At 37.9% G+C, this 144,179-nt stretch overlaps 1 protein-coding gene across 8 annotated transcripts; it reads left to right on the top strand.

Moving 5' to 3' along the window:
- Positions 1 to 55,591: 55,591 nt before the first annotated feature.
- EYA1 (EYA transcriptional coactivator and phosphatase 1) lies at positions 55,592 to 135,631 on the top strand. Of its 8 annotated transcripts, none has more exons than XM_062502383.1 (17): positions 55,592 to 55,635; positions 57,039 to 57,166; positions 71,480 to 71,549; positions 71,927 to 72,069; positions 76,153 to 76,314; positions 82,836 to 82,918; positions 83,338 to 83,505; positions 84,888 to 84,891; positions 94,628 to 94,767; positions 95,984 to 96,067; positions 101,930 to 102,019; positions 124,810 to 124,868; positions 125,063 to 125,223; positions 125,428 to 125,542; positions 125,845 to 125,966; positions 128,124 to 128,224; positions 135,551 to 135,631. In XM_062502383.1, the coding sequence occupies exons 2-17, from the start codon at positions 57,043 to 57,045 to the stop codon at positions 135,629 to 135,631; spliced, it is 1,707 nt and encodes a 568-aa protein (XP_062358367.1). In that variant the 5' UTR covers positions 55,592 to 55,635; positions 57,039 to 57,042. The 8 variants fall into 8 exon arrangements, with proteins under 8 accessions (XP_062358367.1, XP_062358357.1, XP_062358321.1 ...); XM_062502337.1 differs by lacking the exons at positions 55,592 to 55,635; positions 84,888 to 84,891 and adding exons at positions 59,034 to 59,114; positions 69,504 to 69,584 and having other exon boundaries at positions 56,875 to 57,166; positions 83,338 to 83,524; positions 94,625 to 94,767; XM_062502373.1 differs by lacking the exon at positions 84,888 to 84,891 and having other exon boundaries at positions 83,338 to 83,524; positions 94,625 to 94,767.
- Positions 135,632 to 144,179: the final 8,548 nt, after the last annotated feature.

Genomic DNA, 144,179 nt, shown 5'->3' with positions numbered 1-144,179 from the left:
TTTAAGTAGCTACAGTTTTTCTCAAAACAGTAATTTCTAATTAGAAAAATGTATTTCTGTTGCTGCTTCAAAAGCTGGGACAGCCACTCAGATGCCCAGACTTCCATGCCATTGCCATACCTGTTTTCTTCCACCCCTGTCCTGGTGCCATTTGAGTAAATATAGAAATTAATACAATTTTAAGTGGGTTTTCTAGTCTAAAATACTCTTGCAGAGATACAAGGTGAAGTATTTTGGTGCATACATAAACCCACAGTTTTCTATTAATTCCTCTAGGGAGAAAGAGAGAGTGTGAATATTTAGAAATAAAATGAAAGCTTTACAGATCAGGTATTTCATGTCCAACTGCTTGAATGTGCACCTTAAAGACAGAGTGGACCAATTGCATGGATTTCAGCAGCTTTTTTAGAGACATGCTCTTTTAGAGTTGGTCTTAAGTTTAACACGTATATTTATGTGACAGATCAAACTCTGTATTCAGCAGCACTAATGACACAGACCAGCTCCAGCACTCAGCTTCATTGCCATGACATTGACTTGCAGGTTAGCTGGAACTTTCCAGCAGAAGGAATGTTGTCTGTAAGAAGGATCACTAAGCCAGTAGTGAAGCTGCTCAACCTGTGCTTAAGAGAACTATGTTTCCTTAAAACAGTATTTTGATAAGGATTTTGGTCGCCAGCTCACCCTTTTCCTTCTGACATCTTTGGTGGTTCTTGGCATGGAGCATTGCTGTACAGCTCACGCATGTCCTGATAACTGTATGGAAAGCAACGTCAGCAGATGGGAGGTTGAAGTTAGCACTTAAATATTTATGGTACTGCATTGGGCTGTGACTGTCACTGGTATTACTCCTACATACAGAACAAACTCCTAGTTTTACTTTGTTATTTTATGTGGGATATTGAAATATAAGTTCCTTCCAATTTCAGATTTCTCTGAAATATTCATTCTTACTGTTGTCCTATGGTAATAGAAAATACAATAGAATGATAAAGAAATCCAGTTTAAGTGCAATTTTCAATCCAATATTCAATTCAATATACTGACCTCGGATTAGTGGATATCAGTAACATGATGTTTAAATTAATGTTATTTTGGTGTGAGTTTATATATGTATGTCTGTGTGCATGGAATGTATTAGATTAAATTAAGTTATGTTCCAGCTTTTACTTGAAGAATATAATTTTGTTAGTAGTTAATAATGTTAATGCCATGATTTTCTCATATTATGTTTACATATATGGCTACAGTAAAATCAAATTATATTTGCTGGGGGTAAGATTAGTCCGTCAAGGAGCTGTTTACAACAGGAGAAATTAAAATTCAGACTTGGTAGGAAAGAGATTCTTCTCTATTTCTGTCTGTCTTGCTGTAGCTGTACTGTCTAGACTGTCCTGGAAGTCACAGACTCAGTGGTCTCGTGGTCCATGCCCAGCAGAGCAGCAGAGTCTGGCAGTGAATAGAAAGCTTCATAGGGATTTCTCATCAATCACACAGAATTTATCTTTTTTTTTTGGCATTTTTGGCATTCAAAGCCTTATGTTCTGCCACTACCATTTGCATCAGGTGTACTTTCCATAGTACTGACAATGCACCTCTGCATCTCTGCAGTGCAGCAGATGGGAGAAAATTCCTTTTCAGCTCCCATGGAGGTCAGCTCCTACCCCAAAACACAGGATTTAATTATCCTGATTATAATTTACAGAGATGTAAATGCTGTTAATAGTCATGAGTCAATGAATGAAATTGCGTGAAGTTTAAAATAATGTTTTTATCTTTTTTTCATTCTATTTTAAAAGAAAAAAGTAGGACACTAAGTAATTTCAGACACACTTTCATACTTTCCTTATGCTGTGGAGTAATTTTAAAATATAATCTAAATGTTGTATTGGGGGAAAATGAATGGGGATTCAAAAAGTGAGAGCTTTTAGAGTAAGCACTGCTTTGGTGCTTGTAGATTCAGGAATTTGCTCTTGCTGAATGTGAGTTTAGTACTGTAGATATTTTTAGAAAGTAAGCATGATCTATTTTTTATTTTATTTGTATTCTTAATAATTGGACATATTTTTCATGTTTGACCACCCTTTTAGGCCTGTAAATAATTTAAAAGATCTAAAAGTATCTCAGTATTCAGAATCAACTAGTTAAATGCTTATATGCCTGGCTTTCACCTTCAGTTATATGTACATGAAGAAAGAATCTAAATTTAGGTTTTCCCTGTACCACTTCTAATTTTCTACTCTAGGTTGAAGCATTAGTTTTTTGGGGGAACAAGCAAGGTGTATTTATTGGTAGGCTGATGAGTGCTTCAGATCTTTGTCCTTTGCAACAATACTTTGAAGAGAGAGAAGGTGGAAGATCTATGTTGTGTTTTTCTCTGTTTTTTTCAAGGCTTTGTAAAAGCTAAGTGGCACATCAAGCAGGTTTCTATAGTGCAGACACTGCATAAATCCTCTGCTCAGTCCCTGTAAGGGCTGTATGCTGCCATTATGCTTTCTATAAACAGAAGACAAGCACACTGCCAAATCCTTGCAGCACTGGACATCAGCTCTTTCTGTTCTTAGCTTGTCTTGTTTATTGATGCTCAAAGACTGTCTCATTTGCCAGCATTGCATCCGCTTTTGATCATCAGGAGAAAAGACTATCTTGCCCTTCTTGGTAGCTTGAAATCTCCATCTTTGCAATTTCTTCTCCATCTGCAATTTTTTAATAAAATAATTACCTCTGATGAGTGTAATTAATTTGACAGTATTTTGGTCTGACTAGGAAGACTTAAAAACTACTCAGAAGCAAATACTTTCAGGGCTGGACAGAAAGATAAGAGCCTCATATGACAACTTGAAGAACCTCAGACTGGGACTAGCAGGAAGGAGCAAAAGGTAAGTGTGTGCCACGAGACTGGAATAGACAGCATAATTTAGCCTGGTGTCTAACAGGGACTGATGGCAGACAGTTAATGAGAGTGGGAGAAAGGGAGCAAATCCTGCTTTTGAGAGTATGGAAGATACATCCAAAATGTTGTGTTAATTCTGTCCTTCATGAACTTGCTTTTGGATATGTGTGTACTTTGATTGTCTGTAGTGGTAAGTTCCACAAGTAAATTATGCCTTTTCAAAGAAAGTGGTTTTGTTGTTTTTATGCTTGTATAATTACTGCAGCAAAAAACGTGGGGCTGTTAAGTTTTCCTGACATGAGAAATAATGACTTGTCAATCTCTGTTCAGTTCCTGCTGTCTCTTTCCTGATTTGGTAGAATTCTCTTGTTTTCATGACACAAAGGTGTCTTTTCCAAGCTGAAGAGCCTTGTTTTTTTCCTGAGGCTGCTGCTGAGCTTTGTGTGAGAGATTCAAGATGTGAACACTCTGGCTTTATGATGTTTTCGGTTTTACTCTGTGTTTCCTTCCTATATAATTTTGAACATCATATCCACCACTTTGACTGCCATTGGCCACCAAAACATTGTTTTCAGAGAATTATTGGCAACAACTGCAAGATCTCTTCCTTAGGAACAATAGATAATGTAGCAGTTATCCTTGTCCATTCTCATTTGAGTTGTGTTTTACTTTGCATTTATCAACACAGAGTTTCACCAGCTCTTGTCATGTGTAGTCACCATGAAAGCACTTTTCTGTAGGTAGATTTACTTTGAGCTGACCTGAGTAGTTTAGCAAATTTATAACCTTACTGTTTTCCAGGGTATTTATGTTTAATAGAGCAGGTAATTTTGGAATTCCACATTGTGAAAACTGCCCACTTACTCAGTTCCATCCTTTAAATAGTAATTAATGACAGACCTTTCATTTTACCTTATGACAAATTGTTTAAAAGCTTTTGGCTGGCGGTAGCTTTTCAGAAATCTAAATATACTACATGAACCAAATCATCCTTATCCAAATAATCATTAACTCCTTACAGAAACAAAAGTAATCTTGAAGTTATGACTTCTCTTTACAAAGCCATGCTTTCTCCTCCCCATTACATCATATTCCCACGTGCCTACCAATTCTCTTGTTTATTATAGCAGCTGATTTGATCGTGCTTCCATTGTTTTAGAGCTCTCTGGTGATCTCTTGAATTTGGCTGGTTTGTGTCCCTTCATTTTGTTGATCTTTCCCAAAGCTTCTGCTGATACTTTGTTTTAGAGCTGTTGAGGTCTTTCTTCTTGGATAATGAGCATAAATGCAAATAATTAATTTAGCTATTTCTGCAATGGTCTTGTCTTGACTGAATTTTCCTTTGTTACCATAGTTAAGTGTTGGTTTTTTGCATGTTTTTCATGAAGTGTTTATATTAATCTGAGACAATAACAAATGGTTCTTCAGGGTTGGGGTATTTCTTTCCTATGTTTTCATGGGTTTGCATTTGAATCTACAGAACATGAGCCCATTTCTAGTTTCAGGTATTTAACTGTAGTGTGTGGCACTCAGCTTGTGTAATGTCTCTGACAAATTCAGAACCTTTTTCACTGAAGCTAATCAGTAAAAAAAAAGTCAGAACCTTTTTCACTGAAGCTAATCAGTAAAAAAAAAAAGTCTTTGAAGCTCTGTATGAATTTGTGTTGAATTAGGTTAAATAGTTTTTACCAAAAAACCCCGAGAAACTGGGGGCATTGGCATCAGTTGCAAATCAGGAAGATGTGATTCCATCCCCTCTTCAGTCTGTTCTCTGGTGGTGGTCCTTTGGGATGGTGATGGTGCTTTGGGGTGTCTGCCCGTGACAGACAGCTTGGGCTGGAGCTGAGAGGTGAATGAGCACATTGCCCTTATGATCAAGTGTTCCACCTACTTGGCTACAGGTGAGCAACTTCTTCCAGACAAACAAGAGGAATGGTGCTTTCCTGGAGGACCAGTTTGAATTCTAGCTCTAATTGGGCAGAAATGTGGTTTAAGCTCTCTTTTACATTCTTTGGCTTGTAAGATAGGGTTATAGGAAACACCTGCTTCAGTCACCCACCCCCTCTTTCAGTTGTCATCCAATCTTTTTGTTAAAAGCTCTGTCTCCAAAACTTTCTTCTCCCCTTGCTAGTAAAGTTTCTGGATAGTTCTGATTTATGGTCTGACTCAAAAGGTTTAGACAGGTTTTGGGAGAGTGGGAACATAACCTTCCAGAAAAACTTGCATATGGGAGTATATTTTGCTTTCTTTTTGGAATCTGCATCTCACTGACCAAGAAAAGATAATGCTGGGAAACATTCAGTTATTAATGTAATATTATTTTAAGGTAAATTAGTAGCTTTGTAAGTTTCAAAAAATATATAATATGTCCTTTATATCTAGGGGAAAATCAAAGACCCATTCTGACAGGTAGCACAGAGAGAGGAAAGCAAACTGTTGCTTAAAGAAATTGCACGTTTAGTTTAAAGCAACATATGATGGAAAAGTAAATTTTAGACTTTTAAGCCCCTCTGTTCTAAAAGCAAATTCTGAGAGTTGAATTACTTAATTTTTTTTAAAAAATATATTTTTTAATGAAAAATTAATTTATTCAATACTCTTAATAAGTAATTCAGTGACTATTTTTTCTTGTCTTTTGGTTGAACAGATGCACTATTTGAAGATTGACTCTTACACAGGTCTTTGTTCCTGTTATTAAAGATCAGTAACCAGTCAGATCTATTGGCACTCAGGTCTCAGCTAGTTTAGCACCCTGTGGGCTTCAGTGGGCACTTGCAGCCAGTGCCTGCTGCAATGTTGGTGGATAAACCTTGGAGCTTGGGACTGAACAGACAGTCTGCATCATCAATCCTATGCACTGTGGCTAAATCCTGAGCAAGTCAGATGGAGTGCAAAATGTGTGGTTCTGCTCTTACCTTGTACTCTTTTCTTTCTCCACTTTATTCCTCCTCTTTCCCATCTCTTTTGCCTTCTGTTCAAGAAAAGTGTGTCCTAATTAACATGCATGATTCCTTTAGCATGTGAGTTGTGAATCCTCAACTGGCAAAAGTGCTAAAACCTAAACCTTACACTGCCTGGTACTAGCATAGTTTGGTAGATCTGAGAACAGCTGATAAAATCATGAGCCCAGCTCAGTCAATGTACTACAGTTAAAGGTGTGCAGGTGACAGAAGCTGTTTCTATTTTAATTATACCTCCTTCTACTTTTGTTTGTTTGAATTTTTTTTTTACTTCAATTACAAATGATTGGACACCTGCAGTATAGCAGTTCCAAATCCCTTTCCTGTCTCTTCTCAGGCTCCTTTCAGGGAAGAGTTAATCCAATGACCATTGGATTATAATGGTGTGACAAAGATTTTATCCCCTTTTTAACCTCCACATAAAATGTTTTGGCATATAAGTGGGAAGAGAGCAAGAAATGTTAGCAGAAGGAAAGCAGTTATAATACCTTAAAATTCTGAAAGCATGAATTGCTTTGCTTTATTAAAGATTTAGACTGTATGTGGATTATGGGATGTGATGATTCCTCTGTACCTGAAATGCCAAGATGTGTTGACTGCTTGTCATGGGTATAGTGAGAAGGGTCATTTCAGCACCTTTGAATCCCTGGGCCTTTTAGAGCATCTCTTGTGTGTTAGAGCTGTTACTTGCATGTTACAGCGTTCAGTGTATTGTGCAGGAGGAGGTTGTGGGGAGCTAAGATGAAGAGGAAGGAGGGAAGTGTGCTGTGTAGTGTAATCTATTACCCAGGAGTGGGTAATAAAATGCTGTGGAAGATAACTATGAATGGGAAGTGAGGCAAGTAAGTTTGGGAAAAAAAGAAGGCTAAGTCATTTATTCCTTCCATTTACCTCCACCTTACCCACCTTTCCCAGCCTTTGACTTCTTAGCTTTGTTCTAGTGTTTTACTGTCACAGAACAGTTTTATTTCAGCTGACTAAAGATCATAGCAGCACAGGCCTGAAAATTTACTTGTGCCTCTGAGCTCTCCAGTCTTCTATAACCTGCCATGAAAATAAAAATTAATGTTAAATATTTTTCCAGCATGCCTTTAAGAGTGATCAATTATGTAATTCTGCTGATGAGCATTTTGACTATTTGCTTACTTCACACTAATGCCAGATTTACACTAATGCTGTTTAGGTCATCCTGACTCCTTTCCTTAAGCACTGGTACACCTTTGGCTTTACTCCCATTGACTGTCAGCTTGTGCTAATAATAAACTGTGGATCTCAGCTGTCTGCTGAAAAGCCAGTGCTCTTTTGGGGACATTTTCTTTTTCCCTGTGCTCATCTTATTCAACCACTGATGTTTTGTGCAACTCTAGTTTCTCATTGTCAATGGTTAAGTAGGAAAACATTATTCGCTGCGAAGTTTTCACGGGGCATTCAGCATGAGGGACAGCTGCTGGAAATAAGAAGTCCCGTCCTTCTTGGTTTTGCTGAGCTGTTGTGGATAGTTTGTGTCAAATGAACTCAGTGGGAGATTTTATGTTGTTCTTACTGCTGTTACTTAGAGAGGATTGCAAACTCTTGCCACATTTTTTATTGCACATGGCATTTACTGTCATAGAGTTGTTGTCTTAGTATGTTTGCTTTTTATGGGGTTGCTTGGCAAATGTTTCATGCTTAAGTATCTTTAATACAAAATTCTTGTGAGATACTAGTTTAGAGGGCGTTATTATTCTGCCTGTGAGCCTTGCACCCTGCTGAGAAATTGAGAGAGTTTAATTTATAAGTCAAAGCAGATTGTCAGAAACAAGCGGTGCTGACAAACCCAATGTGTTTTGTACTTTAACATTTGTTTTCGGTGAGTATAAATTTGTAGGTATAAAAGTAACATTTGAGTAAGTTAAGGGATAGGAAGTGTTATGTAGGGCCTGTGTAGGTCTGCCAAGAAAAATAAACATGGCTGTGATGAAGTGTGTGGTGGTGGTGTTAGCAGAGCTGTAGAGGCTCTTGGGGGGATGCTAAACAAGCATCATTGGGATCATAAACAAGCTGACCATGTGGAGTCCAGGAGCTGGGCTTCTGAAAGACATTCTCTTAATCGACCAGAGCCTTTCATTTTACTGTTCATGAAGGAGTTTTAAAACTTTGTTGTTTTAATCAGTTCCAAGTCTGTCAAAATTGGAGGACTAGATTAACTGTAACATCTGATGTGTTTAATCTAAGATCTTTTTGTTAGCCCAGACTGTCGCTAGAGGTTTCATGATTGCACTGCTGACTCTTTTTAAACATCTAAGACTTCAATAAGAAGGAAATGAAATTTCTCTGCTTTGAGATCTCCTTGTGTAATTGCATGTAATGTTCTGGTAGTAAGGAGGATTTTGTCATTAAGACACCAATCTGACTTTGGGAAATGAATCCTCTCCATGGTTGTCCTGCAATCTGCTTGTATGACTGTGATGCTGTGTAATTTGTCTCTGCCTATTCTTTGTCTGCAAAATGGTACAGTAATATTTTCCTTCTCATCATATGAGTCTAAATAATTTGAGCTAGTTGTGGTAAGCTTCAGTTATGCAGAGAGGTTGCACTAAGCACTGTCCTGTATTCCTGAGCATTGAATTCATCCTTTTGAAAGTAAAAGTGCCAGGTATGAAAAATGAACTACTCTAAGCTTTTGCTTTCAGTATTCAAAAGGGTGAAGCTCAAAATATTCCTGTGAAGATCTCTGTGTAAGTGCTCACAGCAACTATGTTCCAGTGGGCAAATACAAAACACACAGAGACTGACCCATATGTTTTTGGAGTGATAAAGATCTGAAGTCTAGATTTGAACACTGTATTATCTGTCCCAATGGAGGGAATGGGAATTATGTGTCAGAACTAAAGCTGTGAATTTGATTCAAAACTTTCTTCTGTATTCTGTAAATGCAGTAATTTATCTTCAGGAATATTATTCTGTATGATTTCTTCTGCTTTGTGAGTGCACACACTTTTTGTCATGGTTGTTACACAGTTTATGAGAAAAGGTATGCTTTGGAGCTATTTAAATTCTAGAGCAATTATTTTCAATAGCAAACATTGACATTTTAAAATGCTAAACACATGTTTAAGTGACACTGTTCAATGCTTCCATATTTCTTTGTTCTCATCTGGTCAGAATATAGTATGAGAATATTTTGCAATAACCAAAATTATAGAATATATGCAATAGTTTTTTAGCATATTGAGTACTTGAATGCAAAGTGGTACTGAGAGGGAAATGAAGAAAATTCCAGGAAAAATAAAGCAAATTTTAAATTTGTTCTTTAGCTGTTTTTAAGATAGGAAAAAGTTAATAGTCTTTCTTTTACTCATCTGCTTTTCCTACTATGTACAAATGATACTACATGAACAGAGGGCTAAGTGATGCAATTTTAATAGTAGCAAGAATCTATTATCTTGTAACGTGATTTTTTTAAAACAGTGCAATTTTTAGAATCATTATTTTTAAATTATAAATATAAAGGTAGTTGCCATATGTATTTCTCCTATTTAATTTATATGTAACTGTGATTGCCCTATTAATCTTTGTTTTGAACATTAAATGCCTTCCTCATGGCAGCTGTCCACTCACTAGTACCATGACTACTGGCATGTTAAGTTTAAAGTGGAATGTCTTGGAGAATGCAGATAATATATTTAGTTCCTGTCACCAGACAGCACAAGGCACCAGTGCGTCTCGTTCTCAGAAGAGAAAGCCAGATACTTTTTCTGCAATGTTCCCCTTCAGTTAATATAATTTGGGGTGGGTTTTATTTGTTTGTTTCTTTTTTTTTTTATTTTTTAAATTTTATTTTATTTGAGCAGAAGTGGTAATCAAGTCTATCAGCATGTTTTTTTTTTCTGCTGTCTTTGGTGTTATGAATACCAGAAGAAAGTTTTAAACAAAATAATTTTAAAATCAGTGCCAGAGAGAATATGTAGGAAATTATATGTTTTTTGGGGTTTTTTTCCCAATGCTTAAATATATTTGTGAAAAAAAAAAAAATAGGCTGGAGCTGGAGTGAATGCAGGAGAACTCTGGGTCTGAATGATCAGCCATTTTGAAATAAATTATAGAAGCTTATAGAAGAGAAAAATTTCCCAAGAGCATATTGAAAGGCTTAATCCGTATTTCTAGAAAATTGCAGCTGTCAAGCTTTCTTTTATTACCCTACCAAAATGCTGTGTCAGGTGTTACAAAGAAGTTTGGCCACACATTTAGAAAATTAATAGCTTCCTTACATCAGATATGTTAAATAGAAACATGTCTAGTTGCACAACCAATTGTCATATTTTGATGTTCCTACTGTAAGTTATTTCTTTCATTGTATAATTTATGTTCAGTGATTAAGCTATGAAGAAAGACTCATGTTCATGCGTGTAAAAAACATTTCTAGGATGAGACCAATGATTGCTATGCCAGTCCTGCTGCATGTAGTGCAGTCAGGTGCTCCTGAGAATGTGCCATTCAATCACAGTGAATTCCAGTGTGGAGCAATAAAGAATTGCAAATTTGCCACAAGGAAAGAATTGGTGTTGACAAATTCATGTGTATCCCAAATAAACTGTGTTCAATTTGTCCAAAGGACAAACTGTCAGCCCGAAGTATCTTACACTGGTGCTCTAAGTTCCACTTTGTCCTAATAGGCTTTCCATCTTTCCAGTGCTTTCATCTAGCCATAGATTTCTACTTGCATTAATAGCTTAAACCTCAGGTTTTATGAGTTTTATGTTTTTTTTCAGTCTGTGTCATGATTAGCATATTGAAAACTGTACCACTCTAATGGTGATTTATTTTTATTTCTTGCATGTAATTTCCCATCTTGAACTTGATGTTTATTGTGTCTTACCTTGTCATTGCGCACCTCCACAAAGAATCAGGCTTCATCTTCTCCTTATATTCCTGATAAAAAAAAAAAAAGCAGTAAGGTTTCCTAATAGACCTCTCTCCTTCAGGCTGATCAAAACCAGTTCTCTCAGGCTATTCTCATATGGAATGCTCACCTTAATCTTGATAGACTCCTGTCAGGCTCTTTCCAGTGTCTTATACTGGGTAGGCCAAAACTAGACACAGTAATTCAGATGCAGTCTCATAAGTGCCAAATAGAAGGGGGGAAAATATTCTGAGATTTACTGCTTGCACTCTTGCTAATAGTGCCCCATTCTTTGGCTTTCTTCACTTCTTATAGCTCATGTTCAAATGCTCTCAAAATCTTTTTCTGTAAATCTACACGCAGCCAGCTCCCAGCCTGCACTGTTGCATGGGGGTTTTCTGTCCTGGCATGGGACTGGGTATTTCCCTTTGTTGAACTCCGTGAGTTTCCTACAGACCCATATCTCCAGCTTATCCACATCCCTGTGATGAACTGCAGCTCTGCCCTCCCTTCCTCCTGCCTACTCCCTGGTAGGGTAAACTTCGCAGTCTATAAACTTGCTGAGAATATACACCACCCCTCTCCCTGCTTGTTTGTAAAGATACCAAACATTATGGGCTGTATTTTCAATGCCTGCTAAGATGACACTCACACCTACCAGTCAGATGGCCTTTATATGGCTGATCACAAACCTTCAAGCCCAAATGTTTAGCCAATTCTCCACCTGCCTTATCTTCTACCTATTTTTTTGGAAAGGATACTGTGAGAGGCTTGCAGACTCTTGTCCACAGAGCCAGTTGTTTCATCTTTAAAGCAATCAAGTCAGTTACACACAAATCGTCCTTGTTAAATCCATGCTGGCTATTCTTTTCTATCTTCTTGTCCGTCCTGTGCCTAAAAATGGTTTCTGAACAGATTTGTTCCATAATCTTCCTGGAGACTGAGGGTAGGTTGACTGGCCTGTATTTTCCCAGAGTCTTGTTGTTCTTCTCAATGATGATATTGCATTAATTTTTTATAGTCTTATGGAGTCTCCTCTAATCATTGTGACCTCTCAGAGATGCTCAGTGATGCTGCTTTTCTACCTTTATCCCTACACACTCATGCCGTGTCTCTGTCCTCCTCATGAGCAGCCTGTCCCTGCCTCTGCCCTCTATGTAACTAATTTTTGTGTTCAAGCTGAATCAAGAGAGTCTTTTTTCATCCATGCTGGCCTTCTGCCTTTCCTGCTCAGATTCCTACATGTTGGAAAGGACAGTGCCTTGGGGATGTTGTTGTTGAGGGTGAGCCATCTTTCCTGGGCTCCTCCACTCCCATGGGGTCCTGCCAGCAGGTCCCACCTGCTCTTCTGAATGATGAGAGGAGGGAGTGGGGCTGGGCTGTGCTCCTGATCTCGTCCATCACTGTGCAGTACCTGCTGCTAAGTCTGCCAAACCTGCACTGCATTCAAACCAGGCTGCTCCCTATGGCAGCCTCCTCCCTGCCCTGCTAATGGATTTGAGACATACTCCTTTCTTCCAAGCTGAAAACAATTTTTCAAGGCTACTCATCCCTAAGCTTCAAAGGAAATAGCTTTAAATAAGCAGGCATTTGCCTAGAAAGTGGCTTAATTAACAGTGGCTGCCCATTTAAGCAAAAAAGATATCCAACAATAAAACATGACTGTAGATTGTGGGTGTAAACCATGACTGGTTAGGTTGGCAATTGATCTGTGTTCTTTTTTTTTTTCCCATTTACAGAAGAATGCAAAGTAATGATTGTATTTTGAATTACTATTGTTCCTGTGTAATGCTTATGGCATAAACACACCCTTGACTTCTGAGAGAATGATAGAATTTTAGCAATTCCTGAGGGAAATTCTCACTTTTGAATGACCAGCAATTTTCTGTCAGTTTATCTAATTGATAATGTTTATGCCTGTGCAGTGTACATAACAGAAAACTGCTTTTGTGGCAACTTCCAAAAGCTGAAACTAGGCTACAAAATTTGATAACTGCAAAAACTATTTAATATAGCTAAACTCCAGGGCCCAAATATTTTCCCATTATATAATGCACAAAACAAGTTCAATACCCACGGCATGAAAACAATGCTTTCCCCTGCTTCCTGAGATGCCTCCAGTTCCCTGCCTTTTATATTGAAGATTTCTATAAGTTTTGTTGCCCTTGTCTGCAGGGAATAACAGTAATCACTAAATTAGTAAATTTACTAATGCAGTGACAAAAAGCTGTATCACTTTAGTAACTGTCCAAAGATAAGTGGATTTATCTTGGCTGGCTCACCTTGTGAGACAAGTTATGATGAGGAGTACAATACTGAGTTGATGACTGAGACATGAAGCTGAATGTTGCAAAGACTGAGTTATGTAGATACAGGTGATAAAATGTTTGCATTTTCCACCTTACCAAGCTTACGCTACTGAATGCTAAAGGTAACATGGTTAATTCTGAAATTGTTAGGTATGTACTTCAAGAACAATTATCAAAAACTAGTTTAAATTCTATAGCCCCTTCTGAACTGCAGTCAGGTTTCTGGCAAGTAAACTGTTGCCCTGTTTGCCTTAAGCCTGGGGATATCCTTAACACAAAATGCTATTTATTTTAAATTATAAAATCTTAGTTTTATAAAGTAGCTTGCATTATGTAGAGCTTAAACTGGGTCCATCATAGACACTTCCCTTAAGGTCTTGTATTTGCTGAACCTAGATGTGTGTTTTCCAAATAACTCTGTTTTCTAAAAAATGCAAAAATAATAATGGTAACAATAGCAATAGACCTGAAGTTTCATCTCTTCTTGATCCTTTAAGGGTAAGAATTAGACTCACTCAGTGGTTTCAGGAATAGTTGTGGTAGGTAAAACTCCATCAAGCAATTCAGAAACCTAAATAACTGAGCAGGTTTAAAAAGACTAATTAAAGTTACAAAAGGGTGTTACTGATGGCTTTTTTTAAAATAATATTATGCCTAAAACTTTTTTGCATCCCGAAAGGTTCTTCATTAGTAAGGTTTATACAATTATTCACAAAGGGAAAAATGAGGCGTGTGGTTGAATATTAATGCAGTTGTTTTCAGCTGTGGTGAAGCTGCAGTTCAGCAGTATCCTTGATTAAGTGGTTGATTTTAAACTTTTTGTTCCCGTGACTTGCCCTTTTCTATAAAACGCACGTAAATAAAACATATATTTTAGTACATGCATAAATAATTATGTTATATGAATACATATATATGTATATATATTTAGGTAAACTGGAAAGATGTTTAGAAAAATTCTCAGTAGTACTGTAAGTATAACTATCATCAGTAGAGAATGGATTTTAAGTTTTCATAAAAGAAAAATAATCTATTAAAGTAAATTTTGTTTTAAAAATTAATTTAGTTTTTCAAATATTTACCCCTAATTCCTTGCTTTAATTCCTTCTGTATTATCTTTTCATCTCAGCAGAAGCAAAGTGATACAATTGTAAAAAACCTCAAAGTTAGTACATTGTATCTGCCAGGAAGAGACTTGTAAAAGAGACTTTTAAACTTAACTTTTCTGGGTATCCGATTAAAAAAAAAAAAAAAAAAAAACAAGGAAACTCTGCTCGTGCCAAGACTCATTTTAAGGTAGCTGACATTTCTGAACTCCAGCCAAGGTGAAGATTAGGTAGATCGTTTGTCACGCTCTGTGATTTTGCTTGATTTTTTGATTGTGACCTTTCAGGTTATACAGGGAAGATCTTCAGTATGAACCAAGTGTTAAGTGAAAAATTTCACTGTTATTATAATTAGTCCTGTGAATGAGCAGTGCTTTTTCAGACCTTGTTTTTCTATTTACGACCTATTATGAGTTTGTCATAGTACTAACAACATGCATGTAGTTCAGCGTGGTGTCTAGGGCTCTAATCTGTGTATTCCTAGGTGAATGAAGAAATATGTAATTATTTTTAATGATTGGAACCTAATGCAACTATCATGAGAGAAACTGACCTTGTTGAAATCAGCAAGAGGATTACCATTGATTTCAGAGGGACAAGCCTCCATTTTTTTTTGCAAGTGTAATTTCTGCTTACTTGAGTTAATTCCATGACCCAAATGCTTCCCTTTTATATATATATATATATATGGCAGTTTCTACCAGTTGATAATTAGTTTGTAGTGGATTAGTCTATTTGTCTGTTGTGCATTTCAAAGACTATTATTTTGAATTCTATCAGATTAAAAGTAGACCTCTGGTGAAATTTATGAAGCTCAGTTTTCAGTAGCTGTCTCCTGCATGGATTTCCTATTATCTAAAATCTGACTGAGGTTATGAGGCAGACTTTCCATTTATGGGGAAGGATCTCTCTTCCAGTTAGGCGTCTCTGTCCCCCAGCACTGTAGAAGCTGCCCTTTTTCTATCAGATTTAAATGTTACCAAGCAAAGAATGACAAACACACAGCCTACATGACAGTAAAATACTAGGTGGTTTTTCTTTTAATGTGAAGTTGGATTTTTGTTTGATGCAGAATTGAAAAAAAAGCCAAAATGAAAAAAACACAGTAGGTTTTAACATATAACCTTTAATATAATAACCTTTCTCTCATGTAAATATAAAATATAAATAATAGGTATGTCAAAGGAAACCTTTAAGCATCATCCTATGTTGAAAATACACCTCAGAGTAAAAGGAATTAGATGTCAAGTGGCATTTCATGGGATCTTTTTAAAATTCACTTCACATGTATGTTAAAAGGAAACTTTGGATCTTTTATGTAGTTGGGTTATGAAATTGATAGCTTGGAAAATGCATCCTGGGAAAGCAATTTCAAGTTATTTAAGATCCCAGAAGTAAGATGGAGAGTGTGCAGAAGGAAGGTGTAATCTCCACTGTATGGCTTGTGTCCTACATGTTTTGGTGGGAACTTGTGTATCTCTGTGTGTACCACAGAAGTCCCTGAAAGTGAAATAGCAATGTAATAGCCAGCATTAATAGTAAGAAAGAAATATATTGATGTATACTCACTGGAAAGTGACTAGTAGCAGGACTGCTGATAATTTAGGAAAAAAAAAAAAAAAGCAACAAAAAAAAACAGTCCCTGGCCAACACCAAAGTGATGCAGAACCACAAAAATTTTGATATGTTTTAATGTTTATTTATCTTTTTGTTGTACTAAACAGTACTAATAGACCAACAGACTTTTAAGATTAATCCGCAATTCTAAGTCTTAGATAGTTAAAACTGATTACACCTTATCAAGATAGTTGTGGGCCATATTCTCACTTGCAAGGTGCTATGTTTCATTATGTACGTCCCTGAAAATTAATGTACAACATGACTGATTTTATTTGATAGTATTTGCTCTTCCTTTATAAACACTCTATGTGTTATGTAGTTAACAATGTCTAGGGGATTTAGATGAATGTGCCTGGAAGACAGTTTTAACCATCCTCTTTCAGATGAACCAGAGGGGACAGGCTGACTGTCTTGAGGAACAGAAAATGTTTCTATGTCTAGTCAAGACACAGAACTTTAGAGGGATCAGTGACCTAATTAAAGAACATGAATTCTTCTAGTGTTGACGCCTAAAGTTCAAATGTTCTTTTTATACAGGAAACTCGCCTGCCTGGCTGCTACACAAATATTAAAACAACTCTGTGTGAGACCAGGTTTTTGAGCATCTGGTCTGCAGCACCATGAGACAGTAGCTAAATCTTTGCTGTGCAAGACCTCCTTGTCAATCTTGAGCCTAAACATAGTAACCAGTGTAATAGTGTTTATTAGGGGAAACAAATAAATAATGTCTTAAGATAAGCTCCTAAGAGAGACCACATACCTCCTGCACGTTGCTCTAAAATGACTACTGTATTTTCTTTCAGACTATATTCCTTTCAGGAAGAGACTCAGCATGCCTGCTAAAGTCATTTGTAGCCTTGTCTTCCATATAAATGAATGTCAAGGTTGAATAAGATAACTAATGAGTTGGACGACTTCATACTTGAACACCAGAAGAGATGTAGCTCCAAGTTTCCTTCCCCTAATCCTTGGTGGCTTGCTCGTATTCTCATAACTTTTTCTCCCAACAAACTTCTCACTGTGTTTCTGGAAAAAAATACCTTATCTAAGGCTTATCCAAATCAAATATACATCATTACCACATTCACCTTGGGACAAAAGCCCTTGCAAGACAGGAGTAAAATATGGAAATAGTGGTTTCCAACTGTTCTAAATCTTTACATTTTTATAACTAAATATTTAAGTGTCTAAAATCTAACTAATAAATTGAAAGCTTTCAAAATCACAACCAGGAGGTATGCTGTACCTTATAGCGCATGTTTTAAAAAGGAAATGACTGAATAAATTAAAACATAGGAAGACAATCTTAGTTACATAATAGCTATATGTATTAAATCATTCAGGAGAAGTTGCAGCTGAACTAACACTCTGTAAAAACGAACTCTCTGTGGTAGACTCTTCACTCACTGAACTTATTTAAAATGTAACAGAGATGAGAGAATGGTTGTACAAAATGGAAAATTGCTGCCATGGAAGAGATATGTTCAGATTTATTCCTTCCAGAGGAGAAGATGATGATTCAGTTACATACAAGGGAGAAGCAATTAACTGTATCTTTCAGTTTGAATCTGATTCTTACTTGAAATTACATTTAACCCCTAACCAATTCTTTCCCTCTTATCTAAATGCTGATCTATAAAAGGAAGAAAGCATATCTATTCACAGAGAAGACATTGTGGATGCAATTAGAAATTGTTTATGGTCTGCATAAATGCCAGGTCTAAATGCTTTCCCCATAAATGGTCATTTAAGCATCCCATTGATAATTTTTTTTCCTCAAAATGTTTAATCATGTTTTCACTTCAAGTATACGTGACATAACTACAGCCCAGCTAAAATTAAAGTCTTAATAGCCTAGTATGCAGTCCCTTACTGGGGCCCCCTTACAAACCAACCAGCATTACAAGTTCAGATCTTACTGTTTTATCTAAATTAGAAGCCAATGAGCTGGAACACATAATTTAATTTTATGATGCACTGAAAGTATTTCAGTAAGTAGTCATACCAGACTGCTACAACACTCAATCTCAGAAGGGCATTTTACAGGTTGTCTGTATCATAGATTTTAAAGGACAAAAGTTATCTCTTATCAGAAAATGTAGAAACATTTTTCATCTGGCAGAAGGGTACCTTTATTGTTTTTTAAATAACTTAGTTTGAGAAATGGTTTGCCATGTATTAGAACAAAACACTCCAATTAATGCATGGAGAATGAGCTCTCTTCCTTTCTTCTCTTCCTTTTTTCAAAAAGGATACTTGTCAGAGCTGCTTTCTAGTAATCTTCCTTTTGTGGCTGCTATAAAAGTATTAGCTTTTATTTTGTCAGAGAAAGAGGCATAAACATATATCCAATTCTCTGTATTCATATGCCAAAAGCATCAGTATTTAATTTTTGCACTAGAACTTACAAGTTCAAGGGATTGTCCACCATACATTCTGGAAAAATGAATTCCCTTACCAAGATGGATGCAACTGGTAACTCTATAATGTATAAAACTTTTGCTACAAAAATTAACTGAATTTACTTATTTAGAAGAAATGCATGGAAAACAGTAATAATAATTGGAAGGAACCCATTGTATTTCCTGTCTCGCTTTCTAATCAGTAATTTAAATTGAATCAGAGATATTTTGTTGAGATTTCAGGGAAGAGCTTTACTGTGTGAGATGGTTTGAGTGGTTGCTTCATCTCTTCCTGGCTGTATGCTGCAGCTGGGGCAGTGTCATTGAAGAAGACTACAAATTCAACATGTCCTGTATATCCCAGTGTCTTTGAGGAAGCAACCAAATTGAATCCATCGCAGTTAGGTTTGTGAGAATGTGGAATTGGCTGAAATGTGAATACTTTAGTTCATTTCATTCAACAGAGCTTCAAATTCTTTACCAGAGTTGGACAGACTTCTTCACTGTTAGAAGCCACATCCTAAGATTCCCTGGGGATAAAAAGCTGCCTGGGGTCCATTGCATACTCAGGAGAATCAGAGAGGAGGAGTGTGATTTCCCAGAAAGAAGTGAAAGAAGAGTCCTGTGCTCCATAGGGTTGACCTGCCTTTCTTCTGAGTCCCAGAGCAGCTGACTGGACTCTCCAGGCAACAGGGATTACTTGGCAACCTAACTAAAACCTTTCTGCTTGCCTTTCTATTTAGCTTCACTGCAGGGAAATCCTTTGAACATCCACTTCTGTCTAGCACCACATCTTGGCCAGCCTTATCTGATTGCTTTAAGAATCTGAGTCAGCTTAAGCATTAACCTCAGGAGTAAATGGTCTCATTATAATCAGTGCAGCTACCAACAGGCTAAACTTATGGTTTGTGATTTAGGACCCTCCATTAAGGAATGAATAGGGTGGATTCTAGTGGTTCCATATGTCCATTCATTTTTTATTTATTGAAGAGTACTGCACCAGCCACAGTTCAAACCAAGTGGCTTTACAACACATTATTATAATCTGTTTGAGTGAGGAACACACAGTATGTTGTGAGGTTAGACACAAACCTTGTTCATTTGAAAAAATACAGTTCATGTGGAAGTGAAGTGAAAATATGTTTATTGAATTTAGAGCTCCTCTATGTTCCATTCAAAGATTGAAGATTATTTCTTTTGCTAAATTTTTGTGAGTTTGTTCTACTAAAATCAGTGTTTGAAATTGGGATTTACTATTTTTAGAGTTATAGAAGAGTTTTCTTTAGAGACACTTACCAGGAATAGGACTACTCAATTATTTAGAAATCCAAGGAGGATAAAGTCCATTCTTGACTGATACAGTAGTTTAAGTGGTAATGCTAAAAATTATACAAGACAATTCCTAATCTCGTTATCAATACTTGCTTTACCATTTATCTACAAAGATCATTTCGTATAGGTATAGGTATAGGTATAGGCATAGGCATAGGCATAGGTATAGGTATAGGTATAGGTATAGGTATAGGTATAGGTATGCATTTGAGGCCCATGTGAGACTAATTATCATTGTTCTATGAATATGAATAAAATAACCCTTTTAAAACCTTTAATGGTCTTTTTATTTTACTATATTACATACAACTATTTTAAATATGCTGACTGTAAATTGAACAATCTTTATAGAAGCATGGATTAGAAATTCAATGGGTTGTTTCATCTATCACTGTCTCTGAAGCAGAATCAAAAATCTTAATCGCCATTGTACCACTTACGTAACCTGATGGTGGAGTTTGCTGCATTCCCATTTCACAGAGGGTAATTCACTGCCTTGGTGAGAGACTTTTAGGAACCACTAATGATGCAAATCACATTCTTCTTCTCAATTTCAGTTTTCTTTCTGGATCCACCAACCCTAGATCCAGCAAGCTCAGTTCTTTGAGGGACTCCTGATAGCTTATGTTTCCTCAACTTGATTGTCTGTGTTGCTCTTTGTAAGGTTCACCTGCTGTGGAGGATTACTTTGCATATCACAACAGGATAAACATTTTTTTTTACGCATATTTCTTAGATTTGATTTGTGATCTGCTCCAAAACCATTTCTCATAGCTGCAACTTACCAGGAGTGGCTTTCTCATATCTGTGCAGATTCTTCTTCAGATGTTGTAGTTGTTTTACATAGTAAGTATAAATTTAGTTGAAGATAATTAGAAGAAATTAAAAATATAGGCTCAATTTTCTGACCTGGCATTTAGGGAATTCTAAAAATTTTTAGTGAGAATCTTGAATTTCAACTTTAGCTTTTATTTCACATGATTTTTGTATTTTAGCACCGTTGTTGAAGTTCAAAACAGTAGAGCTTTACCCCACCTAGAGTGAAATTGTTCAGTCTGCATTTGAAATGGTTAAAACTTATGTATTTTTTTTTCTCAGGGTCCTGTAACTAGATTACCAGTCCCTTTTTACTGAATTTTTAGTGGAAGCATTGATAGGACATTTTTTTTCCTGATAATTTCTATACTTAATTAATTAATTAATTAATTAATTTATTTATTTATTTATTTTATTTTGACATCAGCTCAGGCATAAACTTTTGATTTTTTTGGTTATGTTCCACATCACGCCTTTCTTAGACCATGTTCTTGCAGATGTGCATTTACATGTAACTAATGTGGTTGAGGTTGAGGTGGCCTACAGTTAAACATGTGTTTGCATCTTTGGAGAACTGAGCCTTTACTTCGAGGTCTCCAGGGAAGCAAGCCATTCTGCTTTCCTTCCTGGACAGTGTCTCAAGCATTATAACAATAACAAATAATATGAGGAATGCATATATTTTCTTATTTCAGCATATTATTCAAGTGCCTGCAGATTTCTTTGGCAAATACTTTTGTTGTCTGATGACCTGTCCATCATTAGTATGAATTTCCCTTCAAGGCAGGCATTTTTCAATCAACGGTAATTTGCATATAATTTATCAAGAGAAAAGAAAAGCAAAATAATTTTATTTAAAGATTTCCCTTTGTTTTAAGTGTCATTAGCAGTTCTGACTAATCAGATTTTTACAATCTCATCAGGCGCTTTTAGAAAATCTCTATGAACTCATCTAGAGGATGCATTTATTCCTAAGTGTCCTGTATTGCATTACAGCACAGTAACAAGTCACCGACTGCTACAGATGTTTATGTGAAATGCAATTAACACTCTGCCAATTTAGTTTTTATAGGGACACAATCAATTTTTATTCATTTTAAAGCTGGAATGCTTTCTTTTATTGTGTGCTGCCTCTCTGCTGATTATATAGCTAAACAAATTATTCTGTTTGTAGTAAATGGGAATGTTTAGGCAGACAGTACTGTGCCATGGGTCACATATAAGATAGGAATGAAATATTTGGATTACGTAGCATTTGTAGGAACAAAGAGCTAATTTAAATACATTTAAGTTATCTTTATTGTTTTAAAAAGTCACACAGAAATGTGATTGCTGGTATTTAGAGACAGCTTTTTAATCCCAGTCTTGGTTCTCTGATGTGCTTAGTGTCCACAGCTACCGCAGCTTTCATTATTAGGGAAATAGGAAACTCAGTTTGTTCAGGGGTTCCTTTAACAATGTCATTTTCTCAGGTACTTGACTTAGTTAAAGTATTTGCAGTGAACAATGCTAAATTAATATGCAATAATCTTTGCTGCATGAAGAGACCCAAAGTAGTACACTCAGGAAACACGGGGATATTGATGTAGGTAAGGGCTTTCAAAGAGTTGTGAAGAATGGAGTTTTCTGAATGGTCTCTGTTGGGTAATATTTTTTGGATATTAAGGGTGATGTCTGGTCAAGCAAACAGAAGTCAAAAAAGAATTTTCCTTAGAATGAGTTCTCTTCTTCACTTAGCAAAATTATTGATAAAATTGGCTTATTCTCATGCAGAAGATGTTTTTTTCTAGGTAGTGGCTCCACCTCTTATCCTGGCTTTAGTGATCACATGCAGAATCTGTAAAAGTAGCTCTTTCTTACTTTAGCCGCATGCCCAATATTACTTCCTATTCCTTCCTTATGCATTCGTTTGCTTTTCTTCCTTGAGTGTTGGGATGTGTTGATCTGCTTTTAAGAAAGCTTTTCAAAGAGCTGCTCCCTGCCTGTCCTTATTGTGTCCAGCTGTATCTCCAGGCTGGCCAGCGAGATGCTTGATCCAAGTTGCCCACAGGCCACCTGCAGGTGGCTTTTGCTTGGGAGGGCAGTGGTTGATGCCCTGGGCATCCCCGCTGCCTTACTCCAGCCAGCAGCCTCAGCAGTGTCCTTCTGCCAATACTGATGTCTTTTCCTGAGTGGATCCTCCTGATCATTCTTTCTCATGGTCAGTTCTAATGTTCATTCCCAGGGTGTTCCCACCTCTTGTTCTTTCATTCTCCAACCCCTGGTCCTACATTGCCCCTTACAGCCCTGCATCCCCCCTTCCTGTCCTCACTAATCCTTAGCTTTCTTCCTTCCTCTGCTCACTGGTCTGTCTATTCTTCATGCTTTTCTCAGCCACTGAGCTCATTTGCTCTCTCAGCTACTCTTTTTTTCTCTGCATTTGAATCAACTTCTTTCTCTGTCCTTTGTAAACACAAGACAGAGAATGAGGGGAAGGAAAAGATCATTAAAAAGAAGATAAATCCCATTCCTGACCTAATTTTATGAGACAGCCTTCAGAATTCCTCAAAGCATACCAAGTGTGAACAGATTGGTCCATAGGACTGATTTGCTAAAATGGGATATGTTGTCAAGACTCTCCCACAAGCTGCAGTTTTCCAGGATTAGCTATTTTTTATGAGATTCATAATAAAGTTAATAATTGCTGCCCTGAAATGAATTTCATGTTCCTAATGTATTGCTCAACTTAAAAAATTATAATTATTTTGAATATGGGTGGAATTGCTTTCTTTCTTGTGATTCTAGAAACAGCTGAACACTTTTGCTTGACATTTTATATCAACCAGCTTGATATTGGGAAGCTGTAAATTTGTTGTGGAACTCACTCACCTAGTAGTTAAAATGTGTATACACTTAAACTTTCCGGACTTCTGCCAGCCAGGCTGGGAAGTAAGTTGAAAAGCCATTTCTTCTGCAACTGCCTTGCTACCCTTTCCCTGTCAGGCTGCAAGGCTTGTAAGTGTTTTTATAGTACCCGTCACTCAGAAAATGTTTTTATTGTGCTTACTGGCAGAACCACCTCAGTAACCTGGGTAGCTATTAAAATATTTTTAGTTTCAGAGAACACAGTAAGCATGTGCATCCTAAGTGTGTTTAAAGCCCACATTTACATCCTGTGAACTTTTGCTACATGTTTCAGAGAGGTTTCAGTCTAACTCCAGATGTATGGGTGCTTGGTCTTGTCTTTTTATTTGCCTGTCAAGTGTTATGAATCCTTGTAGTTTTGTTAACCACACCAGTGTTAATTTACTTAGGATGCAGTACTAGTACGTTGCTGAATTTTCTTGACTGCAAGCACTGAGACAGAAATTTGGCTTAAAGCACAGAAATAGTTTTCTTAAACTCTGACTATAAATAATACACATGCTTTTGTGTAATTAAATAATTGATATTTTCCCCCAAATTTAGTTATAAACTACTAAAGTTAAATTTTTAAAGCTGAGACCTCTACAAAATGCATCTAAGAACTTTATATAGAAGACCATAACAGAAATCTGAAGTATTTGCAGTTTATATGAAACCCCTTTACTTTAGATTGATCATGTAAGGCTGTTCATGTGTTCAAAGAAAATGTAGAAAGGTTTTGTTTTCTTTTTCCTATCATGTTTTTCACCTGATCTGGCTTTCTGTGACAAGTAAAGAATTAGGACTTTTGGTGCTGATACTAATAACTCTCAGTGCAGGGTTTTCTGAGGCCTCCCTGCAGACAGCATAAAGGCTTCTTGTTTCACTTCTTAAAATTTATTAGTATTCAAGTTCAGTGAAGCCTAGATGAATAATTGCAAAAAATAAACACCCCTAGGAAGTATGAACAAGGTGAGCTGTGGAAGCAGCTCTTTCACTGAAATCAGATGAGATCTGCATTTGGTTCTTTCATGTTTCTCCTGCAATTTTTCGAAGGGAAATGGTACAATGACAGTGACCATTTTTAGTAGCACACTGTAATTACCACAGAATTAGGACACAAACTATTGTGAAGCAAGGAAAAAAAAAACAAAACAAAACAAAAAAAGGCAAAATTTACCCACAAGGACACTTTAATGAACACTTCAATGCACCTCAAATGAAAACCAGATGTTCTTTGTTAACTTCAGCAGTAAGCCTTCTGTTCCGATTGAGGAAATTGTACCTTCGTATTTTTTTGTATGTTTAATAGATAATATGGCAGAGGTATGTTTCTGTACCTTTCTGAACCTTTAAGGCATATTTAACGTTGCTGATATAAATAACAACCCATGGTGCTGGAATTTTATCATTTGAACAGTGCAGTGCTTTATTTTAAAAAGCCCAGTAATAAAATTTGCTTAGCAAATGGAAAATATTTCTGCAAAATCACTGTTGAAAAACTACAAAAGAGGACTATTTCCTTACCATTTCACTGCAGCAGTAGGAATACTGCAAATAAAATGACGCTGTAAATAGATTTTCAACATAATTGTGATTTAATAGATCATAAATGACAATTTTTAGCTATCCATTCTCCATGTTTTAGTGGGACTGCCTAGGTCTGGCAAATCAACCGCTGACAGGAAACTTAAAATTCCTGGGAGGATTAATTGCAGGTATTTATGTGCATGTGTGTGTCTATATCAATACATACCTAGACATTCAAAAATATATAGCGTTGCATATAATCCCTGGCACCTACAGCTGCTAAGTCAGGTATTAGGTGCTTCAGTTACCCGTGTAAGCCTGCAGTTCTACTGCAAACACAAATTCAAGGACACTGCTGGAGCCTGACAATGTTAAATCTTCAGCCTTTAAGGGAAGGATTTAATCAGAGGTGTCCAGAACTGATTCTGGAAACCCGTAGCATTTTATAAGTTCACCTGTTATTTCCCCAGGTCATCAGATTGTTCTGCAGCACACGGTGTGTGGCCACCTAAATCATTAGTAGGTAGTGAGGATCCTGTCCCTGCCCAGAAATGATACAGATAATTTTCCTGTAGCATCTGCATCCCTTCCCATCAGCAAAAGCAAAACTAGAAGCACAGAGAAGCCATGGTGAAACTTTCTGCTCTGTGTTTCATTACATGTTGGACTGTGTGTTAGTAAAGTAGAGGGTGGGCTGCTGTTTGTTTTAGCTGGAGGTGAGAAATGGAGAAGAATAGTCAGCTTCTTGGAGCTGCCACTCTCCACTATGTCTGAACATAGTTTTAGGATTATGCATATTGCACTATTTCATGAATTAATAATGTAATATGAATCATTACAATCTGACAATCAAGGCCTACTGAATGGAAATGTAGTGTAACATGCCAAGATCTACTGGGAGACAATTTAATTTATGGTTTATTGACTAAGATTTGTTACCATTTTCTTTTGAGCTTTTAATATATGCTAAGTAAGGCTTTATCAAGACTTGTTCTATAATAAGTGGTGTTGAAATCTGAAAGACTAGCATGCAGTGGCTAATGCTGAGCAATATACTAGAGCTACATGTTCTTTCTTTGTGCATTAATTCTTCTGGAATTAATATTTAGTTATTTAGCCATTTTTCTGTTTTAGCAGTTAATAGCTTAGGATGTTAGGATTATAGAAAAATTCAGTTTTAAAGGCAATCCAGAAGGTCCCTCATTCATCTTCCTGCTCAAAGCAAGATCATCCATAAAGCCAGACCAAGTGGCTCAGGTCTCTATCTAGTCCAATCTTGAAAAACCTCCAAGGTTTTAACTGCAGGGCGTAAAAGATTTGCCTATTATACACTCAAAAACTCTCGAGTTTAGCTTGTGCCTGCAGTCCGGAATCCCTCCACCAGGCATCAATCAACGTTAAGAGCCTGGCTCTTGTCTTCTTGATGGCCTTCTTGCAGGTACTGGAAGGCTGCAATTAGGTTCCCCTTTACCTGCTAAACTCAGTAGATTTTGTGTGATGTATTCCACTGGCTAAGCCACGTATTATTTTGAGAAATAAAGAACATGTTTTGGCTTTTAAACAACTCTCAACAGCTCTGTTGGTATGTTTAAGTCCTGCAGATTTTTTGCCCTCATCTTTGTTTGTTAGGACCGTGCCCTTCCGTGCCCTACCAGTGTTGGTCTGACATCAGTGAGTGGTTGTGAGTGTTGTCCTCAGAGGTTCAGTCTGGAGAGAATGAAAATGTTGGGAGGGATATTTAGATTGTGGATACTCAGAGCTCTGTGTTGCATGCATAGGTTTTGAGTGCATCTTCACATGAAAGTCGTATGTGCAAAGCTACTGGAACACGAGTTTATCTTCAGAGAGCTACTGTTTTGCTGATCTTCACCAGATTATACCATTTAATTACTACTTAGTATTTCGTAAAACTCATAGGACATCTGTTCTTTGACTGCTGTATGGTTTGCCGTGCATTTCTTTAGCACAATTAATTTTCAACACGAGATGTCTCAAAAATATTCATACTATGAAATGTGGTTCATCTGTTTTTATGAACATTTAAATTTTTTTTGCGAATAAATGAATCTCAGCCTTCTGAGGATGTATTTCAAAGTTGTCATTAGCTGTCTTTGTTACTTTGCATTCAATAATGTTTTGTAGCTGTGTCTGGATTAAGACTGGACTTAAGGGAGTAGGTGGGGACATTCCCATACATACTCAAAGGGAATTAAAGGGTGTGTCTCATATTTTTTTCAAGGAAAAATGCTAAAATTGACTAAACATAAGCATGTTATGTATCAATCCCATTTTTTATATTTCCCATTTGAAAATAGAGGTGCTGTGTATACCTAGAGAAAGAAGTGAAAATCTGTTACTTTCCAGTCAGTAGTTTGTTTAAGAATACAGACCTGACCTGTCCAGCTGTATTAACGAGTTTGCACCCAGCAGTTACAGCACACCAGAAATTACTTTGTGTAAGGTGTTGGAAAGACCAAATTCACAGATATTTTTGGAGCCTTGGTCATCTCTCACAAATTAATGCTTGGCTCCAGTGTTTCTGTCCTTATAGGGCAGATGAGAACTTGTAGCTGGGTTGTATGAAGCTGAGGCTTTCATGAAGTCTTAACGAAATATATCCAACAGATCATTTCCAGCACAAACTATTGGCAGGAAACATAAAGAATTCCTTGAGATTCTCTGATAGTTTTATGCTTGGTATTTAGATTTTTTCCCCCACAATTTGTATTATTTCTGCTGTAAAGACTCAGTTTACATTGGTTAGGTGTAGAGATAGAAAGATTTTCCTTTTGATTTCTATCTTTGTGGAAATGAGCAACAGTTTAGCATTTTGTTCTCATCCCTGGAGGACTTGTAGGAGGTTTAGTGCCACCTGAGACTTTGGAGAGATGTACTAGATTGAGGGACAGAAAAGCATGAGGAGGGAAGTGAGCAGATCTCCAGATCCTTCTGAATATCAAAAATTGTGATCATTTGGGTTTGGTGATAGCTGCTGATGTAGAGGATCAACGTATGGGTAGATAGAGAATTTGCTCTTTGACCGGATTTGTTGACTTTTCTTTGATTGCATCCCTGCAGTGCCTTTTGAAGGGTTCATTTAACAGCAGGTAAGCAGTCCAAGTTCTACAGATTTTGACCATTCTACCAGAGAATCCCACCCATGCTGCAAGCAGAAAAAATGTTAGTGTTTTGGTTTCTTTCTATTTTAAGTAGATTTTTTTTCTCCGGCATAACTGAAGTTTTGTTGTTCATTATGCCAACTAGTATGTCTCATGGAGAACTGAGGTCATGGAAATCGGCTGGGGAAGGACTTCACAGGAGAAAGAAGGAGGCCAGAAATGGCAGTAAAACTGTGGTTTTCCATTTGGTTATTGAGGCCTATTAAATTTATGTTTAACTGAACAAACTTACAAGATATGGATTGATACACTGAGGAAAAAACCTCTGGAGTCATTCCTGTTTTTCAAGTTGTAATAATTGAAAGTGTAAATTCATGTGCTATTGCTTGGGTTTTTTATATAAAAGCTAGACTGAAATACTGATTCATGGGACTTGTGGAAATAATAAAGGAAATACTTATTTGGGAAGTCATTCTCGGGTTTCATTTATATATTTTAAATAAGTCCTTCAATGTTTATCCCAATGTCATCATAAAAGAGATTAATTTCTTCTTGAAGTGATAATACTACAGCAAAATTATGCTCACAGAAGTAGATTTCAAAAAAAATGTTAGATAAATCAAAAAAGCTCCAAATGCACAACAACTTAGGTAGACATGCAGTTTTAGAAATGAGTTTTGTTTGCCTTTAAAAGACCCATATCCCATGTATAATGCAGGTGTGCAGTAAGCAGGGGTTCACAAAGGCATTAACTGGTGCCAAGTACCAACTCCTCACTAGGAGATGCTGATGTGTATAGTCATGTTAGAAAACAAGCTGCTGATGCAGCTCAGTTAAAATATTTTCATACTGTACCATGGTGATTTGACTGTTTTAGAGTACATGGAGCCACTGTTTAACATGCTACATGTGGATGTTAAATTTTGCAAGTACTGGGGTATAGCATGAAAACTCTTGGCTGCCAAATTTTGGACATTTAAGTGGCTGACAAGTATTTTCTAAAAGAAAATAAGGCATGAAAACAGAAATTTTACTTCTTAGATAGATTCCCATCAAAATATCTCCATGTTTCTTATTTTAGTCTTTTTTATCACTTTTATAACTTATTAGAATTTTATCATACACTCTGGGAAGGCAGGAGCAGATTTCTACAATGAAAAGTCACGGATTGTAATTCAAATCTATGGTATGATCACTATTGCAACATCATGTGTTGAAGTCTGCTGAAGTTTTGGGACCAGAAAACTAGTTCCTGGAGGCAGGGAGAATGAATTTTGTAACTTAATATGAAAAATAGAAGGTCCCACTTCTAAAAAAACAAAATTCCTCTGCCCCGAATACCTTAGACTTTGGATACCAGTCATAATATTTCAGTATTGAAGTTATGCTCCAATAAGACATTGTGGAAATGCAATCTGAAAAAGGAAAAAATAAGAAGGTATTTTAATTGTCCTGTATTTTATATGGAACAGGGGAACTCTCAATTTTATAATGCTTTGTAAGTTTTAGCTTGGTTTACTGGAGATCTCCTTAGAGAAGATGGTAAGTAGATGGAGAACTTCATCCGTTCTTGAAGGACTGTAATCATCAGAGATCTTACTTCCCAGCCATTTGAATTGTACAAATGGCTGGGAAGTAAGCCAAATTTTATTATTGTGCAATAAAATGTACACAAATATTTAAGTAGGTAACTGTGCCTGAAGAAGTTTATTTATAGAAAAGAACATCTTAATTTCAGTACATTGTCTCTGAAACTCATTTCAGAGACCAAGAATATCTAACTCTCATGGAAATCAGGCTACTGGATTATAGGCACCCTAGACAGAAAACATAGCCACTTTCATTTTCTCAAGACATGTATATTTTTGTTTGTTTGTTAAGAAATAGATGGAAGAGGATATCTTGTAAGTAATAAAAAATAATTTGTGATACTTTTTATTTTCCTTTTGCAAATCCCCACTAGAATAAAAACCACTCCTTTTGTAAAAGCCAAAACATTAATCAGTCAGGCTATTAAACTGTAAGCATCTAAATATAACAGTCAAGAAGGAAAGAGGCACTACATCTCTGTAATGACTTGTGAATGATTCATCTGTGTTAGTGTAAAATTAAACACCTCCTTTTTATACAAAGTAAGGAAGTGTTTGTGTTTTCAGTGCTGAAGGAGGTGCTAAAGCAAATAACAGAGCAGGAGCAAGAAAGCCAAATGGCATTGTATTTGTTCAGCTTCAGAAGGGGGTGGTCAAAAAACATGAGTAACAGTACTGAAAGCACCAAGACATATTTTTGTATGAGGTAACCAGTGAGTGTGGAAGTGTAAATCCCTCAGAGAACATCAGTGAGACACAATGAGGTTTCTGCATTCTTCGTGTGAGTCACTGAGAAGGTGAACAGAAAACAGATACAGTGTATTTGGATTTTTCAAAAAAGAACAAGAAATAATCAAGAAACTTCCATGTGGATTGAAAAGTGTCTGGGAGAATGAAAAACAAATAGAAATAGGATATTGATACTCATCACGCAAAACCTTCAGCATCTGTAATAAAAATACTTTGATTAATGTACTTTTTAATCAACTAAAAATAGGATGACTTGGAGAGATGGCAAATTTAAGACAAGATAATTTAGGTGAAGATTAGGAAAGGCTGAAGAACTCCTGTGGGACCTTATATAATTGGAAAATATGATGCAAACTATTTGGTAAGACAATGTGAGCTGCTGTAGTCATAGCTCCTAGAGATATTTGAACATTATTTTGTGTAGCTCATTGCCACTTCTGCTCATAGCACAGCACCAAACAAAAATGAAAATAATTTCATTGACATTAGAAAATGTTTTCTTTGTGCAAGTAATAGCCCTGTGTTACTGATAGAAGAAAAACCACTTTTAAGGTCGAGAAAGATTTAGAAGGGTACTAACAAAGGTAAAGCAGATAATAAGGGCAGTAAAAAAATGTATTTTTAATGTATGTTACATAATCCTTATACTTCAGAAGGTAAAATCATGGGCAGCTGTATCCCTCTGTTTTTCTAAAAGAGAGATTTTTATCTCTGATAAAAATGTCTGGTACCATCAGACAAACTGCAAGCCTGCAGTGCTTCAGCGGTCATTGTGTTCAGGGTCTACCAGTAAAGATAAAAGTTTCTAAATGAGAATGCTTCTGAGTGTGCAGGTCGTTTAAAAGTGAAAGTTCAGATTCCAAACTCACCCATTTAGCTTTTGGATCTTTCACATTTATTGTGTGCAAGGTGACACTTCTGTCTTATCTGTAAAGGTATAACCTTCAGTATTTATATTAATTCATAACTGATCACCTGCAAATGAGCTAGCTACTTAGACTTGTATGGTTTTAGTATCCTAGCCTAGCTAAGTGCTTCTGGAGACTTAAAGCTCAAAACTCAGCCCACTCAAAAAGCTTGTTAATGGGTCCCACGTGACACAGCTATCAATTTTTTAGTATCAGATATACATGCTGTATCCATTATAACTTTCACTTAGGGGCAGGCTTGCCCTAACTGTACTGAAGCTTGTAAGGCTTTGCTTTTATTTTTGTTCTGAAAGAAGGAAAAAAATTAACAGTGCTAGACGAGAGTGAAACTGCACATTGCAAAAGGCAACGTTCGCTGTGTGTCAGGCAGAGAGAGGGCCTGATGCACTGCAAAGGCTTGCAAGATTCTCTCTCTGTTTTTAACATTTCCCAGGCTGTTTAAATGTGCCTTGTAAGCAATGATAAAATGACAAGTTATCATTGATCTGTCCTTTCCTCCATCTCGGAGGGATTCATTAAATAATGCATGTACCCATGTGAATTACCCTTCTTCACTACACTATCCCCAGACCATTAGCCAAATATAGCACCAGCAGCATCTTTCAACCCCTAAGAACCCTTTGGCTTTCATTTAATTAAATTATCCCATTATGAAAACTCTTATAATGAGATTAAATTTAATTATTTATTAGACACTTATTTGCACTAGGGAACCTATCAATTATGCATGGTTGTGCTAAACATTTTTCAATCCATCACCTTTTCTTTTCATGGAAGGTGCAATTTATTAAGTGCAACTAAAGTACTGTAACAGAAGAGCTCTAGCAGAAATGTGCGTGCCATATTAGTTCTATTAATAGGAAAACAGAAATATGAAAATTTATCCTCTCTCCTTTTGAAATAAAGAACATGGGCAGTATTGCATATTTTGCAATTATTTGGTGCATCTCATTTTTACATCCTACCTAATAAAGTTCACGGACAGTAATTTTAAATCATTATTTTGGTTGTATTTTGTGTGTTAATGATTTCTAATTGCCCAAAAATTCAAACAAAAAGCCCAATTAGAATAGTTCAAATAAATGTTTGGAGCACACAAGTCACAACTTGTTGTTAAGGACACACAATAATTTCTTAATTGTTTATAGAAGACATATAATATAATGTAATATATATATTGTTCTTGTAATATAAATTAGGCTATCATAAAGATTAGATTTTAGGCAACTTGTTAAGTCATATAACCATAAAACATCATCAGTCACATCTCCTTGATAGGCATTTGGATGTGAAGGCAAAAACTGTAAGCTACCAATAATTGTTTCAAGCAGAATGACATTTTCCAATGAATTTTAAGAAGAAGATATAAATGTCAATACAGCTCTGAGCTTTTCTTTTATAAGACCTTGTCAATATGTAATTAATTATTCAACTGGAGTTCAGTGTGGCTCAGGGCAACATTTCAAAGAGCTTTTCTTTTATAAATTGCAAAGTCATCATAAGATTGCTTTTAGTTGATTCTTCTTTTTTTGCATTTAGAAATTGTGTGTATGTAAAAGTTCATGGACACCTGTGAGGTGGCATATGCAATGCAGTGGAAAAGTGAGGAGCAAGAGGCTTTTTAGTTAGCAGTAGGCTTTAGCATATGCTTTTAATATATTGCAAAGTTCTGCCTTGCTTTAAAAGTGCTCGTGTTTCATGTTCAGATTTGAATGGGGGTCAAACTGAAAGATTTATTTCTTTTTTTTCCTCACTTATGCATGTAAGAGGATGTTTGCTTCATTAACTTTGAAATTCACTGGCCAAATAGACTGCATATTTTAGAGGATTTAAGTAAATGTGCCCTAAAGTTCACACAAATTACTATAGAGCATTTCAGTCCTCATCTTGAAGGAATGAGACATGATGCATCTGTTAATAAAAACACAAGAGTACTGCTTGTATTTGGCAAAACAGTAATATTTTGTACTTAAGACTTGATCAATGTCACCTGTTATTATTTGGTACTTTCTTCCTGAAAGTCAGGACAGTTAATTAAATCTCAGTGTACCCTAGTGGGTTTGATAGGATGGCTTAATTCCTGTGAGGGAGATTACATTCATTAGGACAACTTTCCATATGATATTCAGAATTTAAGTTTGGTTTTTGGTACACTGCTTTTGCCAGCTGAGAATTTAGCTCTTATTTTCTAGAGTAACCACTTATCTTCCACTGGGATAGATATGTGTAAGACTGGTATGTAGTTACACTAAAGCTGCTTCTTCTGTTGAGGTACTAAGATCTTATATGAAGCAAGTGGTGGTACTATAACCAGTAATTTTTGGTTTCTGACACTTCCTCTTTAGAACCAAATTTCTGAATGAAGCTTAAAAATAGTGTCTAGAGGAAAACCTTTGCAACATTACAGTACAATGAGATTACCATCTGCAAATCCTTGAGTAGTGAAAGGGTGACTTACATCTACATCTTCTCAGCCTAAAAGCAGCATTTTAATATATTTTTTTTCAACAAGTTACAGCAAAAACTTCATTTTAACTTTGGCAAAGATTGCTTTATTTTGTTTTCTGAAATCTTGTTGCTGCAGTTAGCTGTGGAACAGCCCATCTTTGTCTGTGTTGGGGGCTGGTAAATTGGCAGTGGTTATTCTCATTTTTTTCCCACTGTATAATCAATTGGCAGCTTTGAACTCTGCTTTGAAATCTCCTTCAAGGATCATGTACACTACACACTACAATATGTTAGCAAATAATTTTAAATGCATACTTGAGACATGAAAATGAGATTAAAATAAAAATGAACATGAAAAGGCATGCTTGAGATATGACATCTGTCAGCCACCTGCTTAAATTATAGCTATCCAGTCAGGCCAGATGTACTGGTAGGTGTATGCAATTTTTACACCTACATTGCATGAAAGTTTCAGTGTTTGCAAGCTGACTGATTGCAACTCTCCACATACTCACTCCTCTCTTCCTTTTACACGTGATGATACCCTTTATTTTTTTCAAGTGGCACAAAAAAATGAGCTTTCTAAGAGCTTCAAATGCTGGAGGATTACAAGAATCCTGAAACCAGCTTATATTGTGGTGCAGGGCTGTTTTGGTACATCTTCTCAATACTTTGAATAGAAGTATTGACAATTTTATTTGAGCAAAGACATGATCTATGAGGAAAAGTAGAATTTTAGTGATGAATTCATCATTGGTTATGAAAACCTTGTAGGCAGGCTTTTCACTTACAGCCTGTTAAAGGCTTAACTTCAACATCCTTTATCTTTTGCATTTAATAAAGACCACAATTAATAAAATAATGCATAAGTATCAATATAATTAAAATCTACTGATTTCAGCTGTGTTCAGCTTTTCAGCTTTATTTTTAACACTGATGGTGAAAACACAGGACATGGCCCAGTCTAGTTGGTTGTAATCTTTGGTCACTTGTCTTTATTAATAAAGGACAGAATCAATTTAGTATGGTTCTGAACTAATATAATTTTAAAATGTTTTGAAAGAAAGATATTGAGTTTAAAACTACTATTGCTTAGAGGTGTGGGGTTTCCACCTTTGTTGCTTGTTTAGTGATTCCCCTTCCGTAACTGTTTTACTAGAAACAGGTTTCTGCAGAGGAGTTAAGATAGTAGCAAAAAATAATGTTGTATAAGGGAAATTATATTAAAAAGAAAAACCTTCTTAAAACCAGAGGGAAACATGGGTTTTCAGAAAATTGTAGGATACAGTAAATTTTTTAGGACATTCTAAATACAAAGACTTTCCAGCTTTTATATTCTTTAAGCTTTTAAAATATTTTTTTTGATAGGAGAGACTTTGTTTAGTTTAGGTGAAAAGATTCCTGGTTTTAAGACTTACTCGTTTCTGGAAAAAAATCCTTCTCAACAGAGCATTTATAATTTTCCTCAATCAGATAACTCTGGCTGGAAATCATCAAGGCATCAGGTCATTGAATGAGGACAAAAGACCTGCTTCACCTCTCCCTGATGCAAAGCTTTTTTCCCACTATTTTAGGTCCTGAGGTTGCCAACAGTCTTCCCTTTTGCTCTGAAACAAGTTGACAGCTTCAGGCATTCCAGCAGGCTGTGTAACAAAGTCTTTTCAAGACCTACTTGGTGGAAAATCAGGTTATTCATGAGCTCATACATGGTGTTCATGTATGTAGTTCTTTTTCAGGCTTGTAGTTCTTTTCTGGTGGTTTCATCCTTCCTTGCATTGCTATGGTGTCTTTGGTTTTATTTTTTGGTATCCATCAAAGTAGACTGAAAGAATGGGTGAAGAAAGATGCTCTTCATTGACATTACTGTTATCATCTAATGCTACATGGTGGTGAAGAGAAAGCCAATCTGACCCACATATGAGACAGGACACTCCAGCTGTTAACAGGTCTGAGATTGAAAAAAAACATTTCAACAATCTATAATATAAACAAGAAGTGACTTCTTGATTGCAGCCATAGCTAGTCCCTGAAAGGAAGTAATGCACAATGAAACCAGGGAAAGGTTTTTTCTCTGTAGTGTTGTTTTCCTTCCTTCAGCAGCTAGATAGGCTGAACCTGATTTCTTGAGGTACAGTTTTGCTCTTATAGGTAGGGACTGATAGGCTTTCATGTGACAACTGACAGATCTTACCGTCTGGGGAACTGTCTTTCTATGTAAAATGAAGTTGCCCTGTCAGCAAAATCAAAAACTTCATTAAAATATCTGAACAGCTATTTTAAAGGGAGACCAGGCAGTTTCTTGTTATAACCTGGTTTCCCAAAGCAAAAAGGCTTTTGCAACTGCATTCTTTGTTATGTGTCTGTCTAGCTTCATGTCTCCTAAGAGTAACTTTTCCATTTCTTGGGAAATCTCAATCCAGTCTGATGGAAAGCTAGCCAGCTTCACATGTGTCACACTCCTTTAAGTTTTAGGAAAACACAAAGATGGGTTGTGGAAGATGTGTGGAGGTGTCCTTGGCTGATGAGAGGCTAAAGACAAATGTATCTTTGGGTGGACACGTCTGAAACTCTAGGATAGGGCTGCCGTGTACTGATGATGGGATGGTTGGAGGCATGCCAGTCTCCAGTGCAGGCAAGCTGCCTTTGGTGCTAAAGGTGCTGTTGATGACACAACCCCTTGTGTGCCCCTTGTGTGACTGGGGTGTCGGTAAGAGCTTGGTTTGTGTCAACCCCAAACCTGGTTGGTTTGTGTCAACCCCAAGCCATTGCACTCTCAGGACTTCCAAGCCCAGAAAACTCACTTTTAAGCAGCTGGCATCCCAGAAGCCAGACCCTTTCCTCTCCAGAACTACACCAATCTCATCAGCAAACCTCTCCTTCTTCCCTGCCACTTGATTCTCTTCACTTAAGCCACCCCATGGTCTTCTCTTCAAGTTTCCCCACACGGAATCTCCAAACCCATTGCAGCTGCTCCACCACAGCGTTTCAGCCTGGTTCCAAGTGCTGCTTTGAGCTCCTGCTGGCCGTCCCTGTTTATTGCCTCTGCCTCCATGGGCACTGGATCTCCTGAAGTTATCTGTGTGGGGGAAAATGTCCTCCCTTCCCCCACTCCTGGTTTTCTGGAGATGTAAAAAAGAAAAAAAAAAAAAAAAAAACAACAACTGGTTAGAAGCAGCAACTGTGAAAAGTGAAGCCTGTGAGCTATAAAACAGAGGGAATCTCTGGCAAGGCCCTGGAAGTAACTCTAAGCCTGTAATTCTCTCTGCTCACAGCCTTGCTCTAAAATACCCTGGCTGACCTTCCTGGCACGTTGTGGGGAAAGTTCAAATATAGTCAAATGCAAAAATCTTTCATTTGTACTTGCTGTCATTAGCTTCTGGGGCAGGAATGTAAAAGCACAGTTTCTCAGACTGCTTGAAGGGTTACAGGTTGATTATCTCTAGTTTTAGTGGTTCTTTTGATCCTGTTTTTTTGTTTTTTGTACTTGTACTTTTAATTATTTTAGACGTTCCCAGGATACTGATACTGTTATGCATCTAAAAGGTGTTTCAGCAAAAATATTAATGGAAGTATCCTTAGAGATGAGGATTAGGAGCAGCATGAGGAATAAAGTAACTCTCATTGGGCTAGAGACTTTTTCTTCTGAGTATGAAATGCTAATGGAGCATCCTGAAGTATCTGTATGAAAAGACTCTATGTCCCTTCTGTATTTATAGATTGCAGGGTGGGAGATGCAGACAGTGCATACCCAGAATTAGACAGTTATTTTAGACGGTGGAAAGCAGGAGGGAAATTTTCGAATTAGAATGTGAGAACATAACCATGTGACTTATTCAAATTAATAGGAACTGCATAATGTAGTCTCTGTGCACCACTTTGAAAATTTCCCTGGGTGTTTTTATGCAATCAGAATAATACGCAAGCAATGAAGCAAAAGCCAGTGTTAATAAAAGTGATCACATAATTTTGCATGTTTTTAATTATTATCATAAATTCCACTTTTGTCCAGAAATAAAATATACATATTAATGAAGTAGCTAAACACCAAAGAAAACTGTTTCAGCAATTATTTAGAAAGTAATTTTTTTTAAAAATTACTTTCTAATGAAGTTACTAAACTTGCTTGCACATATAGCAAATATATTTAAAGTCTTTATGCTCATGTATGTATAAAAACCCCCAAAATTACAGATTATTGCATCACTCTAGAGGAGATGCATGTGTCAATCAGATCACCAGATATCAAACAACCTTCTGGTTATGTACCCAGAGTCTTAATTTGATCTCAATATTGGGTTAAACTAATTCTTTGTATTCTGAAGACTGTAGCTGCACTGAAGGATGATAAGAGAAAGGTGTAGGAGGTAAAAGGAAAGGCTTCTGCATTTGTTTCAGAATCCATCTATCCACTGTGTCCTGTGTCCGGTTACTGCTGGCTTAGGAAAAGACACAGGGTGTTTATCATTAATTAAGTCATGAATGGTGTTAATTTTATTATCCACTGGGCTTTCATTCAACATCATAAATCCAAAGCAAGGCTCGTGGTTCCTGGTTGTCAGTTCAGCTCAGAGAAAGAATGAAAGATGAAGCAGCTATGTCTGAAAACAAATATCATATGCTGTTGGCATCCCCTCCAAAACTCAAGAGCCACAGAACTAATTTCAGCTGTTAGTACCTTACTGTACCACCTTGGCTTTCACAGGACAGATGCAGTGGGTCAAAAAATTACAATGTCTGTAAAATAAGAATAATTCTGAATTAATATAGCCCTTAAAAAAACTGGTGTGGAAAGAAGGTATTCTGCAGCTTTCCCTGTCTACCAAGTGGTTTTTGCATTTTGAAGTCTTGTCAAACCAAGCAGCAATCTTCTGCCAAATATTCCGTCACCAATTAGTCTGTCATGGGCTTTGTCAGTTCATCTTGACTTCTCTGCCCTGTAGACTGAGTGCTGGGTGCAGAAGATCAGAGAAAAGAAATGTTTTGCTTTCTATCTGTATAACACAGCTTTAACCCAAAGATCCTCAGCTGCTGAAGTTATGTAGCAACAAAATTCCTCCCCAAAACTGCAAACTCAAAAAAGCAATCACATCTCCAACAGGACCAAGAGAACCACACCGTTCCTAGCAAGATGCAGTGTAGGAAATGTTAGAGGGGTTAGGAGAAATACATAACAAATTGATCGGTAGCAGAGAGAGTGCTCCCCTACATGTCACAAACAAAATGCAAACAACTTCTTCATCCTATAGGATACCTAAGAGAATAAATTCCCCTGGCAAATACATGTGGGTATTCTCCCAGAGGAGAGTTTAACTGGCTTGTGTAAAGAAGAACAAACTGTAAATTGAGTAATGAAACAGCAAATTATGAGTGCTGGAAAATCGTCCAAGGTGCATGTGGGCATCCTCAGCTGTTGCTGGCAGCTCATGAGCAGCTGGAAAGCAAAACCTTGAGTCACCCAGCTCGTGGTGCCACAGGAGTGTCCTCATTGCCAGCATAATTCAGAATATCAGTGATTCCTACTTCAGGGGTTCAGATCAAGAGAGATGGGAGAGGGAACACAGGAATGATCAAATATATACATCCACTCCATTCTCTTAGCTTCAGAGTCAAGGGGAGGGAAGTAAGCATGTGACATAGGGCAGTCAGCCCTGCATGGGAGAACAAACTCTTGGGAAGGCATTTGTAATGAGGTTAGGGGTGAGACACCGGCGTGTGGGACAATGCATTGACTTCCCTGATAAATGTTTTTTTAAAAAGTAATTTCCGGAGCTGGCAAGGAATTATGTAAATGGAGAAATAATCAGATAAGGTGATCAACAGTAAAGAAATGAAACAGTCTTTCAGGGTTCAGTTATGAAAAGATGATTGGAATGCATTTAGCAATATTCAGCTAATGAAGTTAGAGTTGTAATTGCAGGCAGGTGAGGAAACCAAACAAATCTTTAATGATAAATGATTTTAAATTATAAAAGTGTTTATGTTTTTAGACTTGGAGGAAGTCAGGACTTTTTTTCTTTTTCTGATTTCTATTTTGTGAATCCATTTGCACATTTGAGAAGAACATTCTTTGGCATTTTCAAATGGAGCTAATCCAAAATAAATTCAAGTGATGAAAATTTACTGGATTTACTTCTTCCAGTAGAACCAACCCTACAGAGGTGTTAATTTGGATAGCATGGCATTCGATGTTAGGCAGGGAAGGATGCTGTGACTTATTAGTTCTTCTGGGATGGAAGGAAAGAAACACATTGTCATAGGCTAAAGGAGATATTAAATGTCACTCCCCTGAGCACATGACACCTATGTGGAAATCTTATGAAGTCTGGGTATCACTATTTTTATTACATATTAGGTTATCACATTTCCACTGATGTCTGCCCTTGTACTTTCATGTTTATTGCTGTTAGATGACATCACTGCTTTCTGATTGCAAATACTTTGCATTACAACTAGTTCTCAGCTATTTGAGGGAAGATTTATTGATATAATCCATGGATCTTTCTAGCAAGAGAAAAGCTACACATGCTTAAACAGTGCTTAAGTTGGAAATTTGGCAGGTATCCCCCTAGGCTGTGTAGTGCAGTTTTATTAAACCAGAGAAACTTAAGTCTTGCAAAGTTACAAGCAAGCTCAGGTGAGCGTAAGGACTTAGCAAATCAGAGTCTCAAACCAATCTCTTAAATCTCTGTGATTTATTGGGTTTTTATTCATAGTAATGAATTTCTAAACCAAATGTAAACAGAAGTCTTCAAACCTCTTTTGCAGGGTCTCTAAAGCGCACTTCTCTAACTGAATTAATAGGAAGTATTTTTACTTCATATTAACTTACAGATATTTTCTCATTGTCATTTATTTCAAGTTATTTTATTTTACCCATTCAAATTTTGAGGAGCTGGTGTCTTGGTGAACTTCAGTGCATCCAAACATGATGAGATATCTAGACCTGTTTCTAGCAACCTGGACTGTGAGGATAGACTCCAGCCAGCAGTACATAGCCCTCTTGAGGTCAGGAGGTCAACTGGTGGGTACCACAGTCCACTTTTGGACTGGGCTGCAGGGGAGTGGCCTGGGCTGAAGCAGACCCCAACACTGTTGACAGTAACCTTGTCATTTAGGACCTGCTCAAATGCATTTCATCCTGGACATTCATCAGATGGTAAAAAAAAATTTAGGTCACCCCATATTTACATTGGTGTAAAAATAATTGATCTAAAAATTGCTGCTTTAGTATGCATGCTGCATACCAATATAATATTAATATATTAATATAATACTAATGTACTATCATTTACTTACTGACCAGAAAAACAAGAGGCAAAACCTGTAATTCATCAGCTAGTAGGGAAAGACTTGTATAAGCCTCCTGCTGTGCTTGGTATATTACATAAGTCTAAGGCCAATTAATGTGATGCTGATTCTGTTTTAATTCAAGCTTTAGAGATGCATACATAGTATTTTATAGTATTTTGGAAGTGAAGATATTAAGTGTTTTCTCACTAAAAAAGAAAAAAAAAACAAAAAAATAAACCAAAACACCCATCTGAAAATGTCGAGTATTTTATGAGAGAGATTAGAGAAGAGAATGGCACTTTAGGGCTATCATTGCAGCTTTGTGGCAGCTTTTTTGGGTTTTACAGAGGAACAAGAGCCAGCTGAGGGGCAGCCACTCTCCATCCCTCAGCGTTCCCATTTTCAACTGTTCCTGAGACAACCACAGAGTTCCTGAGAATACTGAATTCAAAACCATTCTAGATACAGATTAAGGTTCAGGAGGGAGAGCCTTCATTCTGGATGCTTGAGGGGTGTGTAAGCACTTCATCAGTGGCTGCAGGGGCTGGCCACACACTAAAGCATATGGCCAAAGCCCATATGGCCAAAGCCCATTGGGGCTTGGTGGAACAGGAGGGTGTCCTCAGCCAGGGCAATGAAGCCCTTGTGTCCCAGGCACCATAAGGCATCACGTGCAGCATTCAGTCTCCTGCAGTGTAATTTTAGGGTTTTTTTCAATAACCAGTCATCTGCAGTAGAGTATATTGGTGGAATATGTTTCAAACTAATGCATTTTCAAGCTACTAAGGCTACTAAATTTTCCAAGGTGTCTCTGAATTAGGCTTTTGTGCTTTCCAAAAAAAGCTATTATATCAGTCTGATTACAAAAAAATAGCCTGCTTGTGATTACAGTGGCACTAGATTCACCAAAGACAAATAAGCATTTCTGAGTTGCAGTCAACACATTCCTTATACTGATAGCAGACAGATTGCAATTTTTCAAAAATCAAATTATAATAGTTGAAACCAGGTTACTTAACTTTGTTTCAAGTTCTTCATGCTGTTGTGTCTGCTGTTGTGTCCTGTTCTCCTTATGATATTGCATTCTTCTGGTACCACTGCAAGAAAAGCATTCTGCCTCTGCCCAGTGTGCAGCACCTGTGCTGCATCTCTCAGCTCATAAATTGGCATCCAGTGCAAGATGCATTTTCATTTGTCTGTGCCTAGTCCAGCAACATTGTTTAATGGAGGCAGTTGTGTATGGAGATTCCTGCACTGTGGAAGGCAAGGCGGATCCCAAAAGATGCATTTTCAGAACTTCCTCAGGTGAATCGCTTGGGTGGATATGAATGTTTTGCTCTTTTGGGCATGCAGATGTGGTACAAGGCAGAGGGGCAAAGTATAGGAATTGGTTTTTTAGATACTGGAATCACAATTTTGCTTGTTCTTAATTCTTGTGAAACTCACTGTGTTTTAACCTATTTCCCTCTAAATTAGTGACAGGTTTGCAGGGACAAAATTTCTGACTGCTCTCTTTGATTTTTTTTCCCCTTGAGCCCAGGTTTGAAAAGGATCTGTCATGTTGTGTTTGTGGGCTCAAAGTGTAGGTGTAATTATGAATAATTGGTTTAAGAATTAAATATTTCTTCAGAAAGTTAGATTTTCAAGCAGAATATATATGTAGAAAATCTGTATAATGGCCTTAATTAAAAAAAAAAAAAAAATCTGTATTAGTAGCCTGGAAGTATCCAAGCAGTAAAAGAGTTTAAGCTTTGTTTACATTTTGGCTGCAAGAGGTGCCTCTCTTTAAGTATTTAGATAAACAAACCAAAGCTGCTGTTTTCATTAGCATGTTGCACAGAGCCCAGTTTCCTTACCTGAGAGAACATTAAACTAAAATTCAGTAGTAGAAAGCAATTTGACCTCTTGCAAATATGAGTCTAGATAAACCTTACACTATGAAAAAAAAAAAAAAACAACAAAACAACCTTCAAATTTCGTACCTATTGACATTGCTTAATAAAAACATCTCGAGTGCTGGTGCTTCTGGGTGTGTTTCCAATAGCAATGTGATTGCAAGGCTCCATGGATAAAGTTACCAATCCTTTGAATTCTGACCTTCATTCTAAAACAGCTTTAGAGGTTACTCTTTTTCCTTTTTGTGAGATTGCAGAGAAAAAGTTAATGCTGCTGGAAGGAAGCGGGGGAGGGAGCTGGGCTTGGAGATGAGAACTGGGTCTTTGAAGCCATCTGAGAAGTTTTCCTCTGGCCTTGATTTGTAACAACAAATATTGGCAGTCTGAGTCAGTAATTATACGAAGTTTCAAAATAGAGCCAAATGCTCTATTTTGAAATTTCTGTGAATACAATTGCTATTGCAACCCAGTTGATTCTAAGGGAAATTATACTGTTGGGTTCAACAAAGTCTGGATTCTTGGGGCAGCTGTAGCTATCAAAAGCTGGGAGTAGCTTATGTGCATCATCTGTGTCTACAGGGAGGGGACACCTCAAAGCTGGGTCCCCTGCATTGACTGGAAGTGTCTCTCTCTCCCCTGAGGATGAGGGTTTGGATGATCACCTTTGACTAAATGCTTAATTTTAGATGGTTGCACATAGGTGACAATCTAGCTTCTGCTGAACAAATGATGCTCATGGTATAATTACTGTAAGGTTTAGAAGAATTTATTGTGTTAAATTACTTAAAGACAGTTTCTGGGAGAACATCATTGGGAGTACAAAATAAATCACAGGACTATTTAAACTTAGGCTTCCACTTTGTCCTTTTCATTACAAGGCCCACAGTGGGTAATATTTATGTATGTCACTTTTAGAAGATATTTCACTGTTCCAGATCACCATAAGAAAAATTTGTGTGACTGAATATTTCAAAATTAAGGATGTACGTATTTACTGTATTCAGCTATCACAAGGTTTGTGATTTGAATGTGTGTTTATGAGTCACATTAATTGTAAATGCAGGTTTGTCTTAATAATTTGTCAAACCGAGCCTGGGTTGCTGTTCTTTCAATTTTCTTTCTAATTCTAAATGCTGTAATCAATAACTATTTTCTCTATATAATATTTTTGGGGTTTTTGTGCAGCCTTACATGTCAGTAGCTGAAAAATTATTTAACAATTGACACAAATAACTAAAATACAGTAATGATCCACTGCTCCATCTACTGTTGAACAGTGACATGAATAACAGTCCAGGGAGAAAAAAGGAATGCATTTAGGAAATAATAACAAAATGGAATTTACAACAAATAAACCTATTGTTTCTGTGGTTAGTGAACAAACATCTTTTTCTTGCAGAGTAAAGTGTTCTGAGTATGACTTTAATTCAGAGTTGAAAAGCAAAGAGGATCTTTCCATCTTCCTTTTCACCTTATAGGAGGTGCTGACAAAACTGTTTTTGTTCATGTTAGTGGGAAAAAGTTGGAGAAAAGACAGTCCAGTATTACTGAGCTGATTCACATCATACAGTGCGCTGTATTTATATCACTGGCAAAAATGTAAGTTATTGCTGTGAAAAAAAAAATGAAGTGGTTTTTAAGTTCTAGCTTTATTCTAGTAGCACTAAGTGAAAGATGAGGAAGACCTAAACAGTCATGGGAGGATGAACTATGGAAAAATGTCATGTGTGTGAATTGATATGTTTTATAGTCTTTACAGAACAACAGGACTTGATTATTTTATCAGCTCACTGGTAATCTCTCATTTGTAGTGTGTTCTTCCTGCAACCCAGTCTCCTGAGGAGCTACTGATTATAGCTTTTATCACCCGCTAGAATGCTAGCAAGCTGCTTCTCATCATCAGTGGTGCATTTGATTTGACTTGTTCGTTTTTTATAAGCAAATTATTATTCACATATCACAGTGAAGGATGATTATTTTCAAATTTTAGGCAGTTATGTTTCCATGCTGAGCTGGAGTAAAAGCCTGAATCTCAATTAGGAAAATTAGCTCTTTCTTAAGGAAGCTCACCGATTGCAATTTACTCCTTTCATTTCACCCCCTGTCTTGTAAACAGATAATTCTTCAAATAACTTTCTTCAGACACATCTATGTTGTCTTCAGCAGGACTTCTTTTATAAATAGTTACATGTTTATGTATCTTTTGAAAAGAGGTTTTTGTGCAACAAATAAAAGTAACACTTCACTGATTCTTAAGTACTGTAGACAGTATTAAAAGTCCTCCTGTAAAACTCTTGAACTTTATTGGAAAATGGAAGATAATTTTCTATAGTTCAATTTAATAGCTAAGACATTGCAAAAAGGAAGACTGTTATAGGTGGAAAAGCTACACTACTCTTAAACCTAGAGCTCTGCCCTCAGAATATCATAGACTTGGTGTCTCATCTTTAGGGTAAAGCTTTCACTTTGGGGTAGAACATCTACTTCAGAGGATCTGAAGACCAAAGCTTTTCAGTAGTTTTGTGTGCCAATCATTCCCTTCATGAAATTTCTAAAAGAGACAAGTAATGTAGAGTGTTAAAAAATACCCAAAGGGAAATGATGGTATTAGATACATTTAAAATTTAAGTTAATCCAGGAAACCTTTCCTCCACCCTGCCAAAATACTTTTTTATTTTGCATTTAGGGTACTGAGTATATATCATTTACACTACTGGTGCTTACAAATATACATATATATATATACATATGTAAATATAAATATATATATATAAACATATATGCACGCATATATACGCACACTATTTTTCCTCCCTTTAACATAATGCTTTTAAGATGTGAGAAATACACTGAAGAAACAAGCATACTTTCACTTTGGAGAGTGAAAAATTGAAATACTCTAAGGTATTGGCTTTCAAACTACACTTTGAATGCTTCTTCTGTCAGTCTCTGCATTTGTTTATGTCATGGCTGTCAGCTGTTTCAGAATCATATGCAAGTCATGCATTCATTCAAAAAAGCTAAAGCAGCATCTACTTAAGATTAATAAAGATTACTATTTCTTATTTTAAATTATACTAACTGGTTCTGTAGTTTGTACTGCAGTGATGAATTGAAAACAGTTACAATAGCATGCAAACTAACAAAACTAGCAAGCTGGGGCCAGCAGTTGATACGTGTTTTGGCTAAGAATGATGGTTAACAGCACATACCTTTTCTTATAACACATTACACACAGACCTTAGTTCAATATTAATTTTATCCAATATGTCTTGAAAGAACATAATTAAATTGTCCTTCTTAGTCACACTGATAGTTTTTGGGCAGATCACTTAAAATAGTTGATTTCTGACACTTTTACTGTTTGTATTTACCCAGGTCTTTCTACTTTTGCTCACATGAGTAGTATGAGACAATACGGGCTCCTGTCAAATGCTGCAAACTTCTGTTCCAGCCAGGGATGTCTCTAGGCAACAGCTGCTATGTGTAAGATAAAACTTGTATGGAGGCATAGGAGGGAGATTGCTGCTTCAGAGGGTTCTGATGTTGCACTGCAGTTGTTATGGGAAGAGCCAGGCGGTGGCTTTCAGGAGCAATGGGATACATCTTTTGCTTTAGCGAAGTGTGGTCTTCCTAGGCCTATTTCTGATATTAAATATTTCAGTAGTATTTCCTACTTGGAGACAAACATATGAACATCCCACTGTTCCATATCCATCTTACATCTAATTTTTCTTAATTACCAGAACATCTGTAATCATGGCACCTAAACAGCCAGTAAATGTTGTGTTCCAGATGGACCCATTTTACTTGTGCTAAAACAAGTGTGTGACACTGCATATGAAGTTAAAACCATATTGCATGAGTAATGGTTGTAATAATATACCCAGCAGCTTGTTGTGCATTTGATCTTATGGAATAGGCCTGGTCCTTTACTTCTTAGGACTCTTGAGATGCCAGCTGCATTAATGGGAATGCAGAATCAGGGCAAATTTAGGCATGATGTAAACATATGCAAATCCCACTGAAATCTCTGTTCCAAACCTGGTGTTAGTCCAATTGTGGTTTGAAAATGATGTTGGGTGCCAGTGGCCAGCAACCCATCCTGCACTGATTTGGTATGCAGTTACTGGGAAGAGCAAACCCCAGAAGATAAGTAAACAAACCTCTTTCAAGTAGCTTTCAAATCGGTGCAGTACTCAGCTGTCATAATTAGATTACCTATTGAAATAAAAAGGACTGCACTCACTTAAACCAAATGAGGATTTGGTCCACAGTATCAGCTGTAGGATAAGTTCATAGGTTAGACCCTATCACGGGGTAATGATATACAGTGATCTGAAGTCAAATCTTCAGACATCAGATAAAGAACTTTAGGCACTGTTTAATGGCTGTATAAACATAGAGGACCCTACTTTATCTCATATCCCCCATCTAGATCATTTATATGGCTTCAGTTCCCATACTGCCTACATGCCACACTACAGAAAAGATTAAAAATTCAAATCTGGTTCTTTTATTGCAATATATCGTCAACACCCTTTTTCTGATCATCTTAGCCTCTGTGTAATTCATCCCGTGTTTACCCTCACATCATCAAGCTCTGTACGTGTGTGTGGGGATCTGTCTTACTTTAATTAAATACAGAGACTGGGCACACTCCTGAAGTTATTACTTAGATATAACTCCCAGTAGGGACTACAAACTAAACAACAATAAACTCATTTCAGTAACCTTTACATTTAAAATGCTAAAATTTATTCATCTATTTTGTGCTATTCAGTTGTTTTTTTTTCAATAATGGAATGAAATAGATTTATGGGAAAATTTGCACGCATCATTGAAGTCACAGTCTTCTTTTTAAACAATTCTTTAACTTCCACAGCATCATTTAACTATCACTATTTTTGAGAAAGGGTTTTGGGTTACATTTTCCAGTGTTAGATTGTGCCTCACAACAACATGACATTTTTTGAGTTCTCCTAGTAAAAAAATGAGATTCTCCTTCGTTAAAGTGTGTGCCTGATATTATTAATTTAATAGTTGTAGCTCCTACAGTCAGTGAAGCAAGATGTGTCTTTATATCAGATTGGGTAGGGGCTTTTAAAAAAATGATCTTATTAACACTGGTAAAGAATTCAGTGGTAAGCATTTACCAGAAGACTGTGGCTGTTCCAAAAAAACATATAGTTCAGAATGATTGCATAGCCTTGTGTTTCAGGGCTTCAGTGACTTTTACCTGACAAAACTGAGTGACTCCATAATAAAAGTAATTTGTATTTCTTTCGCAGTTTAATATAGAACACGATAAATAGTTTTCTTGGCGTGAGATGTGGTGTGTGATTCTGAAGAAGTGATGGGATTGTGTTTGTGCTGGCTGCGCAGACGGGCCCAATCGAAAGCTGCTTATTTTGACCTGGGTTCCCATATATGGTGTGTGACTGTCCCGAGATCCCTTTTCTCCACTAAACAAAATGAAATCCTAGGTGCGTTTCCAGCTCGAGGTTGACTTGTAGCTTTGCAAACCGATCTGCTTTCCTGAAGTATTCCCCATGTACTTGCTACAAAATAATGTCTCGCTTACTGGGATGTAGTAGCCAGAAGATATTTCTCCTCTAGAAGTATTGCTTTCATTCACAGATTAGTTGATTGAAGGTAAGGATGTATTAGCAGTGAATAACCACAGGTTTTTGTGAAGAGAAAAAAAGTTTTGTCAATCTGTTTATACAGTATAAAGTTGGGGGGGAGGTTGTTGATTTTTGATTTTGTTTTGTTTTTTTTAAAATTTAGCGCATTAGACCTGGCATGGTATTAATACTTCTTTTTCGGTGCTACAAATTGTTACGCTGTTTTCCTCATCATATTTGGATTATGCACACTGAAAAAAAGCATAGGAAATATTAGTGTTACATGAAGTGAAAGTACTGTCTGCATAGTGGCAATGCTCTGGAGAATGCTGGTCAAATTTAGTTACTCTATATGTTATCATGTTTTTTAACAAAATGTATGTATTTTTAAAAGAGGATTTTTTTTAATTATGAGCAACTAAAAGTTCTGTTTAAAAGAAAGACATCATAAACCCATTTCAGTTTAATGGCTTACTAATTAAATTACTTAATTACCTATCGATTGGTAAAAGCTAAGGTTACTTAATGCACAAATTTAACTCTATGCAACCATCTCTCCCTTCTTTGGAAACTTTTATACCGTCTTTGGAGACCTTTATACAGTTTTAAATTTTAAAACGTTAGTAAGTGATTAGTAATAATTAAAATACAAATTTGACTATATATACGAATGGTTTTAGGCGTACAGGTACTTAATGGTTTAAGTGGCTTAAAGCATTTTAAAAGTTCCAGGTATTTTATTTAATAAATACCCTTAAATTGGAAAAGGCTAGCTTTTAAATAGTTTTAGCAGACCCTTTCTTTACAAGGTTGCAAGAATCTCAGATATTTGAGAACAAATCTGTTACATATCCAATCAAAACGGCATGTCCGGACGTGCATGCTGGTTGTATGCTTAAGAGCCTCTATGAGTATCCCTGTTTAGCTTCTCTCATTGATATAATGTTGGTGTAATTCCAGTTATTCTATTAGGACAGCTTTAGTTTAAACCCAAGCTTTACAAGAGCGGACGCATCCACGCGCAGCCCAACTTCCTAAATTAGGAGGGAGCCGAGGGATTTTCAGGAGTTTTTTCTGGGGTGAGACTGAGGAAGGTGCGAGGGAGGGGGGCCCTGCCGGCCGGGCAGGGGGCGGAGGGGGCGGCCGGGGGCGCGCAGTTCCCGCGGCCGAGCGCTGCAACCCCGGCCGCGTTTCGCCCGTGCGGGAAGGTTGACTAGAGAACCGCGCAAGCCTCGTTGCAGTTGTTGCTTTTAAACCAATAAGGTTGGGACAAGAGAATAGCTGCGGTTTGCATTACAAAAACAAAAACGAAACCCAAAGGGGGGGGGGGGGGGAAAGAAAAAAAAAAAAAAAGAAAAGAAAAAAAAGAAAAAAGAAAACAAGAAGGCGAAGGGGAGTGAGGAGGAAAGCGGGCGCGGGAGCGGCGGCGTGCCCCCAGGCACTGCCTGGGCAGACACACGAGGCTGAGCAAACAGACGGCGGGGCTGCAGCAGCCTCCCTCGGCCGCGCTTTGTCTGCCCGGCCCCGGCCCGGCGCGGCCCGGCCCCGGGGCGCTCCTGCCCCGCCGCGCCATGGGAGGCGCGGCCGCCGCGCTCTGAGCCGCGGAGCAGCGCCGGCACCGGGAGGGCACCGTGAGGGCACCGGGAGGGCACCGTGAGGGCACCGTGAGTACCGAGGCGCGGGCGCTGACAGCGGCACGGGCGGGCGGACAGCGCCGGGAAAGGGGCCGCTGCAGAGCCGGGCGGAGCGGGGGGGCAGCGGCGCTTCCCGCGCGTCCTGCCGCTCCCTGGGACAGCGGCGCTCAATTGTAAATCACCGGGTGCCGCTGCTAATTTTGGCCGTAGCTCAGGCTGGGGTTTGCAGGCTTCCCACAAAACAGATGTTAGGAGGTTCTGTCTGTTGTGATCAGCCAGGTTTGGGGATTCTGCTGTTCGATTTCCTCGAGTGCTAATGGCTCGGCAGATAGGAGTAACTTGATGGGAAGATGTTAAATGGGGGGTGGAAATAGGCACGTACGGTACGAAAGCAGCAGACCTTGTTGAAAGAGACATGAGAACGTGAGAAAAATAGTAAAAAAATTGGGAGGAAGAATGCCTGACAGAGATTTTGACAGTGCTTTCTGAAGGAGGAAATCCTTTTGCTTAATATGTTTAAATTTTGCAAACACCAAGGAAAACACGCAGATCCCCACAGGAGAACTTTTCAAGATGACAGAATAAACATCTACACAACGGAAATATTTGACGTTTATTGGCATTTTCGGTGGCTTATTTAGAACGATGATCTTAGAACAAGGAAGTTAAATACCTTCTGAAGTCTCATTAATTTTACATCTTGCTTTTGAGCAAGCAAGACCACCAAACACTCTCTCGGTGTTTCAAACACCAAGAGCAAGGACTGCCCTTTACAGTGCAAGATTGATTCTGGAAAAGTAAAGGTGTCAGTGCACTTAAAAATATTTCTTTGAAGGTGGTTGGGGTTTTAGTGTGGTTTTTTCTTTCTTCTGTAAGAAGACATTCAAAACTGAGGTAAGCAGAAGAGATAAAAGCTTTCCGGGAAAAAAAAGTAATGATAGTGTGTTTCATGTAGTTTGTTTAATTTTAAAAATAAGGACTGGGGGAAATTTGGAAGAAGAAGTGGAAATGTGGTGTAGTGTATCGTTGGAAGTTTTTAACATTAGATACCATATATAAAGATTATTTTATTTTCCAACCCGTACTGAGATGGTTCGCAAAGCATCTGCCAGAACACAGACTACTTGTTGGAGGTGTCAAATAAATTAATAGTATATATATGGATATGCATCTGTAACAGTACATATATGTGTATGTGTACACATTACAATATTTTAGGTATATAAACACATACGCACACGGCGTATTCATGTTGCTCACAAACCCATGACATGCAGTTTTTAGTCAGGCACCTCACGGCTGTCAGAGTTTTCCCAAGGCCTGGAAGGGTCTGGAAATGAGCAGCCATCCCCTCTCATCAGTTCTGTGCAGTGATAGAGTGCTTGAGTCATGCTTCACCTTAGGAGAAAAAAAAGAATGAGTAATCATTTTGTTTGAATTGCAATAAGTATGAAATATTTCTCAAGAGCCAAAAAAAAAAAAAATCTTGGAAAAGCAGAAAGACATTCTTAAATGGCTGGTCATAATAGAAGCATTGTCACATTGTAGTACTTCTTTCTTAAAGGGAAGAAAAATGTTGGGATCTCAAAATGTTTCATTCATGAGTGTATGAAATGAGCACACAGGATAGCACTTTAGAAGAATTTAAACTGGTAATTAAAAATTAAATAACGGCAATTACCTGGTTTTGCTTTAGTAAGTGCAATTTGTCTTTGATGTGAATATCCAGTGAAAAAGCCCAACCTCTTCCCTTGGAGCCCAGCGATATATGATTATTGGAAGAGTGAAAGCATTACCAAGTTTCCTGGGTTGCCAGCAAGGTGCCTTTCTGCAGCCAATTTGCATTTTAGTTTTGTAACATTTTGGCTGTTGAAGCCATTATATCCATAGATACTGACTGTGTAGCTCTTTCAGGGAGGTAAAGAGTGCTGTTGGGAAAAAGGTCCCTTTCTCTCCCTCCCTCCACCCCTTCCTAAAAATGACAGATTTTTTTTTTTTTTCCTAAGAAGGAACACCCTCGTTTGAAAACTGCCATTGTCTTTGAAATTTGCTTCTTTAAAGTAGAACTATATTTTAAGAGAAAATGTGTGTGCTACCTATAGTTTTCTGTGTTAAATTCTTATTTTCACTTCAAAAATTTCTTTTCAGATGGAAAAATGTTTTAAATTATAGCCATTAAAAAAATTGCTCCTAGCAAGCAAAAATACCGTGGAAAACCTGTAATTTAGACAAGTACCTACATTTTATTTGCTCTGTGCTGCTGAAATTTAGAATCTCTTCCCATTTACAGTTTACTTTTCACAGAACATTATTAACTTTTTGGCTTCATACATGATCTTCTGTCAGATGCTTTTGATTTGTAATTTAGCAAAGTATAATAAACAGTGCAAAAGTCATGAATTTTCCTCTGCATCCTGAGCTCTGTGGTAGGGAAAATGTGATAAAATGTGTACCTTAAGTCTTGTTTGATGATCTCTCAAAGCAAGTTTGCCTTCTGGAAATAATTTCTGGGGTTGAAGAGCATGGTATTAACAGATTTAATGTGGCTATTCAATGGATTGGTGGAGTACTATGTGAGGTTTAACAAAATGAGAGAGACAAATTGAACATCAACAAAACCTACATCTGTGAAGAATTATAAATTTAATTAGAAAAAAAGGGCAAACTTAAAAGACCTCATTAACTAATCAGAATTTGATGTTACTGATTTAAGATACTTAAATGGATGAATTTTAAGTAGCTTTGCTATCACTGTCCTTTTTTTCTTGTCATGTACTACAGAGTGCCGACTGGGCACTCTGTAGTAAGGAGAAAGATGTGAATGTTACTGACAAAAAATCAAATTATACAGAGTAGTGTTTTTGAAGTATTAAGAAGAACATGTATGCCATTTAGCATATAAGGCATTTTTAGTTTAAGTAGACCACTGAATATGAAGGGGGGGGGGTGACAGCTCATTTTTTGTTTTTGGTTTTGTTGTTGGTTTGTTTTTTTTTAATGTGACCCATTTCTGTTCAGGTAAGGCAAAGCATTTGGGTTTTTCCCCCACTTTTTATTTGATATGTGAGTTATGTTGCCACACTTTAATTATCCAGAAACCTGTTGACAAAATGGGAATATATGAGAGAAAGCACAAGCACACACCACCCAGAAATGTTTTTATTCTAGCAACTAACTGGTTGTCATAAGTGTGGTTCCTTACTATGTTGTAATTTTGTACTGCACATAAAAAACTAAAAGCATGTGAAGTGTAGCATTTTGTAAACTGTAACTAATTTCACTCACATCTGTGTCTAATTGTTGTCTGCATTCGCATTCTTGAGAGTAGATTTATTTTTCCTGGACCACTCTGTGGATTCAGCTGACCAGCCTAAGTGAGGATTAGTTGTTTTAAAGTTATTTTGATTAAAGAGTCATTTTTAAATTTGGTAACGTGCAACACATGGTTTAAATAATCCTCGAGACACAAAGGAATATATCTAAAGTACATCTAATGAAAATGAAAATTGTGGATATGAACTTTCACAAATCATAGAGTGTTGGAGGACATTTAAGTTATATATTTAATTCACTTTGAACGAGCTGGTTATATTTTTTTGCCCTATCCCACAAAAACATAAATGAGGTCTTTCTTGCTATGCGCATACATGAACATGTATATATGTATATAACGTATATATTTTCAAATGTACAGAAGTTACTGTTTTTATAAAAAGCTGGTACTTAAAATAGTGAGGATTACTTTTTTTTATTTTAATCAAGTATGAATAATTGTGTAGTGCATGTTGGAAAATATCATTTAGTTAGAGCATCCATTTGAAAAAGGAAGTTTTTTCTATTATAAAAGATGGTCTTTAAAAGATCCTGTGCAAGAGGGAGTGAAGATAGCTCTGTAGGCAAACTTAGTTCTCACCTATAATTTTTTCCAGGTGTTTAGACGTAACAGCAGAAGCATATCCTAAGGCACTCTGCAGCAGTTTCTGGGGTAAAGAACTAAGGGGAAAAAAATTCCTTAAACCTAAATGCACAGTTTTGACTGTATCTGCTAGTGTAGTTTGATTTGGCATGCAACAATGTATTGAAAAGCGTGTTATGCAGTACTTTAAGTACCCAGTTATGAAAAGATTTATGTTTTTCAGCATGCGTTATTGCATGCTTCTTGACATCATTTGTAATGTTCTTCCTTGCCTGACTGCCCCTAGCAATTGTTTACTCTTGCTAGTAGTAATTCTGTCTGTGATTAAGAATAACAAAAAACCCACCCTACAGACACATAAGTACGATTTGCTTGGATGATTTTTATGGCACTTAAAATGCCTCATCTCCCTTTGTCTTTGCTCTGTGATCGTTTAAGAGATGTCAGTTCAGGTTGAGTGGAAATGCACAAGAAGGATCCTCACTGCAGATATTAAGAGGATCTATACCTTGGCCAGAGAAGCTTTCGTGTGCTTTTAAGCTAACAGGGTCTAGCAGTGTATTTCCACCTGAATTTTATCACCTGCTGACTATTGTTAGTAGCTAGAGTTTGTTAGTAAAGCAACAGTGTTTTTCTGATGGAATATGAAAACACTGGGTTTACTCACTTGAGTTGTAAAAGGAATAATTTGATTAAACTAAAAAATGATTGGTGGGCTTCCCAGTGGAACCAGACTCCTTTTCTTCATGAGTGACATGAGAGGTAAATACTACAGCTTCCTCCCATGTATTTAGCTAGAAGTGTCCTTTTAAGTAATTTTATCAGCAATCTCATTAGCGACTGGAAGATTTAGGAGTAAGACCATGCAATAACATGTGGAATTCTTATTTTAATTTGACCTGGATGGAGATGGGCTTCTTTTAGAGGTGGTTCTGTAAGGCTGCTGGCTATACAATGAAGGTCTTTACCAAAGGTAGACTTGCTATTCTCTACTCCTCCCCACCAAAAATAAAAAAATTTAAAAAAAAAAAAAAATCAGCATCTCGAGCTTGACCTGTGGGTTCCCTGTGGCCCAGGCACAGAGGAAGGATGGCGAAGAGCAAAGAAGGAAAGCAGCAGGCTGAGGGTTAGAAGAAGCTGTCAAGAGCGGAGGAGGAAGGCGGGATGGTTTGAGGCGGGAGCAGCGGAGGATGCTGCTCGGAGCTCGGGGCAGGAGCAGCTGTGCGGGGTTACCTTGGCGGGTGCAGGGCAGAGCCGGGCCGGGCCGGGCCGGGCCGGGCCGGGCCGAGCCGAGCCGGGCCGAGCCGAGCCGGGCCGGGCCGAGCCGAGCCGGGCCGGGCCGGGCCGGGGGAGGAGTGGGTGGGTGAGTGAGGGAGCGAGCCCCTGTGCAGCTGTCACGGGCCCCTGATGAATCACTATCCCGTCACTTGGCTGCCGTCCCCTGGCGCGGGGAGGAGGGAGAGAGACCTGCCGGGGAAACAACAGTTGAGCCTTCAATTTAAAGACAATATGCCTTTCAGGGGCGCCGCACCCTCCTCCTCTCCCTTTGGATTTAAAGGACAGAATTGTCATCCCTAGTGATATCCTTTCTTTAAATTAAGGCCTCATAGTAAAGTGGAGTAATAGAAGCTTGTGTTTGTTTCCCTGGTTTACAGGTGCAGAAGTCCCAAACCAGTTCAGATGTTGCTGTTTCTTCAAGCTGCAGGTAAGGATTTGACTGAAAATTGCTAATTTTTTGCAAGCTTTCTATTGTTGGGGATTTTTTTTTTAACTTCGAATGATATGTAAAATATTTATTCTTGTTTCCCACTTTAAGCAGATGAGTAAGTGCTGGAGCGTAGCTTTTACGTGTGTGCAACCAAGTCTGTAAACCATGACCACGTAACTTTTTCACTAAATTGAGTTTATATTCAATGCTGGTGTTTTGAACTCATTGCAGTATCATCTTCTTTTTGTGTAGATTGTTTTAGGTAAAGAAATATTCAGTGAAGGATCTATGTTTTGAACCTGTGATAAAATTTTGGTTAAAATACAAAAGCTTCGTACCTGAAATGACACTTAATATATTTATGCCATCACTGCAGGAGTAATTTTATGTATAATTTTAATACTCTTTGAAAGAGCCTAAGCATTTCTTTTAAACTGAAATATTACTGGTTCAAATGCTTTGGAGGCATAGCAACCTATGAAGTTTCTACTGGGAGCAATTACTTAGAAAGAGTACGTCAAATAATGATATCAAAAGTTTTAGGTATAAAGGATCAGAAGGATAGGGTACTTCAGTCGTAAGCCCCAACATCAACCAAGGGGTATGTCATGGTGGTGATGACTGTTGGCTTGTTAATATAAGGCTATTGAAAACACAAATCTTAAATATTCATCTGCTTTTGTGCCGCTTAAACGTTTAATTTTTGCTTTTGGGTGGGAATTGCTCTTTTCTCATTTTGACTAAGCGACAGCTGCTGAGATACAGTAGAGTGCTGAGGCACACTAACGTTTGTATGGATTCACTGTATGTCGGTCATATCTCTTTCCAATTGGGCACGCTTTATGTAATCCACAAAGCAAACAAGTGAGCAGACATAATAATGTTTTAATGCTACATTTGTTTCAAAAGAAACAGAGGAACAATTAAGTAGTTTGCCAGAGTAAACACATGCATCAGGAATATCTCATTCCCTGTCAGTAGATGATAGGTTTCCACAATTGCTTCAAGTGTTTTATTTGTTTTGGAGGCCCATTATATTGCCACTTAGTAAATCTTGAAAAAGCAGAGTGTTAATTTGTTTTTAAGAGAATATATGGCTTCATATGTTGGTGATTCCATCTTTGTACATATCTTAAAAATACAAGGTTACATCAATTTTTGGTGCTTGGAATCTAAGTTTTATTTAGTAACAAGCTGCAAAAATAATTACAGTAGCTGGTCAGTCATGTGGGGCCACAACATGAGTTAAGCACTGGAAAATATCAAGTTGGGAGAAGTAATTATTTTTTTGCTAAGTGTTTCTGGGATGTTGATAAACAGCAGGCTGCATCTCATAAAGGCAGTTCCTCTGTAATTCATGTTGACTTATGTCACTAAAACTAGTTGCATCTTGTTTTCAGGTCTATGGAAATGCAGGATCTAGCCAGCCCACATAGACGACTAAGTGGTAGTAGTGAATCCCCCAGTGGTCCAAAACTTGATAACTCCCATATAAATAATAATTCCATGACACCCAATGGCACAGAAGGTGAGCCAGCCTTTTCTTTTTTTTTTTCAGTGTTTCATATTTTTTTCTCCTTTTTTGCTTTGATGTTCTTACAGTCAGCAAGCTATATAATGTTTTACTATTGGAGGTGTTACGTGTTTATTCATATGGTACATAAAGGCAATGTTCAGTGTTTATCAGTAGTTACTAATATCAAGTTTCAGCAATAGCTTTCATTACAGGTTTGTGTTTCTTTCATGGAGTTTGAATGGACTGAGCAGATAGTATGTGCAGAGCTTAAATTAAAAAAAAACCAAAAAACTGAAAAGGAAGTTTAAGGATGAGAGAAAAAAAAGTAGGTGTTTACAACTGCCATAATACAAAATGTAATTTTTCAGTCTTTTTCACTATTTTGGTATTTCTTTATATTCTCACTATTTGCAAACTCCTAAGGCTATGAAAATTTTGTCAAGTAGGCTAATAAAACTGAGTGTTGAAATTTCCTCAGGCTAGCTTGCTGCTCTAATGGAGTGGCCAAAATTCAAACAGGTGTAGTAATTCAATGGGGTAAACTGATACCTATTTCTCAAGAAGCAGTCAGGCAGTTGATAAGTTATGTTTGTTCTCAGTAGAATACTAACAACAGAATAACCTAACAGCTTTGCCAGTAATATAATACATCTATAATATATATAATAATACATGTAATGAAACACAGAAGGGTTTATACAACAAGCAGCAAAAAAAAAATGCTCTTTCCTGTATCATTTCTATGGCAATAGTGGGAAAGATCATACATGACATTTGACTGGCTGTGTTAGCAGAGACTTAATGCATTACTAGAAAAGGGTCATGCAGATTCAGTATTGGTCTTTAGTATAAATGTATAGGTAAACTGTTACAACTGTTGTAGCAAAGACATGCTTTCTTTTTTTTTCTAAGAACTGGGTTTCAGTAGTGTTGTCACTCTTTAGGATTATGGACATGCATTGCATTTTTCCAGGAAAGTCACATGTCAATCAAACAAATGTTGTCATTGCCTCCTTTCCCCCCCTCCCCCTTCCCCCCCAAATATCTCTGTTATTCATTGTAATTGTAGTCCTTGGTAATGGGGACAGTCTATGGGTTATCAGATTAACAGGAACTTGTGCCAGACTTGTGTGTAAATTACTTTTTGCTATTCCTGTGAAAGTATTGCTTCAATCAAATATTAAGCCATTTTAAAAAACCAATTAAAAAAACTAAACTTTTTAAAGGATAAATAAAGTGCTTAACATGCTCATGTAGTTTAAGCAGGAAGATATTTTATGACCATAAATGAGTCTTCTTCCTTTAAAATACACAACTGTGTTATTTTATTTTTATATCGTATTACCAGGTATATACCACTTTTAGTACAAGATAAAACTGCCCTTTCAAATTAAAATTCCTCTAGCTCACAGAAGCCTTTGTTGTAAACTCCATGAGCTTTTCCGCCTTCTATATAACTTGGAGGTTCTTTTGTAGAACAAAAATAGAGGGTGTTCCTGGAAACACTGAAAGATATTCATCATCTGACTTGACTTTTTGTTAATTTAGTGCTGTGTGCATACACTCTGAGAAATGCTTAATATTACTTTGTCAGGAAACGAAGCATATATTGTGTCTACTAATGCTCTGACCTCAGGTAGAAAACAATTTTGGAAATAATATCTCAACTTCTTGGTAGGTATCAGAGTTCATTGAAGAAAGTCAATTAAACCATTGTAGAGGAGATGAAAAAGTTATTTATCTTATTTATCTGGTGCTAGAACTTTCCAGTTTGAATGAATTTGGAGGGAATTCTACCCAGAAAACTCTAACTTGCAATACATGTTTGCCTCCTGAGATGAAGCCAAACGGTTTTCTTTTGTTTGCCCTTTTCCCTCAGGTGACATGACCCTCCTCAGCACTGCAGACTGGCTGCTCAGCCCTAGCACACCGAGCCCAGCAGGTTTGGGTGCTGCAGTGGGCGCAGCAGGCGTGGGCACTCAGCATGCAATTTCGGATGTTGTTCCAAAAGTGTCCCGAGAGACAGCTTGTGCTTGGCGGTTCTGCTCTAAGCTCTCGAATTTGAAAATTCCTGTCTCTGATTGCTCTTAAGTGACAAAGAAGGAAAAGTTTTTCAAAGAAACTAGTAGAATAATTTATTTCTGAATGAGATGTGTGCCAAGAGACAAAATTTGTGAGTGAAGCAGATGCCTAAGAATCTGAAGGTGGAATTTTTACTGCTAATCTGTTTTATCTTGGGAAAATGTTTTGTTAGGCTCCTTGAGCTGCTAAGGAGACTTAAGAAGGAGTGGAGTGAATGAAGCAAAATTTCCTATTTTTTTAATGATGGGTGAAGTAAAATTATTTTTTCTGGGATTCTTGAAGCAGAATCCTGCTGTGACGCAAGTGGCTGATTGTAAGGATGCGGTTGTCAGGGCTCACCGAACACCTCTTTCTAGATGCTGTAATGTGGTTTGCTTGTTTGTTGCACATGGAGTGGAGATGTGGGTTGCTGAATCTTCACATTTCAAACATAATATGAGAAACCAGCTTTTAGTCTACCATGCACACATTCTCACTAATGTGACAGAGCCCTTCTTCTCTAGCATAAGAGACCTTCATGTGACTGAGAAGTGGGGCCTCTAGGTATTTGCATGTTATAAATATCTTGTAAAGATATGTTAAATTTGATTTAACTATGGGTGTGATTTTGACAGGTTTCCATACCCTGAAGCACAGGATATGTTCACTAGAGGACGGTAGGGGAAGGGAAGAAAAAAGAAAGAGAAAAAATACCTGTCCCAAAGTGAAATGGCTGCATTTCAAACAAATGTTCATTAACTCCTCTAAGGCACATTTTCAGACTTGTCTTCTATTGATGTTTTTCTGCAAGAGGATGTGGTTGGAAGATAGCTCACTTTGTTAGCTAATATTTTTAGCTTCACACTTAGCTGTAAGTTTACAAAGCACTGAATGGGGATTTAGTTGTGCGATTGAGTCTGAATTTAATCTCTACATGCTGCTTATATATAATAACTCTTTGTGTGCTTAATTTCACTTTGATAGAGCAAAATTCTTCTCTTGGCCAGGCAGCATGGACTTCACTGATGGGGAAGTAACAAGGAAATTATAGACCTTGACCAGACAGAAATTTCCCAGGATCAAATGAAGAGGACTAAAATGTCTGGCTAAAAGCACTCAGAAAAATCAGTCCTAATATGCCTTGGTGATGCTAATTATATAAATACTATAGTATTTGATGTTTTCATGTTCTCTTTCAGTGTGTTTCCACAATATACCCTTTATTGTAGAAAAGAGCAGGCTTTGGACACCATAAAAATTATGGCCGTGTATAAATTGCCTAAGAAAGTATCTTAAAAAAAAATATTGGAGTAGGGATCAAAATGCTCATAGTTTTGCCTTATCTCTAATCTTCCTTTGTCAGTGAATTGCCATGGTGGGTTGCTACTGAAGGAGTTAAAGGAACAATAACAACAGAAGCTCATAAAATTGCCATTCATTAAGTTTTATCAGACAGCTGGTGGCTATTCCAACACAGTGCCCACTTTGGTAGATACCCTTTAGAGGGGAAAGGCCGTGAGTAATCAGTAAACTTGAAAGGAGTAGGAAATCTGTTTTCCATGGCAGACGACTGCATTCAGTTTCTGCCTACGGTGATCTTTACTTTTATCTTAAGAATGTAAATCAAATCTGATGGATGGCATAGAGTGAGAAACAGAAGCCTGTGGCCCATCATGATGATGTTTTATGCAACTGAAATGGAAAGGAGTAGATGAGGACTAGGTGAAGGAGCTGTTATTTTCTGAGCAACTACTCTTCATTCATTTAAGCAGTACAGACCTGCTACTGCCCTTTTATTTGAATGTTCAATAAGGAAGGAGGGAAGGCATTGAGATATCAAGGGGGAAGGGAAAATGGATAACAAATTGAAGATCGGATTTTCAAAGATACCTAGGAAGGGAGGCTTCAAAGGGAGTTGGACATCAAAAATCCTTTGGAAAAAAAAATATTCTCACTCTTTAAGTACCTGCTGCAACATGAGAATGAGATCTGACACAAAGGCAAAGTTCTCCACTACGAGACTATCTGATTTGTGGCCATTAAAAAGGTTGTTTTAAGTCTGGTGAACATAAATCCATCTTCAGGGTTTCAAAAGGCAGCACTGTGTGATATGTTTGCTGTCAAGTTACAGTATTACAGAATGGATAAAAAATTGTTTTCAGTATTTCTTAAAGTAATGAGGGAGTAAGATGTTAAAATCTATAGAGAGGGTAGAACTGGTTGTTGTTGCGGCACGTGATGTAGACTTTGACTTTCTCTAAGTAAATTATATTTCCATAAATTGTATTGAAATTCTAGCAATACTTTGTAGCCCTGAAAATAGTCTTTCAGTATTACAATTAAGCAATTCACATTGGCAGTGAATGATCTTTAATTTGTTCCTATTTTTTTACATTTTTCATATTTTTATGTGCTTTGGGATGCAAAGTTGTGGTAGGTAGTGGTAATCAGACAAAATGATGCTTCTTTTGGTGATTCTGGTTGGATTCTGGTACCTTTTAATTACTCATTTCAGGAGTTCCTGCTAATTATATACGCTGAAATTTCTATACTTGTGTTTGCTACAAGGAGCTTGATGGTATGAAACTTGTAATTGATACCTCTGTATTTAGACATCCTGAAATAAAGGTGGATGTAATATTTGCCTTTCAGTAGGGTATTAGCATCAAGAGCTGTGGATACTGACTTCTTTACTCATCCCAGAAGAGCCCAAGAGGATCATTGTTTGGCCACAGGCAAAACTGCAGAGGTCCTGGGCTCCCAAAAGCAAGCTGGGGGTCTGTAGAGGCTAGTAAGAATCTTCCATCTGATGTCACTTCTGGAGGATAAAAATCAGATACAGCCAATCTATGTGAAGGCAAGGGGCTGACTTGGACTATCCTTCCTTCCCTGCTCTTCACCTTTTTTTCCTTGCTGTATTACACTGGCTTCCTTCCAGACTCTTTGTCTTACCTGGGCTTTTGTTCTGCTTCCCCAAGAGTCTTTCTGTCTGTTCTGAGCACATGTAGCATAATGGTCTATTATTCCTCTTTCATAGGCACTTGGCCAGTGAAATTACTTGTCCACTTCTGTGCTGACTCAGTTGAGCAACTCTTGTTGCAAGGTCTTGGGGAGGAGACTGGCTAATAAATATTTATGTACTTACTGTCTTTTCTACGTGTATGTGCATCCATTTTTGAAAGAGTCTGTATTCCAGTTTCCTCCGTACGTTTTTCCTGAAAGAAAGGACCTCATTTAAGTGATAAGTTAATAGCAGTACTGGTTCCCACAGGCATTTGAGGTGAACAAAATACTCCAAATGACAAATTACTTAAAGAAAGAAAAAAGGAAAGTAAACTCTTAGAAGCATCACAATTTTAATATCATTTATTTTTGGAAGCTTCTCATAGAGATGTTCACAGCACATGCTGTTTCAGGCTGCGGATGAAACGTGGTAGTGTGACCACTGAGTGTGGTCACTGAACACTGAGTGTGTCTGAGGGTCCCAGAGCAAAACGTGCACAGTGTTTGTGCACAGGCTGTGGGATTTCAAGGACCTGTGAGGATGTCCACTACTTTACTGAAAACTACCACAACACATCGTTCTGGGGTGGTGTCATTCCCGTGGGACCAGCCTGTTATGCACATGTGTGCACAGTTGGGTGATTCCGTACAAAATGTCATATGAAATGTCATGTGTCATGTGTCTGGCCAGTAATACTGATGAGAAGGGAATCCAGCCCCAGCTGTCTCTGTGTACCTGCAGAAAGAGCAGAAGTAGAACCTCTTAGTCAAAGATCACACCTTAATAGGGTAGTATTTGAAGAGCCTTAGCAACTTCAGACTTGTGGCTTGATGATTTAGCATTAGCATCTTATAATTTTCTGATGGATTTTGCTTGTCCCAAGTAGATAGAAAAGCATGAAACTTGGTTACACTTTGGGATTAGCTGTGTCATTTGACTCCTGGTCAGTGAGTGAAGTACCTGTGTCTCCAGGTTTGATGAAACAAGCTGGGGAATTTGCTGCTGCTGGTGCTGGCTAGAGAGGAATGGAAGCTAGCACTCCCCCTCTTTGTCCAGGTGAATTTGGCTTTAAGTCTGTCAGTCTTGGAGTTCAGACACTGGTCAAACATAGAGCATAATATTTCCCATTTATGAACAGTCCCACCTGCTTTGTCATTGTGCTTCTGTCTTCATGAGATAATCTTGTGTCTTCTATACCTAAATGGCAGAGCAGGCTTGACTTCTCCATGCTGCTCTCGTATTCACTTGAAGACCTCCACGTTCCCAGGAGGTAGTGAAGGCAACCTGCTTTGCCCTTAATGGCTGGGCCTGTGATGTTTTGTGGTCATTCTGTCTGGCCTTGGATAAAGAATATGAATACTGTTTGTGAACACTGAAAATTGTTAAACATGTGCACGGTCAGATTCCCAATTGAAAAGACGAAGAGAAAGAAAGGAAATACAATAGTCCATGATACTTCTGAAAGGATTGGTTTTGGATATATGCTGCCTCTATTTGCAGAGGAGAGATACAAATATTTGGTGTAATGGGACATGTGAGTGTGAAAGGATAAGAACCTTAATTTGACTGAGATACTCTCATCTCCCAGCTGCAGTGAATTTTAACCCATTGATGTACTTGTCAGATAAATATCCAAGTTGAATCTTGCTTACTAGCTACAAATACTGTCCACCCGTGTCTCTATTCAGATGATTTCAATTTTCTTTCTTATTTTGCATTGTAGCAGTGACACAATTTCTATGTAAATTTAAGGTTCTCACTGCTAGCTGAGGAGGTACAAAGATGTTATAGCTCTTTCACCTGAAATGCATGATATAAGAGGAAGATGAGGGTCATGGGGGTGTATGTGGTAAAACCTAAGGGTTAGCCAGAGCCCAAATACTGGAGAAGTTTCTAAGCCTCTCACATCAGAGGAGGGGAAAGCAGGGAACAGTCTGGGCTTGAAGTAGAATGTGCTGCTTTGAGCAGGGACTTTCTTTGAAAACCACACAAAAATTTAGGCTGGAAATTACCTTCTGGTAGTTTCCAGACAATGAGATTCAGGAATAGTGCTCTACTTTGAGAAGCAGTATCAAGTAAATTTATCAGGCTTCATGGTCAGAAGCTGATGATTTGATAATCTGTGATAGAAAGAGACAATAATAGCCTCGATAGGAATTAGTATAATTGAGTAACCTGTAACCTTTTTATAATTGCAAGATTCTTCACTACAAACAGTTTGACTGTTTGAATAAAATAACGGAAAATGTCATCAGCTTAGAGGTTCAAGGTAAATTTTTTTTCTTGTTGTTAGTAAAAATTATCTTTGTGCTTGCAGGTGAATTTGGGCTTCTATAGTGAGTACAGAAACAGGATGGTGTCAAGCAAAACAGTGCATGAATATCAATATATCAATATTATATATATAATATCAATAGCAATTGATACATAAAGTACTTAATCAAGATTTACTTGGTGTTTAATTACTACTATTATTTGAAGATGAGACCAGCCAAAATAGGGCAAGATGTTTTTATGTATATCTATATACAAACTAACCACCACATTTACTTTGTTGAGTCTCTTGTAGCCCATGCACACTGAGAGCTGTTGGCCAGGAATATAATTTCATTTCTCCTACTTTTTTTGTAAAATACAAAGTCTATAACATCATAGTGTTAATTAGTCTTAAATCTGCAAAATTAAAGCAAATTTAATGTCAGGCATGTTTGAAATATTTCTATTCTGATTTCATGTATATGGCATAGCTGTTAACAAAGATGAGTTCAGTAGAGCAAGCCTTCTATGTATTTAAAGTAAGAAAAGCAATTTTCAAAATATTATTTTAAAACCTTACTGTTTGCATGCTTGAAAGTGAAAAACTTTACAAGGTATTCCTACATTTTCTGTGTTAGGAGTAGCCAAATATTAAGTCTCAAAATCCTTATTTAAAATAGCCAGCATCTCATTCCTCATAACACTCTTTACTGATATATATACCGGGAACTGCATGACAAGCTGTGAACTCAGAAAGTTGTTACTTGGCCAATGGACCACATGAACTTGTGGGTTCTGGTCTGAAGTTCTCTCAGTAGAGTTCAGAAACTGCCATGTAAGTAATTTTTTAACCACCTTTTGCTATACAGCTGACAAAACAGGGCACATTGCATTTGCAGTCTCTGAGTTCCTTTAGAAGAAAAATCTTAACGCTCTATATATCATTAGATCAGTGGTTGTGATAGCTCTGATATTTTTTTGCTTTTTTTCTCCAAGCTAGCATTTTTGCTATTATCTGCTAGTCCTATGTTTTCTACTGTTCTGTGTGTTTTCTTACACAGTTTCTTTTTAAGACTTTTTAGAATCTCACAAATTACTAGAAACAAAAAATAAGGGGGGAAATATCTTTGTTGACATGATTTCTTAAGTTCCTTGATATATAAACCAAATCTGCATCACTAGTTCTAAATAAACACTGACTTTTTGCAGCAGATTGAGAAGACTTTAGTCTGCTTCTTGAACTTCTTATTGATAATCTATTACATGAGTGGTTTGGGTGGCACTAAAACTTAGTAGTACATTGCTAAATCAGTCTGTCTCTAGAATTCAAGTCTGATGATTCTGCACTCTGTAAAAGTCAGTTTTGATAAAGGAGCAGCAGAAATGGGAATTTTCCTGTGTCCCTTTCCATGGTCTCTGCCACAACTGAGCACGGTGTTAGCTGTGACTGGCAAGCTTGCAATATGTGTTGTCTAGATGTGGCAATATTCCCACTCATTTCCTGGTGTCATCTTGTGAACGCTTAGGACATGTTGCAGAAGTGTTAATTGTCATGGAAAATGTGAAGAGCTGAAATCCAGAGAACCCATAAGCAGCATGTGGCAAGGCCAGATCTGTGCCCATCTGAAGCCTTGTTTCCTTGGACAGCTCCACATGTCTCTCGTCATAGATATGGATGGCTCGTGCTTCTGGGATAGACTGTGAGACTTGTATTCTTAGGCAGTTCCTTTGCAGTTGTCTTCCCCCGTGACTCTGGGATGAAATATGCTCCACTGCAGGTCAGTTTTGCCTTGGGCAAACAAGAGACCTTCCTTTGCAGTCAGAGTCCATGTAAATATTTCCAACAGGTAAACCCATGGCTATTCTCCATTTATGTCTTTATATAGGAAGATTTCATCCTCTTAAATGTGCTTAGGCTGATAGAAGGAAATATGAAGTAATTTTCAGGCATTTTGATTAAAGTGCTTGGGGAATGGAGAGTTTTTCAGTACCTATTCATCTTTGTTAAATTCCCAACTGTCTGTGACACAAAGGTTCATTAAGGTTGTGGCTCTTTCTAAATACAGCATTCTAGGGCATATTCTAGGGCACCCAAGTGGTGAGCATCCAGATCCAAGGATCCAGGAATAATGGGAGCATCCTTTCTTATATCCTGGGTTTTTTTTAATATTCAGGAGATAAAATAGCTGAGAGAGAAGACATAAATTTTTTATGGAAAATCAGTCAAATTAGAATTCCTTCCTATGAAGATGGCACTGCACTGTATTTCATGTTTTCCTGTATCTTCAAAAGTAGTATGTATAGTAAACAGTATTCAGTTTTAAACTCTGTTACACAGAAGTATTACTCATTAGTCATAGAGACAGAAATTACATTTTGATGATGTTTTTCTGAAAATGGTATCTTGAACAAGAATCCAAATAGGTGCTCAGAGGCTCATCCAACCTGTTCTTGAACATATTTAGTGATGGGGCAGCCACAGCTTCTCTGGGCACCCTGTTCCTGTGCCTCACCACCCTCAGAATAAAGAATTTCTTCCTGATATCTAATCTAGACCTACTATCTTTCCCTTGGATCCATTCTCCCTTTTCCTTTCACTACATGTTCCTGTGAAAGGTCCTTCTCCATCTTTCTTTTGGGCTCCCTTCAGGTACTGGAAAGCCACAGGGTCACCCCAAAACCTTTTCTAGGCTCAACAATCCCAAATCTCTTAGCCTTTCCTTGCAGGGGAGGTGTTCCACCCCTCTAATCATCTTGGTGTCCGTCCTCTGGACTTGTTCCAACAGGTCCATGTCCTTCCTGTGCTGGATGCAGCACTCCTGGTAGTGTCTCAGAGAGCCAGAGCAGAGGGCAGAATCCCTTCCCTTGCTCTGCTGGTCACTCTGCTTTTGATGCAGCCCAGGATGCAATTGGGTTTTCTGCAAATGGACAGCTCTCACCTAACTTGTCATCCATCAGAAGTCCCAAATTCTTTTTAGAAGGTCTGCTTTTCATCTGGAGCAACTGACGCTATACTTCTCTATATTGCGTGAGGCACTTCAGCATAATACACAGGCTGTTAATTTGCAGTGATCCAAAAGTGAAGAATATGGAATATTGTTTCTCCAATAGAGAAGAGGAAGAGTTTGGAGAAAGCACATATTGAAAACTTCCACCCTTTACTTCAGGTTAGGCTGACGTGTCTTAATCTTCCTCTCTTTTCTCCCACCACAGATACCAGCTATAGGGGAAAGCATCTTTCATTGTTGTTCCCAAAGTACAATTACATTATGGAAATTTGTTTCAGACAACTTGTGAATTCTTGGGAAACTTGAAGTCTATGAGAGAAGTATGAGTCTGACTGTAAAACGTAGCTATGATAACCTTCTAAGAAAAAGCAGAAGATAATGTAGGTAGTATAATTTTTCATATCTAGATTGCCAAACTGTAGAACATGCAGTAAAAATCTGGTATTTTCTGAAAAATTACTTGTGATAGACACTTTTCAATAAATATTTCATTGTATCTGTGTGTTAGACTTTCAGTATTTAGTCATTAGATGGATGGTGAATAATTTGGATACTCTATTTTTAGGAAATACCTTTGTATTGGAGTTATGGTTCAGATCACCAGCACACTTCTGGAGTGAACTTTGTGGCCACCTTTTCTCACCACATTAATTCCCCTTAGGGAGTCTCTTGGACTTCGCTTGTTTCCAAAACCTTGCTTTGCAGAAGTGCAGCTGATGTTCTCAAGTAGAATAACCACTCCCAAAACTGCCCCAACCTCTGGACACTAGGCCCTCTGCCCCAACCATTTCACTTAATGAAAGTTTCCTTAATGGGCTGCATTGCTTGTTAAGGCAGACACAACAGAGTTTTGTGTGCACCTAAGCATTGACCTCCCAAGTTTAGCAGACAAAAATCCTGCATGAGAATCAAAAGAAAATAATGGACAATTAGTAAAATCTTGAGAGATTTCTTTCAGATCCCATGGAGGGGGCTTGATGAAGGAAATAGACATGCATAAATAAGAATGTGGATTGGCAATGAAAGGAAAGGTCTTTTGTGAAAAGAGGGAAGTCCCTCTGCCTCACCCTTTCCAGACTTGGTACCAAAGGTTTCTGCTAGTGATGGTTGCAATTCCTGAACACACATGTATAGACAAGCTGTATAGGGAGTAGCTACTGGTGCCTATTTTGCATCTATGCCAAGTCAGCCCCATCCTTGCTCTTTGGATCAGGACACTGTCCTTATCTCAACATTACAGACGTTGCACTGGACTGACAGAAGGAGAAATTGTTTGTTTATTTATTTGAGGTTTTATTAGAAGTCATTAATTAATTATTAATTATGAATCATCACGAGCCAGGCAACAATCTCTTGGTCTCATTCTTTTTTACTCTCGGACAGCTGCATTATGTTGTGGGTGCAGAGGGATAAAATGTAAAAATGTTCTTTGAAGTATTTGGTGAGGACTGTGTCCTCTTTTTTTATTCACTGTTGTTGAGTATAAAGTTGGTTTTCATTTTGAGAGGAGAAATCCACCACAAGAAAATTGTTTTATTTCATCACAAATTCTTCCTCTGAAAAATAATTTAATTGGAAACAAAATTTGAACAGCCCTCAGCGAAAACCATTTTAAAATTATTTGCTCTTTTGTCTCATTCAATTTGCTGTCTTTCAAGCCTGTAAATGCTATATGACCTGATCTAAATGCGTGTCCTCATTGTTGGGTCTGCAGGATTAAGAGGAATCAGGACAGGTGCAGAGAGTTGCATGGGGACTTCTGGTTTGTTACAGTAGCTCTTATTCCTTGGGACAGGAATAACCCTCTTGATCATCCTATATTTATGTGTAAATCATTGCTGCCAGTATTTTGCACTGTTGTATACACAAATACATGAAATGCAAAATATTGATAGCCATGATTTAGAACATTTTTGGCAGATGTTTGCTTTATTGAGTTTGCGTTTGTAGTGAGTGTGTGTGCATGCGCCTGCAAGAATATTAGGAGCATATAGAATATCTTCTGTTTATATTTCTATAGTTAAAACAGAACCAATGAACAGCAGTGAGATCGCTACTACTACTACCACAGACGGGTCTTTAGACAATTTCTCAGGATCAGGTAAGGAATAAGCAAAAGTTTTAAGCTCAGCATTTTTTTCATTTATTATTTTCTTATCCCACGTGCACCTCTCTTAAAAAGCCTTTTGTACTTTCCAGCTTATGCCCATTTCTGTTCATTTTAGTCTAAGTCAACAGGAGTTTTCCCCAAGTAAGGAGCATCACAGTATCAGGCTTATTAATGGCCACTGGTGGTCTTCGGTGGGAGTCTCACTAGGGAGTATTCTTACTTTTTGTGAGAGTAATTACTTTTGTACAGAGTAATTACTTTTTGTTTTCTGTGACTAGACTTACATGCCTCTGTGATTATTATTCTAACTGAGGGGTGGGTCTTCCTCACTTAATGTAATTTATTATTACTAAAGTATTCATTCTTTTGTCAGGTTTCTTTTCTTAGAGGAAGCCAAATGCATCTTAGCTTCTGACATAAAGGATGCAAACGCTGTGAGAACAACCTAAGGTGTTTGCTCAGTTTTGCACACCTGTGGAATAATTGTGGTATTTTTAGCACATTGGTTTTATAGTGCAAACCAAATCAGAAAAGGATCTAATAATATATTGTGGGATTACATTTCATTAGAAGCAAAATTTGGCATCTCACAACTAGTCAGATTCCTGGTAGCCAGCCTTTTTCTGGTCTCGTCACAGTCCCCCATTTTCTGCACAGGCTGCTGAGTATGAAAGCATCACGTCTAAAAGCCCAAAGAAAGGCTTCTAAGGTATTTTAATTCTCTGAAAGAAGAAAATACGATGTATACCTAATAGTAGCTACATACATCTGTGGTGATCTGAATAAAGGTTGGACTGTAATATTTGGCATGTCTGCAGCCTCAAAGGCCACAGAAAAGAAAAATTATCATGTGTAGAAGGCACAGAAATAGTCTCCCTTCTTCCCCCCCAGAGTGTAAAAATGATGGATTTTCCCTGTAGCTGGCCAGGAAGGGGGTAGCTGGCAAGGGGTAATTCTGCATGCCTTATTTATTTCCAAGCAGTTAGCAAGAAGGCCTGTTGTTTCTCGGGCTGTCTGATTTTACAGTGGTCTCATAACCCACCGCTGACCCTTTCCTTACAAAGGCTTCCAAGCCCACCTTGGGACCTAGAGGAGAAGTGACACCCAGACAGTAACCAGAAGGGCTCCCAAAAATACTGCTTGGAGCAGAGTAGCCAGCAGAGCTGGCAGGCTCTGAGCAGCACCCAGAGATGCTGACAGAAATGGGCTGTGCTGGTGGGAGGCTCCGTGTCAGCCTCACTGCTGGGGCTGGTCCGGAGCGGCTCGAGGCGCAGCCTCCTCTGCTCCCATGTTTCACTAACAGCATCTGCATCTTGAGCATCCTTATCCAATACTCATTTGAAGGGCTGAAAGGATTTTAGACAGCAGATAAGGTGGAAGAAAATAGGAGTGTAATAAGGTAATACATAGTCTGTATTAGGAATTATTTTTTTTTAAATGAGACTCATGCTCTGAAGCGGGCCATGTGTTTTCAATCGAGGCATGCATAAAGCTCCTTCATAAAATGTAGACCTTAAAAATTCGAAAAGTTAATAAAATGTTGCACTTGAGATATCAACAATCCTTTGAAACTATGAAGAGAAATGTTTCCATTAGGAAATAGGTTGTTTGCATTGAAAATGTTGCCTGTGTGCAACCAAAGAATAAACTATGGCTCAGGAATTTTACAAAGGGGCAATTTAGTATTTGGGGTTTGCAATCAAGATTTTAATGTTAAGCATTCCTGTATAGTTCCTCATAAAATATTATTTTCTATCTAAGGTATCAATGATATTTGAATTTAATTAAAATCTTGTTAATACTCTGAAATTCTATTAGGAAAAATAATATTTATCTTTGGTGTGTGTATTTACACTTCTGTATGCTTTCTTTTCTCCTTGGTGCAGCAATTGGAAGCAGTGGTTTCAGCCCAAGACAAACACACCAGTTCTCCCCACCACAGATTTACCCTTCCAAGTATGATATCTTTTTAAAATAATAATAGTAGTAGTAATAATAATATCTGGAATAGGCAGATTTTAACCTCATTTAAAATAATAATTGACTCCATCTGTTAAGCCATAATTTAAACCACAGCAGCTTCTAGGGGAAAAAACTGCTTTTTTTTTAAATGCTAAGAATGTATTTGAAAAATATTTGTAAAGTTCTTATTTCACTTATTCTTTTATTATAGATTTCTTATTGTTTTGTCTCTTAAAGTTTCTGTTGTCTAGCACAGCCTATGATTATGTGTTAATGAAGCAGCAGGATTGTAATCAGGCTAAAAATAAGTACAGGCATGTCTGTCTAATGAAGTGTCTGTCCTATTTTCTGTCATTTGTAATCAATAGCAGACCCTACCCACATATTCTTCCTACCCCATCTTCCCAAACGATGGCTGCATATGGGCAGACACAGTTTACAACGGGAATGCAACAAGCTACAGCCTATGCCACGTACCCCCAGCCCGGACAACCCTATGGAATCCCTTCCTATGGTAAGAAATCACAGCTGTGTAGTTTTATTCCTGAGGTAAATGGATTTTTAGATCAAGACTGTGTGACCCTTGGGTCAGTACTTAGTGGGACAGCTGTGCTTTAGAGCATTTCTTGTGGAAGATTGTGAACTTTCCCACCTTGGAGTGAGTGATGCTTAATTTATGTATTAATGAGCTAAAAAGGTACTCAAGAAGATGAACCCATTTTAGGATCAGGAGGAGAGGTTCATTGTCTTTTTGTTGGTGGCATCAAAAATACAGCAGTGAAATGGGAAAAGAGAACTCGGGGCTTCCATGGCACAGGCCCAGCTCCTGGCAACTTGCTCAGGGCTCTGCTCCCCAGCTCTGCATGAGGTTACATAAGGATGTAAAAGTCTGAATTTCAGCTAATGCAGATTACTAGAACCCAGATGAATCTGCAAGGCTGTGCTGATTTTCAGCAGGCAAAAAAAACCCAACTGATTCAAAAATTCCTTCATAAAAAAAAAAAATCTCACTTTCCAATGTTTTAAAACTCCCTGGAGGTGAAAATTGAGGTAAATTGCCACTAAAGCTCTGTCTGCCTGATGAAGGAGATAGTACTAAGTAGCAAATATTCCCCAAAAAATTTAATTTAAAAACAAGCTGCAGTGGGTGAGACCATTTTCCTGCCAGACTGTCTGCTGGCAGACCACATAGCAGTGCAGGAGCGAGGATGCATTATTAGAAAATAGGTCTTATATTCCTCCGGGGGAATATATTAAAAATATACAATCCACATGCTTTGAGCAGTGTATTTTTTAAAAATACATTCAGATAATGTAAGTTTTATACCAAAAGGATAGAACTAACCATACGATCTGTTCACTTTAAAATAGTTAAAAGTTTTAAGTGCAAAACTGGTGAATCTCTCATCTTGAAGTCTGCAAGTTGAAAATCCACTGGATCTCAAGTATATTCTACGGCAGATTATGGTGAACACTAGGTAAAAGAAAGGCATTATTTTTCCCCTTACTTTAAAATAGGTTCATTTAAAATAGTATAGATTGGATGTTTCAGTTTTGAATGCACATATTTTAAACTTACCCTGTGAGATGGGGTGTCTTGGATACACGCACACACACAAACACACACACACACAAACACAAGAGCTTCTGTTGTTAATGAGAGCTTGTCTGCTAATTCCATCTGGACCAGGTGGGATGATAACAGACAAGCCTTTTCCCCACCCTGCTTTTGTTGACCTGTTTCTCCTGTGGACACCTTGTGTTCATAGTTGGCTGACTGCTAGGCTTGGGCAGCCCAGACAGTGTCTTTTTTGTTTTTCGCTTGGTTCCTCTGGATTAAATCCTGACCTCACTGAAGTCAAATCTAAAATTCCCACTGACTTCAGCCAGGCCTTGATTTCACTACTGGAGTTTAGCTGTCTCACTGTCGTCGGAGCTGTAATTGAGAGTTGCTTTACTTGGCAAATGCTTGTGGGGGTTAACATGCTTGCCTGCTCTTTTGTTTTGTTTTGGTTTTTTGCCTAGACCATCCCCCATGCCTAGGACTTCAGATAAATTTGCAATGTTTTACATTGCAGAGCTACTTTTGACCACTGAAATTCTCAGCTCCTGAGCCAAGATAATTTTAACATGCTTTGTTCTTTTGCGACTTGTGCCTTGTATCTGGTGCTAAGGTGCTCCTTGCTGATGTACTTTATTGGATTAATATTTAAAAGCAAATAATTATTAAAAAGTTTTGGAACTTAACATGTATTTTTGCATATATAAGGTATGCCATATAATCTATGCTCCCAAATGAAATTGGGGAGTATTAGGACGCTCATTTACAATAGGCAAGAACTGAAGCCTTGCTTAGAGACTAAATTCTACACTTTGATCTGCATTTTAGACCCCATGTACCCTCTGTCTTGCCTTTCTTTCATCCAGGCAGAAATCTTTCAGCAGTATAAAGGGAGAAGACTTATGTGTTTGTGAAAGGAAAAACTGAGTTGAGGCCTCTTTCTTTTTGTTTCTTGACTCTGGGTATACTGGAAGAAAAGAGTATGCACGAGTTCCTGTATCTGCCTGCCTCAAGTTTTCTCTCTAGAGTGGAGTTTGGGAAGATGCTGTCTCAACTGCACCTCTAGCCTCTTCATTTTTCCAGCTCACCACCTCCACAGCCGTGCAGCCATGCAGGCAGGAAGGGGGGTGGAGGGGAATGCCATTGACAGCTGCTGCCCTGGGGCTCCTGGCTCTGCTTCATCTGCAAAGCCCCTGAGGAGGCTGGAGAATTTCCTGAAGTTCTTTCCTCCCGCCTGCTCCAGCACCAGCATCTAGCAAAGGCTTTGCTTACCAACTTCTTTACTTTCCAGATTCTGGCAGTCTTCTTGTGTCACTGTCCCTTCCCACTTCCTTGAGTACATTAGATTTGGGAGAAGCGAGCATCAGGGTTTGATGAGTGAAGGCTTTCTGGATGAGAGCAAATGTGAGAGTAAGTCCCAGGAGATGAAAGGCTCTTCATGGCATGGAGGTTTGCAAAAGGGCATTTCAGTGCCAAGTTGTCTTCACCCAAGTGGCATCCTCCTACTGCTGCTTTTGATCATCTCCTCCTGCTCCATCTGAGATGGAGAGCTGGATCAGGCTGGAAATTTCGACTAGAAATGTAATGCTTGATTTAACTTTCTCTAAAGCTAAACTTCTACTGTCAAGATAAACTTTGTCTAAGCCATATTTAATCAGCATTTCAGTCCTTAAACAGACAACAAATAAGGATTCTTGATAACAAACCATCAATAGCAAGAGTTTCTCCTTGGAAATGAGGAGTCAAGATTCATCATTCAAACTGCTTAATTGTAAAATGAAACAGAAGAATCAAGTAAGCATCAGGGAAAAACAAACAAACGGGTTTAGCTCAGCTGTTAGAAGGTCTGGCAGAAGGAATTAAGGTTAATTAATGACAACAGTTAAAAAATAATTACTTAGATGGTAGAAAATATGCTGCCATTTCTATATAACGAAGTATTGAAGATTTGCCAACACAGTAACTTCTGAGTCTTCTTCTACCTTGAAACATTGTTGAATATTGTCCAAAGAAAAATCCAACCAGGAAATGGACTTAGATTAACAGTAATTTTCAAAGGAATATTACTAATTCACACTTAGTTAATTCAGCTCAAATATTGTTGGTTTCTGAACAATGAGGTATCACTGAATGCCACAGTGAAACCTAAGAATATTGTATCACTTTTTGATTACTTTGGGTATAATTATTTTTAAATGGTAGTTCATGTTGGGACAACCTTATAATTAAAAGCAAAAGACAGAGGCTGGATTGTGTGCATTTCCCCAGTATTTTGCCTGCTGATATTTGCTTGCTCATTGCCTTACAAATTGAGGGGAAAATCACTGAAACTGGGCAGCAAGTCATTCATTGATCAGATTTTGGATTCTTTTATAACTAAATTTAGAAATGAGAGAGTAATGTGGTGTGTAATGGATTTCTCTGTCAGTGCAGATTAATGACTCTGCTATGTTTTTTCCCAGTTCAGGTGATTGCTTCAGGAATAGTTCCTGTCTCTTAGGTGCTTATTTGTTAAGAACTGAATTAGTGTTTAATTACCTTTGAAAAATCATCATTGCACTTAATACCACTAGTTCCCTTTATCCACTTCTAATTCATTAAAAAAACTATTCTTGGAGCTGTGTAATTTTCATGTAGGAGCAGTATACAATGCAATTCTCAGTTATGTCGTTAATGGGTAGATGGCGGGAAAGCTTGGCTATGCTATGCTTCATTAAATTCATATAAAGTTGCTAATCTACCTCTGTGTAATGTCATGAATATATGGAAAAGTTTGCCTCTGGCAGGAAAGGAAAAAAGGAATAATGCAACTTCCTGTTCATGTATGAATTTCTTTTGCAGTTATTGGAAACACAGTTTTGAATTTAACCTCTCCCTGGTGAACTTCAGTTTTCAGTGTGCTTTTAGACTGCCCTTAACCTATTAATTTTTGCATGCTCTCAATATTTGTTCCCTCAGGCAACAGTAGGTATATGTTAAAATGGCTGTTAATGAAATGATTTTATTTTCCATCCCTGTTTGAATATGGACAAATAGATTTGCTGTCACTAACTGATTTAGGTGCATTGTGGGCAGGCATCAAGACAGAAGGTGGATTGGCACAGTCACAGTCGCCTGGACAGACAGGATTTCTAAGCTACGGTGCCAGCTTTAGCACACCTCAACCTGGACAGGCTCCCTATAGCTACCAGATGCAAGGTCTGTATAAACAGATATTACCATTAATTAAACATACCTAATGCTATGGTGGGGTTTTTTTTCTTATTTTGTTATATTCCTAGAATAAAAATTAATGTTTGCTTGAGCACTTAACTCTGATTTTATTGCAGTTGGAGATGAAATGGTGATTGCCTTTGTTGAGAGAGCAACTGGCCAGCTCTCAGCAGTTTGGAAGATCCCTTGTTTCATTAAATCTTGAATAGCAAAGTGTTCTAGTGTTATTACAGTAAAAAAATTGTATCTCTTAATAGCAATAGTTAAGAAAATAGTGAAGGAGACAAAGCTAGTCCTGTAAAACATGACAGGATTATGAATTTAGGAAGTGCCAAATACAATTTGACACCTGAGTGTGTTCGAGGAGGGAGAAGATAAAAATACCTATTGCAGCTGTGGAGGTAGCTAAGTAATGATTGAAGTCTGCCTCTTTGAAGTCTATTTAAAAGCTGTAAGTCTTTGTATGTGCAGGCTATTATTATCAATTTTATTTTGTAGCTGTACTTGCCTGTTCAGTTTACTTGATGTCTTTCCACCTTGTTCTCCCAATTCCTTTCCCTCTTCTGTATTGAGAAGTCACTGGGTATGCCTGGTTCTGGATTGTTCACCACTTAAAGGATATTTAAACACCTTTGTTTACCAGAAATAGCTAATTTGGGATGTCTGCAGCAGGCCTTTTCACCCCTGAATTTGGCAGTAGCTATCAGGTGTGTTGCAGATTTTGAAATTGTTGAGATAAGTCATCAGAAATGGACCACATTTTTTGGTATGTTTAGCACCTTTGTATATTACCAAGCTTAGTCTAAACTGTGTCACAAAATAAGCACTCCATGAAATGTCTTGAGGCAGAAGTGCTTTCAGAGATTAAGAGAATAAGATTTTGCTTTTGTTCCACAGCTTTAAGGATATATTGATCCAATCCTTTGCTCAGACACAAGAGAGATTTTTTTTTTTTTATTGCTTTTTTTTCAGTCTCATTTTGAACTGTGTGTTGAGTAGCTCCACAGGGCAGAAGTGACCATCTGACATATGAAATATTGCTGACTTATAGTATGCTCTGACAAGCAAGAGGGACAGGAGCAGAGTAACGTGGATTTTCATCTGCATGCTGAATGTAGATTATTTTCTCCTCATCAGAGCAAATATAACCAAACAAGATTACTGGTTTTGCTTTCTGCAGACAGCTACACAAAAAAACTCAGACAACAAACACACCTAAACACCCACCCCCCCCCGAAAAATCCTACCTTTCTGTAGGAGAGAGCTCAAAATACTTGCCAGCAGCAGCTAAAATGAACTTCTGAATCAACATTTCAGCTTTTAAGGAACTGATAATTCACGGTTGCTAGGAAATGGTATTATTGAAAAATCATGTCTGTGCTGCCTATAATTTCTATTGCAGTACTGCCTTCATGCCGCAGTCATATACTGGGATTCTGTTGTGTTAACTTCCACAGGCAAATAAAAATATAGTCCCCATAGAAGTTGGAGGCTAAAATAAACACACCGGCCAGAAGAGCCTAATGAAACAATAAAGCTGACACTATTTATGTATAATAAATAATAGTTGGCACCCCATACTGGTTATCTAACAGCTGTAAAGGTGTTTTTTGTAAGTTATCAAGCAGAGGGATGTCAATAAAAAGGGATTTTAGGCAGGACAGGGAAATAGTTTTGCAGATGTCTATGGGAAACTCATTCAATAGAGGGAGGGGAGAGGGAGCAGCATAGGATAACACAGAGAGTGCTTGGAAAATTTTAAGTGAATGCTGTAAGTAATGTGAATGCTGGCATTAGTAGTGCAAGGCTAGGATTCTGACAATAGACTGCATAGAGTCTACCATAAAGGGTATTGCTTTTTTTTTTTTTTTTTTTTTTTTGCTATATGCAAAATTTGTGTAAGATCAGAATTGCCAAGCTCGGTGAAGGGTGGCAGTTGTCAAGAGATGGAACAGTAAGGTCTTGGAAAGCATTTCAGCTGCATACTTTGAGAAGCAAGGATCTTAAAATATTCTGCAAAAAGAAATATGTTTAAGGTGAACCAGTTGTGAAGCTCTAATAACAAAAGGATCAGCAGAATTGTCTGTAGGGCATAGGGAGGAGGGGGTTGTGCTCTAGCTGTGCTGTGCTTGTGCTGAGAGATGCCCACCTCAGGAAGTCAATGGATCACTGAGAATTTGGCTCAGGAAGAAGAGCCACAGGTTGCAGTTGGAGGGTCTCTGTGGTGTGTATGTCCTTTCTGTTGTGCTCATAAACAGCACAATGTGTGGGTGAGGGAAGGACTGGTCTTCTACAGTAATCTAAGAGACCATAAGTATGGAAATATGGAAAATATTTCAAATGAAAGGACTGGTAGAGTTGTTAGTTGCTAAGTAGAAAAGAATCACATGGCTGAACAGGTCTTTCTTGCAGTTAAATGTTTGACAATATATGTCTGTACTATATGTGAGAATATATCTCTTTGCAATATTTTCATTAAGTAAACTTTTGTATTTGAAACAACTCTAAATTGACTTAATTCTTCCTTTTGATTGAACAGCTGTTAAAAGTAAACAGGAGCATTTGTTTTCCTTTCCTGATTTAATTTTGGAAGGAGAACCTATCCATAATTTCAACTATTATTTAAGGACAAAATTGATTCTCATGACAGAAGACGGGGTTAGTGCTGCTGCTGTTCAGTTGTTTGTGCAGAAACCTCCAGAGGGGAGAATGAGTTTATTCCCCCTTTTCCCTCTAGCATATATGGGCAGGCTGCAGCCTCAGCCTTGTCATAGCCTGCAATAGCTGTTCTTCATCTTCTTCATGCAGCTGCTGAGCTGCTAAATGGAGATAATGGATCCCACAGCCTACTTCCCAATGCAGTGTTACATGACAGTGCTCTCGGGGCCTTGCTGGCATTCTTGCCCGCAGCAAAGGGGATTTCCTAGCGGCCTTGCAGTTGTCCTGCTCGTGTTCCCTTGCTGGGGTTACCTCGCGCTCAAAAGCTTTGGAGTTAATTCTGGTTCCTCTCCCTGGGATGAATGTCTCCCTGCAACGTAGAGACGCTGCCTCGCGGTGCGTGTGCAGCCAATTAAACCCAGTGCTTTTCCTGACCCTGCTAAAATTACAGCGTCATTAGTCACCAAACAATAGTGGTGGGGGGAGGCTGCCAACTTACGAAAATTATAAGGAGAATTGCTGCCTGTGACTCCTTGCTAAATTTATTCTGGTAATTGGATTTTTGTTTTTCACAAATTTATAATCTCAGTGATGGAGGGTGCACAGGGGAGAGGGTGAGAAGAGGACTCAGGAGGTTCTCCCACCCATCTCCCCCCTCCCTTACTTTATTTAACAAGTGTGTTCCTTAAGCTGTTTTTCATATAAGTTGCTTCATAGATGTTGAAAGACCACTTACATGACTAATGGCTGTGGGAACAGGCCGTTGTTCCTATATTGGCAGAGTTATAAGGATTGCACAGTGAGGATAAATGGAGTGGAGAAGGGCTGGGGGAAACAACAAGGAAAGAACTCCATTTGCAAATGTCTTATTTGAGTCTCCTTTGATTGTGATAAAAAATCTTTTACACACTACCCGAATATCCTACCACTGGAAGGGTGCTAGACCCGTGATGAGCACTAGCATTGTTTTAGTTACCAAGGCTGTGATGACAGAGAATAGCTATCCAATTGGTTTGGGAATTCAACCATAAAAAAGTAAACGTTAAGGTATTTGGTTATTATTATACAGTATAAAAATATTGTGCTGGATGGCTAAGCAGTTACTAGGACAACAAGGGGGAGTTTGCCAAGGATTTTTAAATACTGTAAGCAAACGGAAGAAACCTTGAGTTTAAATAGCCCATCTGGCCGTCTAAGGCTTTCCCGAGAGAGCTGCACTAAACTTCTGCCACATACATTGTACCCTGATGATAGACATAGCCCGTGGCAAGGAGACTGAGCTAGGAGAGCAAATGGGCTTCTGTGGCCAACACATGGGGGAGGACCTTATCCCGTGCCTCTGGTGGCACAGGGCGCGCCCCGCGCCTGGAGCACGCCCTGGTCCCAGCAGGGTCCGGCCACCTTCCGATGCTGACTGGGGTTCCCAGCTTTAATGTGGGTCAGAGCTCTTTGCAAAATAGACCTTTGACCTGCAATTTACAGCTTTTATCACATTTTAAAGCTATGCAGCCGGCCAACTTAGGGCGGTAAATCTCGCATGTTTTGTAGTCATTCTTATTTTTGTGTTCAGCTAAGGCAGGATAGCGGCTCTATGCCATGTTATGGCTGAATATTTAAAAAACAATTTGCAAAATCATGAGTATTTAAAAACAACTTCAGGCTTGTAGTTCTGGGTGGCCCACAGAGCTGTTTCTGAGAAACCTGCTTCATGTTTGTTACGGTCTAGGAGACCCTTACCCCTCCTCCATAGAAGCCAGTGCTGACCATGAGATGAAAGAGAGATCTGCATGTTAGTGTGTGTGTGTGTCTTTGTCTGAGAGGGAGAGATGCTGGCTGGCATGTAATTACTTTTCTCATTTGCTTTTGCAAATTATTTTCCAAACTTTCTGAGGAAAGATAGTGTATTCCTCAAAGTCTGGAGCTTTTTCTACTTATAACTATGAGAGGCCTTTTATATCTCTTTAGAGTGGCTCAAACTGTGCACCTTTAAAACCTGTATTTGAATGTATTACTGCATCATTCAAAAAACCCTACAGAAATAAGAAGAGACACAGTGACTTATATTCCTCCAGCCAGAGCACTATTAGAAATAAAATATAATTTCAAAGTTTTGCAATTTAAAATATTTTCAGCTGTATTTTGGCTTTTGTGTTTGTTACAATAAAAAAAGAAATTAACATCTGTTTTCCAATTTTAAATTAAATTTGGAAAAACATGCTTTTCTCATTAGTACTGTTTATCTGTACTATCTGCTAAACTTGGATGTCAACTCTTCTGCTGAAGTAATTTGATTTTACTTCACAGAATTAGTAGCATCTATCAACAATCAGCAGAGATTTTGCACTAGTAGAAGATAAGAAGATACAAGAGAAATGTTTATAGTCATTTCATATGTTAAGTTTAAGCTTCATCCTTTACTCCCACTGCTTTTGGATTTCCCATCTACTGCTTTGAGGCTTAATTTGTATGTGCTTTTAGTAACTTTTGCAGTCAAACCATGTAAATATTTTTCCTTCTGACTTCTCATAGCTACAATACCTATTGGTTTGGTGGGTTTTTTTTGTTTAATGAAAGTAAATAGCTCACAAATGTGCTTCAGGGGTTACAGCAAGTATGGACCCCTGCCTGCATTCTGTCCTCTTGGGAGTTGAAAGAAATGTCACTTCTCCCAGTGAATAACCTCTTTTTAGATTTGGTTGTTAGATTGTTGTTTAGATTTGAGTTGTGTTGGGTATATCAGAGGATTGGTGCATCTGTGTGCCTGACTGTTGATTTTCATGTCTCCTTGTCTCCTCTGCTCACCTGCAAGTTTTGCTCCCAAGGTCTCTGTATATCTTTGCACTGAGGCAGATTTTGGTGGTGAGGGAGGCTGTAAACAACCTGCACACTTTAATAACCTGCACTGACTGGTGCTCTCCTCTGGATGAGTTCAATAGGTTGCCTCATTACAGACTTTGTGGTGGCTTATGTAGCTTCACCCTGTGCATCCATATGTTTCAGCTGGTGGCTGTGTCACTCCTGGGTTATAACCAGCAAGGGCATGGCAGCTGAAAGGGGGTTACTGCCCTTTTAGTGGAACAGCTTCTCAGGTTGGGTATTAAACGAGAGCCCCATCTGTCTATTTTTGGTGGCTCTTGAAAGCTGGAGGAGGGAGATGAAGGCAGTAATTCAGTCTCTGGGCTAAATTCCATCTTGGGTCTCCCTTCTCAGAGAGGTACTTTTTTCCTCTTGTGTTACGCCCAGTACACTCTGTCAAAAGAGGAAAGGTTTGCAGCCCAAGGCTGTCTCTGATCGATTAGTGAGTCCTAATGGCTTTGCAGTGGGACTGAGCTGTTTGGAGCAGGGAATTATGGCTTTTGCTGCTCCTGTGGGGGGCTGAGGCTTGGGGAGGGGAGAGGACACAGTTCTCAAGGGTAGGAAGAGAAACAGAAACACCAGGCTTTCGTGAGGGGAGGTTGTGTCTCTCTGGACAAAGCTTGCCCTTATTGTTCAACCACAACAACAACAACAAAGTAAAGTAACCCTCATTACTTCCACAGTACTGGAGTGCTGGGTTTTATTCAGAATGGTGCAATATCTTAATATTCAATCAGAGATGAGGTGGGTCCAAAATTCCAGTTGAAATTTCAAGGTTTTTGTTTGTTTGTTTGTTTTGTTGCAATAATGAAACACAGAGTGTAAGAACTATGAATTATCACTTTCTATGTATTAGCATGTTATAGAGCTGAATTGGTCAACATATGGGAAACATTACAAATATGCCATAATGTTGTGAGATAATAATGTGATAGAAGTTATTTTCCAATACTTTGTTTTAGTAATTCACATAACTTTTTGTTTCATTTCAGGCAGCAGTTTTACAACATCATCTGGAATATATGCAGGAAATAATTCACTCACAAATTCTACTGGATTTAATAGTTCACAGCAGGTAAATTTGTAAACAGGAGTTCAGCAAACTTTGGCAAACTTAGAATTCTCATCCACTGAAAAAATGTAGCCCTTAAATAGCTTGTTGAAAGAAATTGTCATCATTTCAAGTTAAACTAAAGTTTATAAATATTTTTCTTCAATCTGTCATCTATCAGTACAGAACTAATTGTCTGAGGCTGATGTTCTTATTCACACATCTTCAGCAGTGTGTCTAATAAACTACTTGTGTGAGAAGACATACTAAATTATGTGTAATTTAGATTTCATTTTACTGCCTCACAGTTTTAGGTCGTTCAACATCCAGTCCAGGAAGCATACGTGCTCAAAGTCTGACATGTGTTTGTAGTTATATTTTGGAATTTATTCTAAAAAGTAGCAAAACTTTGATGGACATTCAGTTGTTTTTTTGTCTTGCAGGAATATCCCTCTTATCCCAGTTTTGGCCAGGGCCAATATGCACAGTATTACAATAGCTCACCGTATCCTTCACATTACATGACAAACAGCAACACCAGCCCTGCAACACCCTCCACAAATGCAACATACCAGCTTCAAGAACCACCATCTGGCATCACCAGTCAAGCAGTTACAGATCCTGCTGCAGGTAATTACATGGATTTTATGGTCCCTATGAGGCACGTTTTTGTAAGTTGAAAGGGGATTGAATTGGATTTTTTGTGTGTGTGTGTAGTTGTTGATTTTTTTTTAATTATTTCTTAATCCTGAGCCTGTGGCATATCTTGGACAGATTTTAACAGAAAATAGACTAAAGAAAAAAGAGGATCAGTAAAAGTTTTAAAGCCTATCTGGAGTACAAGTTGTTTGTATTTATTTGTAAAGTGTTTCTGTTAAAAATTGCAGGGTATGGATAAGTCTTTGCAGTAAAAAACAACCTGGTGCTTTTAAGCTCTGTATTCATCAAGATAAAGATTCTTCTTAAATAAGACTGAAATCATGAGGCCTTCAAACCATAATGCAACTGTCTACTTGAAAGAGAGCTTTTGAGCTCCTCATTTCAGAGGACATCATAATGCTTGCAATGGAGTGTTGAAATTGCACAAATGTTTCCATTTTAAGAAAAGATTTTCAGTGGCTTATTCTTTTTCCCAGTCATTTTACCTTTCTTGGTGGAATTTGACAGTCCCTTATATTTTTTGAACATATATGCCAAACTGCTCTAGCTGGTTTTGGAAATGAGGGGTGAAAAAATACTTTTCTCATTATTAAAGGAAAGTTAAAAATGTATTTTTTAACAGATCAAGCCTGTCAGTCGTTAGTAGATGGCAGAAGTATGGAGTCTGTCAGAGAGAAAGTCCAAGGTTTCAGATGTGTTTCTCAGTAGTGCAGGAAGAAGCAGTTATGATTTGGCAGTGGTATCAAGTGTTTTTTTTCCAGACTTCTTTGGGATGAGGTTGGTTTTAGTTCTCTTGAAGCGCTTGATGGGACTGATCTTCTGTGTGCAGTGCTAAATTTTATTATAATTTGCTTGGGCTCTGTTGCTTTTCTGCATGAGTGTGCACCTTAGAAAATGTTATGCAGTGTTTTTGAGACATTTGCTGCAAGTAAGTAGGGAAGAAAATACAGCTGGTGTATGCATTTATATACACAAGGTCACTTGTGTACACTGTATTTGAGAAAGGAATCTTTCTAAATATATGATTGCTTATTGGGGTCTGTGGCATTTAGAGATGAATGCATATTGATGTCTGCATAATTATTCTGCTTTCCACTTTTAAAAAACTTTTGTTTTGTATTCTTGTGGTCTCGTTTGCTTTTCTGTTTAAGTTGGAAGCAGTTAAGTTCCTCTTTGCCCAAGACCCTAAGGTGGTCAAGATACTAAAATTGAATCATTGCATCACCTGTGTCTTGATCTTTTTCAAAATCTTTGCACATATTTTTCTAAAGTCATTGATCTTTACTCTAGCATTTACTTCCTAAAAGCTAAAGTAAATGTGCATAGGAAGAAGGGAGGTATATTTTTCCCAAGCTCAGACTTAGTGGCTTAAAGACTGTCCTCCTATTCAAATAGTTTTCTGTGCTCTATAAGCCTGAACAGAGTTTTTCTTCGTTCCTTTCTCAAGAAGTCTTTCTTTTCTCCATCACATCTTCCATATTCTTGTTATGACTAAAGTTTTATTTGTAAGTTTTGTCTAAAAATTTGAAAGAATTTGGTGGACTTTCTTGTGGATAAATTCTGCACCTAATCCTTCTTCTAATTTGTTGTTTCATGTATTGAAAGCAGTGCATCCAACAATGCCCTACCACTGCTTGTTTAGCCCTTGCTTGGACATGTGCACACCTCCTCTGGCATTGAGGGACTGCCATTTCTTCTCCCAAGACATTAATGTTACTGATTTAACAGTTCTGAAAACATTCCTTCTAGCAGTTTTCAAATAACAACTCTTAATGTAGCTATGGGCTTATCGTGGGCTGGCTGCCTCTACCAGAGGCAGAGGCACGTTTTGGAAAGTACCTGCTGTGGACCACTCTATTAGAAGGAGCTGATGAAAATCATCTCTATCAATGTGGTTGCAATCAGCACAAGGTATAGGGTCGAATTTCTCCATTTTTCTTTATGCAGCTTTTATTTTATGCAGTTTTTCTTTATGTGGTTAAGTTAGGATCAAGCCCATTTAGGCTCCTTCTCTATTGGCTGTAGAGAGATGAGTACTTCTAATTAGAGTTCAGTTTAACAACAGTCTTAATCCTGATTCCAAAGCTTCTCCAGTGGTATGAAAGCAGTCTAAAGTGGCTGACATAACAGTGCTGGCAGGAGAAATCAGGCAAGAATCTTTTGCTGTCTCACAAACCTTCAATGATGGTAGAAGGGAAGGAAGGACCCATCAGTATATCCAGTGCTGTGCTTGCCATTTCTCTTTGGACAGTGTGAATAGTTTTACTTTTTTCTTGTTGAGGTTTACTGCTAACCTTCAGCTGAGTTCATACACAGTCTGCCTGGAAGACAAAGCAAGGCTGGGCTCAAGGAATAGAGGGATCAACATGAAGGAAGGGAATGCTGGTGGAGTGGGGACAAGTGGAAAGCATATTCAACAGAAGGCATATTCATAGTCGGGTCAAAAACAAAACAAAAGAGGAAATTAAACAAATTTTTATTGCCTGTTTTGCCACATCTGCTCAAGTTAGGCTGCTGATTCTTTACCAGAACTGGAATGCTTCATATGAGGGGTGGTGGGGAGTAGTGCAGAGCCATCACATTTAGTAGGATGGGCTCCAGCTGCTGAATTGCAGCTGTCTATCCTTAGACATCTTCAGTATTTAAAAGAAACATGTAATCCATGTGGTTATGAGCTATGCCAGGACAAGCACAGAGCAGCCTTCAGACTTTACAGAGGCACCAGAATAATTTGATAGACATAGGTGGTTTCTATGAAATTGGGCCAATAAGTGAAACAGAAGAGTCTGGTAAGAAAAATGTGAAAGGGAGAAAGTAATTATGTGCTCTTGTGACATTTTTAGTAGAGTTTTGCAGACTCAGAAATCTCAGATAATTTCACTTGAAATATGTTTAATTCCTTGTCCAAATATAAAATAATCCTTTTATGGTTCCCCTCGCTTACTAGTTAAATTTGAAAGTTTTTGCCATGCAGTCCAGAACATGCAAGGATTCCTGCAGAAAGCCTGAGATTTTTCCATGCTCAGTGTTTCTCCTTATTCTTTGCTTTCAGGATTTGAAACGTTCTTGTACCACAGTCAGGACAAAACCACTCATTGCCCAGAGGTTTATAGTCTTTGTGTCCATAAGTCAGATATACAAGTTAATGTTATTTTCTTGTGAACAAAAGCCTGTGCTTTTCTTAATGATGTAAACAGAAAGTTGCTGATTTTTTTGTCTAAGATGTAGTATCTAGGAGAAGTAATAATAATTAAAATTATAAAAGAGAAGTAGATAAATGAGCAAATATTAATTCTCCTTTCAATATTCAAATTCACTGAAATATGTTCAGAGAGAACAAAAGCAGTATTTCTTTGTTTCATGAAGTAGCTGTGTAGCTCTTTGCTGCAGGATGTTGTGAACGCAAAAAGTTTATGCCAGTTCAAGCATAACTTTGACAAGCTCAAATATTAGAATTACACAGACAACAAGAAATCCTTGATGCACAAGATTACTGGAGACTGGGGATGAATTAGTGATGTGTGGATGTCTGTCCCTTTTATGCTTTCTTACTTAGTTTCCAGCTGTTTACCAGTGTTGAAACTTACCCTGGAGAGATGGAGTTATGCCTCCATCCAATGTGCTTACCCTGATGCTCAAAAATTCTTAGTGTAACATTCATAACATGTATTTCTAGGAGTTAATATAGAAAAAAACCCTACCTTTTCTAAAGCCATAATAATTTTCTCTTGCAATATTTCAACTCCCTCATCACAGCTGGTAATAAAAAGTTTGTAATTTGTGCCTTTTTCATTCAGTCAGGAAGGCTGAATTTATCCTTCTATTTCATATGATGATGTATTTATAATTTATTAAACAGTGTTTCTCAAAAGAGAGACTTGCATTGTTCTTGAGATTCAATCTCTCATTTTCCTTGGTTTCTGTAATAAGTGTGTTTAATAAATAACTGGAGGGTTTGGGAGTTTTTTCATATTACTCACATACTTCACAGTGCAGATTAAAAACCTCATATGGGCTGTGCCAGCCAAGAAAACTCGGCCTCAGACACGGGTTACTATTTTTCTCCTAAAGACTAAACTTCTTTTTCCTTGAGTACTATGTCACATTTAGTATTACAACAGGGAAAGCAACTTTTAAAGTTTCTTCTTACCATGTTTCATAACAATAAATCAGGGACAGAAAAGTGAAAGAAGGAAAATAGTTTATATAGAAAACTTTTCACTAATACCTGTGTGGAAAGAAATGCAGCTATATTCACAGCACATTTCTGGTATTCTAATGTTTGCTCTTTTTCATAAATATAAATGAAGAGTACATCTAGAGGGTATATTTATACAAGGAAGGAAAATCACAGAAAATTCTGTAAAAACAGAAATTAAATTGGATGCAATAATGAATGGCAAAGTGCAGTACTGGTTTTGCTTTTCTCATAATGGTTGTTCTCCTGGGATGTTTATCTTTGGTTTCATTGGGATTAAAAGCAACAATGTTTTCAAATGGTTTGAAAACTGAACTAATGAGTAAGGAAGAAATAGCTAAAAAGGATACAGGTGCTACTGACCCATTATGGATTGTTTCACCTTTTTTCTTCAAGAAAGAATGCTGGAGAAAAAAAATCAGGACGACTTTAGGTTGTGGTCATATATAGTTTAAGAATACTGTTATATATGATATTTTGTCATTATTTAAATATACAATCCTAAATCAAAACCTCAACCAGGGTTTGAAATAAATAATCATTTTTGCCACTATTTTTAACAGACTGTTGAGAGTTTCTTTCAAGTTTGTAATAGCATGCTCTTCATTCTCAAGATACAAACATTAAAAAAATTGTTTTTCAAGTGCAGATTTTAACATTTTATCAAAACAGCACTAGAGATATATTTCTGTGATCTTGCCAGCAAGCATTATTGTATTTCTTGCAATACTTACTTAGTGCTTTTACCTACTACTAATACAGTACTAATTTTTTTTACAGACAAGTTAAAAAAGCCATGCACAAATACATGGGATTCTGCTTCTTTGTTTAATCCTGGTCCAGTTGTATGCAAGTAGAAGTTTGTAGAAGTGCTCATGGAATTTGTGTTTAGTTTTATTTATGCAAAAGGAAACTTTAATTATGCAAAAGTAAGAAAATCATAGTGTGAGACTGACATATTCAAATTACTTGAATCTTGTATTTTTATTCAGGTACACAGGAGTTGAAATAACACTGGCAAAATGAAGTATAAGATTTAAGGGGAAGCCATTAATCTGGGCACAATCTAAATGGAAAATTTTTGTACATAGCTACTTGCTGAGACATTTGACTGTACAAACTACCCTAGACCCACCTCATCCATGTAATTTACATTGTGACATGAGATATGATTACTTTGATAATGTATGTTTACTCTTTTTTGCATAACCTTTCAGTGTAGTAGGGAAAATGTTTGACAAAATTTGCAATGCCTTTGTGTACAGCAAAAGCTCTACCCACACATGCACACCAGCTGGATTTACCTAGAGACACACTTGATTTTGGGCTTTCTGACATAGCCAGTTTTCCCCAGATTCATCGTTGAACACTACTACTGTACATCAAAATCAACAGTAAAAAAAATACAGCAATTACTATGAGGGGGTTTTCATAACAAACATAAATTATTTACAGAATATGGTGTTGCAAATGCTATCTCTGCTGCTGCACTGTCTGTTAATAAATAACCAAGGTGTTTTTATTTTTGAGATGATGGAAAATTGTCCAATGTGACAAAACCATCTACACTGCCCTGAGTGATGTACTAAGGGAAGTATAAGCTTATGAACTCTTACGCCAATTTGCAGTTTTATGGTGCCTTGAAGCATAGAGGAAACTCTGATACAGTATAGTTAATGTATTTTAGTTAAGCCAGAATGTAAACATATTTAATTCCTCACAGTTGTGTTTTTGTCAGGCTTGATGTCACCATATACTACAGGGGTTGCAACCAGATCAGAAGCAGGGAAGTACCACTCACACCTGGAAAACAAGCTATTTATAGAATCTGGGCTTAAAATGTTTGGGGTTTTTTTTCTGACTGACTGTACAAGTCAAGTGGGTCTTTTACACTTATCCAGGGTTCAGAAGAGGGTGAAGCAGAAATAAGCTATAACATTTAGGGTCTGCCTAGAGTACAGAATGCAGAGAGATGCTATAGCAGGGAGATCTAAAATGATATGTACGTGCATGGATGCAGAAGAATAACTGCTGCTACATTATTAATACAATTATGTGAAGGCATTACAACACAGAGAAATGGCTGTGGTGGTCCAGACTGATGGATCCACCGGGCTGTACGCTGCCCACCCCAGGGGCCACCAGCAGGCACCATGGGAGCATCAAGAACAGGCTAGGATTGTGTAAGATTTGCCCTAAGCACTTTTCCAGATATTTTTGTCTCAGGGGATTTCCAGACCTGCTATTGTTTGTGCATTTAGGGTGTGCCTGCATTTGCATTTTAATTTTGTGTAGGGTCTTTTACAATGTGAAACTTTGGCTCGGCAGGGCAGTCCTAGGTCACCCAAGTGGAGTCCTTCCAGTCAGAGCTAACCTGGAATGTGTCCTCCAGAACAGCTCCTAATTCCTCCAGCCTCTACTGAGGATGCCCAGGAGACTGGATCAGAATGCATTTGCACTGAAATAACCTCTCAGATACAGCCAGTGGAGCCTGGTGTAGTTATCACCACTTGCCTGATCCCACAGATACAACTTGCTAATGTGGTGTAGCTGTAGCATCCCTGAGTGCTTCACTTCCAGGGATGTCCTCAGGTCCCTCTTGAACCCATGTAATATTTTGGGAGCCTGGCATGTTTTTTGGTTTTTTTTTTTTTTTTAATTTTGGCAAAATGTGTACAAATCTCATAACTTTTATGTGAACTCCTTGTATTTAACCAGGCTGCTGCCAGCTCCCTTTGGTGATCTTGCTTTTGTGTTGGACAAGCAATGGATCTGATCCTCACTCCCTTCTCTGCTCATGATTATGTGGAGGGCAGGGTTTTCTCCTGCACTTACTTGTGTTTGTGATGCTCAAGGACAAGATAAAATTGAATTCAGTGCTTTAGAAAAATGATAATTTCACTTGGCTAGTATTAAAGTATGTCTGTTACCATGAAGTCAGCTGAAGTTGAACAAAATGCGTTCTCTTACCAAATGATTATAGAGTAATGGGTATAGTGAGAACATGGCTGGTGGCTATGGAAATTGACTCCAGCAAGTCTTTTGATGCCCTGGCAGTTAAATCTTTTCATGTAACAATTTTAAAAGCAAGCTAGACTAAAGCAGTTTGGCAAGAATTACAGCAGAATGATAAAAAGCTGTTTAGGGAATCATGTCCAGAGAGAAGTCAGGGAGAGCTCACTGTTAAAATAGAAGGATGGCTGCAGCAGCATTCCTCAGTATCTGCCTTGGGCCTAGCACCAGACCACATTTTCATTAATCATTTAGGTGACGGAACAGAATGTGTTTGCCTATTAAATATGTAGATGACACCATGCTGAGAGGGGCTGCGAGGCCTTTGGGGACGGGATGAGAACTCAAAAAATGGAGATGTGATCTGAATAGGAGCAGGTGTGAGGTATACATTTAGGCAGGAATGATGAACTGCACAAATGCGGGATGGGGAATGTTGGCAGCTTCTTCCAGGCTCTACCTTTCCCTGTGGACCGCTCTCAGTACTGCAGATATTAGTGGCACACAGAGTACCCTCAGCCTCTGTTGTTTTCCTTTCTCCAGAATTTCTCAGGGCTTGGGCTTGTCAAGGCTCTGGGCTCAGCTGGACACTATATTCTTTAACTGGGTTTCCTTATGAGGCCCTGAGAGTGACCACTGGGCAGTGAGCTGATAACCCAGCCATGCACACAGAGGCTTCCCTTCACATACATGGAATACGTTTCTTGCACACAATGCCATGTTTCCCCACCTCCACTGGCTACTTCCATGCTGTTTGTAACACACTGATCTCCTGAATAGGCTCAGAAGCTGCAGGTATTAGCAATGTTGCTTATTCAGTCTTGTGCAAGATTTGGCCAGGTCTTTGAGAAGCAGCTACTTCAATGTCACTTCTTCCTCAGAAGATGATCTAGGAATGCTGAATCTAATATTTATGGAAATGTTGTAGAAATATGCAATTTTTTTCTGTCCAAGTGGTGTCCGGGGTGGGGGGTGGTCTGCAGAACATTCAGAAAGTCAAGTTTTTCTTGACTTTGCTTTGCTTTATTTTGTCCAGTTTGGTGAGACTGTAGAGAATGAGAGTCCAAGTCTAGCAAAGAAGATTGACATGGAAGGGTTAGTCTAACAACAAAGGGGATCTGTGAACAGTCTTTAGATGCATGCAGATACAATGAAGGGAATAATTTCTCCCCCACATTCACAGGTTAAACTTCTACTGCTGTAATGCTGAAGTTGTATGTTGTGATGACGCAGCTGTCCAAGCAGCAGAGATTTCCTGGAGAGATTCATAAGAGCAGGACAAATCTTCCTTGGGAATGATGGAAGTACAGTGGTCCCAAGAAAGGGTCCTGAGGCAGGGTTGGGAGTCTTTCTGTCAGGTGAGAGTCTGGTGCATCCAGATTACCTGTGAAGGGGAAATGGATATGAGCCTCCACTCAAACTTGCAGCCCTGTGTGTGAAATTTTGAATGAAGTATTCATAACTGAAAGGTTTGCAAAGATGGAGAGCTGGATGCCTCTTACAGACAGACTTTCTTCCCTGCCCCCACCATGCTCTGCTCTGTGTCCTTACTCGTTTAGGTTTGCTTGTTTGTTTATTTGTCCTGAAGTCTTGTTTATACTCTTTCCATCTTACCTTTTCCCTATTTTTGTTAGCATTACTCCTGCAAGTTTAATACTTGAAACTTATAGGCATAGCATGCCTGTGAAAAATGAAGTCTAGTTTTAGTTCTCTAAAACTGGGAACTAAAGCCACACTTCTAAAAACAGTGTCAGAGACCAAAAACATCCATAATTTAAATTAATCAATAGGAAATGCAATTTTTCATTGCATCTAAATTTTAGAGTACATATTTAGAACATCATTGGCCAGTATACCTTTTGAAGAAATTCTGTTCTGTTTATTTTATGAGGTTATGATTCATTTCAAGGCTTTTGTGCATCCTTTTCTTTCTCTTTTCTTTTTATTAAATATTTTAATAATCAAAATACTGTATAGCAGAAAATTTAACTGAGAAAATTGGTACTATTTGTTATGATTTCTTGTTTGTGTTAAGTGCAGTGGGTGAAAGAGCAGTCAGCATTCAAAGTTTAAACACTTTAAATTAATATTCTGAAGTGTGAATTGTCATAGGAAGATAAATATATTATTGGGATGTATAAAAAAATGTGGCTGGATAATTTTTGTTGTTTGACACGTATAGAGTCACTCTTTTAGTATGGGTCAGATGTTTTCAGAAGATTCTGCACTTAACCTTGAGTTACATCTTAACTTGTTCTGCTTTGTTTGATGTAGCCTGAAATATTCAGGTAAATATATAATGTGAAATACATAAGATATGCTAATTCTCAATAAGTGTAGATTTGAAGGCTGAGCATGAGAATTTCACAATCTTTTCCTTTCATTCAGCACCAGCAACTGTTATTATTTTGAGTAACTGTGCTTATGTGGTGTTACCCAGATGTCCAGAGTCTTCTCCTTAATCTAACCTTTGACCTCAACAGGATGTTTTCCTAGGAGAGAGAATCCCTTGTGTGAGAAGTATACCTGTCTGTTCAAGCTGGAATGACATGGTCTAGGCAGATTCAAATGAAAAAATTTGTATCTACTCAACTCTAAAGAGTAGTTAATATTAACTGAACAGTAAAACTGAGAAACATAAATTTTTTACCTACCTTCACTAAAGTAGTGTTTTTTCAGAAAAACAAATGAAATCATGGTGACCACCAAAGTAAAAGTACTTGTGAAATTCAGGCCATGAAAGGAAGTTTTCAAAACAGGTGTAAAAATGAGTTGTTGCATTTCTAAGGACTGTGGTACTGCTGATTAAATTAATGGGAAAGATAACTGATGATTGGTGTCTGTTTTGTTAATGTACAAGCGTTCACTATGATGGAGCCTATGGATGTTAAGAGTAGCAAAATATCTTCAAACTAGCATGTTTTCAGAAAAACTGTTGTTCTTAACTACATGAATCATCATTCTTTTTTCACCTGTTCAATAACAGTAAATATTCTTATAAATAAATGTTGCTGAAGCATAATAATTAGCATACAACACTGTTTGTAAATATTTGTATCCTGTCTTGAAGGTACTCATTGGAAATGTTCAGTGTTGAGTAAGCTTTTGAAGGATCCTAGAAATATCATTTTCACAGCTGATTCATATTTAACATATATTAATTTAAATTACCATAGAAAAATAAATACTTTGGTTTTATGCTATGTTTAGGAATAATTCTGTTCTTCTGGCTCAAATGTAGCAATCTAAAAGTGTCTCCAACCACTCAATATGGAAAAATTTTTAATTTATATATGTCTGGGTTTTTTTCACACCTGGTTGGATTTTTCTTGACTGTCACCATGACAGGTATTTTAAAGCATTTAAGGTATTTAAGTTTGAAAAGAGTTAAATTAATGTTGTTTTATGAAAAATTGGTATGCCTTGTAATTTTTTTGTTTAATCTTGTAATAATTGAAGGAATGAAGCAATGACTTTTTTTTGTACTAAGTTTTTTATAGGTGTTTACTGAAATAGTTAATCACTCTGTTTTTGCATATAACTTGAGCTAGATTGAATTAATTTATGAATCAATATTAGAACTTGCTGTTTTATATTTAATTATTTTAGTTAGGGCTGGGTTTGATGTAAGCAAGTAAGTTGAACATTGTGAGCACTGAACTGAAGGGTAAAAGTTCTTTCTTTTCTTTCTTTCTTTCTTTCTTTCTTTCTTTCTTTCTTTCTTTCTTTCTTTCTTTCTTTCTTTCTTTCTTTCTTTCTTTCTTTCTTTCTTTCTTTTCTTTCTTTCTTTCTTTTCTTTCTTTCTTTCTTTCTTTCTTTCTTTCTTTCTTTCTTTTCTTTCTTTTCTTTCTTTCTCTCAGCAGAATACAGTACAATCCACAGTCCATCAACCCCCATTAAAGATTCAGATTCAGATAGATTGCGTCGTAGTTCAGATGGGAAATCACGGGGACGTGGCAGAAGAAACAATAATCCTTCACCACCACCTGACTCTGATCTGGAGGTACTTTATATTAAATGCTTTTGTTACAGAACTTTAACATTATTTTGCACAAAGAAGTGTTATTTATGCATCAAAAATAAAGTGGCATTGAAGTTCCCTTTTTCTAAACAGTATTTTCAAAGAAAATAGGATTTTTCTTCTAAAGAACCTTTTTCAGTAAGAGCTCCTGATTCCTTGGAAAAATACTGGGTGTTTCTTTCTCCTTTTGATTAAACAAAGCAAACAAACAAACAAACGAAAACAAACGAAAAGGGAAAAAAAAAAAAAGGAAAAAAAAAAGAAAGAAAAAAAAAGGAGATGGTTTCCCCAAAGCAAACAAAGGTTTTCATTTGAACAGGAGACACTTCTAGCACAATAGTGGGGTTTGTTCTCTCATGCTATGTTCACATACCTCCCAGTGGCCCATGGTTTATGTTGAGAACACATCTCCACTGACACACCACAGCTATGACTGTCCACACTGCATTATTTTTCCTTTACAGAAGCTTACCCTGTTTGTCATCATGGGAAATACAGTCTCACCAGGATTTAAAATACTTGTATTTGAACACTTTCTTTTTCATTAAGTTATCATTTTGTGTGTGCTCAGAGGACAAATTTAAGACACATTTAAAAGGGAAAATGTATTTTCCCTTGCCTCTAGGCAAAAGAATTATTTACTGATGCCATAGGTTTTATGCATACATCATCCAAGTTCATAGCTTTTGTTCTTCAGATGCCTAAAATGCATTAAAATTAACATAAGGGAAATTAAGTGTTCAGCAGTAATATGCTTTGTTTTGGTGTCAGAGGTAATTTTCAAGGGCACTTAGATTAATTTTTGTAAGACTTGGAGAAATACAGCATTCTAATCCCAAAGATTTAATTTTCAGATGCTCCTCTTTTTTAATTTCAGTTTCTATCTCACATCAAGCTTCAAAAATTGTACAGTCTCATTTTCTTTGTATATTTGACAACACTATAATTCTATACTAATAGAAGGATTTTATATAGGAGCAATTGTAGTGAAAAGCTAACAGATTGTATTGCCCTGTCCTGGAAAAAAAAACCAACAACGTGTTAGTTTTGAAAATAAATAGCAGGGAATCTATGATTTTAATATGCAACCATTTCAGTACAATTTTCCCATTTGTGTGCTTGCTGATTCAAATTTTAACTTTCCATTTCAAGTACAAGCTTCACAAAGGAACACATTGATTTGATTCTCTTTTTACAGAGAGTATTCATTTGGGATTTGGATGAGACAATCATCATTTTCCATTCCTTGCTTACAGGGTCCTATGCTAACAGATATGGAAGGGTAAGTATCAAGAAACTGATGGAAATGTTCAGTAATATTTGCTGATTTACGGTTGATACACAGGGAATACCAGAACATTAGTTGATTTTGTTGATTATTTCATTAGAGGCAAACTGGGACTGGCATTACAAGACAAGAAGTATCAAGCTGTTTCATGTGTCCATTCCTTGCAGTTACTCAGCTCTTGTATTGAGTACAAATTTAAATAGTGTTGAGAGTAGTACTTTGACCACTTAAGGTTTGTTTTGTAGATACAGGTTGTCTGAAACCTGTTGATAAAATCTGCAAAGGTTTCTGTGTCCCCTCAGAGAGTGAAGAACTTCCAGGAATGGTTGCTATGACAGATATGTTGTGCTCTGTATTGAGAGGGAAAGAGAAAGAATGTTTTTGGACATGGCCAGATTAGTTTAAAATTTTTTACCTTAGGTTCTTTTTTTAATCTAAATATTGACTGATGTTTTTGAAAGTCTGCTTACAAGTCAAATCTTCTATTATGTACAGTCTATAAATCATAACTGAACTGCTGAATATGTCTACAGACAGCACATTTCCTTGGTAATTCTCAGAAGAGAGACATGATTTTAGGTGAATAAGGAGAGTTTACAAATGGAATGTCCTTATGAGATCAGACTTCTTTTTTTCAGGATTGTATTTGAAAGCCAACAGCTTGTGCTAAAATCTGTAATAGCCTTTTATGTTACCTCATGTGAGTTATAAAAGGAATGTGATTTCTTTTGTTAACCTCAAAAATTTCTACGTGTAAAGAGCAACTGCATAGTTTTGTCTGGCTTCATGTAATACCTCTGTCTTCTTGTGAAGCTTCTCTTTAGCACCAAAAGATTTTACCATACATCCAGCTGAGTGAAGGGCAAAGCTACCTCCAGTTCAGTCTGTGCCTGGGTCAGGTTCTGAGTTTCTCTCAAAAGCTTTTTGCACTATACAAATCTAAAGCAGTACTACTTTGCAACCTTTCTTTCTTGTTCAGATAAGGCTCGTGTGCAGAAATGTTTTCTGTAATAAGTCTACCTGTTTGAGGAATAAAATTAGGATTTTTACATTAGCTGTCAGAAAAGCAAGTTAATTCAGCAGTCTTGGTTTCTTAGGTGTTGTTAGTTTATATTTAGGTAGTAAAAAGAAACTAGAACTTAAGTGTTTAATCAATTATTGTATGGATAGGTATGGAAAAAGCATTAAAGAAGAGTATTAAATGTTTATCAAAAGTTATTTTCCATTTTTCAGACTAAAACCCAGCTTTTGTGTGGTACCCTGAAATCTATGACAATTTAGTTGAGAATGAGAACAAATTCCAGTGCTCACAAAAAAGCTCAGTAGCAACAGAATCTCACCACTGGCTTTTGGACAGCAGAGTAGCACTGGAAAGCATAATTAATTAGTCATTGCCATAGAAGTACTAATGTGAGCATATTTTTTTCCATTTGTTACTAGTTCTCTGAAGTGGATTCATTAATTGTGGTCTGAACATAAACACTTTATTGCTGGATGGTTGAAGTTGAGGAAAGTGGCTGGTATTCAGTTGCAAAGAGACATAAATACATATGCTGCAAGGAGGGGGCTGACTCCTGGTTGCAGCTCCATCACTCTTGGCACTGTTTACATAAGATGTAGCTTTTGCCCAGCTGGCTCTGGTTGGATGGCATCTGGCACAATATTCCTGCACTGCTAAATGACAGCCAGCTGTTGATGTTGAGAGGAATGATGGCATTACTGCTTAATCTTTGGAGAAATACGAAATCCTTTTGGTGAGGGGTAGCAACATGCCCGTCCTTGGCTCTCAGATGATGTCATGAAACTGTGCTATTCTGATTTTGTTTTCTTAAGGTTTCGTTCAAGTCAGACTTCCTCTTGGGTTATTGACAGCTTCAGACAATAGTTAGCAGTTTCCAATGATGCTAGGGAAAGACAGTGTCAAATGTTGAAAGCAAACATGCGAAAACATGAGAATTTTAGGGTTTATTTGTGGCAGCAGAAGGTGCATGTTTTTAAAAGTGTTTGCCTGTGATTACTGGCCTTTAAAATCAGAAATCAGGACCATATATTAATCTAAAAAAAAAGAAAGAAAGTTAAAGGCAAATATTGTTCTTTCACCTGTATTCTTGTTTGTGAGCAATCTAACGTCTTATAAATCTGCACTGTGGTGAGGGCTAGAAATGCCCTTTTAAAAAATTAAATATAGGATGATCACATAATCATTAAAATACAAAAGCTGGATCTTCAAACAAACAAAAATGCCCTAATTAAATAATAGAGGATTTGGCAACCTGGCATTCAGCTCTTTTCATAATGCCTGAGCGAGTTTCATGGTGAATGACTATGAATGATGTGCAGCCTTGCTGCTGAAGGGATTGATTTTCTTTGCCTAATTCTCTACCTCATTCCTCCTAACTTCTTCCTTGTGCCACCCTTTTCTGTATCTCCTTACTTTTTCATTTGTTTTTACCACTTGGTCTCCTTCAGCTGCTATTGTGCTCTATTTTCCTCCTGCTTTTTTCCTTCATTTTTGTTGCAAAAAATAACACTTTTATTTTTCAGTTTGCACAGTCAGGGCAAAAATGACTCCATAGAGCTCTACATTTTTATTTAAGGATTATTTGAATTTAGTGAATTTAGTGGAAATGTATGAAACTCTAAGAATATGCCCTTCCAGAAGATTAGACAAAGAAACAAAACATTTCCATTTGCTTTTGGATTTTTTTCACCATGTATGGAGAGAGATGTATTGATCAAATATAAAGTTGCCAGAGCCCTTTAGGAATTTGGAGTAGGTGAAAATACATCTCAGAGTTGGAACAGAATACTGTGGTCTTTGCATACATTTCCATCCTCAGTGAAAGCAGTTATATACAGAAGTTTTAAACAAATTTTCCTTTAAATTATAAGCTATTTTATTTTGGTTTAATATGCTTTAGAGATAGAGAAAAACAAAGCCTGGTTTCACTTAACCCTTCACTTGTGACCTGTAGGCTTAAGTGGAAAATAAGCCTAGTACCCAAAGTGAACTTTCCTGTTTTTCAGCTTCTTGTTTCTCCACAAAACAAAGAAATCAAGTAGGTAGAATTTAGAAATGACATACAGGCAATGTTTTGGCTCCAATGCCAGTATTGAAAACAAAAGGCCTACTTAAGCAGTTTGACATTGGTATTTCTTTTCTTTAGTTAAACTGTACCTCCCTCAAAGATTTGTACCTGATTTTGACCATACTTGAAAAGACAGACTGAACCTGCAAATCCCAGGCAACAAGAAGAGATTTTTAGCTTTCCTACTCATTGTGTGACACCTCACAGTAATTAGTTAGCAATTAGTGGCTTAAAATTGCAAAAGAAGGTTGGGTACAGGATTATTTTTGTAAAACCTTGTTCTTGCCTTGTCTTTTTTTAAAGTTTACAGCTGCCACTGTAACGTCTGATGGCAGAGTTTGATATACTATGATGCTTTAAACCAAGGTTCTTGTGCTTTTCATTAGAGCAGTTGCAGGTTTGTGACTACACAGGTATTTAAAATGCTAAGGCTGATAAGGTTTTTGCTTCTGTTAGGTATGTAGCTACTGAGAGCCACAGTTTAATATAGTTTTTTGTGTTAAGTGGAATTTCCTATACAAAAAGTTGTATTTAATCTACGAGTTCAGCTTTCTTTGAAAAGTAATCAATTTTGTTTCTTCTTTCAACTTTTGTGTTATTTAATCTGACACTTTCAGTAGGTGCCAATGAGTTTCTTATATTTTTTTTGCCTAATTATATTAACCTAATAAATGACAGAATTTTAGTATTACTTTGGAGAAAACCATTCTGTTTTATTTCTGCCATGTAAAAATACCTTGGAGCAAAATGGTTAGAAAGCTTTACAGAAAACTCTTTTACAGACTCAGAAATGTGATAAAAATGTTTAATTATAAAAAAAGCAAGTTGTGTACACTGAAATGTAAAATATAATTTGCAGCCATTCATTTAAAATTAGTCAAATGGGTTATATCATGCTCTTTTGCCCATTTATTCTACTTTTCAAAATGTTGTTCCTATTTAGGGATGGAAGTCAGAAGGGAATTATTTCCAGCTTGTTGCATTAGTAATTGATAATCAAGATGTAGCTAGTGATCTTCATTTGCATCTTAGACCTTTAGCCCATCTAATCCCTTTAATAACTAGAGCAGAGGCTCCTGTGAGGTGTCTTCTGTCACTGCTCAGGCACGACAGAAATCCTTGTCTGTTTACAAAGAAGGAAGCCCGATGAGCTGTGTAGGATGATGAGGTGCTAACTGGGCACAAAGATAAGAAGCAATGTCAAAGGGGAGGAAGCCTCAGGCCTAGCTAGAGAGAAAATAACACCTGCTTTCCTCCTGACATGCCTGCAAAAGCAAAGCAGAGGAAGGTGTAGGTCTACAAATAAAGCAATATTAAAACAGAGAAACAGAATACTTTTGTTCTTATTTTAAAGTCTTTCCATTTGAATTAAGAGGCTGATATTTTTTTTTTTTTGGCTGTGCTAGTTTAAATAGAAGACTTATTTTTAAGGGCAAAGTTCATCAAAATAGTATGATGCAATTTTTTTCCTCAATTTTAAGGGCCCTTCTTTATTTTAAAAAAAACCCCTTAATGGATGTGAGTTCAAGAATAGATATTTTGTCTGCTCAATGTAGCTTTGATTTGAAATTTCAAGAATTCTTTCAATGGATAGCAGTTTTTGGGTTTTGGCATTTCCAGAAGGCAAGCAGGCTGCCAAATCACCATTCTTTTCCAACTCTTTACTACGGATGCATTTTGCCTTTTTAACCAGTAGTTACAGAAAAATGTTTGAAAGTTCAAAGATCATGTTGAAGCACCTATTAATTTGACTGAGAGGTGTAAAAAGAAATTGAGGACTGCATCTCTTGCTTTTTGACTGTGACTTGTCATCAAGTTTAGAATATTAGCTTATTTTAAGTAAAATACGGGTTGTCACTTCTTCAGTTCTGTTTAAAATATAATTCCTAACAAACTAACATTATTAATATAGTCTGTTATGGGATAATATAACATGTTCTTTCAAACTCATTCTCCTCTGCACTTGGACAGACTTGGCATTATAAATGAGAAACTCTATATCAAATGTATGTATTAGGCTCTCTTTTCCATTTTTAAGATTGAATATATATAAAACACCAAAAAAATCAAAACAAGACAAACATCTGTAATGCATTTGGTAACCACAATGCTGAACATGCTTTTTGAGTTTATTAGCTCAGTAAGGAATAAGTTGTTACAGTAATTTCTGTAGAGAAGTTAAAGTGTGTTATGTATTAATAACAAACAATAGTTTTGTTCACTCTGCATGGGTGGGCCAGACTGGAAACATAATTAAAGCTTGGTTTTGTGGACAATCAAGGAGTGGTTTTTAATATAATTGCCATTGACAAATAAAACATCAATTGTTATTTGCTTTAATGTCACTAGGTATTCCCAGGATTGAATCCTGTCATTTCTGACCAATGAGAGTTTATTTTGAGTAACAATAGTATTATATCCCTGGTTAATCATAAAATTTGTGAACAGTTGTAGAATATGGAGAAATTTTAGGTGAAATGGTTTTGTCCTTTCTGCACAGAAGCAAAGAGCCAGTGCTGGAGATGCACGAGGGTGACCACAGAAGTCCCACTGTAAAATCAGGGTGTCAGTTGAGTTAAAGTCATATTTTTGAGTATTACTGGGAAGTGTTTTAGTACAGGGTGAGACACTTACTCAACTGAAACTCACAAAGCAGATGTTGCATTTAATACCAGTAGTATGTTATGAAAATCTGTTCCTCAGTCTGCATTTGGGCATGTATGTTAGGCACAGTATTGATGGTGTACTGCTTAATTTCTTCTTTAAGGATCCTCCCACTTCTGTGTCCCTTGGACTCCGAATGGAAGAGATGATTTTCAATTTGGCGGACACACATCTATTCTTTAACGATTTAGAAGTAAGTGTTCGTTCTTTTAAAACACACAGAGATTGTCTAATATTTAATATTTGTCTGGTTTTATGTGATGTTAGATGGTTTGACAATTATTTGCAAATAATAATTTCAGTTTCAGTACAGAAATGATTAGAAAATAGCTCTATCATTTAGTCATCAGGACATATAATAATATCTGCAATAAATGTCTGCATTGGCCTTCAAAGGTTGCTAGAGTTTAAATGGTAGAGTTTTGTCCTGGCAGATTTTAGCACTTCTGATGACAGTAGACAAGATTCAGAAGTGGATGCACCAAAAGAACCTATAAACATACAAAATTCAATAGTCTGCACAGGCCATTAAATATTAAACTCCAGCTTCTATAAACAGTTGATGGCTGGGTACAGATTTCTTGCTTACATCCCACAGTGGGCAAGTGTTACCTTAGCTCCAAGGGACATCGTGAATGTTGTATGGGCTGTCCCTGGGCTGTTCCTGGGGCTGCTCCTCCTGCAGCAGGCACGGGCTGTTCTGTGCCAGGGTGCCTCTGCCTGCAGCAAGGGCTTTTTTAGCCTGCCAAGGTTTTTTTAGCCTGCACAGACTATGGTTTGGCGACACTTGGAAGATTGTTCCAAAGCTCTCCAAACTGCTGAAAGAGACTGTCACTGTAATGCCTGGCTGTTTCATCTAAAAAGGGAAAAAAGCAATTTCTGATCACATTTTAATAACGCAAAAACATGAAAACAGTCTGATTTCTTTCCCATCATAGTGAAGACAGCTGTTTATTTAAAATCCAGCTGTTAAGCAAGCTTGTGGTGGGGCTGCCAACACACATTAATCATCAAGTTGTTGTTTTGCTAGATTTTAGAATAGTGTGTTATTCCAGACAGCAAAAGAATCTAAAAGATTCAAATGCAACTTTTGCTGATCAAAGTTAATTGGCAGCAATTGGCCTTTAAATATTTCCTGATGTTTCCCTTTTCAAAATCAAGCAAAATACACCTTATTCAATAGATGAGCCAAAATAATTTGAAAAATGCCAGTGTGTGATAGACCTCAAATGTGGTTTGTCCAACATCTGTCCTATATTTTGATTTCTTTTCATCTAAAAAGAAACCACTCACAGATGATTTGGCATCTTAGAACGTAATGAAATTATTGAACACGCTTTTTTTATTCTTCCATTCCTGAGTATTTATTTTTTATACTTACAGTAAAATAGCTGGTTTCTTTAAATTTCAAAGTAGCATTTTCTTTCATTGAGGTAGCTGTATTTAAAGATATTATTTTTTTGGATATAAGAAGCACTATCGTGAGTTGCATGTATAGGACTTATTTTTCAGATTTGTCTAAAAATATAAGAATGCTAGTTATTTTCCAACTCTGTTTCTGATTTCTGGTTATATTTCGTTTTAACCAGAGCAGAATGAAAAAGTCACATCCTAGAAGTGGTAGATTATCTTCTGTTAATAGACATGTTGCAGCTTTAATGATACAGCACAGTAGTTCATTCACTCAAGAACTTTGAAGCTGTATATGAGGAAACAACTGCTCCAGGGCTTTCATGAAGGCAGAGGAGCTCACTGATAAGCCTCATTTCTTTGCATTTCCACCATTAACAAGCCAGTTTATGTTGTATGTCCAAACTGAAGTGTAATAGTTTGTGTCTGTACCCTGGTCTGGCTTCCTCTTACATAGAGGCACACAGGAGTGAGCAGTTGTGTGCATGTCCTTGTACACAAGCTCTAGTCCTTATGTCTGGGGAACATGAGCTCCAGCCTGAAGGATCATGCCTTGTCCAAGGATCGAAGAGGTGTGCAGCCTTCGGGGTACACAGTAAAAAAATGTAAGACAACCTCTACTTGTGGGAAGCAGCATGTGAGGACTAGACCTCATCACAGACTGAGGCTTTCAGTTCACCAGCAATGACACAGTTTTTGAACATGTCACAGAGACGTGGTGTTCTTGAAGGAGCATGTTGTCCTGGACCCACAGTCTGTCATTCTTGTGAACATCACCATTTAGCTAGCAGAGCCTGCCAGTTTCCCAAGGGCTGTGACCTCAGGGCAGATTCCTCACATCCGTCTCAGAAACTCAAAAGTCCTTGCTTGGTGGTTTGGAAGTTCAGGCTACTCTCAGGCTACAGCTTGACAGGCTTTCATGAAAACTGTGGACAATTTGGTTTGGACATGCCTCAGGTTTAAAGCATCTATTCTCACTGATGAAGGACTGAGTCTGAAAGATCTAGCTCAGGTCTAAGCTTTCCAGTTCATAGGCACAAATATTTAGGCTGTTTGGATTGAAAACATTTATAGGCACCATTGCCAGTGAGCTGCAGAGCTCAGGTATCCTTGCCCAGCCGTAGTATGAAGAATGGCAAAGCTGGATTGGAACATCTCTAACCCACAGAGTAGATGTGTCTTTGAGTCTAGGCTTAATTCAAAGTGGGAACCTGAAAGCTGATGCCCTCTGTCTCACCCAGGCTTAGATGGAACCCTTCTTGGCACATAGAGAGACCACTTTTAAGGGCAGGCAATCATCTGTCATAACTTTGGCCTGTGATGCACATTTTTACAGATACCACAAGTTAATATTTTTAAATAGAAATCTTCTTTCATCCAACACATTCCAGAAAAGTCTATAATCAGAATAGCTCTTTTGTTATCCAAGTGAAAATACTTTTTCTTCTTATAAAATGCTGAAGACTGATTAAACATTTTGAATGCAAAGGGCAGAGTTGCAACAGTGATCTCTGAAGCACAGTTTGATTTATGTGTGACCTAACTGACCTTTCAAAGCTCAGCCTAGAGTTTTAGAAATGTTATTAGGTTAAATTTTAAACTTCGGCAGTCAATTTTTAGTCTGTATTAAGTGAATCAATGCCAATCTGTATCAATTGAATTTAGTAGGGGGTACGGGCAGGTAAATGAATAATTTATTTTTATGTATGTTGTTCTTTATTTAATAGTAATAATAGAAAAAATTGCAAACTCATTGAAAAAATTCAGTCAGATCTCATAATCTAGCTCTGACGTTGCTCTTCTGTTTCTGGATGGGCAAAGTATGGTTAGATTTGCACCCTTGTACTAGTTCTTATTTTATTGCTTTGAAAAAAAAAATTGCTTATTTCTTTCCCTTTGCACAGATTTATTTGGAGTGATTAATTCCAAAGTGATGTAATAGCAAATAATCTCCGATCTATAGGAGCACTCCATAAACAGCATGCTAAAGGGATATGACAAGATTTTTAGGATACTGAAGAACAATATTAATGTTTATTTATGTGCAATTTGATCTAAGTACCATAATAAACAGTGTTTTCTTGAATCATCAATAATTCCATAATGAAATTATAGAAGTATACTAGGCTAAACAGTAGAAGATAGTGCAGTGTTCTAAAAATTTAGATTCCAAAATCTGCATTTGGGCTTCTAAACAACAGCTTTAGGTTTTCAGTATTGAAGTTGTTTTATTTAAATATCTCATACTCCCTGTTTTATAGTTGAATTATAATTGTGTGAAAGAGGGAATAACTACATTGATGTAGTGCTCTCAAGAGAACCACAGTTACCTCATCTGAAAATAAAGTTTGGTTTTACATGCTGATTATGTTGTGAAAGGGATAATAAGGTATAATATTTTAAAGGTGTATATGGAGCAATTATACATATTATGTATTTTAGGAGGTATGCTCTAGTGTTTTAGGGAAATGAACAACTTGATGGTAGGACTGAAACATGACCTGCGCTGAGGTGATCAGCTCCGGTGCAGGTGTGTTCTATAGCAGAGCAGGGGAACATGGCTTTCAGGGGGGGTCCTCAGCCAGGGAAGCCCCAGGGGAGCACAGAGACCCACCAGGAGTAGGCAGCTCTTATGGGAGTGGCTTATTGTCCTGGCATGTGCAGGCCATGGGTCATGGTGGCCAATCCCTCTTCCCACAGTAGTCATCCAGGCAGACAGGTCATGGTGTGGCATTTGCTCAGCAGGGTGTGCAGGGAGGGCAGCGTCTCAGAGGAGGAACATCCACTGGCCAAGTGTGGACATGTGAAGTTTACCAGCAGCCAAGCACCACTCTGTAGCCATCTGCACAGGTCAGGGGCACTCATCCCACCTGACTCCCAAGGCAGAATGGTGGACACTCATCTGAGAGCAAAGGCTGCAGCTCTGATGGGAAATCTGCACCATTTGTCCTGACAGTGGCCAGTGCCTCCACATAGACAGGGCTACTGAAGGGACAGACTGCAGTGCAGACTGCAGAAAGCAAATAGAGGTTTCTCATGGGACAAGGACAGGACAGCAGACCTGCCTGACAAAGGTGTGCAGGTGGAGCTGATTTGCTCCATCTGTCAAAAAAGGAGAAGAGCATCTTCAGCAAAGGCTTGAGGAAGAGGGCTTTAAACTAAAGTTGCTGCAGGAGAGGAACCTTAATCTACCCCACTCCTACCAGTCTGATGCCTGTGGCAGCCATAGGTGCCATGGAGAGGGATCACAGGTCAGCAGAAGAGCTCTTGAAGAACAGCACAAAGGAATTCCAGCCACTCCAGCCAGTAAATTGGTTTCATCAGGGGCTTATTTTAAATGCTTCTATGCAAACACACACAACATGGGGAGTAAACAAGAGGAGTTAGAGGCATGTGTATGCCTGCAAGTCTATAATCTTATTGGCATCACAGAGACCAGTGGGATGACTCTTGTGATTGGGGTGTTGGTATGAAAATACGCAAGATGTTTAGGAAGGACAGGCAGGGGAGACAAGGAGGGCCTGTAACCTTCTCTGTCAGTGGTTGTCATTGCTGGAGTGCATGGAGCACTGCCTGGAGGTAGATAAAGAGCTGGCTGGGACCTTATGAGTCGTGATCAAAGGGAGAGCAGGGAACAAGTGACATTAAGTGTGGGTCTGCTACAGACCACCTCACCAGGAAGACTGAGTGGATGAGGCTCTCCATAGACAGATAAGAACAGCCTTACATTAGCAATTGCTGGTTCTCATGGTGAGCTTCAGCCACCCAAATATCTCTTGGAGGTAACAGCACAGTAGAACATAAGCAAGCCAGGAGGTTCTGTAATGTGATGATGATGATGATGACTTCCTTCTGCAAGTGATGGAGGGGTGCTATGCTGGACCTTGTTCTCACCAGCAAGGAAGTACTGGTGGGGAATGTAGAGCTCAAGGATTGACTGCTGTGACCATGAAATGGTGTATTTTAAGGTACTTGGGGCAGCAAGGAGGGTGCACAGGAAGCTCACAACCCTGCACTTCAGAGGACTTTGGCCTCTTCAGCAATCTACCTGGCAGGACCATGGGATAAATCCCTAGAGGGAAGAGGGGCCCAAGAAAAGTTTTTAATATTCAAGGATCGATCCTCCAAGCTCAGAAATGGTACATCCCAAGAAAGAGGATGTGGTCAACACATTGGAGGGAAGAGCTGTCATCCAGAGGGACCTTGAAAGGCTTGAAGGAAAGAAACTAAACAAGAAGCTAAACATGACCTGGCAATATGTGTTTGCAGCCCAGAAAGCCAGTTGTGTCCTGGGCTGCATCAAAATCTTGACCAGCAGGTTGAGGAGGTGGTTGTCCCTCTTTACTCTGCCCTCCTGAGATCCCACCCAGAGTACCGTGTCCAGCTCTGGGACCCCAACTAAAGAAGGGCATAGAGTGAGTCCAGAGACCACAAAGGTGATGAGAGGATTGGAGCATTTCTCATATGGGGAAAGGTTGAGAGAGTTGGAGTTGTTCAGCTTGGAGAAGAGAAGGCTCCAGGAAAGCTTTATTGTGGCCTTCCAGTACATAGAGGAGAGAACAGGAGGGGGACTTTTTACACAGTGTCATGTAGTGACAGGACAAGGGTTGATGGCTTAAACTGAAAGAGGGTAGGTTTGGATTAGTTATTAGGTAGAAAGTCTTTACTGTGAGGTTGGTGAGACACTGGAACCGGTTACCCAGGCAAGTTGTGGATGCCCCATCCCTGGAAGAGTGCACATGGACCAAGGAACAGCACAAGAGCAGCCCATCTCTCTGCCTCTTCACTCCGTTAAGTAAAGTTAGGTTAATACAGAAACATTTTGCAAATCCTGCATTTTACACATATGGGAACATTTCCAGCTTTAATGAAGCATTGACATGCTGTCTTCCACAGATGCATATTCTCATATTTTAAAGCAGAGAATAAACGGCATTTATGTCCTTGCACTCTCATGCTCTGTGTTTGCTTTGTAAACCTCCTCCTTCCACCCACAGGGCAATAAATCCTTCCAGGACTCCTAAAGCTCTGTAATATCTAGCTTGAATTTACTCAGATCTAGAAGTTGATAGGGAGAAATTAACTATCAATTTTTTAAAATGAAAACTGCTGTTTGGGTGTTGTTTCTTGTATAATTCACTGAGTGGAAGTTCCTGCTCTTGTTTGTGGCCCCCAGTCATTAGACTATGGGTATTTATCAAGTCTCTCTTTCCCTCCTGTTCCTTTTCAAGTTTCAAGATTGGGTGGAGGACAGCTTTTTTACTTGAAATGTGGTGGAGATGTCTGACACGCAGTAGTATGCTGAGCCCTTCTGTTCCCTACAGGAACATAAAGGACCACTAAGGCCCATATTGCAAGGCAGACTCCCATGTCACTAAAGCAGATGGTGATACATTCTGTACTTACACCAGGCAGTACAGGGATTTCCAAGATGGGAGATCATTGTCAGAGCTTACAGATAAGAAAGGAAACAACTAATACTCAGGACAGCATCCATAAAGCCTGATCATGGAGCAGAACTACTCGAACATTAGTTCCTTTTTGGCCTTTGCCTTCAATTCTTACAGGTGAAACCTGGCAGCTTCCCTGCTGCTGGAAACAAATGTACCCTATAAATCACTTCTGGCCCTCGAGGAGACCTTTTTCATGACAGGGACATATATCCTCTTTTCATCAGCCTGAAAATTTCTCCTTTGTAGGTATCAGTAACACCACAGGAGACTAAGTGACTTTCCTCACAGGTCCTTCAGTGACTGTGCACACAGCTATGTCCCCAGTGTACCATGCAGTGCCCTGTAGGAATGCCTTTGAAGCAATACAGCCATATGTTCTGTTTCTTTAATCTGAAGGAGAAAGGGAAACTATTTCCCCTCAGACCTGGGTACTTTAATATGCCACAGACTTGGACTGGTAAATTTTAGCACAGGAGCACTCCAAAGCATGATTTGGGATCCTGGGCATTATGATAATACACATCATTGAATTCATTACTGCATTCATCAGGCTTACTGTATGCAGGTTATTGCACATCTCAAAGAACCATGACTTGTAGGGTAAAATGCTCTTCTTTCTGAAAGCATTTTAGCACATCTGGTCCTAGATTCAAATAATCTAACAAATGAAGTGCTTGGATACAAGCCAGCTCTTAAGTGCAGACTTTGAGCAAGCTCCAAAGCAAGCTGGGAGAGCAGGTTGGCCACTACTAGCAATGTAGAAATCCATCATTTATTCTTCCACACCTTGTAGAAATGTCATGGAGCCAGCTTTGGACAGCCATGGCAGGTATGATGTTGTCTAGATTTAAACTTAGGGTGTATGGAGTCCCACAGTCAGTGATAGGAGTTGGGAGAGCTGCAGTCAGACCAAGGAAGTGCTGAAGGAGGATTGTGAAACACCATTACCGGAGAGAAAAGCTTTCTCAACTTCCCCGCGAAAATGAAAATCAGATCAAGGTCATTTTGTGTCTAAAGCTGTACTCCAAACCCTGAACATTGTCAAGGTGAGCCTTTGCTGATGTAAGGTACTAATCACTTGTTTGGTGCATATTTTACATACATATTTATATAGATGACACAACACGAGGTCTGTGTTTGTGGTTACCAATGTTTTGTAATTCCTGATCACTGTGCCTAGTCTTCTCATCGTGGTGATGATAAGGATGATGTCTACAGATACAAGGATCATAATTCTGTCAGAAAGTAATCAAGAGAGGAAAGCAGCAGTTGAGTCTGGTGATTATAGCAGTTGTTAGTGTGCACAGTTGTAGCTGGCATTCTAACAAAGCTTCAGCTTGGTCTCTTTAACTTATTAGTCCTCAGGAACGTATTGGCACAACTTCTCTATCTACTGACACAATTAGGAAATATGCATATTCAAACAAAAATAAAGGAAAAAAACTACCAAAAAAATTGCAAATAGCCAAAAAACTTTCCAGTTTTCTGTTATAGTTAATTTCTTTACTATTGTTGGGTTTTGGAAATTTTTGGGTTGTGATTGGGGTTTTTTTTGTTTGTTTGTTGGTTTTATTTTTAAATTATTTTTGTAAGTTGTACTTGTTCCAGTTTGAGTTATTCATGCATTTCAGGTAAGGTCTGGTTTTTAAAACCACAGGTTAAAAAACACCCCAACATTTAGAGCAGAAGGCCATCAGTCATCACTAATCATGGCAGTGTTTCAGGTGTCTGTACTTGTGAACTAATTGCTAACAAGAACTCCATGTAGTCAGCTGTTACCAGGGCTTCTGTTTGGGATGCCTAGAGTTTTGTAGATCTAGTACAAATCAGCTAAAGACTAGGCAGACATGCTTTGTGAAGAAATAAATGGACATGCAAATTGCCTAGTCTAGTATAGAGCATTTCATGGACTCCCAGAATGGTTTGGTTCAGAAGTAGCCTTTAACAATAATCTAGTCCAACGCCACTGCCATGGTCCACTAGACCAGGTTGCTCAGAACCCCATCCAGTTTCCAGAGATCCACATCCACAACTTCTCTGGGCAACTTGTTCAAGTACCTCACCACTCTCACAGTAAAGAAAATCCACTTTATAGATTGAACAAAGTCACAATTAGGTCACCCACTCTTCTTCATGTTAAACAACCCCAGCTCTCTCAGCCTGACTTCACAGTCTGCCTCTCTTTCCTGTACTGAGGCCCCCTGAGCTGGAAGCTGTTCTCCATGTAGGATCTCACCAGGGCAGAGAAGGGGAAAGGGGAAAATCACATGCCTCAACCTGCTCTTCACATCTGTTTTGGTGTAACCCTGTGTACTGTTGGATTTCTGGGGTGCAGGTTACATCCAGGGTTTTTAATTCACTGGAATCGCCAGCTCTATCTTAACAGGGCTACTCTCTCTCTCGGTTCACCACCCAGCCTGTACTGATATGGGTGATTGTCCCAGCCCAGCTTCAATACCTGGCACTTAATTACATTTCATGAAGTTCATATTAGCCCACTCCTCAAGCCTGTCAGGGTCCCTCTGGATGGCATCCCACTAGTCAGTGGAAGGCATGCTTGTGGAAGAAGGTTTGTGGTAGTCAGAAAGCTAACTTTTAGTGGTATGAAACCCATCTCCAAGATGGTATACTAAAAGTAATTTCTATCAAAATAAAAAAAAAAAAAGTTTTGTCTATATATTTTCTCAAATTAGATATTCCAAGATGTTCCTTTCAGTGACAGAACTATAATTCTTGTCCCTTTCCCAAGAAATAAAATAGGATGCTTTTCACATAGCAATTGTACCTGCCCGTTAGAGCTAGGTTCTGCAGAGTCTGAAATACCAGATTTAGGATCAGTTAGTTCAGGAGATAGTGTTTTGGAGGACAGTGTAACTTACTTCCAGGTAAAGTACATGAAAGCCATTGCAAAACCTCTTTCAAAGCTGTATATAGGCAGGGTGTGTTACTGGAATCCCAGATCTACCCCACATATGTCAGCTTTAATTGCAGCAGAAACCTCAGCTGTGCTGCAGAGGCAGGCTCTGAAAGGCAACATGCAGATTGCAGATTGCAGATTGCTTCATTGTAATGAAGGACATGAGCCAGCGCTTTGAAAATTCTCATACAGCCAGTAATGAAACAATAGAATTGTTTTTAAAAGCCTAAGGCTTGATGGAAATTAAGAGATGCAAAACTGACTGCAAGAAATGTAACAGATTGAGAACTTTGCAACCATTAGCAGATTTCTAAACACTGTCTTAAGTTATATTGCTGACACCTAAAAATGTCCTTAATGATTTTTTATTTTTGAGAGGTTGCAAAGTTGCTGATAGCTATCACAGAGCTTTTCTACAGTGCAAATCATTCTCTAAGCACAGATACACTGCTTGATGGTTCATCATATTAGATCCAAAGCTAGGTAATGAAGTGATTCATCCTGAAGGCCACTTTGTGCCAGAATTGTCATTTTCGTTTTGAATAGGTTCATTTTATTACTTAAATTTTCAGAAACAATAGAGCAGTAATGTCAAATAAATTAACAAATAGCGGATACTAACAGTAAAAACAATCAATATACTAATTGTTGTATTGTTTTTCTTTTATTCTTGTGTAGAGAGGCTTCATTTTGGCTTTTAATATTTAAAGGAACTGATGTGAACAACTTTTTTTTAAACATTTTATTTAAATATTATGAATTTGATAACACTGAACAAAATCCTATTTACTACTATAGATGTCAAGACTTGTTCATAACACTAAGTATTCCATTATTAGTTTATAATCTAAAAAGTTTCATAAATTCAAATAACATTCCTGAACAGTAGATTTGGTGTTTTGGTCCCTGATTAAGCTGACAGATGTTTAAAATCTCATATAGCCAGTCAAGTCCCTGGTGCAGCTGCAAGTGCTAAAGAGTGCAAGTTATTCCAGCTAAGATCAACATTAATTTACACTCAAATATCTTTCCCAGCCTGCCCTTTCTGTTCATGTAATGCAGTTATTCTGTGCTGATTTCACTAGTTTGTGGCAAGCTATTTTTTGTCTCATTGCAAATGACCCTTCCAATACAAAAACCCAGAAGGCAAACTGAAGAGAACGTAATAGTCACCTTTAGAAAAAATATATCCTGGATGTTGTTTCTTTAAAATCTCATTTTAAAATCTCAGATTTGAATTATTCAGGTTGATTTTTTCAGTGGATTAGTCTCTGAAAATTATGTAATGTATTTTAGGAAAGCTAGGTGAAACTAGGTGTCATCCTTACATGCTATTTTGTGGGATGAGAGTACATTAGCCAGTCCTCACATAAGTACAAAGATTTGAAACCACATCTTAAGCATCTTAGCAAATGCATGGTAGGTGGTTTCTATCAATCTTGTCAGCTTTGGTTTAATTTTGTCATGGAGTTACAAAGTTGTTTACAAGTTGTTTGATATCATGAAAGCCGTTTGTGCTGGTGTGGTTATGTGTGAGTCCTGTGATTGAAGTTTAAATGTTAAGAAAATATGCATGCATATGAATTTTAAATATATCTGTGCTGGGTTTTTAGCTTGTTTTGTTTGTTTGTTTTAGTTTTTTGGTAGCAATTATATTAAAATGTTTCCACAGGGAAAAAATTAAGAAGTTTCTTTCATTCATTTTCTTTTAAAAGCACGAAAGGAGTGCTTGAAGTTGGTTCCCAAAATGTTTGAGTTTCACAGTCTCAGGAGATTTCTACTGTTTCAGTGTGGTTACAATAAGGCCTCTATTTGAATTTCATCCAGTTCAATGATCTAATGAAACTGTAAAGAAAGGGGCAAAACATTATTTCCTTTACTCATTGCAGTATCACTACAATTTATCTGTGTTTTAAAGTAAAATTTGGCTCATGCTAATTGCATTTATAAAATTTTTCTTTAGATCTGTTCAAGAGGCTGGGTAATCCTACAGTATACTAAAACTACCTTAAAGTGTGCTGTTAGAGCATGAGGCTTTAAAGAGGACTTAAAAAAATGTAAACAACAAGTTTAACAAAAGAAACAATGAGGTACTGAAGGAATGGAGCACTGATTTTATTTTGTTGGGTTTTCCAAGACTGTAATCCAGTCAGAACTTCCTGTAGCGCTGTGCAGTCAGGAGATGTGAGAGAGTTCACGTGTGTTCACTGACAGCAGGGACAGACTGGCTCAGCTGAAGCGCTGTCACGAGAAAGATCAGCTTTATCTAAGCAAATGGTACTTTCTGAACTGCAGAAAATCCTTTCAGTCGGTTAAAAGATCTCATCTTTTTCTTCTGCGTATTTGTATAATTCACATTGTGACTGTAGTGGTTACATGGGGGAATAACCATTTCCCCAGCATTGTTGGGCAAGGGGAAGAGACAGTTGTAGCAGCAGTTTGAATGCAAGAAAGATGGTTTCTAGGAATTTTCTTTGACTTTGAAAAATTTAAAAATACAAATACTTAAATTCATTTATTGTAACAAAATGTATATATTTTTCATAAAGGTGTGTTCACAAGTCTAAAACTCCCATTATTGCCTTGGTCAAATGACTAAAACATAAATCAGACTGTGATTATCTACAAACAAGGATTTATAAGCAGAACAAAACAGACAGTGAAAAACATACACCACCATTTTTTTTGTTCCATCAGTTTAATAAATTCAGACAGAAATTTGAATGCAAGCAATACAACCTCTGACTCCCAAACTGTCAAGAGGATTAATGAACAGAACTAACATCTCTTTCCTGAATCTAATCTCCATTAGTCTGGTATTTAACACAGCAAATATAATGACTAGCAGAAGTATATTCCACAAAAAAAAAAATCATAAAGCAAACAGGTTTTATTTCCAATTTTTTTTCATTATATTGTAAATTCATAAATCTTTGTTTACCATAGGAGGGTAAAAAAGACAAGAAAAGTTTTGTAGGAATGCAAATTTTTTACTTTATCATCAAAACCATACTCAAATGGTATGTAATATTTCATGTATTGGGAAACGTCTCTAATTTTTTGATAAAAAATGTATACTGAGAAAAAACCCTGAATACTGCCTAATTCAAATTCAGGTTTTTTAAAATTATTATTTAAATTTTACTTAAATGAAGTACTGTAGGAAAAAAAATTAAAACTTGCTAGCAACAGAAAAGCTTTTACTAAGAAATTAAATAGCAGTGTGGTAATATAGCTTTTATGTATTAGCTACATGTGGTCATGCAAAGGGTTAAGCTGTGTGATTTCAGGATAAAAGGTTTCCTGAGTTGACTATTATTCCTATGGTCTGCCAACAACTTTGCAATAAATGGAATGATTTTTATGGGAATGTGGTTATTCACAGCAAGACTACAGTTGGTGTCAGTATGAAAAATTCTTCTTTAGTAGATTCTCTCAGCAGGAATAACAGATCTGAAAGAAAGGCAAAAAGTAGCTACAGAGAACTCTGGCTGGTGTTGGTGACAAATTATGTTTACAAAATGATGTGGTAACCCATTGAAAAAGAAGAAATCAGGACAACATTAAATCAGAATATTGCTCCTCTAAGCACTGCTGTTTCAAAACAAGTTACCTGTGATTCTGGGTATTGTTTAATAGCTCATTTTTATTGACCATAAAGCAAGGGAGACTTCTAGGCTTTCAGTTGCAGGGGTGTGAAAAAATGCTTCAGAAGTCAGTAGAATTACCTTGAAGTTATACCAAAGTCCATGATGGAACATAAAATATTTGTAGATATGAATTAAAATAATTCAGGAGAAAGGAAAAAAATTCCCTGTATTAGAATTAATATAAGTTCATAATTATTTGCTATATTTAATATTTTATAAAGTCTATTATTTCTTGTATCACTTGTCTATTGTTTACATCTTTATGGTTTCTGAAATGATTTATTAGAAGAAAATTTTGATGGAGAATTAATTAAAATATTGATGAACTCAGTATTAGCAGTTATCCCATTTACATTTGGTTTGTGATAAAGTTTTCAGCATGCTAAAAACATTAACCCACTGATTAAGTCTGCAGCACCACCACTAGAGCTGGTATTGTCTTCCATTCAAAATGAGGATTAAAGTTACATAGAATATAATGATTCTCATACAACCATACAGCAACCTTGTGGGTTTTAGTTGTTCCACCATTCCAAAGTTAAGTTGTTGGAATATGAAATATTTGCACTGTTTGGTTTGTTGTTTTTTTTTTTTAACTAAATAGGTAGCAGCTCTTTTAAGAAGCAAACACAACAACTTTGAGTGTTTCCTGTTCTTTGTTTTCCTCATGGGCAATTACCCCAGTTCTATTGAAAGCATTTCATTTGCAAAGTTGTCTAGGAGCATTGCAAAACTTCATTTTTTTTTCATTGTGGCATGAGTTTTATTTGTTGTGCTGGGATCACCAGTAATGTGCCAGCAAAGAAGAAAACCAACCTGGATGTGTCAATATCTGTAAAAACGAAAAAATATCCAGTATAAAGCAAATGTGTTGTTGATAGGTGGAGGTCAGCCACTGTTGAAATAAAGGGGTAGGTTTACCGACCTAAAAGTAAATATTGACCATGATGATGCCAAAGAAAATAAATTTCTTAGAAAATGACATTTCACATTGTCTCAAAATAGAAGAATAGCATTTTCATTCTTTAATATTCTAAGAAATGTTTCCTCATTAGAAACAGTCTATGAAAGAAAAGCTTTTTTGCTTGAGAAGAGTTTTCAGAGGAGTATAATTAAATACAGTTAAAATAGTTAAAAGAGTATAAAAGTTAAAGATGAGCTGAATCAGCCCTTGGTGACTGTTGAATGTAATCAACAATTGTGAACTCCCTTCCAGCAGGCATCACAGCAGTTCCCTTTACAATTCAGGCTGAGACACAAAGCCCATCTATTTGCATTTAATTTTCCGCAGTAGCAATTCAAGAGCAGCTTGGTTGCAGTGCAGGAAGGAAGAGTAGAGGGAGGAAAGGAAATAGAAATCACGGCACAGAGTTTTCCCTAATAAATGTGTGAGGGAATGACTGGAAATAGTTTCTCATCTGTGTGATACTACTACCATGGGTGACTTGCAGAAAGTTCATGAAGTTCCACTTCATGAATGTGGGACTAAATTACATCACACATGTAGCTGTAGGTAAATGATCAAAAATGCAAAACAAAGTCTTCATTCAGGCAGAACTGTGGCTTTGCTGGTGTGTGCAAAACACAGCTAAAAGCCTCAACCCATCTGAAATGCAAGATGCCTGGCTGTTGTGGAATGTGCTGCTGTAGTTCCTGAGTGTTAGAGCTACAAAGAATAACAAATACCTCCTTTGCTCACTTGAGAAGACCATTCCTATAGGCTTATGCAACTTATTAACCACTTAATTTCTTTCTTATGGCAAATGACAAATACCTTCATGCTAGGTGCCACTAAAAATAGAGCATATATGATTTCCTTTCTCAAGAGGATCACATGGGTTGTTCTTTGCAGATGTACAGCTGAGCTGAAATACCCAGGAGCCTACCATGCTCATAGAATCACTTTATCACTTTATTCACCTTTCTCATACTTCTCCCTGAGTTGCCAGCTGGGGTCAAACCACCACAGGCTGTAAGGTGGCATAAAAACTCTTATATCTCTAGCTGGCACTCTTAGAGCTCTGACACAGGATAGTTGTCCTCTGCTCTGGCTGGGCAAGGCTGTGAGTGATGGGTCAGCTCACTCCCTACTTCTGTCACTGAGCAGCAGCACAGGGGCCAACATCTGCCCCACAACACTAAGAGTGGGGAAGAAAAGGAAAGAGAAAATTCAAAGTGTTGTGGAAAGGTCTTCAGGCTGCCTACAGAAGAAAATGCTTTTGCTGTCCATACTGGCAAGGTCAGCAGAGAGAATTTTAAACCCTGGCTTTGTCTCATTAACAGACAGTTACAAAGATGGGAGACACATTCACTCAAAGCATTGCAGCTTTCATTTTAATCATATGCATTTAGAATATTATCAACATCACCAAGGCCCTGCAAGTTTGAAGGAATTGGTCATGTGGAACTGAAAAGCACAGCTTAGATCATCTTGTGAAAATTTCCACATGAACCCCTCTTTTCCAGAGAAATGAGACATTTTAAGGCTTTTGTGGAAAAATAATTCTTGTCCTAAATTTAATTTTTAGGTTCTTTAAAATTTAAACATATTTTAACAATCTTTAGTGTATAGTTTCAACAAAATGTGTATGTTCCTAAAAGTATACTTTCAAGTTAATAAGCTTGGGAATAATTCAGTACATTCTGATGAGATTCATGGCTTTTTTTTACTTCTTAAAATGTCTCCATGATTTATTATCACTATCTCCCATTGGTCATAGAATTTTTTTCTCTTTGCAAAAGTATATATTGGCAGATAAAAGGAATCATATAATGAACTATTTACATGTGAAGTGGTGGCCTTTTAAAATAAAGTTAATTTGACACTTTGAACATAACACCATTCTCTCCAGGAATGACACAGACTCTTCAAGCAGGTACACTTGAGTTTTATTTAGCTGTTTCTATCTATGGTTAAAATTCATTATTTGACACCCCCCCTCCCCCCCCCCGCCCTCTTCCCTTCCCTTTTCCTGCAAAATATACAGAAATAGAATAACAGAATAGAAAAACAAATTACTTTATCAGAGTTGGGGCAAGAACTGATTGCTAGAGAGACTCTATCCACAGCAGCTGCCATATAGATACTTCTTTAGGTCATGTTTTATTTTAAATTGGATTCTTCCAGTTACAAGGTGTAGTTGAAATGAAAATGTAAACCTTGGTTTTAGCATAGCTACTTCAATAAACACAAGTTGCAGAATAAGATCTGTATTTCTTTCAGAATATGCACTGTTTAGTTTCAGAGTATCATATTTGATCCAAATGCATTTGTTGATGTGAGCAAGCAAAATTGGATTTTAACCACTTTTTCTATTAGAAAATAATGGCATCCATTGTGTGCTATAAAAGGATTACACGTTTGGTGCAGGGGAGTGCTTTAAAGCTGTGAAAAAGTTTGCAAATAATTTCAGTTCTTGGTTCTCTGTTTTTAAAACAGCTAATAATTTATATAAATCATATTTTTTTTTGTTCTGATGTTCTATTTAACAATAAAAGATAGGATTTGGGTATTTTGATAGGGTTTTTGTGGGCTTTTTTTACACTATAAGCTTTTCTTTATAGTCTTAAATTTAAAATGGGAGCATTTTGAAAGCCTTCACAGCCCAGTTTAATTCCTTGACTGTTCATCCACAAATTGTCAGACAGAATGAAGTGGATTTCAAGAACTCTCTTTGTTCTTAATATCCTGTGCCTGACCTACAGGTAATCTGCACCTTTTTTCTTCAGCGCCGAATAATTGTGGTGGGAAAGAAGAGAAAATGTTAGGGTCACAAAGTGCAGGCTAGACAGAGATGACAGGTCCTGCCAATGGAGTGCCAGTGTTGAGAAGCTGCGAACTGCACTCCCTGCTCTTTCACATGGATTTGTGCTGTACGTTAACAGGCGCTCCGCAATGACGGGTTAGCAAGTTCAGCACTTCAGCCTTTGTTGCCTCTGCTGGAAAGGAAGTGCAGAGGGTTTTGTGTATTTAGCAAGCACAGAAGTACAGTAGAGAAGCGTTAGGCATTGTTCATACTATATTTATATGTATATATGCACACACACACAGGATATAGATATGCTGCTCTTCAATTTTCCAACCAGTACATACCAGAGATTTTATCCTTCTAGTCAAGTGAAAACCTGAGGTTTACTTCTAAAGCTTCATGAATGCTGTCAAATAGTATTGGGGTCTTTGGATGTGGTCACAACTATGAGTAAAAAGATGGGGGGGGTGTGGAGTGTTAAATGGTCGTTCATAAACCAGCTTTGACATATGTCATTGTTGCCCAGGAAAAAATAAAATCTGACAGTCTGTAACTCTGTGATTCCCAAAGAAGCACATTGTGATGTCTAATAGGAGTGAAATAGGAGTGATGATTATTTGTGGAATAGATAATAGTCTTAGGGGGGGTGTATACAACTGAAAGGGTATATACCTTATTCCTGGAAAAGACATAAACAGAGATACTGCTGTCATAAAAACCTGCATTAAAAACACAGCAGTGTACACTTGGGAATTTTTAGAATTTTTTTTTTCTTACAGATACATCACATTTATAAAGGATTACATCTTTAACTTGTTTTGCTAGATCTGTTCTCACATGTACATGACCAAATTTCTCTACTGTTCAGTAGGGAAAATGGAGCAGTGGATATAATTGTGTAATGACAGATATGAGAGGAACAGAGAATCCCAGCAATCATTTCCTGTGAGTTGGCCAGCTTCCAGGATGTCTCAATGGGCCCGCTGATGTAAAGGCAAAATGAAAATAGCTCATTCTGAAGGGTAGTTGTTGGTTGGGCTTTTTTCCCATCTCTCATTTGACTTTTCAGACTAAGGTATTGGAACAATTAGTTGGCAGTGTGGTGTTAGTTTTCTCACGGTAAATTAAGAAGATTAACCAAATGTGGAAATGTATTTTAGCTATAATCAGCAGATTTGAAACTGTAGTACTTCGGCACCCTCCAAGGTTATGTTAATATTATTCACATTATTCCTCTCTATAATGTGCAGACTTTTCCAGGGCTGCCTTATGTCAGTGTTTATTCAAAGATAGCAAAATTATTAGTTTTATTTTTGTTAGTTTTGCAACACTGAAATGCAGAGGATCAGCATGCTAGCTATTGCATCACTCCACTTGGCATTAGTATTGGCATGGATAAGAGAACTATTATAACAGCCTTTGTATTTTTTTATTATTGTTGTTATTAATTTTCCTACAGTAAATTGAGTAGTGAAGCATATTTTATGTAATTGTGGCAGAAGTACACAACTTGACGGGTGGTAGTGAAGGAGCACAGTAATATAAATATTTGCAGAACATTTCTGCCATAAGTTAATGCTTTGCATATGAATCTTTATAAAGATCCTAAGATAGTTTAAAGGAACGATTCCAGAGGACTACGTAGGTCCAAGCATTTTAAGAGCTGTGAATGATGACTGTGAAGCATCTCTGGGAGTTCTTAGCTTGTCATACAAAAACAGAAAAGAGAAGGAGGAAAACTTAGCAGGAAGAAGTTAGCAAATGCTTTGGGACTGGAGGAGGGAGAAGACATAAGCTTTCCATGTACAAATCTTAAGCTTGACTCACCTAGTCATTCATTTTTGATTGCTGTTTATCTTTGGCTTGCTGCATTTCTCTGGAGACATTCACTTAGCAAATGATTGCAGCAGCTTTAAGTTGCTCCTGCAAGCACGTATCTGCTGCTGCTTCATGCCCCAAAGCAGAGCTGATGGAAGGGAATGGAGAAACAAGTCTCAGTTACTCCATGCAACATCTGTTGATTTAATTGAGCTGCTACAGGAGATTCAAGCTAAGCTACCAGCTGTGGCACAGAAGGGTCTGAGGGACACAAACACATGGATCCATGCAAGCCAGCTGTGTGAAAGAGCAAAAACGGACATCGTGAGCAGTAACTTCTTAAGCCACTATTGGTAGATTTGCCAGGTTACACGTGCTGACACTACCATTTTCCCTGTAAGGGAAATAAAAATGCATTTCCCAAATGCATTTTGCTTTCCAGGGATTGATCTGAAAGTGCAGAGCTGCATCTCAGCCTGTCTGACTGAAATACAAAACTTCAGTACAAATATTTCACCGCTTGTAGTTCCTCCTGATGATTTCAAACTGGATGCACTGAAGTTGCAAAGTCAACAGGTTTAGGAGCAAAACACAGCTAGCTGCGTAAGCTTTATATGTAAGCCACAGGATATTTTGCTCCTTACTTGCCAATTCAGCCTGTTTTAAAAGAGAATCCCACAATTTTAATTTTCTGCTTTGGACTTGACTGCTAAACTGATTCTGTCATAATAAAATACATCTGCATAAATAGCAGTGTTTCTACAGGGACTTTCAGTTTCAGACATTACTTTGACAGAGAAAGTAGGGGGAGAATTCTAGTGCTGTATTTCCTATGAAAATTTCACAAAAATGTCAAATACATTTGTGAAAGTTTGAAACAAACTGCAAACAAGCTGTGTTGGTTTTTTGGGTTTTTTGGGGTTTTTTTTGTTTTTTTTTTCTGGATGGCCATTTACCTGTAAGTCAACTTCCCTCACAGAAGCTTTTCTGAGAAGTACTTGAGGATTTTAGGGTCTATGTGTATATATACCTTTGTGGAAATGTTCTGACTGGAAGGGCATATTTTATTTTTTGGGCAGTGTTTCACTATATCCCTGATTATGGTGCATATTGGGCTGACTGCTATTTTAAGTTGTTGACTGTGTGTGTGCTTGCTTATATCTAATCAGAGGACTGAGTAGTGTCTCAAGTAGCTCACAAACAGAATGTTCCACACAAACCAAGCAGGTGAAAACAAATACAAGGAGTTCTGATGGAAGGATGGACAACATCAATTAATGATGGGCGGGTAATTGGCTTCTTTGAAGAATTATTCCTAAATAACTTCCCTGCTAAAAGAGCAATTGCTAAATGAGTGTTTTCCCTTACTATGCTCAAGGGTCGAAAAATGCAGCCATCACTCATTAGCCCTGAGTCCAAGCCAGCTAGACAGCGTGAAAAAATACCTGGCACTCAAAGCTCACATTTAGCTCAAAGCTCTGCCCTGCCACTCAAATGGAACCAAACAGTCGTGCACTGTTTGTGACCTCCCTTTAGCTGTAACATAGTGTCAATCACATTGGACTTTAATCCTTTCCAAATTATAACATTATAACTCTTGTGCTTTGTTCCCCTCCTGACTTTTTTCTTCTTTTATTCCCGACAAAGGAAGACACTGTCTCTCTCATATTATATTCAGTATTTTGTCCAAAATTTGCGGTGCTTGTGACATTTTCTTCATTTTTCTTGCTTTCTTGGCGCTGTTTCTGTACCTTTGCCCTACCAGTTTTTAGTCTCAGATTTATTTTCTGGGCTTTTCTCTCCAAAATAATTCTTTCTTTTGATGCCACAATTTCTATTTCTGATGTATCACTGCGGTGATACATCTACCTACCAAGCAGGTGGTTAGACAGAAGGGGAGAATGTCCGTCATGATCCAAGGCTGATGAGGGTCCCAAGATCTTGCACTGTGAATGAAAGTTCCATGTCCCCAGATTCTCTCTAAATATGGTATCTAAGATGCAGTGGTCTCATTCTTCCTGCCTCTGTCTTTTCCCTAAGAGAGTTGAATTTGGAAATTTTTTGAGTTATTCCTTCTTCCATCTGCTCCTTTGAGAAGATGAGCTTCTATTCCTTCCTTTAGTTTTGTGGTTAATTAAAAAAATTGCTTCTTTTTCACAGATTTCTTTTTTGAGTCCTCTTCTCCAGTAGCTTGTTTCAGTAGTCATTCATATTTTCTAAACTGGGGAAGGAGACACCACTGAGCAGTACAAGAGTAACTAGTGTGGGGAACTAATGAATTCAGGGGGGTGTTGCTTCTTTAGCTTACACTCAGCTCATATTTGAATTGTTAATGTGGTATGCATTTGGATGAGCATTTGCTCTAGGTTTTAAACAGAAAAATAGTAAAAAAAAATGTGAATTTGATAACTTGCTGAAGAAGCTTCTGGCTTTTTTTTCAGTCAAGTTGATTTTCAAAGCCTGGCAGCATGTGCTCACACTGGCAGTTTCAGCTGTATCTGTACATCTAATGCATTTTGTCTGCCTGAGGAGGAAATTCACTCTATCCTGGTTAAATATGAGCAAATGCAGTATTGTCTCTCCTGTGCTGGTTGTCACTCCTACCTCTCTCTTTAGCACAGCTACCTATGCATAAGATACAGAAGAGTAAGCATTACAGTAAGAATATATTGTACAAGTGCAAAAGACCACACCTTGTTCTTCAAAACATTTCAAGTTTCTGAGGAATTTTTCGTAAACCAATGTTTTTAAAAACCTAGAATCCACAGCCACCATGTGAGGCCACATAGGCTTCTTCAGCTTTTTTCTTATCTGAGGTTGTTGACCTCAGGAGAGGAGGAGAAGGTTACAGGGTCAAAGTTTTTTCCTCCTTGGAGCTTGCTGCTTGCTGGGAGAGGGTTGGCTGGAAAATAGATGTTTTAGAAAAAGGGTTGAGGGTCATGATTTTAATTCTGTTAGAGAACAGCTGGTTTGAGTTTCTTTCCACTTCTATCTTCCCTCCCTTCCTCACAAATCCACGGAGAGAGAAAAATTTGTTCAGAGGAAAGCAACACAAAAATAAAGGATTGCAGCATTTTCACCTTTAAAATAGATTGTATTTGTTATAGGACTTCACATAAGGAGAGAGAAGAGGAAATTATTAAAATACTTCAAATCTATTATTGTTACAAGCATTGAATTGATATTGATCTAGAGTGTCAGAGGTTTATTTGTGTTCCTGCCAATGGTTAAAATGTTAATAGTAATATTTTAATGGGTTTTTTTGTGGATAAACAATATGCATTGCAATTTTTAATTTAGTGATGGACAAAGCTAATTTTTAATGCATTGCATTAGTTTGCAGGCAAGCTGCTGAAGAAAGATGGTTTGATTTGGTTATTTCTGTTCAAATTTTCTTCATCTTGGCATGCTGCTTTCATGCACTAAGACCAAAGAGAGAGAAGGAAACTCACAACTCTCAAATGAATGGCAAACTAGGAACAGATTTTTCATCTGCAGTCCTCTGAAACACTGGCCTCAGGCTGTGTTGGTGTGTGGCTCAACAGCAATCAGAGGTCATAATTTCATTGGCGGTTAGCATCAGGTTTAATTTTTCTAATATGTTACATTTACTAAAATGTCTGGTTTCAGTTACACTTATGCACTGACTGAATCAGCTTTGAGCAGCATGATGTTTTAAGGTACCTGAAAGGCTACAAGAACGTTTATGGAACACATATGCTAATTGTTTTTAACCACTTTTCTTTCTAAACACAAAAATGTGTTTTTGGAAAGCCATTTACCAGTAGTAGCTAATGACGGTGCACGTTTACTCTAAGAAACGAGCACAAGGAATAGGTAAAATAGTTGTTTTAACAAGACTGCCATCTACTGATTTCCACAATTAAAAATATCCCTGATGGCTAGATTGCCCGTAGGTTTTTTTATAGTTTTGTTTTCAAGATTTGCAAAATTGAGAAAATGATGACATCTTTCTGTCACCTTAGGAATGCGACCAGGTTCACATTGATGACGTGTCTTCAGACGACAACGGTCAAGATTTAAGGTACAAGAGAGCTCATTAAGATAAAAAGTTGATTTGCAAATTCCTTCCTGGGCAAGTGATGGGCCGCTGGAATGCTCACAGTAGCCTGCTCTCTTTTAACTCTCTGCTTTGCAACCCAGCCAAGTGAGTAGTTGGCGGTTCAATGTAGCCTGTTGCCTTTTATTAATCTGTGGGGTTTTTTTATCTCTGCCTAGCACATATAACTTTGGAACAGATGGCTTTCCTGCAGCTGCCACCAGTGCCAATCTGTGCCTGGCGACCGGCGTGCGCGGAGGAGTGGACTGGATGCGGAAACTGGCCTTCCGCTATAGACGAGTAAAAGAAATATACAACACCTACAAAAATAATGTTGGAGGCAAGTGATTCTGGAGTATCTAACAAACACAGATTATAGGTCGTAAATGGGAAGAACTAGTTTTTCTACTCCTGTTTTTTAACGTAGTAGTGTTTAGTGAGCTGTTTAGTTTGTAGTGTGCAGAAAATTGTCTGAGTTAGTGAAAGCAAAGGAAAATGAGCCCTGCTTAATACCAGTGCAGACATGTCCTTGTCTACTCCACAGGTCTACTTGGTCCAGCAAAAAGAGAGGCTTGGTTACAACTAAGAGCAGAAATTGAAGCTTTGACAGATTCTTGGTTAACACTTGCACTGAAGGCACTCACCCTCATTCATTCGAGGTGAGTATTAAGAGTCTGAAGGAAGCTCTAGGGTGTCTGATGATGATCTGTGAGGGGCTGTCTGGTGTGCTGGGCAAAATGCTGAAGCTGGAGGACCTTATTCTCATTCCTTATTCTGATCTGACCCTGCTGCACCTTGCTCCTTGATATGGTGATAAAGAAAAGGATGTTTTTTTAAGTGGCAATAGTCATATTGAGGGGGTCTGATGGGAGGGGTAAGATTTTCCTTCTATTGCTTTTTTTGTGTGTGTTTTTCTGTTTTGCTTTTTATAAAAAGGATATTTGCATTTTCTCTTCCATAGGACAAACTGTGTGAACATTCTTGTAACAACTACTCAGCTAATTCCAGCTCTGGCAAAAGTCTTGTTGTATGGACTAGGGGTTGTATTTCCCATAGAGAATATTTACAGTGCAACTAAAATAGGTGAGCTATTTTCATCATGTTGTGATGCATTTAAAGCTGTATTTCTAAAAAGAAAAGATATTGTAGTCTGTATTTAATTCTAACTTGTTTTTGCTGTAGCAAATCAGTAACACCTTATCCTCATGAAACATTGCTAAAGCATCCTAAAAGTGCTTTTTGAATGTGTGATGGTCCAGTGCAGAAGGCTTTGTATAGCTCTATTAACAGTGGCACAGTCTCTGTTAGGAAGAAATGTAGGTGCCTTTTTTTCATCATTTCTCAAAACTGTGGGGCTCTGTAGGTTGAGAAGGGTTTTTAATAGCCAGTAAGTACAGAGCACTGGAGTCTTTCTGGAGTAGCAGTAGGAGATAATCTGTAAAGGTAGGCCCTGGCTTCATTTGTTTTCATGGGCTCTGGAGAAAATTTTGGTAAACAATTTACCAGAAGCAAGAATGTTTTGCTGCAGAAAGCAATTATTTAAGTTTCTTCATACTGACTGTAATAAGCTTCCACCAAGCAAATGTTTATTTCTGTTTTCTGGTTCAGTATAAAAGTTGTTATTGTGAGTATGTAGAAGTACCCCAGACCAGATGGCAATGGTGTTTGTAGTTTTTAATTCAATTATGACATATCTGTTCTGTCTCAGATTTCCTCATAACTGTGGGCTACACGAACATACTTTTCATGTGTTCTTAAGTATTTATAATACAGCAAGCTCAAATGGTCAAGAAATTATTGTGGAATATTTTTTATTTTTTTTTTAATCAAGACAAAACAAAAATTGGCTCAGAGTTTTACAGAGAAATTTGAAAGCATTCCCATAAAATATTTAAAATTGTTTCCTGAATATTAAAGTTACAGTTCCCTTCTGTCACAACATTATAGTAAATTATAACTTTGAAATATAATACTTTAAATACACATTTTAATTAAAACATATTTTAATAAATCTTCACATCTTCACTATGTGACTTCACATAAGTGCGATTGAAGCGTGTTTTTGGAAAAGTGTGTTCTGTCACCAACTGTCACAGGAAACCATGTGATTTTTGTAGCATGACATGATTCATAATATTCAAATACTGTTTCAACTTAGTTTTGGAGGTTTCTTATGCCTGTCGAATGGTATCATTAAGTAGTTTGGCTTCTGTAATATCTAGAAAACTTGTTTAATTTCCGGCCTACTTTTTCTTACACTTTTATTGTTCTTTAGCTGAAATAACTATTTTAAAAAACACCGTGTTTCCCATCCATTGCTGTAGACACACAGGTTAACATGTCCCACGGCCAGACTAAAGTGACCTTTCAGAATGGGGACGTCTGAGAAAACCCCACTTCAAGCATTTGCTTTCTTTCTGTCTTCTCAGTACTCTACCTGAAGCTTCCCAGTATGGGTACAAATTGAAAGAGAGGAAAATTAGCTTAGCTATTAGGAAGAAATTCATTACTGTAAGGGTGGTGCGACACTGAAACAGGTTGCTCAGGGAGGTTTTGGATGCCCCAAACCTTGCAGTGTTCAAGGCCAGGTTAGGTAAGGCCTTGGATAACCTGTTATAGTGGGAGTGTCCCTGCACATGCCAGGGTGAGTTGGGAGTACAGGATTTTTAAGGTTCTTTCCAGCTCTTAACATTTCTGTGATACTTGTGCGTAGGGCTGAAGCGCTGAGATCATTTCCCTAGGTGTGTGCCGGGAAGAAATGACCCATATGAATGGATCCCAGTGCAGAATCAAGGACATGACCCATGTATTGGATTACAGGCATTTAAATCTAAATCTTTTGGGGTGACCTTCTAAGTCAGGATACTACTGTTTTAGGAGCTGTGATTAATCATGTCACAGGTTTTGGAGAAAAAGCTAGAATTTCAACTCAGCTTCAATCAATTTACTCAAATCAGGCTACTGGTCATAAGCAAATGTTAGATAATTCTCCTGATGGTGAAATTCCCCACAAAACCTGCATTGTATTGGGGACTGAGACAAGAAAGGTCACATTGTGGACCTCTAGTATGCTGTCTATGCTGCAATCAGCCTCGATGAACCATCATGAGGGACAGAATCTTCTCATCTTGTAGCTCTACTTAAGAATTCCAAAGGTTGGGGAAATCCAGGCTAAAAAGTTATTTATTTGTTGACATCCCATCACCACCTACCCTGAATAGTGTGATCTTTTTCTTTCAGGAAAGGAAAGCTGTTTCGAGCGAATAATTCAAAGATTTGGAAGAAAAGTAGTGTATGTTGTTATAGGGGATGGCGTAGAAGAAGAACAAGGCGCAAAAAAGGTAATGACCTTCTTTTGGTGAGGGCTGGTTTCAAGAGTCTGAAAAATTGTCTTTTCTTCAACATGGGACAGCATGCATTGACATTTAGGTTGGATATCTTTGCCTTAAAAAATCTGTGTTGACCATATCTAGTAGAAAGCTGGGTAAGACTATAGATAATGATTTGTCCTGCTGTTCTCCAAAAGACACATTAAAGTATGTATGTTTGATGTGTTTCAAAAAGGAGCCAGAAAATGGGCCCTGGATTTTTGTGCCAAGAACTAATAGTTCTGTTTTCATTGGCAGCCCAAAGTACCACATAGGATGTTATGAATGTAAGCAAAATATGGTGATTCTTAGTGATCAAAGGCAGTGTGCTGTTTGACTGTATGAAATACGTATATGTCACACCTTAAAAAGACATGTAAGACTGGAGTAGGTATCCAGGAATTTCCGTTTTCTTGTGTGTCCATAATTTTGTTTCTTCGTTGAGACAACAACCTGTGGCTTGGCATGCATTCCTAATCTCAGAGAACTGAGCAGAAGACACTAATTGACTGTCTATTATTTTTTGCTTTACACTGAGAGGAAGGGGAAAATTCACTTTTTTTTTCAATGGGAATTAAGCTGTATAAAAAGCAACACTTCCCATTCACAAATAATAGGCATTTCTAACCTTCCTAGAAAAACTACCTAAGGTAGTCTGCAGATACACACTCTTTGCTTGGAGGAATGAGGCATAACCTTGGCTATTTGAATAATAGGAGAAAGAGCAGGAAAATAGGCATTTTTGTTCTTGCTTCCTTTCACAGATAAATTGCTTTTACACAGCTGCTTTTTCACCACAAAACTTTCTGTGATACTTCTGTCTCTTTCCGCTGTGACTTTCTAAATTGGAAAAGTGAAACTAATTAGTCCACATGGCATTTTAGCAACCATTGACTGTTTTTGCTTCATGAAATCTGGGTTTTGTGCCCCCAAAGCCTTGCGGGTAGTTTCCCGGCTCGTCCCAGCACTTTGCAGAGTTTCAGTTTCATATATCCCTTTGGCGGACTGACGGGAACAGTTTGCTCCTTTCTCCTGCAGAAATGCCTTTCATCTTTGCAGAGAAATGTTTTCCCGCTGCAAATGATTACATTTTAAAAGCTGTATTTAAGATGGGGGGGGGGGGTGTGGAAATTCCTTCTCTTTGTTCCTTTTCTGTTGCTCAGTGAAATAGTGTCGTATATGATAATGGCAGGAGTAGTCCTTTTGGTAACATTATCTATTCCAATGCTTTTTTCAACAGGAAACGTGATTCAGAAAAGCATAAGAGAAAGCTTTTCCAGTTGCTAAGAGGAGTAGCAGTATAGAAAGTTCTTTTGTGCAATTACTTGTGTGTATTCTTTCCTGGTGGAAGGAATTTTCAGGTTGAAAGCATGTTAGATGCTCTGGATTAAATTATCTGCTTCAGCAATGCCAGAGAAGTCAATAAGTAGACCAGCAGCCCTGCCTTTCTGCATAAACTATCAATTTGATTTAGGAAAATGCTTCTGTGATTCTTGTCCTGCTTCTTACTCCAAAAAACTAAAAAGGCAAATGAATGCAGGATTTGCCTTTTTAGTTTTTTCCTTCACATCCTGCAAGAGCAGAAACCTTCTCTGGAGAGCACACAAACAAAACAGAAATTTTGCCTCCATGAAACTACCCAAAGCAGATCAATCCAGAGTAGCATAACTGTCCTGTGATGTACCCCATTGTCATGCTTATCCCCTAAATCTTGGTAGCTGGTTCCTTCTCACCTTGCTTCCCATCAACATGTCAGGTTTTGTGGTCCTCTCCAGAGAAGGGACAGGTCTCCTGTTGCCCCGTTGCAGAGCACTTTTCTGTAGGGCTTTGGCCTGTGATAAAGCCATTAATATATGTGTTTCTCTACACTACTTAGAGCATAAACAGTACACCCTTCTTTAAGTAGCACTTCATTTTTTGCTTATAAACTGTAACAAGTCTTTTCAAGTGAACATATAAATTCAAGCTTATTTAATTTGTGAGGGTTTTTTATTATTCTGTGTTCATTCAGTGGATTAAAAAAGTTGAACTTCCAGCTTAGGAGGTAAGAAAGTTTAGACTTATTATTAAAAATAGTTTGCCAATCATTTATAAATTCCTTCATCATAAAACAAGATTTTCATGTATGTCCTTTATTCATGGAAAATCTTGAGTCAATACAGCAATAGGAAAATAAAAAACACATTTAAAATATTTTTTTATTGTCATTAGTATAAAAATTCAATAATAGAAACTTTTTTATGCCACTTAAAAGATCATTCATTTATTGGGAAACATTTTTAGGATAAAAGGTTTCTTCATAAAGTGACTCTTTTTGTTGATGTAAGTAAACGTAATACACTGAGGAAATTGCACACTGTTACATTTCTGGTGGCATTAGTCAAACTATGACATTGACACCTTTGTTTGGCTGTCACTTCCAGCAAAATATTTGATGAGACAATTAAAATTCTCAGGATGTTTGCCCTGTGGATTGAGGAATAACCGTACCTTTCTGGATCAGTGCAGGGACCAGCGAGCTTGGCTGTAACACCAGGGTTCACACAAAGGTGGCTACCTTCATATCAGCTTCCCCAGGAAAAGAGGGAGAGGAGGGCAGAGGAAAACCAGTGTGAATGTCCAAAGGGTGCTCAGGAGCTGCTGGCACCAGTGCTGGTGCCGTGCAGGTCAGAGCCACCACGGTGACACCGCTATCCTCAGTATAAGGTTCTGGGGATTTCTGCCAGAAAATCCATTGTCTCAGCATTTTCATCTGCTTTGCTTTGTTTTGTGTTTTGGTTTTGGAGGTTGTTCTGTTTTGTTGTCTTGTGGGGTTTGGTTTTGTTTTGGTTTGGGTTTTTTTTTTTTGGTTTGTTTTGTTTGTTTTGTTTCATGCCCATCTTATGTCTTTGCTTTTTGGAGGCACATTCGGGAAATATTAATAAGACAGAAAAACCCCAACTGCTGAGTTTTTCTGCTTAGGAGAATTCTCCAATGGATTTCTAATTTGTGAGAAGAGAGAAAGGCTCCTCTGCGCTGAGGAGCTGGATTTTACATCAGGTGATTCGGGAGATCCTAGGCAAATGGCCTTCTCCTTTGTCTCCAAAATGGTCATGCTGCCTTGGAGGAAAAATCATAAATCTTTGTGGAGCAATAAATAGAATATAAATGGGTATCCAATATGCCACTGCTTTTAAGCTCACAGTCACACTGTGCTGGTCAGGTTTGGGGTAGGAAGTAAAGACAGCCGCTTAGCAAATCTGGCAGGAATACAACAAAAATACTGTGAAAGATGACAAAAACTGATGAGTTTTCTATTCAAATCCATCACACAAATCTCAGGAGTAAGTTTTTTGTATAAATATATATTCATTTAAGGGAAGTAGGATAGAGGATAGTCTGCACTTTTTAGTGTTGCTATCAAAAAATGGATTTGTTTTGCATATGTATTAATAACAATGTAATTTCATGGAGTAAAACAGCCCAACTTTTGTACATTTAGTAGGTACATGCTGAAAACATAATTGCCTCTATTTCAGAAATAAAATAACTTAATATCTTAGGTTATTTAATAATACTCTAATTATTAGGCTTACTAAATTTGTAGTTTCATTTTTTATGCTTTTTACATCAAAACCAAAATTTTGCCACCATATTTAATTTCAAAGTGTCATCAAAATCATGTAATTTAAAAGTTCATAAATGTTTTATTACTAAGTATCTTCTACCAAACAATTCATGATTTTTGAAAGACAAAATATTTACTTGGAAGATGTTGAAACAGTATATTCAGAGTTCCATTAGATACTAATGCATCTAGTTTCACCACCTATTTATTAGTGGTTAACATTTGTCATCCATTCTCCCGCAGCAGCAAATGCGAGATTAGCATTTTTTGCTTGGCTCAGAATAGAAGTGTTCTGCATGACATGCATGTGCTAAGTGTTGGCAGGAAAGGCTTTTTAAAAGCAATATTTAGTACATATGTATTATACACAAAGGATCTCTTGCTGTCTCAAATGATCTCAAGTCATTTGGTAAGAGAAAATGTACATCCATCTCATGGGTGTGTTGCCACTTTTGACATGGCTGAATAGTTGTGAATCAACAGTGCATGTTAATACAGGAATAATATATAAGATTTTGTATGATAGTTTTGTTGCTTTAACGATTTTAGTTTCATATAACCATTTATTATCTTAGATGGGGTGAAAATTAGCATACATGCCTCATGAAAACACTTGCATATATTTGAACATATATGTATGAGGCTCTTTATATACACACAAGCACACAGATATAGATATATATATATATATAGACCTGTATCAGGTTTGTTTCCCCTCCTCACAGCTCTGAAGGCTGAACTGTAGGGTCAGACTGATAGAAATCTGAATTGGCCACGTTCAGCCATGCCCAGGGCATCAATGCAGATTCCAGCCCCATGCAGCCACCACGTTCCTGGCATGCTTTATTTCTTGGGAGTGTGCAGCTGGCTTTTAGACCTACATGAAGGAGAACTGAAAATAATTATAATCCTGAGATTAACACAACATTGTTTTGGGTTTTTTTTCATGAGACTCTCTATTGTCATTCCAGACTTCACTGCTGTAACTGCATGGAGTAAATACGGGTATACTCATTTCGCAGACAGACATACATAAAGCAGAGGACACTTAGCTGAATTTCAGATGGAACTATGTAGTCAAAATAACAACTGCTTACAGTTTTCGTTTAAAATCTGGCCATCAACAGCTGACCCATAATCAGAGTAATCCAAAACTCGATATTGCACATGGGCATCTAGCAAGAGGTGCTGTAATTTGATTTAGTAGAAGCTAAACCTTCTGTTAAATCAATCAGTCCTTAACTGCTCTATCTGCCAGGTGTGTGTATGCTCTGTGATACGGAGGTTGTTACTAGGGAAGCAGCATAAAGCTGGAGCTGCATAAAATGGGAGCTGGCAGCCAAGAATTTATTCCTATAATTCTCCCTATTCACTGGTTTGCTGCATGACCTTGGAGAGCATCTATGTCTTTGACTCTTGGCTTCTGCAGAGACACTTTGCAAAGGCAGGTGTCCACCAAAGTCCTTGCCACGCACATCGTAGGTGTGCAATTTACACCTCCCTGACCCAGTGGCTAAAGCAGACCTGCTGCCAAGCTGACTAAGAAGAAGAGCAGGGAGATATGGCTCCTGTCAAGGAGAGCAGCTGTGTCCCACCTGGCAGGGGTTTGAGAGAGAAGAGAGAAGCTGCAACCTCACATGAAAAGGAGGCAGCACTGCTGAGCATCGCTGAGCTGTGCAGTCATCTGGCAAACACAGCATGGACCTGCTGCAAGCTGAACCTGTGACTCTTTGTGCTTGATGTAGTACCCCTATCTGATATTTCAAATTCTGCCAGAAAGATCTTAAAGCCTAAGTTAGAAATAGGTGCACAGAAGCTTTTCCAAAGTCCAGAGAATGGCATGACTAGTAATTTTTATTTTGTAGTGCTCTTGCTGGTTCATTTCCTGAACATGATGCAAGAAGTTCATCTTTAGGAAATCTGTGAGTTGGAAAGCAGCAGTGTCTGCCCTTACAGAGCACAGAGGGTAGGCTGCCTGTAAAATGTAAAAGGGAAGACCCTGGGACGTGGAGTTGTAACTCAGTGAACTAACTGAAGCTGGTGGAGCATAGAGACAGTACAGTGGAAGTCCAGATTGAAGATGCAAGAAAAAAAAAGTGTTGTAGTGTTTAATATTTCCTTCTCAAGGAAAAGATCCATCTATAATGGAAATATCATAAGCATTTTTTTCAAAATTTGTTTCTGAATTTTGTTTGTTTTGTTCTCTCCACTGTCAGCCATTGCTCATTAATTTATCTTCAAGCTGAGATTCAGTCAGCTGTTTCTCAAGGCTTTCTAACACTCTAGAACAAAGGCAGAACAGAAACTGTTACAATGGTGTTTTCTAGGGGGTAATTTTGTTTTCTTCCTGAAGAAATTCCTTTGCTCTAGAAGCTAGACATACTCTGAATGTGAGCACATGTTGATGCATCCATATTCCATCTTCATTCAGACCAAGAGTGTCATATTAAAGCAGATGTGATAGGCTAAGTGTTGTTTGCCTTCTGAGACAGGAATAAAAAGTACAGTAAAAATGCAACTGGAAACAGTGAGTTTAACATTGTTTTAAAAAATTTTTCTCTAACTTAAAATTTGAGAAGACCAGAATGACAAAAGGAGAGCAGAATAAAAGTGACAGAGGAGATGGAATTCTGCCACTGATTTCAGTGGAATTAGGAATTTACTCAGGAGCTGCTGAGGTAGGATGATGAAAGCATCTTTGAGAAGTCATAAATAAAATGCTTGTGGAATTAGAAGCTAATTTGATAATAAATTGCCTGTGGTTTGCCTCCTAAAGATGCAGGACACAAACTGACCCAATGAAAAGGTGAACAGAATCATGTTATCCTCCAAAATACTTTTGAGACTATTGTCCCATTGGATTTATACAATCATTTCCTGACAAAAGCAGATGGTTATCTTTTCTTGTTTTAATTTATGCAAAAGTTCTTGTTGACATTATCATCCCTAGTTTCAAGTATAAAGGTATATTTATATTAAAGTATAAATTCTTAATCAGATTTTTACCCTTTATGAATGAGGCAATCTGTGTTTTTCCTGGGATTTATGTTTTTGATTTATTCTGGTTCTTTGCAAAAGTATTTGTGCTCCAGACAGATTTTATTACAACTAACAAGAAAAAAATATGTATTTATTTTGATGTCCCATATGGAAAAGATGTTTCAGAATCAGTGTTAGCAATGACCAATGTTACACAAGCCACTGGGATAAAAATCTTTTCAAAGTGATGTGAGCAACACAAATCACCATTTCTCTGTGTTTAACTCGTCTGCCAGGAGTACTTTTTTACAAGGAGCAAACACATTTTGATAGTAAACAACACTTCTGTTCCCTTCCTCAAACTACCCACATGCTTCATGTGTATGTTACTTGGTTTATTTTTTTCCAGAAGTAATATTTTCTTCTGCAATGTTCTGAAATCTGTTTTCCATATAAAGAGATTAGAAGCCCCTCCCTTCCTTATGATCTCCTGATGCATTTGCTGTAGTTCCTATGTAAATACATTTGCTGTAACTGAGAGTTATGTTTAGGGGGTGGGTCAGAGAAACCAGACATAAACATGAAGGAGTCAAGGTTTTAAGAGCTCTTTTTCTCTCCTGCAAGTGTTCGCTTATCCCTGTGAAAGACAAAGGGTGGGTCTAAATACCAGAATTCTTGGGGTTATTTTTACATGTTGTCTGTGCTGTTCACAGCATGCTATGCCATTTTGGAGAATTTCGAGCCACTCTGACCTTATGGCCCTTCACCATGCCTTGGAACTGGAGTACTTGTAGCAGCTTAGCAGCACTTTCAAACCTCAGAGCCTCCTTCTGCCCATGGATGAGATGCCTGTGTCTTGTGTCAGCATTGGACTACAGAACTTTGTGATTTCAACATGTTGACGTACAGCTGCAATTGGTCTTAACCCTTGCCCTTTCAGTAAATGGAAGAGCAGCTGTTGGTTCCGGTACTGTGAGTCCAACGAAAATAAGCCATGCGAGTGCTTGAACAACTCATCTTTACCATATTTGTTACCAAAAAGGAATGGAGAAGGGAAAATAAAATGGGAAAGGAAAAAATAAATAAAAAGAAAAGGAAATAAGAGGTTCATACCTGTGAAGAAATGAAAAAGGACCTGCAAATGCTTTGTAGTTCTTAGCCTCTTCAATGTGACACACACCATTTCTTCAACACAGCAAACTTGATTGCACAATGAAGACTGAGATTTTACAAAATACCAATGGAGTAATTTTCTTATAAAGAAGGTTTACGTTTTGGTTTCTCATACCCAGGGTACTCTGTACATCTTTACTTATTTATGAACAGACTATATTTTGACATCATATAACTGAGGATATGTATAATAGGATTAAAGGCTATTATAAGCCTTTGCCTTATGGTACAGCAACTACTTTTGATTTTAGCACATTACGGAGTAGTTTAAAATATGTCTAATTTAAAGTAATAGGTACATCACTGAGACAATCATGTACAGGAAGAATTTTTTTGTGTAAATTTGTAATAATGAATGATTCTTTTACATATTGTTAAGGTAAATGCTATTGAAAGATAGTAATGCCTTGTTGGTGAAGAATGAGGCCACGTGTGCACAAACTGGTGCAGTGCCTTATCAATGTGTTGGATATAAATATGTAGATAATGGATTTTTTTTTAGATAAATTTGTCAAGACCAAAAGCATGGATGTCAAGTGTCAATAGGAATTGGTTTTTGTTCTCAGCTGTTTCTCTGCCATTTTCTTCTCTCACCCACTCTGATTATGAAAAGACTGATTTTGTGTTTCCCCCCCACCCCAGTCGAAGCAAATACAGATAAAACCCAAGTGAAGAGGAGGACTTTATTGTCTTTTTGTTTCCTCTTTTAAAGTTAAGATATTAACCCTTTTTTTAGAGTATTAAAAAGAAATTAATTAGGAGAATCATTCCATAAAGAAATAGAGAAAGAGCACAAATATATTTTAAGATGTAACTTAAACTGGAAGCTTGGTACTGAATAGCTTTTGTCTCATTCAAAAATGAAGGAAACTATCATCACTAATATTTTTAGAAATTAGAAATGAGAATATTTTGGAGAAATTAAACAAGAATGCTCATATACATTTAAGTTTTTTTAATCCTCTTCCACCAGGAGTCAGATTTTTCCTAAGATTTAACATCCATTGCCGGCAATGGAAATGCTGAAATGGTTATCACCAAGGAGTTCAAATTTGCTTTTGTCCGTACTAACTTAAAGGACAAACCTAGACTGTGTCTGTCTGTGACTTTTCTGATCTTGAAGGCTGTGAGCTACTTGGTTAAATAAACTCTTAGTCTGACTTTTTGACTTGAATTGTACCAATTCCTTTTGCCCAGTTAAATATCGTATTAAAAAGAAGCCTCACCTTTGCTGGCTAATTTTCTGTTTTTTCTTCTTTCTTTATTTTGAAAAACCACCGGCCTCAAAACAGCTACCTGCAAAGCTACAGAGCACCAATGTAGCTACAAATCAACACTCTTCTCTATTGGAGGAATCACATTGCTGCTAGAATAAAATATTTGTGGATTGCTTTAGTAGCATCAGAGAGGTTTTTGTCTTACCAAGACTTGCACGTGTGCTTTGCTTTACCCAGTATGAGTGCTGCAACTCGTGCAGTACTCATGTACGTACATAAAGCACATTGTGGATAGTTTTTAGAATTGAAACTATAATTAGCCTTTTCTTTTTCCTCAAGCAAAGTAGACAGTGATGGGGGGTTGGTTGTCTTTTTTATTTCCTTTGGCTCTTTTCAGTTTTTACTCACTTGCGGACTGAGAAAAATAACAAAGTTTATCTGGGCCTTGTTGTACAAAAAGTGTGTTGTGTCCACAACTGTGTACAGAATTTTTCTTTATTAATTTTGTTTTAAATTAATAAAATTGATTTGTGAACATATTAAAAAATTGTCTTGCATGCAATTCTGTGATATTTCTGCCCTCTGGGTTGGGAATGAGGAGACGTCTCTCAACTCTTTTCTGTCCCAAGACACAGAAGTTGTTTACCTTCTGGCACCCAGCTAAGATGTTAAATGGGTTAAAGAATACTTGCATCTAGTTTACAGAAGGCTCAGTTAGATAAGCAGCAGTTGTTTTGCTTATCAGCAGCAGCTAGAGGTGGTCATGGCAGAATAAGACCTTGGTGTCCTGGAAATGTGTCTCTAAGTGATTCACAGCAAATGCCTGAACTTCATGGTGCCTCTGTCATCCAAAGCAATCCATGTGCTGAATGGATGACTCTGCCATTCAGACATCTCACTCAGGGCTACAAGTCTCATCCTCTGAGGTTTTACAAGCCTGAACATCTGGGAATTCAGGACTGGCATGTAACTTTTCCAGGCACAGAGCAGGGCTGCCCTTTAAATTTGGAAGAGTGGCAGTGACCGCCCTTTTATAGCAGATGCTTTGTCATACACACATGGTCTGGTGAAGATCCCTGTTTGCTTCTCTGCCCATCAGTGAGAGCCTTGACCGCCAGCTGGTCATTCCTTACACTCCCTTTCTGGTCTAGTGAGATCTAACAAATGGAACAAAAATCAAGACCAGTCAAGGAACTGCTTCTACATACTTGGCACCACCATGGAAGTTGCATGCTCAGAGTAGAATTATATGTTTTCAGCACAGCACCAATGATGCTGGAAAATAGTCGGATGGAGTAAGCTCTTAAATGCCCCCTGAAGTCAGTGTATTTCCTTCTGAGGAACTAAATACTCAGAAAAATAATTATTTTTGAGGAGCTTCATATGAACCCATCTTAAATCAAAATCTTGTAAGAAAGCAAGGTATCATATAGAGTGAAAGAGATCATATAGGCAGCTCATAAACTTGGGCTTCACTTTTTTGAAACGTCAGTACTGTTTGACGTTTCCATTTCTTAGATTCTCACTGATAAAAGTGTTCAGTTATAATGGTTTTCATTGTAAGAATAACACACATGTAACTTTGAGGTAGTGCCAAGAAAGTGAAATTAAAAATAGGATTTACTAATATTTGTGTCTTTCATGACTGAAATGCATGCTCAGTAAGTGGTACCTTTATGTCAAAAATGCTTGCAATGCAAGCCAATAAAATATTGTTGGGAATTATTTTTTGCGTTTTCCTTCAGTTTTCTGTTTCTCTCAGTGTTGAATTCTGCCCTGCAACTTGAGTAGAGGATGGATACAAAGAGACGTGTTTCTTTGTGTCATACACCAAGAAAGAGGCACGGGCCTGTCCCAATCTTCCTGTTCTATGTTAATAGCAAGGCTGTACAGCTGCCACTTTTGCCATTCTCTGTTTAGCCAGGGACCGGCTCTACCAAAACTGTACAGCTCTCTCATGCAGGCAAAGGGCTAGAAGAAAATGGGAAAATCCAGGGGAAAACCATCATCTACCAAGTTGGACAAAAACAAGAGAAGAAGTGTGAGGGTTGCAAGGCTGCAACTGCAAAGAGGGTATGCAGGTAACCAGAAAGGGTCACTGAGTGGAGCACCCAGTACTCCTAGATGGGCCCCCAGCAGCTGCTCAGGATTTTGCCCAGGAATTCAATGGGACAAGGGACCAGTGAGAGGTCCCACAGTCTCTTGGCTACCCTATCCCACCAACTTCACAGTGTGGATGGCAGGTTGGCCACAGCATGGTGGACAACAGCACACAATTCAATATGGGCCTCAGGGGAGGGTGGTGCAAATCAAGGGGGGCTGGTTGCTGTCCCTCTTCTGGATCCTCCCAAAACTCTTACCCTGTCCCCATTACCTCTCTACAGCTGGCTTGCACCTTCATGTGCCATAAAGGACACAGCAAAGATGGAAATCCCTGGAGTACATGTCCTGAATTCCCTCCACCACCTATTAACTTTGTGAACTTCTCTGTAATATATATGTCCATATATACACACATACATATATATACATACATATAGATATATAGCTAGATACACAAATATAGATAGACATTTTTGTTGCCAGGCTTTGTTATGACAGCAAATTTAAAATGGTGTATTATTGAACCTGTTGCCTAAGTGACTTTATGGAAATGATTTGCAATAGAAAATGCCCCTTACTCTCATTCTCCAGCACAGCTATGAAAGATAAATAAAGTTCTTACATTTGACTACTCAAATCATCCATCTTTCTAACTGTCAGCATTTCAGCTTGTGTGAGTATAAATACAATTTCATGTTCTGATACACCAGGGAATTTTTTTGTTCTTGTTTTTTGCTAATATTCTATATTGGCATTTCTGGATTTTAATCGGTTGTTCGCTCCTGCTAATGGTAATAGAATAACAGCAGAAGAAAAACAAAATATTTGGATTTATCTAAAGCTAAATGAAGATATGCCAGCTCTCATGGAAGCCATATGATGTTGCCAGCGAACGTGGAAGTCAGACATAAGTACAAGTGTGCTACTAATGATCTGCCTTCCCATTGCTTCACCAGTGCTGGCAGTGTTTTGGGTGGGAAGAGGTATTTGTGGCTTGGGTTTTGTTTCTCACCCTCTCTTAGAAGGGTTTTTCATGGACTGCTCTCTACTGCTTCCTGAAGGGCTGGCCTTTAACACTGGTATTTCCATTCTTATGCACAGGTGCATTGTTTTCTAAAGTGGAATCCCCAGTCTGCTTCACTTTATTAATTGACAAGTCATGTCAAATTTGACATGGAAGTTAAGTGAGATCTAGATATCACATTAAGTTTAATAGCTGAGACTGCAGTGATAGATGATATAGAGCAGAGAAGGTGAAAAGTAGTTAGAAATAAAAAGACAAAATATAAACTGATTTGAAAAATGTAGGATTATAAATCCGGGAGAAAATAATGCAAAACAAGGAGTGAAGAAGAATGTGGAGTGCCCAGAATGGAGAAAATTATGTTTAGGAAGGCAAATTAATTTCTTGGCTCTGCCAGAGAATAACCCAGGAGCTGTTAGGCTCAGCAAAGATAAGTGTCACTGTGGCTGGCCACCTGCAGGACATCCAGGGCTTCATCTGGTCGTGCATGCTCTCCATGGAGAGAGCTGGGAGCCTCTGTGAGGAGCTGCTGTAGCCAGCTACTGGCACCAGAGCTATGCACAAAATCATGCCTTTACCAGGAGCTTGGACAACACTAACTGATGGCTGGAATCCTTCCCTGTGCAGGACAGGAGGCTGCCCATACTGATGAGCATGGCAGGAGCACCCACTGTTCACCCTCTCTGCAGAAGCTGAGTGATTAGTGACCACTTGCACAGGATACAGTGCACAGGATACAGGTGACTTTAGGTCAAGTCTGTTTTCAGCCCTATCCAGAGCTATGTGGGAGGCTGCCTGCTCCCAGAGAGCTGGAGGAGTTCCATGGGAGCGGAAGAAAATAGAAGTGTAAATATGCGGGCTCTCAGTGAAGCACAAAAGGATGATGTTTGCAGAGCAAAACCACTTTGCCTCTCTAGCTGCTTAATGTGAAGTACAGAAAGTCCTGGGAACTGGCATATAAATCAGGGCTTCTATCTCTGAGGCATGTGGTCATTCCACCAAATCCAGTGATGCTCTTACCTCTCCTCAGAAAAGTCCACTGGGTGGACTGAAGACTTTGCCTTCCTCTTGTAATTTCAGTCCAGCAGGTCACTAAGCTCCATGCAGCCACTCACTCACTTCCTTCACATTTGGATGGGGGAGAGAATTGGGAGACTGAAAGTCAGGAAGCTCATTGGTTGAGATGAAGACAGTTTAATAGGTAAAGCCAAAGTTGTGCACACAAGCTAAGCAGAAGAAGGACTTAATTCACAATTTAATGTACAGGCAGGTATTCAGTCATTGCCAGGAGAGCAGGGCTCCATCGCACATAATGTTGACTTGAGAAAACACCATCACTCCAAATATCTGCCCTCCTCCTTCTTCATTCCCCATCCCCATATGCTGAGCATGATGCCATATGGTATGAAGTGTCCAGTTGGTCAGTTGGGGTCAGCTGTCCCAGGGGTGGGGTATCCCTCCCAACTCCTTGGCACCCTCAGCTGCTCACTGGTAGAGTGGGGTGGAGCGAGGCACAGAAAAGGCCTTGACTCTGTGCAAGCAGTTCTTAGCAGTAACTAAAACATCCCTGAATTGCCAACACTGTTTTCAGCATAAATCCAAAACACCGTCTCATACGAGCTACTGTGAAGAAAATTAACTCTATCCCAGCCAAAACCAGCAAAACACCTCTCCAGAGTAAACAAGTGTAATTCTCAGTACCAAGACAAGCAACTGAATAGAAACAAAACCATTACATTCCCCTTTACCTCAAGAAATGTTATAATTCCAGAAGGGAGTATTAACTTTGCATTAAATTCATGTTCCAGCTCCTAAATCTATCTGTGCAGTCTTTATTTATATGTGACTCACTTAAAATTCAGTAGAGCATCTGTGTCATAGATATCAGAGGTCTACTTACATGCCATTTGGTATTTGTCACTAATCTGGGGTCACAGGGGGTCAGCCCAGTAATATTTCCACTACACAGCAGGTAAATCCTCTCAGACCGCTCCTGATACCTTCTTATAAAATGAGAGTTTAAAATTCAATTTAAACCATACAGATTTATACCTAGTAAGAGCCTTCCTGGAGTCCTTCTGTTTTAAGACAGAAAGTTTTTAAAGGAGAGTTGGAACAAAAAATAAACCTTAAACTATATACTTAGTTCTCTAGAATACAAGGAAAGCTCAGCAAAATAAAATTGGGAAGGTTGCAATATCCCTTTTAAGCAACAGTTATGGGTGGGTAAATGCCAGTTCTTGCGAATATTAGCATTCTTTTAGATATTTCTATAGTCCAGTGGAAATCCACCATTCTGTAAGCATTTTGTCCAGAATTTCTCAAATACTTGCTCTTATGCCACATTACTCCTCTTTCCATGGGTCCAGTAGATGTGTGAAGATCTGAAGATTCTGCTGGTTGTCTTTGGGCATTTCACTGCAGAAGAACCAAATCATGTAATGGGTGTGCCAAGAATCACATAATCACTAGGTTGGAAGAGACCTTCAAGATCATCCAGTCCAACCCATGCCCTAACACCTCAACTAAACCACGGCACCGAGTGCCACATCCAGTCTTTTTTAAAACACATTCAGAGATGGTGATTCCACCACCTCCCCAGGCAGACCATTCCAGTACTTTATCACTCTTTTTGTGAAAAACTTCTTCCTAATATCCAACCTATATTTCCCTTGGTGCAGCTTAAGACTGTGCCCTCTGGTTCTGTCAGTTGCTGCCTGGAGAAAGAGACCGACCCCACCTGACCACAGACACCTTTCAGGGAGTTGTAGAGAGTGATAAAGTCACCCCTGAGTCTCCTTTTCTTCAGACTAAACAAATCCAGCAAGGTAACAGAGACAATGTTAGTACCTGTTGGGAGTGAAGGTGCTCTTGTTATTTTTGTCTGTTCTTGCTTAACACAGGCAACAGGTGTGGGTTAAATGAAAGTTGAGAAATTCAGTTTCTGAACAATTTTTTTTTGCGACTTTCTTTCTTACAGATAAGCAGAATTGGAATTCCTTGAAGTCAAAGACTACATTTCCATCAAAACCTGAATAGAAACTGTCTATTAAAAATTCCAGACATTAGGTTGCCCATTAGTTTCAATTAAAGTTATGTGCAGATCTGTAACTGCAGTAGACCCTTAAAGCTTACTGCCCTTTTTGCTTAATATTTGCTCTTTTTTTCCACTAGGAATAGAAGCAAGACAAACCGGGTGAGTGCTATGGCAGCCTGAAGTCACAGCTTTGACTGGGGACTTCTATTCAGTTCTTGTATCATATTTTGCCTGGAAATGTGGTTTGGTGTTTATCCTCCTTCCTACTGAGCAGTTCAAGCCATGAGCTGGGACACTGGGTGATGAGAGAAGATACTGATCTCATGCTTCTCTTTTTTTCCCTTCCTTTTTTTATTTTTCTTTCTTTTTTTAACATATTTTGTCCCACATTTGTCTGTGGAGAATTGATCTTTTATTACCTTGTTCTTGCCATTTTAACTTCATCCTAATCCATCCACAGTCCTCTTCCATATTCCATGATTCTCCAATGTTTTAAACATTGACATCTGAGACAGAAGCTATTTAACACTTCCATAATAGTATGTAATGCATTTTCTTCTCTTCTGAGATGGAGAACACTGCACCTGAAATTTGGAGGAAAAGTTACAGTTTGGATACTAATATTTTCCACAGCCTTCTAATTACTCTTTCATCTGTACCAAATATAGACTGATGTTCAAACCTTTTGTAGGTCTCTGGCAGGATTTTGAATGGTTATGTTTTCTCTGGTCAGGTTTCTAAAACCATTCTAGTAATTTTGAAAACATGCTGGCAAAAGGAGTCTGTTC

The sequence above is a fragment of the Cinclus cinclus genome, chromosome 1 (genome assembly GCF_963662255.1).
Source record: "Cinclus cinclus chromosome 1, bCinCin1.1, whole genome shotgun sequence".
NCBI classification, from domain to species: Eukaryota; Metazoa; Chordata; class Aves; order Passeriformes; family Cinclidae; genus Cinclus; species Cinclus cinclus.
This window is presented reverse-complemented; position numbering and strand designations above follow the sequence as displayed.

Bases quoted from the DNA above. Each gene is read 5' to 3' on its own strand.
- EYA1 (XM_062502337.1), top strand. From the start codon at position 57,043: ATGGAAATGCAGGATCTAGCCAGCCCACATAGACGACTAAGTGGTAGT. The intron at 57,167-59,033 runs GTGAGCCAGCCT...CTTTTCCCTCAG, and splicing joins GACACCCAATGGCACAGAAG to GTGACATGACCCTCCTCAGC. The intron at 82,919-83,337 runs GTAAATTTGTAA...TTTGTCTTGCAG, and splicing joins GATTTAATAGTTCACAGCAG to GAATATCCCTCTTATCCCAG.